Source organism: Rhinatrema bivittatum, chromosome 16 (assembly GCF_901001135.1).
Source record: "Rhinatrema bivittatum chromosome 16, aRhiBiv1.1, whole genome shotgun sequence".
In the NCBI taxonomy this organism is placed as follows: domain Eukaryota; kingdom Metazoa; phylum Chordata; class Amphibia; order Gymnophiona; family Rhinatrematidae; genus Rhinatrema; species Rhinatrema bivittatum.
Window position 1 is genome coordinate 42756489 of NC_042630.1, and position 144179 is coordinate 42900667.

At 43.5% G+C, this 144179-nt stretch overlaps 4 protein-coding genes across 9 annotated transcripts; 3 read left to right on the forward strand and 1 right to left on the reverse strand.

Annotated features, from left to right (window-relative positions):
* The first annotated feature begins 22228 nt into the window (after nucleotides 1-22228).
* On the forward strand, nucleotides 22229-23152 carry LOC115077543 (olfactory receptor 11G2-like). Its single transcript, XM_029579835.1, has one exon. The coding sequence runs from the start codon at nucleotides 22229-22231 to the stop codon at nucleotides 23150-23152; it is 924 nt and encodes a 307-aa protein (XP_029435695.1).
* Nucleotides 23153-36044: 12892 nt separating this feature from the next.
* On the forward strand, nucleotides 36045-37007 carry LOC115077544 (olfactory receptor 1019-like). Its single transcript, XM_029579836.1, has one exon. The coding sequence runs from the start codon at nucleotides 36045-36047 to the stop codon at nucleotides 37005-37007; it is 963 nt and encodes a 320-aa protein (XP_029435696.1).
* A 7785-nt stretch (nucleotides 37008-44792) lies between these two features.
* On the forward strand, nucleotides 44793-90476 carry LOC115078151 (killer cell lectin-like receptor subfamily F member 1). 6 transcript variants are annotated; one of them, XM_029580856.1, is made up of 8 exons: nucleotides 44793-45304; nucleotides 48020-48118; nucleotides 71334-71408; nucleotides 71504-71530; nucleotides 75481-75632; nucleotides 77791-77894; nucleotides 78597-78772; nucleotides 90170-90476. In XM_029580856.1, the coding sequence occupies exons 1-7, from the start codon at nucleotides 44875-44877 to the stop codon at nucleotides 78733-78735; spliced, it is 1026 nt and encodes a 341-aa protein (XP_029436716.1). In that variant the 5' UTR covers nucleotides 44793-44874; the 3' UTR covers nucleotides 78736-78772; nucleotides 90170-90476. The 6 variants fall into 6 exon arrangements, with proteins under 6 accessions (XP_029436716.1, XP_029436717.1, XP_029436714.1 ...); XM_029580857.1 differs by lacking the exon at nucleotides 90170-90476 and adding an exon at nucleotides 84836-85447; XM_029580854.1 differs by lacking the exon at nucleotides 90170-90476 and adding an exon at nucleotides 81888-83647.
* A 29796-nt stretch (nucleotides 90477-120272) lies between these two features.
* On the reverse strand, nucleotides 120273-134628 carry LOC115077545 (olfactory receptor 5AR1-like). Its single transcript, XM_029579838.1, has 2 exons — nucleotides 134511-134628; nucleotides 120273-121123 (listed from the first exon to the last, which is right to left on the reverse strand). The coding sequence occupies exons 1-2, from the start codon at nucleotides 134626-134628 to the stop codon at nucleotides 120273-120275; spliced, it is 969 nt and encodes a 322-aa protein (XP_029435698.1).
* Nucleotides 134629-144179: the final 9551 nt, after the last annotated feature.

Here is a 144179-nt window from a genome sequence, read left to right on the forward strand (position 1 = left end):
TGATCGAGGTGTTAAAGGGGCACTTAGAGAATATAAGGCCATCGTGGAAAGATTAAATGATTTCTTTGCTTCGGTGTTTACTAAAGAGTATGTTGGGGAGATCCCGTTCCGGAGAAGGTTTTCATGGGTAATGATTCAAATTGACTGAACCAAAGCACGGTGAACCTAGAAGATGTGGTAGGCCTGATTGACAAACTGAAGAGTAGTGAGTCACCTGGACCGGATGGTATACACCCCAGAGTTCTGAAGGAACTTAAAAATGAAATTTCAGACCTATTAGTTAAAATGTGTAACCTATCATTAAAATCACCCATTGTACCTGAATACTGGAAGATAGCTAATGTAACCCCAATATTTAAAAAGGGCTCCAGGGGTGATCCAGGAAACTACAGACCGGTTAGCCTGACTTCAGTGCCAGGAAAAATAGTAGAAAGTGTTCTAAACATCAAAATCACAGAACATATAGAAAGACATGGTTTAATGGAACAAAGTCAGCATGGCTTTAAGCAAGGCAAGTCTTGCCTCACAAATCTGCTTCACTTTTTTGAAGGAGTTAATAAACATGTGGATAAAGGTGAACCGGTAGATGTAGTGTACTTGGATTTTCAGAAGGCGTTTGACAAAGTTCCTCATGAGAGGCTTCTAGGAAAAGTAAAAAGTCATGGTATAGGTAGTGATGTCCTTTTGTGGATCACAAACTGGCTAAAAGTCAGGAAACAGAGAGTAGGATTAAATTGACAGTTTTCTCAGTGGAAGGGAGTGGGTAGTGGAGTGCCTCAGGGATCTGTATTGGGACCCTTACTTTTCAATATATTTATAAATGATCTGAAAAGAAATATGACGAGTGAGGTAATCAAATTTGCATATGATACAAAATTGTTCAGAGTAGTTAAATCACAAGCAGATTGTGATAAGTTGCAGGAAGACCTTGTGAAACTGGAAAACTGGGCATCAAAATGGCAGATGAAATTTAATGTGTATAAGTGCAAGGTGATGCATATAGGAAAAAATAACCCATGCTATAGTTACGCAATGTTAGGTTCCGGATTAGGAGCTACCACCCAAGAAAGAGATCTAGGCGTCATAGTGGATAACACATTGAAATTGTCGGTTCAGTGTGCTGCGGCAAACAGAATGTTGGGAATTATTAGGAAGGGAATGGTGAATAAAACAGAAAATGTCATAATGCCTCTGTATCGCTCCATGGTGAGACTGCACCTTGAATACTGTGTACAATTCTGGTCGCCGCATCTCAAAACAGATATAATTGCAATGGAGAAGGTACAGAGAAGGGTGACCAAAATGATAAGGAGAATGGAACAGCTCCCCTATGAGGAAAGACTAAAGAGGTTAGGACCTTTCAGCTTGGAGAAGAGAAGGCTGAGGGGGGATATGATTGAGGTGTTTAAAATCATGAGAGGTCTAGAACGGGTAGATGTGAATCGGTTATTTACTCTTTCAGATAATAGAAAGACTTGGGGGCACTCCATGAAGTTAGTATGTGGCACATTTAAAACTAATCGGAGAAAGTTATTTTCCACTCAATGCACAAACTCTGGAATTTGTTGCCAGAGCATGTGGTTAGTGCAGTTAGTATAGCTATATTTAAAAAAGGATTGGATAAGTTCTTGGAGGAGAAGTCCATTACCTGCTATTAATTAAGTTGACTTAGAAAATAGCCACTGCTATTACTATCAACAGTAATATGAAATATACTTAGTTTTTTTGGTACTTGCCATGTTCTTATGGCCTAGATTGGCCAATGTTGGAAACAGGATGCTGGGCTTGATGGACCCTTGGTCTGACCCAGTATGGCATGTTCTTATGTTCTCAGAGCTAGTAACCCCAGCCTGAAAAAGATACCTGAACCATTCTACCTACGTATACTTAACTTTGGTAATGATTCTTCATTTTTCAAATTGAAATTTTGAACCCTGATCTCTTGTCTTGAAACCTTTAAGACTGATCACAAGCAATAATATCTTTCATATCAAGGTATCCTAAAACATAGAAACATAGAAATGACGGCAGAAGAAGACCAAACGGCCCATCTAGTCTGCCCAGCAAGCTACGCACTTTATCCATTTTTCCCCTTTTTTTTCTCTCCCACCTGTTACTATTGGCTTCCAGTACCCTCCAGCCCTATTTCCCCTCCACCCCACCACCAATTTAGAGAGCAGCGCCGTATCTGCATTAGGGATGTGAATCGTGTCCTCGATCGTCTTAACGATCGATTTCGGCTGGGAGGGGGAGGGAATCGTATTGTTGCCGTTTGGGGGGGTAAAATATCGTGAAAAATCGTTAAAAATCGTGAAAAATCGAAAAATCGAAAAACCGGCACATTAAAACCCCCTAAAACCCACCCCCGACCCTTTAAATTAAATCCCCCACCCTCCCGAACCCCCCCCCAAATAACTTAAATAACCTGCGGGTCCAGCGGCGGTCCGGAACGGCAGCGGTCCGGAACGGGCTCCTGCTCTGAATCTTGTCGTCTTCAGCCGGCGCCATTTTCCAAAATGGCGCCGAAAAATGGCGGCGGCCATAGACGAAAAAGATTGGACGGCAGGAGGTCCTTCCGGACCCCCGCTGGACTTTTGGCAAGTCTCGTGGGGGTCAGGAGGCCCCCCACAAGCTGGCCAAAAGTTCCTGGAGGTCCAGCGGGGGTCAGGGAGCGATTTCCCGCCGCGAATCGTTTTCGTACGGAAAATGGCGCCGGCCATACGCGTATGGCCGGCGCCATTTTCCGTACGGAAAATGGCGCCGGCAGGAGATCGACTGCAGGAGGTCGTTCAGCGAGGCGCCGGAACCCTCGCTGAACGACCTCCTGCAGTCGATCTCCTGCCGGCGCCATTTTCCGTACGAAAACGATTCGCGGCGGGAAATCGCTCCCTGACCCCCGCTGGACCTCCAGGAACTTTTGGCCAGCTTGTGGGGGGCCTCCTGACCCCCACGAGACTTGCCAAAAGTCCAGCGGGGGTCCGGAAGGACCTCCTGCCGTCCAATCTTTTTCGTCTATGGCCGCCGCCATTTTTCGGCGCCATTTTGGAAAATGGCGCCGGCTGAAGACGACAAGATTCAGAGCAGGAGCCCGTTCCGGACCGCTGCCGTTCCGGACCGCCGCTGGACCCGCAGGTTATTTAAGTTATTTGGGGGGGGGTTCGGGAGGGTGGGGGATTTAATTTAAAGGGTCGGGGGTGGGTTTTAGGGGGTTTTAGTGTGCCGGCTCACGATTCTAACGATTTATAACGATAAATCGTTAGAATCTGTATTGTATTGTGTTCCATAACGGTTTAAGACGATATTAAAATTATCGGACGATAATTTTAATCGTCCTAAAACGATTCACATCCCTAATCTGCATCCAAGTGAACGTCCAGCTCAATTGGGGTAGCAACCGCTGTAACAAGCAGGCCACACCCTTACCCCATACTCTTACCCCACCCCTGTTTTTATTTTTTTATTTTTTGAGATAGCAGCCCTCCATCCTTCCGCTCCGTGAAGGTGGAACACCAACTACTGGCCACTGGCATCCTGCTCCGTGAATGCCTCTGTGGCTACTGCCGCTCCGTGCAGTGTTTGAATGCCTCCTCTTTATTCACGCCCTCTAGACTTGATGGATCCACAGTTTTTATCCCACGCCCCTTTGAAGTCGTCCACAGTTTTAGACTTCACCACTTCCTCCGGAAGGGCATTCCAGGCATCCACCACCCTTTCCGTGAAGAAATACTTCCTGACATTGGTCCTTAGTCTTCCTCCCTGGAGCCTCAGCTCGTGACCTCTGGTTCTGCTGATTTTTTTCCGACGGAAAAGGTTTGTCGTTGTCTTTGGATCATTAAAGTTTTTCAAGTATCTGAAAGTCTGAATCATATCACCCCTGCTCCTCCTTTCCTCCAGGGAGTACATATTTAGATTGTTCAATCTCTCCTCGTATGTCATCCAATGAAGACCCTCCACCTTCCTGGTCGCCCTTCTCTGTACCGCTTCCATCTTGTCCTTATCTCTTTGTAGATACGGTCTCCAGAACTGAACACAGTACTCCAGGTGAGGCCTCACCAAGGACCAGTACAAGGGGATAATCACTTCCCTTTTCTTACTCGATATTCCTCTCTCTATGCAGCCCAGCATTCTTCTGGCTTTTGCTATTGCCTTGTCGCATTGTTTCGCAGACTTCATATCATTAGACACTATCACCCCAAGGTCTCTCTCCTGCTCTGTGCACATCAGCCTTTCTCCCCCAGCGAATATAGTTCATTCGGATTTCCACTCCCTATATGCATGACTCTGCACTTCTTGGCATTGAATCTCAGCACTTAGCACTCAGCACTTAGCACTCAGAAGTATTGTTGCATAGATAGACATCCCAGTATAAACTGTGAATTGTTTATCATTATTATTATTACTACTATATATCCCCTGTCTCTGTGAACTTGCTTTTGGTGCATTAACATGGCAAAGTTGAACATGCCCTGTGATCAGTTGTAGGGATGTGCAGAGCAAATGTTTATGTTCATATGTCCATAAGTCGAAAGGGGGGTCATTTGCGGTCAATATGGACATATGGAGAATTCCATAAGTTGAGTCTATGTCCATATGTGCAATTAAAAATTTAAACCCCTCACCCTCCTTAATCCCTCCCCCCCCAAGACTTACCAAAACTCCCTGGTGGTCCAGCGGGGTCAGGATGCCATTTCTGACCTCCTTTGCAAGGAGCACGTGACGTCGGCGTCACGTCGGAGTGACGCGGCATCACGTGATTCCCCGCGGGGTCGCTCCGGGATCCTCGTTCGGCCCAAAAGGAACTTTTGGCCAGCTTGGGGGGGCCCCCAAGCTGGCCAAAAGTTCCTTTTGGGTCGAACGAGGATCCCGGAGCGACCCCGCGGGGAATCACGTGACGTCGGCGCCACGTCGGAGTGACGCGGCGTCACGTGATTCCCCGCAGGGTCGCTCCGGGATCCTCGTTCGGCCCAAAAAAAACTTTTGGCCAGCTTGGGGGGGCCCTCCTGACACCCCCAAGCTGGCCAAAAGTTCCTTTTGGGCCGAACGAGGATCCCGGAGCAACCCCGCTGGGAATCACGTGACGCCGCGTCACTCCGACGTGGCGCCGACGTCACGTGCTCCTCGCAAAGGAATTCAGAAATGGCGTCCTGACTCCTCGCTGGACCACCAGGGAGTTGTGGTAAGTCTTTGGGGGGGGGGGATTAAGGAAGGTGAGGGGTTTAAATTTTTATTTTGGATCAACAATCGCGATTTCCAACGTATTCAACATAGCTATGTTGAATATGTTGGAAATCCGATCGTTTTCGCCTCATCACTTTTTTAAGTTAAAAAAAAAAAAGTAGCATTTTACATTTAAGTTCAAAACAAATGCACACCCCTAATCAGTTGTTTACGTTAAACTGCTGAGTGCCATGCCCTCAGAAACAGAACCTTGAGATGTGCACTGATCTGCATACCTAATTATAGGACTGATGACTTCCTCAGGGTTAACACTCTCTCTGAGAATCTGAAACATTCTCCAGTGATCCAGACCTCCCATCTGGTCCCTGTCAGGGGAAATCCCAGCAAGCTAGAAATGTGCTCCTCTGTAAACAACAACCCTATTGCTCAACACATGTGAGAGGAGGTCATATATTCTCTTTCTGCTCCTGAAACCGCAGTCTAACAGCAAGTGGAAGGAAGACAACGTTGGACTGCAGTCTTCCGCCTTTGAGGAGGATCCACAATTAACAAGCCTCCCTCCCAGATTCCCTGATATAAGTCATCAAATCCTTCCTTTGCCTGGCTTAAGATGCTGAAGAACAAATAGCAATATATTTCAGTCTATCCTGGAGATTTCAAGATCTCACCAATAGTAAGTAGCACCAGGAGTCTTTAGGAGAGTGAATTTCATTATAGAGTTTCAATGGGTGCACTTAGGAACAGTGCGTCATGTTTCTATCCCACAGCAAACCCCTTTTCTCATGTTTGTCTTCCCAAAGCACATACCCACATTTCCTAGACAATAAGTAGAAAATATAGGTCATAGTTTACTGAAAATTATCCATAAAACAATGAAAAGAAAGGGATTTTAAAGCCCCAGCCCTGGCAATGACTAGATATTTCACATTTATTTTATTTATTTTCAAATGTATCGAGTGCTTCTTCCCCATGGGCTAGAAAGCAGTTTACATACAAAGCATAAATTCAACCAAGAGCAACAGTTCTATAAAATCAAGACCCTCCTTATTTTATTTATTTATAAACTTTTATATAACGGCATTCGTAAGAAACATCACACCGGGTTACAATTAACTATGAAGAATGGAAAATACAAAGAACGAGGGGGAGGGGAAAGGAGGAGCGGGCTGGAAGGAGGAGGGGGAGAAAGCAGAGGGAAAGTAAAGAAAGGAGAGAAAAAATAGGAACAAAACGATGAAACGAGATGGAGAAAAACAATTATGTGACTCCATTAACATCACCGGATATGTACTCCTTATGCATCTAGAGGTAGATTTTTAAAACATTGCTTGTGCAAAAACAGCCACATACACGCACATGTGGACCACACACAAGCAATATCAATGTTTAAAAGCCGAGAAGGGCACACATATGTTGCCTGTGTAACTTTGCTACTGCTCCTCATGAGGGGAGAGAGAGATAGAACCTCTGCATAAGGTCAGTCAGACACATTCAGCAATATCCATAGCAAAATTGACATCAGTGAAAAATTATAACCCTTATAAGTGATGAAAAGTCTAACAAGAGGAGTTGATTTCTTCAGTGCGGTGCTAGCTGCATTGTACATATCTACTCCTTTTCATCACTTATAAGGACTACACTTCTTTAATGATTTCAATTTTACTATGAATACTTCTGAATGTGTCTGTAACAACACCCCCCCCTAACCCCAACCCACCTCCCAAAAACCCACCCCGATTCAAAGTGCCCCTCTAGAGTGCTACCTATATATAGAGTACCAGAGTGACCTTATACAGAGGCTCTTTCTTGCTCTTCTCGCTCTCTCTCTGTAGAAGTACATGCAGCAATAGTATTTTAAATGCTACATGTGTAGTTTATAAAATCAGGTGTATTTTTTGCTTGCGCTGCAATTTGCACATTTATGGGCACACGCGCGTTCCTTTTAAAATGTACCCGCTAATGTTTAAAGCTTCTCCAAACCCTGCTCCGCCTTCTTTGCAACTTTAGTCTTTATGAATTTATGTCCATTTGGTTTGCTGTTGTTCTGCTCAGAACCCCATGTACCCAACAGCCTGCTATAAGCAAACGTTTTCCCAATTTCAGAAGTAGCTCCCCATGTGCTGACCCTGAGAATTTGGCTACTAGATTGCCGACATAATAGGTAGAATAACAAATCACACACATATCGATACAGTGAGACCTTTTCTAAAAGTGTTTTCCATTTTTCTAGACCACAAAGGGCTATAGGAGTGAAATATAATGCCGTCAGCTACATAGGACGTTCTGTGATCTTAAAAATCCAAACTTTGTGGTATTACGTGATACTTGGGTGCTAAGGAACTTCAAACAAGAACTGTGTGAACGCTGCGCCCCTTACAAGATTTCCTTCCTTGCCTGACTCACAGAATGGCACCCGTGGGATCTGCTTGGGTCATAATCCGGGTGCCGTCTGACCTCCCCTTACCCCTGTTTCCAGCTGGTCCAGGATGAGAAATCCTAGCAAGTCTTCCTTCAAGGTTTGTTTAGATTTAATGGTGAATGCATTATAAAATAAGATGGGAATGGGGTGCAAAATCTACAGTTGATGGGTCCTCTCTATATTTATTTATTTATTTATTTAGAAACTTTTATATACCGGTAATTGTGGGGACATCATACCGGTTCACATAATAACTGCAAGGTTGGAAAGTACATTTCAACAGGGATAGTAACTGGGCGCGGGGATAACCAATAGGCAGAATGAAGGATATATGCTAATATTCAGGGGCTAGCATGTACAGTAAGTTTTGCATTATAAGTAGTCCAATTTTATATGCTTTTATGTTTCTTAGAGCCAGTGAAGACAAGCAGGCACCTCTTCCCAGTGAGGAGGATTGATCAGGGTCCCATGTCACCGGGGAATGTCATTCCAGGAAATCCGAATGATGCACTGCCCTAGTCTCTGTCAGACAGATTGGGAGATACCCCTGAGATGCTGCGGAACAGGGATGATGATACTGCTCAGCAGAACGGGTGGGAGGTAAATATCTTTCACTACCCCACATAACACTATGTAAGTATGTGGTGTGATAGCACGGCCGGTCCAGTGTGTGTGTGTGCGTGTGCGCGTGCGTGTGTTGTGTGTGTGCGTGAGTATGTGTGCGTGTGTGTGTGCGCGTGTGTGCATGTGCGCGTGTGTGTGCGTGCGTGTGTGCGTGCGTGTGCGCGCGCGCGTGTGTGTGTGTGTGCGCGTGTGTGTGTGTGTGTGTGCGTGTGTGCGTGCGTGTGTGTGTGTGTGTGTGTGTGTGTGTGTGAGTTTGGCTGACTTTTGGCAAAGTGCCCCTGATTGTCTTTCACTGTGCCGTCCATGTTGCCAGCATATCCCAGGGGTAAGTCTGTTATCATGTGCCTACCCTAAGATACTGTGAGAGAATGAGTGGTGGTGTCACGTTCACTCTCATCTTCTTCAAGGTGTTTCTAACTTCTCTTTACCTCTCTTTAACATGGCTTGATATGACTGGTTCTACTCCATACTATTTTATGTTAAGCTCTGCTTTCTGCTGTTTTTTTTATCAGCAAGTCCCTCACCCTTTCCAGTTTCTCTCTCTCTCACTGTAGCTTTTATGCTAATGACGGGCACTCTTGGTGATTAAGTAGGAAATGAGAACGGGATGAAGTCATTGTTATCTTTTATGTTGCTTTTCTTCTTTTGCAGCCGCTCAATGACTTCCTGCTCCTGTGACTGCAGGAGCAACAGGAAGGTCTTCCAGTTTCCCCGTATCCAGAAGCAAAAGGAAAGGCAGAAAGGAACCGAGTCGTCGCCTCAGTCCAAGAAGATCCTAAGGATGTAATTATATTTAGAAAATAAATATGCAATGTTTGCTCTATGTTTTCCATGCAGTACCAGAACCTCATATAGTAACATATTAAATGTTAAAGTGACCCACTCAGTCTGCCCTGTTGTTGATGTTCTAAATTCCCACATTTAGAGCCCTGCTAGCTCTTTCACCCCCTCCTTAACTCTCTTCTCTCCACTCTACATCTGTCCTAAGCATTCTCATTAATGTTAGGGTTATAAGCATAATGTAATGAAAAGAGCCCTATATAGGCAGTACACCAACAATAAAACTAATGATAAGAACCACCTTCTGCTTTCATAGATATAAATTCTAACATGGGGACCAATTTAGCATTTATATCTAACATAGGGGCCATGTTAGAATTTATATCTATAATGAAAGCAGAATTGTACATAGTTGAGAAGCGCACTTGCCCCTGATGAAGTAATCAAAATACGTGGCACATTGGGTTAATGTGACTGGTGAGAGGAAGAGTGACTAGGCTGGCTATATGGGGTGATAGGTGGGAGAGAGACTGATTGGAGTGGTGAGTGGTGAGGGGCGGTGAATGGGGTGACTGTATGGGGTGATAGGAGAGAGAATGGTTGGGGTGGTGACTGGTGAGAGAGAGGCAGCCTGGTGTGTGTGAGGGTGACTGGTGAAAGGAGAAGTGACTGGCGTGAATGTATGGGGTGTCAGGTGGAGGAGAGAGACTGTTTAAGGTGATGACTTGTAAGAGATAGGTAGCCTGGTATTTGGGGGTGACTTGAGAGGGGGAGTGACTGGGGTGACTGGGGTGATGAGTAGGGGAGAGAAACTAGTTGAGATGGTGACTGTTGAGATTCAGCCGTGTATGTGTGGGGGGGGGGGGGGGGAGGGGGAGGTGACTAGCAAGAGGGGGAGTAACTGGGGTGATTGTATGGGGTGACAGGTGAGAGAGAGACTTCTTGGTAGTGACTGGAGAGAATGAGACAGCCTGTTGTGTATGGAGTGGGACTAGTGAGAGGGAAAGTGACTGGGGTGACTGTTTGGGGTAATGGGGGATCCCCCACACTGCCTCTCTCTTTCCAGTCACAATCCCAGCCAGACTCTCTCTCACCTCTCACCCCATACATTCATCCAAGTCACGACCCTTTTCACCAGTCACCCCCTCCAACCCAAACACACAAACTCACACCAGGGGAATTCTAAGTATGGATATCCCAAAATGTCAGGGCCCCTTTCCTAAAATACAAAAGGATTGGTGAATTCTAAGTATGCATTTGCATTACAAACTTTTCCTGGCTAGAACTTGATGCTATAAAATTACATCACTTGTTTGTTTACACTCGTTACCCCCACAAACACCACCTTGTAATCACAGCAACACAAACAAGTACCAGTAACTAAGGAGGCAGCCAATGGAATGCAGAACCATACCTCTAGCTAACAAATTCCTCCCAAAGTGACACTTTAACTGAATGGTAACATTTTCAGTTAGTGTGCACTAACGATAGTTAGTGTGCACGAAGTCCCATTAGTGCGCACTAACTCTGAAATTAAGGAAAACTAAAAAATAAACACCCCTAAACCATTTTAAAAATGAAATAAAAAAGATAATGACCTGAAACAAAAACAACACACACAAAAAAAAAAAAAAAAAAAATCACTGCACATCCCTAGTATTTAAAACACCAAAAACAATTATTTGATAAAGTAGGAGTAAAAATATTTAGGTCTGAGGGCAGGTGTTCTAACCACCTGGTGTCCAGGGCCAGATTTAAGCATAGGCAAGAAGGGCAACTACCTAGGGTGCAAATTTTGGAGGCACCAACTATCCAAGCCAAAGAAGAACCTGCTTCTGCTTGCTTTAGGGCCAAGTGTCGGCACAGTTTCCATTCTGCCTACTGCTCTGCTGGCACCACTATAACGGTCTCGTGGTTTGAGCTGATCAGGAACCTGGTAGTATGCAGAACCTTTCACCTCTGCATGGTTCAAACCATATGATGTCTGGAGCATTGACAAGCGATGAGAAGATGGCCATAAGCATGTGAAAAGGGCATTGATTAACTGTGAGAGCTTGGGAGGGCAGGAGTCTTCATTTCCATCTACTTCAGGTCTAATCTTGGTCCTGCTATTAACTCTATGAGCGATCTTGAACATGTCTTGTCACCTATCTCTGTGTATTATTATTCCCAGCCATCAGTAATACAAATAATAAAAATTTTTCCGTAAAATTAGGTTTGTGAATGAATTTATTTTCACTGTTTCATAACGTGCTATAAAATCAGCATACTTTGATGTTCCCATTAATTTCTTGTACATATCTCAAATGCAAGGTTTAATGGAAGTTTGGTCTTCTTACAATGTAATTATGTGATTATGAAATGCCAGAACAATAAATATAGAATCACTGAGAATAAAACTTCAATCAAATTATTTACTATTTAGACATTTAGACATTTTACTTATCATCGTTCCATATGTAGAACACAACGGTTTACGAAGTGACATTCATAGTTATAGCTCAATAAACAAATAATGATTTGTTACAGAGGTGTTATTCATAGACAGGCATTAATATTTATCAAGTGAAATTTCTAGTATACAGTATATTAATAATAGTAGATCTGGTACTTAAGGCAAAGATTATTTAATTTAAATTGAAGTGAAAGTTTTCACATCTTAGTCAGAGGGTTGTTTTGAGAATCTTACATTCTCTCGTTTGATTTATTCTTCATGATTCAATTATTATCTTGTGTCTTTCTTGACTTTGTGGCTCTATATATTCTGAAGTTTTTAAATCAATTTATATGCGTTTTTGAAAAGCCATGTTTTTAGCTCGCCAGTACATAACGTCTCAGACAGAGAATTCCAGAGTTTTGGACCCGCTACTGAAAACACATGATCTCTTGTTTGTGTCAGATGTGTCCGTATTGTGGGAATAGTCAAAAGTCCTTTATTTTGAGATCTTAGTATTCATTATGGATCGTATGGTTTAGTGTCACTCCTAACGAGCCAGAATCATTGGAGTGAATGATATTGAAAATTATCATTAATATTTTATAGTAGATTCTGTATTGTACTGGTAGCCAATTTAGGGCCTCATTTTCTAAAGTATCGCAGGCCTGAGATACTTTAGGGAATGAGGGGCAGGGGGCTGAAATGGGGGGGGCGGGCCTGCGCTAGCCGGCAGCGATCGCACCGTCGCGGTGCGATCGCTGCCGATTTCACACCCAATAGCGCCACCATAAGAGGTGTAGCTATTGGACGCGAACTCGGACACGAAAAGAGCCTTACCTTTTCGTCGTCCGCAGCGTCTTCGCGGAGTCGGCCCCAGTGACACCCCGACTCCTCCTCTTCCGGGGCCGACTCCTCCTCTTCCGGGGCCGACTCCGCCCCCATTTTGGTATCGCACGCCATAAGGGACTTTTCGCATGCGAAACGTCCCTTATCGCATGCGATCCCTCTGGAAAATGAGGCCCTTAGTGACATCAGTGAAAGTGTAATGTGATCATTTGTTTATTTATTTATTTATTTATTTATTTAGAATCTTTTCTATATCGTCATTGAAATAGATATCATCACAACGGTTTACAGTAAGGCACATAAATTAATGTTGCTAAATGTATCAAATTATATCAATTAAACAGGTGCCATAATGGTTCGGTAACATAGTTTTATAATAAATATTAATTGGTAAATGTGATAAATCATGTCCATTTCTATCTGTATCAGTTTTGAATACAAGAATAGATTTATAATTGTATCTTATCCTTTAGTGGTGAGTGAAAAATAAAAATAAAATACACATATATTGATTAAGGTGATGTGTGTGGATATTCTGCTGTCCGCACCCTATAATTCCCTGATTCTATTCTCCATTCTCTTTGTGATAAGCGTGTTTAAAGAGCCATGTTTTTAAACTTTTTCTAAAGGTTTTGATGACTCTTTGTAATCTGATCTCTAAGGGCATGGTGTTCCATAGTATGGGACCTGCTAAGAATGCTCCCTTTCCCTTTCTTGGGTTAGTCTTGCTGTTTTGACTGAAGGAATAGGTAGGAGTGGTTAAATGACTTGCTGGAAGACTTAGTAGTAAGGAGTTGCAGTAGTCTAGGTTTGAGAAGATTAAAGTCTGCAGTACAGTACAGAAGTCCTGAAAAAATAATGGGGTAGATTTTAAAAAGGTGTGCACGGGCGTACATGTGCGCGCGCTACCCAGCGCATGAATGTACACCTGATTTAATAACTTGCACGCATAGGCGCGAGCAAGTATAAAATCAGGGGTCGGGCATGCAAGGGGGGTGCACAATACTGTACCTTGTGCGTGCCGAGCCTTGCTGCCTTCCCCCATTCCCTCACCCCTAACCTGACCTTCTCACTCCTTCCCCTAACCTTTCATCCCCCTAGCCCTACTCTAACCCCCCCAAAAAAAAATTTTATTTACATTTTGTGCCTGCCGGCTGACTGCCAGCATGTAATCCCAAGCACAGCAGCAAATGGCCACTGTGCCTGGAGCATCTGACTCCCACCCCGCCCCCTGACCACCCTGCTCACGCCCACGCCCTGCCCACATCCTGCCCCTTTAGTAAAGCCCTGGGATTTACACGCGTCCGGGGGCTTTACGCCCATCGCACTTAACCTTTTGAAAACCGGGCCCAATGTTTTCAACCGATGAAGTATCCACATCTTGGCATAACCTGTCTTGATGAATTAACTGATGTGCATTTTCAATGTAAGGTTCTCATCTAGCTGTATTTCTAAGTCTCATACTTGATTTGAGGAGTTAATTTGCAAATTACCCAGATTTAGGGCAGGTGCTTTAACTATCAAAGGGTTTCTACTCAGCCAAATAATTTCAGTCTTTTTTGGATTTAATCTTAACTTAAGTTGCAAAAGTTCTTGTTGCATTGTTTTCATTTAGGCAGAGAGTAATCAAGCTGTATTTTCAGATGATCTGGTGAGTGGGATGTAAAACTGTATGTTGACAGTGAACAAGAACAAAGTAAATTCTAGGTTCATCAGTAATTTACACAGTGGGAACATGTAAATATTGTATAGTGTTGCTGAGACGTCTATGCCTTGAGGGACTCCTGTATCACACTGGTAGGTATCAGATATATGGTTTCCCAGTTTGCCTTGGAATGTTCTGTTAGCTAGAAATGAGAAGAACCACTTGAGAACCCTGCTGTCAATCCCAATGTTTTTCATCTGATGGCATAACAGGTTATGGTCCACAGTGTCGAAGGTGGCTTAGCACAAGAGAATAAGATTCATTTATGTCAAGCCCTTGTAAAACCAGGTCCATTAACAAGAGAATTAAAGTCTCAGATGAGTGATGTTGCCTAAATCCATATTGATTAGAGGATAGAATATTTTGATCTTCCAGGTGATTTACACTGCTTTCTGAAGTACATTTGCTAGAAAAGACAAGTTGAATATGGGGCGATAGTTGTCCCAATCATCAGTTCTACCACTTTTATTTTTTAGGATCAGCTTTATCACAGATTGTTGTAAAAGAAGGCGACACGGCTAGTCCAGCGTCGCCGCAGGTAACCCGGGCGCGAGCGCGGGAGGCGGCGAGCGGGGGCCGGGAGTAAGCAGGGCAAAAGAAAATTAGAGAGGGGTACCAATGAGGAAGCGGCAATTCAAATGCTGCTTCACCATTGGTTAAGGGTTAGGTGTAAGAAGGGGGGGTAGAGCAGGGAGCGAGGCAGTTGGGAACCAGGCAGCGGATCAAGCAGGGGTTCGTGCTTGCTGCTGTCCTGATTCCCACCTGTGCGGCGTTTTTTCTCAGACGGCCGGGGTTTTATTTCTGTTTCTTTTCCGCCCGGTTGGTAGTTTTTCTCCTGTTTCGCTGTTTCCGTGCCAAAATGCGGCGCACTCGCGGCGGGCGGCCGGCTCAAACCAGGGCGAGGCCCGCGCGGACAACGTCGGCGGCTACGGCGGCGGCGGGAGTCCGGCGAGGAGGGGCCCGAGTTTCGCACAGCCTCCCGGAGGTCCGGAGCCCGGAGCCAAGGGTGAGTGGGCCTGTCTCGCCTGCATTGCGGCCCCCTTCCCCCACCCCACCGCCGTTTCATGCGCCGTTCCCGTGCTTGCCGGCTCCCGCGGATGCGGAATCGGGGGAGAGCGGCCCGGAGCCTGACCCCGTGTCCCCCCCCTATAGCCCGGGCTCCCACTTTGGCCTTGCCTTGGGCCAATCCCTTCCTCCGACCCACGTGGGTGTCGCGTTACAGGACATATCGCGGCCTTCTACAATGCCGCGGTCCCTGTCTCCTCAAGGCCTCCTTCCCCCCCCGGGGGACCTGTTTCATGCGGCCCAGACACCTGTGGCTGGCCCACCCACTCCACTGCCATTGCCTGAGGCGGTCGGTCGCCATACGCCGAGCCAGCGCGTGGTCCTTCCGGAGCCCCCCTCTGCCCTGCAAGCTCCCCCTTGCCGTCCCAGGGCGCGTTCCGCCCACAGCGGCCGCATGTCCAGTGCCCCCCGTCGGGGTCATGCGAGAGATGGTGTGGACCCCTCTAGGGGCGGCGGCGTCCCTATCAGTGGTCCCAGCGCCTCCCGTGGCTCGGATGCTCCTTCAGTCATGCCCGCCATTGCGCACCTGCCTGCCATGCCCCTGGGGAATTTATCCCAGCCTCCCATGGCTACTGCCCTGGCGGAAATTCTTGGGCACTTGGCTAGTGCGGGTTTTATTGTTTTTCAAAGGCCTGGGGGCGGCAGCGTGCAGGGCCCCATTGAGCAGGGCTTGCCGTCAGGGGGCCTGCTGTTCCAGGGAGCGCAGGGTCTGCCAGATGGGCAGCACCAGCACAGGGTTCCACCTGCTCGCGTGTCCCAGGCCACGGGTGGGGAACGTTGGCCCGGGCATCGCGGTGCGGAGGGCTTCCCTGCCTCTTTTGCAGATGAGGATCTCCCAGGTCCATCGAGCAGGGAGCAATGGCGGGCCCACGAAGGATCGGCCCTAGGAGCGGCACATGGCTTCTCGAGGGCTGCCGGACAGACGGAGCGACAGGAAGTACCGAGGCAGGGCCCGGGACCGGTCGATGCGGAGGATGTCAGCACCCAAGTGGATGCGGGTAAGGATAGTTCTGTGCGCCGTGGTAGGAGAGCGCGGAGTGATTCTAGTGGAAGTTCCTCGTCCTCGGGGACTAGTTCCAGTGGGTCTCGGGCGAGTAGGGGAGCCGCCTTAGGGGAGGGTCCCAAATGTGAAGTAGGTCCACCAGCGGTGGCGTCCCTCTCAGAGTTATGGGAAGAGGTGCCTACTCGATTAGTGAAGCGTATTCGGAGGAGAAAATTTGTTAATATCTTTAAGTTACTAGAGGGGCGGCGAGGTGGAAAACGGTTATCCAAAAAGGCGAAGAAACGCCTTAGAAGGAGTGGATCAGTCCCACGCGTAGCCAAGAATATAGTCAACTGGATGCGGGGTTTTTTAAGGTTGGCCAGTGTAGTTAGTCATTTTGACCCTTCCCAGTACGGTGCTTTGCTGTCCTATGCCGACAGTATCCTAGGGGCTTTCCGGGATTATGAAGGTTGGGCTTGGCTCAACTACGATGAGAAGTTCCGGGATAAGATGGCTGGGAACAAGTTTATGTCCTGGGGTGCTCAGGACATACACCTCTGGTTGACCCAGATGACTAACAAAAGTGCGGGGATGGCCCGGAAGAGTCAAGCGGGGGTAGGGGTGCATACACCCGGGGGTGTGTTGCCGGGAGGCGGGGGTAAGGCCCAGTCCTTTCGTGGCTTCGGAGCGCGCAGTGGCGAACCTAGCTCCAAAGGAGCTGGGGGGGCGGGGGACATATGCTGGCGCTTCAACAAGCTCACCTGTTTGTTTCCAGAGTGCAAGTTCCGGCATGCTTGCGCCACCTGCGGCGGCGCCCACTCGGCCGTTAAGTGTTCACAGGGGATTGGAGGAGGGGTTGGTAAAGGCACCAAGTAGGTCCGTCCTGGAGTGCAAGGCCGACTCCCCCATTCTGGTGCCTGCGCTAGTTGCGGGTTTGAGCAGGTATCCGGATAGAGTTGCGGCTGAGCTCTTACGGGAAGGGTTTTCCAATGGGTTTCGTATCCCATACGTGGGTCCGGGGTACGGGGGAGGGGTGGGTAATTCTAGATCTGTTCTTAAGCTAGCGCAGGTGGCCCGTTTGAAACTCAGGGAGGAGATTGCACAGGGCCGGATAGCCGGGCCTTTTCCGAGCCCGCCCTATCGGCAGATGCATGTTTCACCGTTGGCTGTGATTCCGAAAAAGGCTTCGGGAAAATTTCGGTTAATCTTGAATTTGTCGCATCCCAAAAAGGGGTCGGTTAATGATTTTATCCCAAGGCAAGCGTGTGTGGTAAAATATGCTTCTTTTGACGAGGCTGTTACTTTGGTGCGGAATGCGGGGCGGGGAGCTTTGTTGGCCAAGGCGGATATCGCGTCCGCTTTTCGATTGCTCCCGATCCACCCGTCGTGTTTTCATTTGTTTGGCTTCTACTTCGAGGGCGGCTACTTCATAGATCGTTGCCTTCCCATGGGCTGCGCGATTTCATGCGCCTTGTTCGAAACGTTTAGTTCCTTTATTCACTGGGCAGCGAAGGGTCATACCGCGTGCGAGGCTTCGCTGCATTACTTGGATGATTTTTTATTTGTCGGTCCGGGGGGGGAGGATGTTTGCCAACGGCAGTTGCAAGGTTTCCTGCACACGGCGGAGCGTTTTGGAGTGCCCATTGCGGCAGATAAAACGGAGGGTCCGGTGACTAGGTTGACTTTTCTGGGCATTGAACTGGATTCCATGGCCATGGTTTGTCGCCTGCCGGAGGACAAAGTGAACAAGTTGCGGCAGTTGGTTAGCAGTGTGCGGGCAGCGAGTAAGGTGACCTTAAGGCAGATGCAATCATTAATCGGTTCCTTAAATTTTGCATGCCGTGTGATACCTATGGGCCGGGCGTTCATACGGCGTCTCTCGGCCAGAACGGCTGGGATTCGGTCAGCGCATCACTTCCTCAGGGTGTCGCGCCCGGTAAAAGAGGAGTTGATGGTGTGGGGAGAATTTTTACGCTCCTTCAATGGGATCTGCTTGATGATGGAGCCTGAAGTGTCCAACGCTCAATTGGATTTGTATTCGGACGCTGCGGGTGCGTCGGGTTTGGGTTTGTACTTTCGGGGAAAATGGTGCGCGGAGCCATGGCCGGCCTCCTGGGTCAACGGGGGTCTTGTGAAGAATATAACCTTCCTTGAACTCTTCCCGATCGTAGTGGCTTTGACTATTTGGGGGCCCTACCTGGCGAATAAACGTGTGGTATGGTGGTGCGACAACCTAGGCGTTGTGCAAGTCGTCAACAGGCAGGCTGCCAAGTGCCGTAACGGTCTCTGCTCTTTTGCGGGTTATGGTTTTGTTATGTCTGCAGTTGAATGTTAGCCTGCGGGCGCGCCATGTCCCGGGGTCTTCAAACGTCATAGCTGATGCTCTCTCTCGTTTTAAGTGGGACACGTTCCGGGCCGTTGCGCCCCAAGCGGACTGCGATGGGGAGCGGGTCCCCGCCCACCTATGGAACTTGGTCAAGATACGACATGGGACTTGATACGGCGCTCTGTGGCCCCAGCGACTTGGAGAGCTTACGTGGCAGGGAATGCAGTTGTGACACGTTTTCTGGTGGCTTTGGGATGGCAGGGGGGACGGGTGCGGGTGCCGGCCCTGCTACAGTTTATTTTGTGGGCAAAAGGGGCGGGTTTTTCGTTGGCGTCTGTACGCAGTCACCTTGCGGGTTTTACGTTCTTCCAGAAGTTGGAAGGGTGCAAACACCCCCGGCGCAGTTTTTTGGTCAGGAAAGTTTTGGAGGGGTGGGGCAGGGGGGGGGGGCGCACGGGTGGACAGGCGTTTGCCGATCCGGTATGGTAACTTGCTCGAGTTGGCCCACGGGCTTAGCAGGGTATGTAGTTCGGAGTACGAATGTGCGCTATTCCGCTTATCCTTTTCCTGGGCATTTTTTGGCGCCCTGCGGATCGGGGAGTTGGTGGCGCGGTCTCGGGTGGCTCAGGATTGGCGCAATGGGTTACGGGTGGGGGACGTGAGCGTGTTTGCCCGGAGTGTATCTTTGCGGCTTCCCTATTCTAAGACTGATCAAAGGGGTAAGGGCGCGTGGATTTCTTTGATCCCGGCGGAGTGCGCTTTGGTATGTCCGGTGCGGCTGGCTTTGCTGTACTTGGAGGTGCGCCCGCCGGTGGAGGGGTTTTTCTTGGTGCATGCGGATGGTTCCCCCCTCACCCGCTATCAGTTCGGTGCGGTGCTGCGCAGGGTGGTGGAGGTCCTTGGGTGGGAGGCGGCCCGTTTTTCGTCGCATTCGTTTCGCATCGGGGCGGCTACCTCGGCGGCCGAAATGGGCTGGTCCACAGCCCGGATTAAGGCCCTGGGGCGGTGGAAGTCGGAGGCGTTTCGGATTTACGTCCGGCGCTAGTGGCTTTCGGGTCGGGGGATAGTGGCGTTCAGGTTGGGGGATCCGGGAGTTTGCCGGCGCCTAACATGTTTGTTTGTCTTGCAGATCGGGCTGGGGAGGTGTTGACAAGGAATTGTGCCTGGATCGTGGGTCATTCCTTTATCCATCGTGCCTACCGTCGTGCCAAGAAGAGGCCTTACGGCGAGCATTTGAATCTGACCCCTGAGGACATGCAAGTGCGCTGGATTGGCAAAGGGGGGCTCAAATGGGATGAACTATGTGATTTGTTGCAAGGCAATATTGAGCGGTGGGGTGCCCCGGAATGGCTTATCATTCATTTGGGTGGTAATGATGTGGGCCGTTTGACCTGTCGACAGCTCATACAAATGATGAGAAAAGATATGGCGTCCATCATGAATCGTTTGCCCCACACCCAATTGGGTTGGTCGGATGTTATTATTCGCCCGAAACACCAGCACGAGCCCTTATGGAGGAATGGTGTGAAGAAATTGAACCGCCAGATTGGAAAATGGCTGGTAAGGGAGGGTGGCTTTTGGATTCGGCATCAGTGGTCCTGGGATTTGCTGGGGGGTTATTTTCTGGGAGATGGGGTCCACCTTTCCGATGTCGGCATCGATCTGTTTAATAATGCCTTGGAGGATGGGCTTAGGCAACAGATTAGCGCTAGGAGGCCGCAGTGGGGGCACAAAGCCTAATGGACATTAGGTCTTTGTTTGGTGGCGGAAAACCCGAGCCATATGCTGTATTGTATATTGTGTAAATGTGATTTACTGTTCGGAGGGGGGGGAGGAATGCCCGTGTAGCTTGGGGCTACACGGGAAGGCCTAATGAGCAAGGGGGGGGCCGATGCTCAGGCCGCAAGCTTACCCTCGCTGGTGACGCGGCGGGGTGAGTAGGGGAAAAGGGGGGCAACAATGTTCGCTTATCACCGGGACGCGGTGTAAGCTAATGGGGGATGAGGAGGTGGAAGGTGGGGGAATTTGGATTGTTGTTAAGATTTTGGCTCGGGTTAAGTTAAGTTTTAATAAACTGCGGCCTTTGTTTTCACCAGACAGTTGTATCTTGGTATTATTGGGGAACAGGGGGAGGGGCAAAAGGGGTAGAGCCGGACGCAGGTCTCGCGTACTGGGTTAAAGAAGGCGACACGGCTAGTCCAGCGTCGCCGCAGGTAACCTGGGCGCGAGCGCGGGAGGCGGCGAGCGGGGGGCGGGAGTAAGCAGGGCAAAAGAAAAATTAGAGAGGGGTACCAATGAGGAAGCGGCAATTCAAATGCTGCTTCACCATTGGTTAAGGGTTAGGTGTAAGAAGGGGGGTAGAGCAGGGAGCGAGGCAGTTGGGAACCAGGCAGCGGATCAAGCAGGGGTTCGTGCTTCCCACCCTCCCTCCCCGGTATGCATTGTTGTGGTTTGCTGTTTTGTATTTGTCGCAGTGGTGGCGGAAAACCCGAGCCATATGCTGTATTGTATATTGTGTAAATGTGATTTACTGTTCGGAGGGGGGGGAGGAATGCCCGTGTAGCTTGGGGCTACACGGGAAGGCCTAATGAGCAAGGGGGGGGGCCGATGCTCAGGCCGCAAGCTTACCCTCGCTGGTGACGCGGCGGGGTGAGTAGGGGAAAAGGGGGGCAACAATGTTCGCTTATCACCGGGACGCGGTGTAAGCTAATGGGGGATGAGGAGGTGGAAGGTGGGGGAATTTGGATTGTTGTTAAGATTTTGGCTCGGGTTAAGTTAAGTTTTAATAAACTGCGGCCTTTGTTTTCACCAGACAGTTGTATCTTGGTATTATTGGGGAACAGGGGGAGGGGCAAAAGGGGTAGAGCCGGACGCAGGTCTCGCGTACTGGGTTACCCATTTGGAACAGTTCCTTCTGAGAGAGACAGGTTAACTAATGTTGTGATTGTCTGACTGATAACCGTGTGTACTTGTTTCAAGGAGCTGGCTGGAATTGGGTCACATGGGTGAATGGCTGGTTTTATTTTAGTAATGATTTGACCAATTTTCAGTTTCAATACTCTGTCAAACATGGTCCATGTAACCATTCTATTAGAACTTAAGGTGCTTTTTTTGGAGAACAGGTAGGGAATTCTGCTTTCAACTTATTGATTTTGTCTAAGAATGCGGTGGAGTACTCGTAATCGGCCTTTGTGAAGTTGTAGTTTCTTGAGATGGCAGATGTCAGGTCTCTGATCAAATGTTTAACAACTTCAAAGAACAGTTTAGAATTAAATATAATGCCATTAATCTGCTTAGCATAGTAATCTTTTCTTTGCTTTATTGGTTAATGTACGGTATTTTGTAAGGAAATATTTATATTTTCCTAGGGATTCAGCAGTTGGGCATTTCTGACATTGTTTTTCTAATTTTGTAAGGTTCTGTTTAGTGCTTCATAATTACATAGAAACATAGAAATGATGGCAGAAAAGGACCAATCAGCCCATCTAGTCTGCCCAGAAAGCTCCCATACTTATCAGTTTCCCAGACCGCCAAGATCATGGCCCTTGTTAGTTACTGTTTCAGTCCAATTTCTCTCCATCCCCTGCCATTGAAGCAGAGAGCAATGTTGGAGTTGCATCAAAAGTGTAGTATAGGCTTATTGATTAAGGGAAGTAACCACTGCATCAAGCAGCCCCCATGCTTATTTGTTTTCCCAGACTGTACAGTTCAATGTCCTTGTTGGTTGTCTGAATCTAATTCCTCTTTCTCTCCTACCATTGAAGCAGATAGGACAGGATTGAGGATTTCAGCTACATTGATAATATTAGAAGATAAATATTGCTTTCCCATATCTTTTTCCTAATTCCAGGTATAATGTTGGCACGATGTGGGGAGGAAACCAAACACAAGTGAAAGAGTTTATTCTCCACGGACTTTCCAGCAACCAGGAGGTGCAAGCTGCTCTCTTTGCACTATTCTTAGTTATGTACACCCTCACCATAGTTGGGAATACAATGATCATCATGGTGGTGTATTCTGATCTTCGCCTGCACAAGCCCATGTATTTCCTCCTCAGCAATCTGTCTTTTGCTGAAATCTGGTACACAACCAGCACCGTTCCAAATATGCTTTTTGGTTTTCTGACAAATAATAAAGCCATTTCCTTCACTGGCTGCTTCCTGCAGTTTTATTTCTTTTTTTCCTTTGGTACAACTGAGTGTTTCCTTCTCACAGTCATGGGTTATGATCGATATCTCGCCATCTGCCAGCCTCTTCGCTACAATGTTTTAATGAGCAGCAGAATCTGCTTCAGCCTTGCCACTTCTTGTTGGATTGCTGGGTTCCTCTGGTTTGTGGTACCCATAATATTAATATCACAGTTGTCCTTCTGCAATCTGAATGGAATTAATCATTTCCTGTGCGATCCAGGTCCACTGCTGGAACTTTCCTGCCTGCGGGACTATGCTACAGAAGCGACCAGTTCTGCATGCAGCTCCCTATTGCTCATAAGTACATTCTCCTTCACCGTAATCTCTTACGGTTTCATTCTCCGCACTGTAGTAAGAATCCCTTCCACATCAGGGCGTCTTAAGGCCTTTTCCACCTGTGCTTCACATCTCATTGTGGTGACCATGTTCTTTGGATGTGTTATGTATATGTACATGAGGCCCTCTGGAAATCACCCTTTCTATATAGATAAAGTGGTGGCGGTACTTTATACTGTTGTGACTCCTCTGCTGAATCCAGTAATCTACAGCCTGAGGAACAAGGAGTTCTTGCGATCAGCAAAAAAGTTAATTTGCTGTTAGCACATTCCTAGAATATGAGAATTATCTATTATCTTTTTTATAAGATATATATCTACAGAATATATTTTGCCATCCAACTTCCATTCTTTTTTTCCTCTACAAATTCATCATTCTGTTTTTATCTGAAGCATGGATGGCCCATATTTACCATTTTCTACAGGGAGTCAAACTACTGTTTTATGAAAGGTTTTAGGGGCTACATCCAATACCTTAACTAGGAGGTCAATCAGCTAACACAACTGCATCCAGTAAACATTGTTCAAGGCTCATCTACAGAACCTCAAACTGTACCACTAATAATAATAAATCATAGAAATATGAAAATTGATATTCAAAAGCCATTTAGACATATCTGAAATGTTATCCATCTAGGACCCTCAGAACTTTGGGTACTTGCCAGGTTCTTATGGCCTGGAATGGCCTCTGTTGGAAACAGGATGCTGGGCTTGATGGACCCTTGGTCTGATCCAGTATGGCAATTTCTTATGTTCTTCTTATGTTCTTAAATGGCTAACCAGCAATATTAAATGCCATATCCGGCTAAATTCTTTCTTTTTCGCACTCAGAATAAATTTTTTCTTGGTCATAGAGTGGCCATATTTCCAGATGTTTCAAGAGTAACCCAACAAAAAGGAAAACTTTTTTTGAGCTATAGAGACAGAGCAATTGCTTTGAGCTGCACATTTTTTTGTTAGAGATTTGTGTAAATGTTTGCTCAAGTCAGGGAATGATAGGTTTTTGTTCTTTGACCTAAAACAGTTTGAATCTTTTTTGTTATCAAGAGCTTCTTCTCCAACTTTTGTTCTTGTTTCTAGAGTTTTTCCAGCTTACATTTGTTAGTTGGGAATGGCATTTGTTTTATTAATTTGTATTAATCTCAACCTTCTTTCCACAGTTGTGGGCTAATTTTGGTTTAATTTTTAGTAAGATTAATTTTGCTTTGTTTATATAATTCCTTTATTTTTTGTATCATGTTTTTTCTTGATGTTTATTGGAAATTAACAAAGAGATTATTTAAAACAAAAAAAACAATTAAGCCGCATAAGTCAGGGTTTTCTGGAAGCAGGCAGGAGACATTTTGGGGAGGAGTGGCTAACTCCAATTAAAATTAGCTGCATAACTTATGCATCTTTCTCTGGTCATGCCTTAGGGCTGTTCTAATGTCAGCTCTCTTTAAGATAGCCATGTAAAATTAGCCAGATAGCTATATCCGGCTAACTTAACTAGCCGCTTCACAGCTGAATATTGCCTCCAAGAGTGTTTAGACCTTTGTTGCATGTTGTTTTTTTTATTTCTATTCTGATGTAGCATCTCTGCTCTCTATTTTTTTCCTTCTGTTTCTATATCTTCTCTAAGCTCCAGTCTTTTTAGATTCCTTTCTCTTTCTGTGTTATCTCTTTTTCATCCCATGTTTTCAGGATGGTTTTAAAATGCATCCAAATGGGTTGTTATAAAACTTTCCGGTGTTTATGCACATAAAACTAAGGAAGTAACCTGATTTCATATACACTTTTATGCAAACAAAAAGAATTCTGGGGAACAGATTTGGGAATTTGGATTTACATGTATTCTTTTGATTGTAAAAGATATGGGGCAGATTTTAAAAGGTTTGTGCGCGGCGTGCACAAATGTATGTCCGATTTAATAACATGCGCTCAGGGAGACCAACTGGCTTTCCTCATTCCCTCCGAGGCCGCTCCACAATTGGAGCGGCCTCAGAGGGAACTTTCCTTTCTTCCCTCCACCTTTCCCTCCCTTCCCCTACCTGTCCCCAGCACGAAAAAACCCCCCAAACCTTTATCTCACAAGTTACACCTGCCAGAGGCAGGTGTAACTTGCTTGTGATTGCAGAGGCCTCTGGCCACATCCCCGCCCCACCCCAGACCACCCCACCACACCCCGTCCCCAGACCACCCAATTTTTCAAGCCCCAGGACTTATGCGCATCCTGTGGCTTTACGCTCGCCGCCGGGCCTTTAGAAAATAGGCCCGGCACGCGTAACCCCCCTTTGCACGTAAATCCTCCTGGATTTACATGCATTACCCTTTGAAAGTATGCCCTATGTGCATATATTCCCATGCACAAATTATATTTCACACTGCAGATGACAGGCACATATATGTGCAGGTAAGTTTGTGCCCATACTTTCTCAGAATTTTCAAAGGAAACTTGTGTGCATAAGTTTGCTTTGAATATTGGATTTAGCTTATGTACAGTTTCCGCATGTTACCCACAATGTTATACAATTACACTCACTGGGGTAGATTTTAGGAAAGTACGCCCGCGTGTACTTTTGTTCGCGCACCAGGCGCAAACAAAAGTATGCTGGATTTTTTAAGATATGCACGTAGCCACGCATATCTTATAAAATCCAGGGTCAGCGCTCACAAGGGAGTGCACATTTGTGCACCTTGTGTGCGCCGAGCCCAGCAGGCGCTACCCATTCCCTCTGAGACCACTCCGAAATCAGAGCGGCCTCGGAGGGAAATTTCCTTTGGCCTCCCCCCACCTTCCCCTCCCTTCCCCTACCTAACCCACCCCCCCAGCCCTATCTACACCCCCCCTACCTTTATTGCGAAAGGTACGCCTGCCCCAGGCAGGCATAACTCGCGTGCTGGTTGGCCACCGCCACGCGATTCCCAGGCCCGGGAGCAATTTCGGAGGCCTTGTCCATGCCCCCGAAACATCTCCAGGCTGGAACCATGCCCCCCAGAATGCCCCGAACGTTGCACCGCCCCCGACACGCCCCCTAGCAAAGCCCCGGGACTTATGCACGTCCCGGGGCTTTGCTAGGGGGGGAGGGGGTTTAAAGGGTTACGTCCATAACTTATGAGCGACAGCCTTTTGTCTAAATATTAGACTTTAATAAGACGCTTGTCAGCACATATTTCAAACAAGGATATGACACAGAATTTGATCAGAACAAATATAAATTTAATATTTCATATCCTTGGAAGCACAGATGCCAAGCCTTCAAGATAGGCAGAGCATTACTGTGTCTTACAGTCTCTTGTGAAAGCTGTTACTTTATAGTTTTCAAACCATACATAGAAAATGCTTGTGAGAGGATCATCTACGCAATTTGACAGTGTCATAAACTGACCTTCCCTAGCCTGAGAAACCTCCTCCCACCTTAAAAAGTTCCTTTGTCTCAGCATTATTTTGATGCACTCTGTTTTCTTGTGATCTTCTGTGTTTTGTAAATAGATAGGTCTGTGTTCTGTTGTTGGTTCCAAGCCTTTAATTAGTCTTGACCTCCGGGAATCTCCAGTTCACCTGGCTTCTGTCAGTCGAGATAGGAATCTGTGAGAACCAAGCTTGTATTATAGCTCAGCTATCTGCCATTGATAACCTTATGGCCTTTAATTATAGGCTTTGCCTACAGGTCTCCCAGATATCTTCCAAATTATTGAGTCTGAGGTCAGTCAAAGGTTCACTGTATCCCAGCAGATTCAGTTTGAAGCAGACAGCTAAGGATTCTGGAACTAGCTGAATGAACCAACGTCCTGAACCAAAATCTTCATTATATCATTTCCCTCTTGTGCCACGTTATATGGCAACAGTGGCACACCAACCGGTCCTCGATGATTAGCCATAACAAAGGAACTTAAAAGTGTGTCCTAACCACTAACCTTGGTATTTATCAGGTGTAAACCATAATTGTGTGTGTCCCTCTAGATTCCTAATTAATGTAAACGATACTCATACAAGCATTCACTAGCTAATCAAACAATAGCATTAAAACTGAATTACAATAGAAATCATCCAGTTCTATGGTCAAACTACAAGTGTAATAATAATATCATAATTTTAGTCTTAAACTAAAAATTACATTGTATAAGGAGGAAATACCATACTTAAACTAATAGTATGAAGAGAATGGTTTGTTCCTACTAGAAAAAAACAGTCTGTATGCTACAAATCACATAATATTGAATCACATACTAGTATAACTAGCATAAAGCAAGAACTAAAAGAATCATTAAAGAAGAAAGTATATATGTATTCTTGTTGTACTGTTCATAATGGGTGAGTCTCTGCAAAGAGAACTGTTTCATACTGAGAGAGAATTTTTTTAACTCACAGGTCATGTTTATAGTGCTAGAGCCAAGATAAGGAGAAAAGAACAATGAGCAATTAGTATGCCAAAATATATAGTAATAAAATAGTTGCAGATCTCTATGACAGTGCTCATCATGTATAAGGAGTGTATTTGTTTCAAGGAGAACAATCTCATAATAAGCATCAAAGGCCACACTACTAAGAAATATTTGTGAGAGGGAAGAAACAGTCTTTAGGTAAAATCTAATAGTATTACAGGAAGAATATTCAACAAGAATTTCAGAAAAGAAATCAGAGTAAAAAAGAGAATAAAGATCAACAAAGCCATTACCATAAGTGCAAGCTGCAGAACAAAAGGATAGGAATAGCTTATAGCAAATAGATCAGTATATATACTGGTGTGGAAGAGAAATATATATAAATAGATATCCCTCTTGAACCGTAAATTATCATATTTGAATCACACTGAGATATATCACCTTCTACGTGATCAAAGCAGCTTTCATAGATAAAAATAAAGAAACATAATACTTATTCATTTAGCTGATTCAGCCTAGAAATACATATAAGTATTAGAAATTCCAAGACTAGACTTGAACACCTAAGTACTGGCAGATAACAAAAAAAACCTAGATTCTGCATAAAGTCACTCCAACAGAACCAAGAGAAAAGCAAAGATCAAGTATAAATTGTAAGTATTTCAGTCCATATATTATGTAATAACTTCTGTGGGCAAGGATAATTTCTGCAGTCAGTGCGTATATAGTTGTTTTAGTAGGATTCAGTGCTGATGGCAGAGCAGAATCTCTTAGCTCCTTATTAGATTAGATGCATGTTTATAGATTCAAACCTAAATAAAAGTACAACAAATCAAATTAAGCCATAAAAAAATGCCATCAGGTCATATACTCCCTATATCTAATTTGCATAATAATCCCACAATATTTCAAAACATCATGCAATGGTCCAAACCACAAACATAAATACTCAGACATTACATTAAAACATATTTCACAGAACTAACATGCATGCATTCATTCCGCCTTCTCAGTATTACACATTTAACACATAACAGACAACATGACAAACTTATGAGCTCAAAATTAACAATAAAAATACAAAGTACTTTAAAAAAAATTAAAAGAACTGGATCGATCCACAAAAGAAAACAAAATCAGGATTAAAATTAAAAATAGATCTATTAAAAGTGAAAAGGAATCAAACTGAAAAAAACTACAATCTTCATCTTCCATGGGACAGAGACAGATGTGCTTTGTGCCTTCGTACCCTGGAAAGAAATCTAGCATATAACAATTAGTATAATGATTAGAATTAAATTTAAAAATGACATTACAGTTTGAAAAATAATGCCACACTTTATCAGTGTTGGAAGCAGCAAATAATGAGAAAAATTCATAGAAATTATTAGACCATAAAGCAGCAAGTTTCTTTGCCTCATGGTAAAACTTGTAATCTGATTTCTTTTCTATTTCCAGCACAAAAGCAAAGAAAACATTTTTGGGAAAGGCTTCCATGCTATGAACACTGTTAGTTGGCACAGCCATCCCCCACCATAACTCAGTGAAACTCCCAGTTTCTCGCTCTGAGACAGAGGAAAACAGGAGAGGTCAGAGCTTGATTCTGGTCCTACCATAGCCACAAAGTCCAGATTCCTTCAGACTTCAGTGGCTCTATCAGACTAGATCTCCCATCACTCAGAGGCACCTTCATCTCTCAGTAATATCCTCTATAATATATTCTCCTCACAGCCCAGGACACCAGGGGGCCGATGCAATACAATGCGTTCAGCCAAGCACACTGTTTAACCTGCAGTTGGACATGGGCTGTGTAGGCCCTACCTAATCCCTTTATGCAATAAGGGGATTAGCACCTCCACAACATGGGTCCAATGCGCAGCAAAACTAATAGCGCTCATCACATGCAAATGCATCGTGATGAGGCTATTAGGAAATCACCCGAAATGCAAAAAAAAAAAAAATGTGAGTCTAAAATGCACATTTTTACGCTAAAAAATGCCTGTCTAGAGAAGGTGTTAATTGCTGAGCACTTACGTACAGAAACTTTTGCGGTCTCTACCGCTTCCCTCCGCTTAGGGCTCAAACCCGCCTACCTCCGTTTCAGGAATCACCGCATTCCGCCTGCTCTGGACCCCAGGGGCTTCTCTCACTCCACGTGGTGGCTGCCATTACATGCCTGCTTTTCATCTGTCTCGCGCACGCGCGAGGACACCCATCTTGAGCGCTCAACCCCCGGAAGCCTGGCCCCGCCTGTGCTGCTGACGTCACGCCCGAGCCCCGATATAACCGGCGTCCAAACTCTCTCTCATCACCTTGCAACGAGGTTCAAAACTCCATAGTTGTTCTTAGTTGCGTTCCTGGTGATCTCCACGTTTCCTGCTTCTGACTACGGTTTGCCTCTGACTCCGCTTCAGCCTGCTGCCTGTCTCTGACTACGGTTTGCCTCTGACTCCGCTTCAGCCTGCTGCCTGCCTCTGACTCCGGTTTGCCTCTGACTCCGCTTCAGCCTGCTGCCTGCCTCTGACCCCGGTTTGCCTCCAACTCCGCTTCAGCCTGCTGCCTGCCTCCGACCCCGGCCTGCTTCCGCTTCAGCCTGCAGCCTGCTTCAGCCTCCGGTTTGTTACCAACTCCGCTTCAGCCTACAGCCTGCTTCAGCCTCTGGTTTGTTACCGACTCCGCTTCAGCCTAGAGCCTGCTTCAGCCTCTGGTTCGCTACTGACTCCGCTTCAGTCTATAGCCTGCTTCAGCCCCTGGTTTGCTACAGACTCCGCTGCCGCCCGCTGCCCTGCCTTCAGCCGGCCCGCGGCCCTGTACAGCCGGTCTCCTGCTTCCCGGGTACCTTGGACTTCCTATCCTTCCTGTTTGCTCTGGTCCCGGTCTAGCCTATCTCAAGCCCCTGGACTTTCAGCCTCTGTTCAAAGTCCCGAGGTCCCAGTGTCCTTACGGGCTCCTCCCGGGGGTTTCCTGGTTCCCGGGTGAACACCTCCTGCTTGTAGCACCGCCTCCTGGCCTACCCTGTCACCCTAGGTAGGCCAGCCCAAGGGTCCACTATCTCGCCAGCAGTATCCAACTGCAACAGAAAAGCAGAAAATACTGCTTTTCTGTACATCCTCCTACTTAATATCATTGTGATATCAAGTAGGAGGATGTTAATATCATGGTAATATTAAGTAGGAGGAACAAAATATTTAAAAAAAAGTTTTTAAAAGTGCCGGTGGTCAGGTTCAGGAAATGGATGCTCAGTTAACAAGATCAATTTCCCAAACCCCTGGCTGTGCGTCGATTAGGAAAATGGACGCCAATAAATTTGGCATCCATTTTCCTAACTGGCAGATGGCCGACTGTTCGCAGCAACGCGACCCCTAATTTGAATATTGCATGGTGCCCCCAGGAGAGGTGCCTGGATATATACTAGAAAAGTAGGCACTGAACACTCAGCACCCACTTTCAATGCGGTTGTTTTGCCTCGGCCCCCAGGATAGACATCAGTTTGGAATTATGTAGCAATTTTCATCTTGCCACCCCTTATTCCAGGTTTTCAGACAAGATAAATAAGAAAAAGAGGAATATAGGAAGTGTCAGTACATAGAGACAAGAGATGTGATTTGGCCAAACCTTTTGGTTCGGTCTTCGTTATTGGTCCACCTTGGGAAATTTCATTTTCCCATGGTTCGGGCTGATTTTATTTTGGCTGCCCCCAAAACGAACACTGATAACTACCACGACCCTTCAAATTTAATTAATTACAATCTCCCCACCCTCCCGATCCCCCAAAACTTGCCGAAGGTCCCTGGTGATCCAGCGGGGTCCCAGGAGCGATCTCCCGCTCTCGGGCCATCAAAATGGCACCGGTGGCCCTTTGCCCTTACCATGTGACAGGGGCTATCGGTGCCATTGGCCTGCCTCTGTCTCATGGTAGGAGCAATGGACGGCCGGCGTCATCTTTAAAAATTTGAAGAGTTGGGGTGGGTTTGGGGTATTTTTGTTTAATATGCCCTTTCTCCCCCCCAAAAAACAATAAGAAAACCACATGAAATTTCGTGGGGTTTCCTATTGTTTCAGCGGCCCCCCAAAATGCAACGAAATAGGAAATATCACCTTTAATTCCTATTTCATTGCAAACACATGCACATCCCTAATAGAGACCACTTAGTCCACTACCTACTCCTCCCATTTGTACCTGCCTACTGTGCTGTCACACATCTTACTTGATTTGTGGTCTCTTCCTCTACCCACTAAGGTCCCTTTGCATCTGTCCCATTCATGCTTGAATTCAACTTTTTTTTTTTTACCTACTACCACTTCCACTGGACATCTCTTCCAGATACAGCTACTCTCACAGTGGAAAAGCATTTTTTTTCACTTTCCTTTTGAGCTTCATGTCTTTATAGAAACAGAGAATCTGAGAGCACATTAAGAGCAGTAAAATCCATCCAGTCTGCCTATTTCCCTCACGTATATGACCCAGAGCTTCTCACTTCATGGAAATTGATACCTGCTAGCTTTTGCTGAAGTCCTGCTAGATATATGAATATACTATGTCTAAGCAATGGCTTTTTTCACAGTTTGCAGTGAATGAGCATTTGAAGAACAAAAAGAGAGGCAAGACTATATCCAGATGCCATGCCGGGAACCCCAATTAATAAAGAACAACTGGACAGTAAGTTGTAATGGGAACCACCTAAGGTTTTCAGGTGCTCAGGATATGCATGCTGGCCTTCGGTGGTGGGGTAGCTGAGATATGGCTCAAATCTTCAACAGATTTACCATCAACTTATTTAGTGGGCATTAGTTCCATGTACATCTTTTGGTGCATTTTAATTGTAATGTCCCTTCCCTTACCCTTTGTGATTGTCATAGTGAAGCAGCTGGGACACTAATGATTTAAGGTATCTGAGACCTCTGCGGACATCTACAACGTGGCTGCCTCAGCTTGTCATTGAATCATGTAACTGATTATTAAAAAAAAAAAAAAAATCCAGCCAGATTTTGATCTGTGCATGCCCAGCATCTACATAGGATGAACATTTTTAATTATACCCAGATTTTGTGAGAAGAGCATTTTGGCAGAGCAAAGAAAGCACTAGATGCTCTGAGGGACTCAGCTCTAAAAAGTCTGCTGTTGTTTTGTCACCCTCCTCAATCATGGTTCGGCATTACCAGCTCTGATCCTCCATTTTGTTTCATCAGGTTATTTAAGCTAACGTAAGACTACTACATCAGCTAATCCCTTACCTCGTATGACCAACATGTTTAACCAATGACTGACAAGATGGACTGATTCAAATCAATGTCATCCAGTCTATAGATTCATTCATACCATTCGGTGCATCTGAAGACAAAGTGAAGATCCATTTCTGTTCATAATAATTCAATTGACTTTGAAGATCCCCTCCCTGTTCAGAGCACTGTACTTGATCTACAGACTGGATGACATTGATTTGAATCAGTCCATCTGGTCAGTCATTGGTTAAACATGTTGGTCATATGAGGTAAGGGATTGGCTGACGTAGCAGTCTTACGTTAGCTTCAATAACCTGATGAAACAAAATGGAGGATCAGAGCTGGGAATGCCGAACCATGATTGAGGAGGGTGACAAAATATCAGGAGCATATGTAATTAAACAGTATATAAAGCAGTTAATAAGATGTATCTTTATAGGTAAATAAGTACCGTTGTCTTTTATTATTATGGATAAATTACAAAATATTGTCGATGCCCCTGACGGGGCGAGACATTTGGACAGCTCCTTGAGCGTTTTTACCACTGGGAAAAGACCGAAAATAAAACGATTAGGGCCGGATTTTAATAGCTACGTGCGGGCATAGATTTGTGCGTAACCTGGCGCGCACAAATCTACGCCCGATTTTATAACATGCGTGCGCAGCCGCATGCATGTTATAAAATCCAGGGTTGGCGCGCACAAGGTGGTGCACACTTGTGCACCTTTTGTGCGCCGAGCCCTAGGGGAGCCCCAATGGCTTTCCCTGTTCCCTCCGAGACCGCTCCAAAATCGGAGCAGCCTCAGAGGGAACTTTCCTTCCGCTCCCCCCACCTTCCCCTCCCTTTCGCTATCTAACCCGCCCCCCAGCCCTACCTAAATCCCCCTACTTTTATTGTGTTATTTACGCCTGCCTCTGGCAAGTGAAACTTGCGAGCGTTGGCTGGCTGCCGGCGCGCAATCCCCCGGCATGGCCGCTGTTCTGCCCCTGGACCGCCCCCAGACTGGTACCCTGCCCATGCCTCACCCCCTTCCCGCCCCTTTTTCAAAGCCCCGGGACATACACGCATCCCGGGGCTTGCGCGCATCACCGGGCCTATGCAAAATAGGCTCGGCGCGTGTAACCCCCTGCATGCGTAAATCCATCCGGATTTACGCATGCAGGGCTTTCAAAATCTGCCCCTAAGTGTCCTTTCCATTGTCACTTAAAACTTAGCAATTGAAAAATTGAAAAATGTTAAAAAATGTGGTGCATGGAGACCAATGATTAAAGAATGTTATAAAGTCATAAAATCTTGACTTGTCTGTAGTGGTGATCATACATATATATCCACATAGACCATTTTCATGGGTTAAAACCCAGTAACACCCAATATTATTTATGAGGTCTCCATTCACATAAAGCAATTAGAATTCAAGTTTCCGTCGATATTGATGTTTTTTTGGTAAAAGATTGAGCATTTACATCATATTAGCAGTTGATTTGAGGAAGATACCTAGTATTGTGCATTACTCTGTTACACATAAAAAGGTACATATTATTAGCTTTAATGTAGAAATAACTACAATAGTCTGTGTGTGCTTCTGCTTACTATCAAGGGATCGTGTTCCTCTGAGATCCTAGCTAGACCTTTATATACCTGCTTCATCTGGCTTCTCTTCCCAGAGAAAGAGACTCCAGTCAGGTGCTAATCACTGTAAGTAAGCCTATTCTTGTCGGGGCACATTTCTTACAAAAATATCCCTTTAATTCTGCATGACACTGGCTTTGTTTTTGTGTATTTTTCCTGCACTGGAGATTAGAACCCTGAACCCTAATTCAGTACTTTTGGGTGCCTCTGTTTAGAAGAGAAGACCACACAAATCTTTAAACGTGCTTCGCTGACTGGGTCGGAGCTTGAGTTTTTCTTTTTATTCCAGATTTTTAAACGAGACAAAACTCAATTCCGGTTGAAGTAAAAACATTTTTATGGCTAGCATTGTTTTGTCCAGTTCCACCAGTGAATCAGCAGGTGGGAAGATTTACCAGGATGTAAGGTTCTGTGTCTAACTTACCCTGAGACTTTAATAGAGCCAGCATGAACGATTAGATGGTGATAAAAGAGAACCTGTCCTTTTCCCCAGGCTGAAGTCAGTGCATGTGTGCAGTCTTAGAGAAGAAGTGCCTTTTCCAAAGGCCATAGCAAAGAAAAAAAAATCAATATTAACACAGCTGGATTCTGTTAAGGTGACTACATCTATGGCAGATAAAACTGTCCTTCTCATCTTGATTTATTTGGTATTCTTGCATCTAGAGAGTAGTATTAAACTTTCATCTCAATATGTGTAGCAAATAGCCTGTTCTTTTTTCTGCACTAGTGCAACCTCTGAACTGTTTTATCTCTTATCAGTTCTGAGCCATTCTGAATCAGCTAAGGCTCCATGATTTATGGGATGGGAGTGTCTTCGACTTAGATGCCAGCTCAACCTGCAAGTGCTGTCAGATCTGCCAAACACCTTAGGTTATGAGGGCTTGAGATCCTCTTGCCATCTGCCTCTTAGATCCATTTCCTAATACTATTTAACTTGCCAACCCAACACCGTTTCCGCTGACGTTCTCTCCTCACTTTCCACCTAATATGTCAATGTTTTCTGGGCCCGACTGCCTTGGAGACAGCGCAGAGCGTGAGGGTGACTTATGACTTCCAGCGGAGGTGGCGTGATGTTAACAAGCTAAAATTAAAAGGGAACGTCTTAAACTGCAGTGCCTCATGATTGCTAACCCAGAGCTGGACTGCCTTTACCACCTGACAATGGAAACTTTAAATCTGGCACATTAACTATATTTTTCATTATCGCCCAAATTTTAAAAGGCCCGTGCGCATAAAAATTGCGGAGTTAAGCACGTGACCGAGCCTTGCACGTGCCGCGCGCATTTTAGAATGGGCCGGCCACGTGCGTAACCCCCAATCCATGCACAAGTGCCAGGCCTGCTGAAAGGGGCAGGCTGGGAGCGGGGTCTGGGCAGGGAGGGGTGGAACAGGAGGTGGCTGGGACAGCACCATTAGACGCTGTCCCAGGAAAGCGCGCGGCGGCAGCCAGCCGGCGCGCGGAATTTAATTCTCCTCCATAGACGCAGTGAAGGATCAAAACAAAAAAATTGGGGTTAAGTAAGGCAGGTTTAGGGGTCTGGGAGGAAAGGGGAAGAGGAGAAGGAAGGATAGGATTAGGGTTAGGGAAGTTCCCTCCCAGTCCGCTCCTTAATTGGAGCGGACTGGGAGGGAACTGGGAAAAGCCCGATCGCGTTGCCATGCGTAATTGAAACATTCCTCCCCCGCACGCTCAAATGGGGCTCCCACTTGTACATGTGCGCGCATGGATATCATATTTTATAATATGCGTGCGGTGATGTGCGCATGTTATAAAATCGGTGTGTCCATGTGCTCGCGCCGGGAACCACGAGCACATGGACGTGCGAGCGAGCACTTTTTAAAATTGACCCCTATATATTTAACTTGCCTTTTGGATGTCATTTTAGTCTTAACAAGAAGAGGCAGACAGAGAGAAAGAGAAACAGTTCAGGCTGCAAATATGGAAAAAGAAAACCAGACCACACTGAGAGAATTCATTCTCCTGGGCTTCTCTGACCTTCAAGAGCTGCAAGTGCCTCTCTTTTTGTTGTTTCTACTCATCTATGTGATCACCGTACTGGGAAACCTCATTATTATCACAGTGACTTGTGTAGACCACTCCCTGCACACCCCTATGTACTGCTTCCTCTGTGACTTGTCCTTCCTGGACATCTGTTACTCCTCAGTCACCGTGCCCAGGATGCTGGTCAGCTTGCTGACAGGTGGTCGATGTATTTCTCTCACTGAATGTTTCACCCAAATGTACTTCTTCATGTTCCTTGCATCCACAGAGCTCCTGCTTCTCTCGTTCATGGCATATGATCGTTATGCAGCAATCTGCCACCCCTTGCGCTACACGCTCGTCATGAACAAGCGGGTCTGCCTCCTGCTGGCTGGCACCCCGTGGTTATGGGGGCTCTTGGAGCCTGTGGGACATGTCACTATGATGTCCCAATTCTCCTTCTGTGGCTCCCACAAAATCAACCATTTCTTCTGTGATCCTACAGCTCTGCTTAGTCTTGCCTGTGCTGATACCCACAATTTCGAAATGCTGACCTTTGTAGTGGGGGTGCTGGTGTCCCTCAGCCCTTTTGTGCTCACGCTAGCATCTTACACCTGCATCATCACCGCCATCCTCAGGATACGCTCCTCTGAGGGGAGACTCAAAGCCTTCTCCACCTGCTCCTCCCACCTTACAGCTGTCATGCTTTTGTATGGGACCATTATCTGTATATATATGAGACCAAACTCTGCACATTCCCCTGTCCTAGACAAATTTTTCTCGTTGCTGTACACCGTTCTGATTCCCATGTTAAACCCCATCATTTACAGCCTCAGGAACCAGGATGTTAAAGGGTCCCTGAGAAAATCTTTTTGCAAATGTTTTCCTAAAGCTCTAGCTAAGAAGCTGGGTACTGTGTGACGTGATCAGTGTTCCCTTGAAGCTGCATGGGAGTCCAGTGTCTCTGTTCTAGCGATGGGTCATTCTGCAGCCTTCTCATGCTTTGAACTGCACGACTATGCAAGGGAGGGTAGGTCCATCTGACGTCCGAGGGACCAGCCTACCCCACAGGGTTCAAACGTGGAAGCCTGCAGCGTTCCCCACTGTTAAGATGTGGGTGGTGGATTCTGTGCAGCTCAGAGGGATCACTGAACATGACATCACCAGCTATTACATGGCTAGAACAGTTTTCCATCTGTAAAAGCAGGACATAAAATAACTCTGTGTTTCCTATCATTGTATAAGTGATTTTAATAAACATGTGTTGAGTGCTACCTCGTGATGAAAGTAGTGATCTGAATTCCAGGATTTTGGTTTTTAGGATCTGCAATGGCCGAGTCATAACATTTTTGTCTCCCCAGCGGGGTCAGATGGCAGGACATTAAAACCCGCCTCCCTTCCATATTTTACAGGCTATTAATCTGAACCAAAAGACCATGATGGGACTATCCATAACTCATGGCTCTTACTTTACTCTTGATTTTACACAAAAAGGTTAGAAAACACATATCACAGGCATATTCATTGTGGATATCCTGAAACCTAATTGGCTGGGGGTCCCCCAGGACAGGTTTGGGAACCTTTGCTCCAGACTTAATGACTGAAACTGTGATTAATAACCATCTTCATGCACCCCTGTCCAACTTCCAACATAACATTTCTATCCTGTAGATCTGGTATGCAGTATTTTCTCCACAACTTCCTTAGACTCCCATAGACAGAAGTCCATTCCCATCTCTGGATGATTTCTTCACTTCTAGACACAGGAGCTTTCAATTGTGTGCTGGTTCTTTTTCCCAGTGGATGTAAGATGGGCGAAATATTCAATAAAATAAACAGAAGTATCTAAATTACTCTTTCTTGTTGAACATTTCATGGATAATCTTCATAGTCTGATCTAAGTGGTCTGGGACTTTATAGTCTGGGATCACTCTTGCAAATTCTGTTCGGTAATTCCAAGAGACCACTTTCAAAGGCAGGATGCTGGGCTCACTGGACTTCTGGTCTGACCTAGCAAGGCACTTGTTTTTGTGGTCTTATAAATCGTTTTATGAATTAATTGTAGAAATATATTTAAGGATATTATCCTTTTATGTTCTGCCTCTGAATGATGGTGTCTCATTTTCCATGTTATAATTTCCTTGTCTGATGTGACTCACATGACATCATCTGCAAGACAGCTTGTGACTATCTATCTGAGTTTCAGTTAACAAACAGGAGTCAGATATTTGTAAAGAGGAGAAAGCTTCATCTCACCCTAAGTCCAGGCCAAAATAGCTGCCAGAAAAGTATGATTCCACCATATTTTAGTTCAGAAGTATAAACTGGAATTGCTTAGATCTCATCACTTAAGGCAAAGGAACACCACCCTAGTCCTCAAGGGCCACAAACAGGTCTGGTTCTATGGATAGCCAAGCTATGCAAGTTAACCTGGTTCTCAGACCAAATGCAAATATGCCTGGTCAACATTTGTAATAGATATCCTGAAAACCAGGAACTCATTTTGGCCTATAAGGATCAAGACTGTAAGCCTGTGGGAAAGGAAAAAACCTGTGTTCTGTCCTCAATTCCCAGTGTCCTAGCTTGGGAGCCTGTACAGAAAGTTAAAACCTTTTCCTTTTTTAGCATTCATAGAGAACTCACATTCTACTACCGAAACATTTATTGACTGATAAACAGCTTGACTTTCACTGCAAATGGCTGGTAATGAAAATTACTGCACAAAAAGGAGACCTTACACAGCTGTGATGAGAAACTGAGAGCTCCGTGATAGGCAGACGACTGCAACCGTGGAGGAAAGCATAGCTACCAGTAAACAGGAGAAACCAGCAGCTAGTGGGAAGTAGATGAGAAAGAAGGCAAGGAAGCGAGGTGAAAAGGGCAATGCTTCTAGGAACCTGCAGAGGATCCAGGAGAGCTGCAAGCTTGTCCAGAGCCAGTTCCAAGCTGAACTTCCAGCAGGAAGTAGGTCTCCCAGGGATTCCAAGGGGCTAGAGATAACAAGGATGTTATTTCCTACTCCAAGTTTACACATCCTTGTTATAATGTATCTTTATACTCCTTCAAATCATCTCTACTGTTTGGTTGGTTATAGTTTCTACTTGTTCGATGTAAACCGAGCTGATTTGATTTGTATCAAGAAATTCGGTATATAAAAGCCTTTAATAAATAAAATAAATAAGAGATCAATAGGAAAAAGCAAGAGAACATGGATAGAGGGGGAGCAAACAGGAACATTTCCAATCAGACGCACAGCAACAATTAAATAATAACCAATAAGGAGAGATCGCTCTACAACATATAGAGAACCTAAGCTAAAGAATGGATGGCATGAATTGATGAGGGTGACATTGTAATAAAGAATCATATATACATACACAATTAAATATATTGCGAAGGCAGAACAGACTACTTTACTTGAACACAACTTGTCTTGAGCTACCAATTAAAATGTTTGAACTAAATCTAAAATTAAAATTAACATGATTAATTTCTGATGCAAGGGCTCACAGTACAAAAGGTCTTTGAATTACCGTAGTTTCTTGTTTTTCTTTCCTGTGTGAGTCTTCAGTATTGCTAAGTTTAAAAAATCTATTGTCACGATCACGCCCATCCGCTCAGCACGCTGTGGGGCTTTGCTGGGCTTCAGGCCTCCGGCTTCGCTCATATACCCCGTCCCGTCCACTTGCACAGCTCATGCACAGCGCTGCTATGGACTCCTCACAGCCTCTAGTCAGAGTGCCAGGCCTAGTCCTGGCACTCCCAAGCAGTACACAGAGAAAAAGGCCTTTATCACAAAAAGGGTTTAATGTAGTCCTATAGCCTCACCGGCTGCAGCCCTGCAACAATGCCTGGTTGACCGTACAAACCCCCAAGCCTAACTGCTTAGGTTCTCCTTAGCAAGCTTGAAGAAAGACTAAAAAGGTTAGGACTTTTCAGCTTGTAGAAGAGACGACTGAGGGGGGATATGATAGAGATGTTTAAAATCATGAGAGGTCTAGAATGGGTAGATGTGAATCGGTTATTTACTCTTTCGGAGAGTAGAAAGACTAGGGGGCACTCCATGAAGTTAGCATGGGGCACATTTAAAACTAATCGGAGAAAGTTCTTTTTTACTCAACGCACAATTAAACTCTGGAATTTGTTGCCAGAGGATGTGGTTAGTGCAGTTAGTATAGCTGTGTTTAAAAAAGGATTGGATAAGTTCTTGGAGGAGAAGTCCATTACCTGCTATTAAGTTCACTTATAGAATAGCCACTGCCATTAGCAATGGTTACATGGAATAGACTTAGTTTTTGGGTACTTGCCAGGTTCTTATGGCCTGGATTGGCCACTGTTGGAAACAGGATGCTGGGCTTGATGGACCCTTGGTCTGACCCAGTATGGCATTTTCTTATGTTCTTAGTATTTGAACCATAATTTCCTTCCAACATTTCTTATACCTCCTTGTCTAAACCTAGGATTTACCATCCCCCAACCTCCTGGTTATTCCAGCTCCATAGAGGAACAGCTGGAGCTTTCCTCTCCCCAGCTTACCTCCATCTCCTCCTCCTCAGACTCGGAGGAGCCTAACTTTTGTGGCCAACTCTACCACGGCAGCACACCCTCTTCCTCAGCTTCCATAGACTCTGCTGAGTCATAGGGGTCAGTCCCAATTTCCTCCACCTGTTCCTGCTCATTCTCCAGCCAGGGGTCAGGTGCCGGTTCAGGGAACCTGGGAAGTGTAGTCTTTGCTACCTTCCTCAGCGCCTTCCGGTGGCTAGGTTTGGTACTGCCAGCTTCTGCTTTTCTGTGTCCCCGCTGTTTCTGCCCCTGGCCAGGTCGTACTGCATCACACTATATATTTGTTTTTTATAGCCATTATGTCGAATATATTTTAATTTTTAATTTGTGTTAAAGGAATTACCACCTCTAAGCCTTGAAAGAAAAAAAAAAAACAGATTTACTACAGTTTATTAGGAGTAAAATGTTCTGCCTCGTCCTGCCATGCTTATTTCCTTTTCGTTCTATCTGCAAATTCTTGTATTTCTTTCACTGATTTTACTGCCAACCCCACAGGTCCACTTCAACAGCCTGACTCCCTGGCAGCAGAACACTTTGATTATGGTTAAAACACACACACACTACGTTTTAGTATCGTGGCTCATTCTATACATTTTAGTGGCAAAGGGAAGGAGAAGCCTGCAGATGGAGTAAGACCTGTAACAGCACAGTAGGCAGGTACCAATGAGCAGACCTGAAGGGGGCGAGGACACTTGGTGGTCCTTATCCATTGTTTACATCAGCTTTCAAATGCTAAGAAAGTTAAGTAGGGTGTGTACAATGGCTGTTTTGGAGGAGTAGGTGTAGTAGAGCAGAGGTTCTGCTGGTATTTCAGTTTTGCAAGCTCCTGTCTTCAGTGCCTGTAAAACTGGTAATATTCCTCTCACAAATCCATCTGTTTGAGTGGACTCAGTATTCTGTTGCAGATTCTTTCTTCCTAAAGATCCAACAGGATGAGGTCTTGTGGATCACAAGGAAACAAACAATAATACAATAAATCCAAGATGTTAAAACTGTGCTTAAGACAGACAAAGGCTGCAGAAAATTAAAGCAAAGGAACTGGCAACAACTCCGTATGGGTTGTTAGCTTAAATATAGTGTATTTGTCCTGCAATTCGACCTGTAGAGGAATTCCTTTGCAGAGGGGAGGTGTCACCTCTGTGCTTGTCTTTGCACCTGATCCACTACAGTCTTTCTCCCATTCTGTCTACGAGAAAGGACTTTGCTAAATTCTGCCCTTCTTGACGGAGGGAATTCCCCAGAGAAAACAGCAAAACCCGGAGGAATCAAAGAGAAGCAGTGTGACTAAATACATTCCCTGTAAGATAGGAATGATTATTAAATATTCCTTGCTGGTGGACAGTTTTAGGTCTTGTGGAGTGGTGAATGAGTTTCATATGTGTTTCTTATTTGTCTTTTACTTTTTGCTTGAATGTAATGCTTAATGGTTCAATTTGTTTTCTGGACTTAATGTCTAACATTTGAGTTCTATACTAGATTTGTAGAAACTGTTTTTTTTAATTGTGCACTGCTTTGAGCTGCTTGTATTTAAAAGCCAGGGGGAAGCAATTAACAAAAGAGTTAAATAAATAATTGTTTTTAAAGACCTGGTTACAAAAGGGGAGTCCTTAGAGCAATGGTGTCATTGGGTGTTCATTCCTTGTATTTCAGTTGCATGATTTATATGGGTTTCAAGCAAAACATCTGAAATATAAGATACACCTATGCCAGAAGTACTCAGTTCCAGAGCGCAAGGGTTTGATGTTTATAATAAATTTAATAAAAATCCATAAGCTATATGTAAGTTATATGTACATATATATATATTCTATGACCAAGCCTAATTTGTATACAGGCTGATGCAGAATGGTGCGCTCAGCTGAGCGCACCGTTTAGCCCCCCTTTGGCCGCATGTTTCTGACGCGCTATTATTACCTCTTATACAGTAAGGGGTAATAGCGCATGGAAAACGCACGGCCAACCCCCCCTCCCCCCGGAAACTAATAGCACTCATCACATGCAAATGCATGTTGATGAGCCTATTAGTTACTTACCCGTAATACAGAAAGTAAAATGTGCGGTCAAGATGCACATTTTTGTCTCAGAAACTAACGCGTGCCCAAAGCAGGTGTTAATTTCAGACGGCACCGGGCAAGTGTACAGAAAAAGCAGAAAAACTGCTTTTCTGTACACCTTCCGACTTAATATCATTGCGATATTAAGTCAGAGGCCTCAAAAATTTAAAAAAAAAAATCTTCTTTAAATAAAAATTAATTAATCTGCCTGCGGCCCGCGGTTTGGAAAACGGACGCTCAATTTTGCCGGTGTCCATTTTCTGAAGCCGTGGCTGGCAGCGGGTTCGACAACCGACGCTGGTAAAATTAAGCGTCGGTTGTGAGACCCGCTGACAGCCGCGGCTTCCACCAGTAAAGAGCCGCTAGGGACGCGCTAGTGTCCCTAGCGCCTCCGTATTAGTGCGGGCCCTAATTTAAATACTGAATCGCGCGCCCAGGAGAGGTTCCTGGGCGCGCGTTGGGAGAGCGGGCGCTCACCTCGAAGTGACGGCTTTCCCGCAGAGCTTATTGAATCGGCCTGATAGTTTGCTTCAGTGCCTTATTTCTGCAGTAGACTTTGTGCTGGGTTCACTGAGAACAAAACTTAGCAAGCATAAAGGGTCATTTTCAAGCCACCCACAGGCTTGTACAGTTTGCAGGTACTATTGGAGCGGACTCCTTATGCAATTTTTAACAGCGAGAAATCAGGTGAAAAGTAACATAAAGTACCTGCACCCATAGCAAGTCTCATGCTTTGTGCCTGCTTCTATTGCACCAGCAGCTGAGAGGAGGAGAGCTGGATGGGGGAGAGGATAGCTCAGCCGCTTGTGAAATTGCCCCGTGCTTGTGAAATTTTCTTCCCCCTCCCCTACAGGAAACATCTACAAAGCAACTTTCACTCGGCCCCCAGGCCAATTTATGGAGGGCAAAGCGCTTTGAAGTTTGCCCTTGGATGGATTCAGAGCGCCACATTCTCATATTTTCTGGGCTGCTTCCAAAAACATTTTGAAGAGATGTATTTGAGGTTTTGTTAATTAAAGTTTAGTCTCCCATTTCTCTCTCATTAAGGGCTGGATGTTTTAAGCTTTTTATGTCCTTTTTTCTTCCCACACACACTGGGGAGGGGGAGGGTGGGGGGGACCTGTTGCCCATTCCTTAATGACCGTTTTCCACTATAAAATTAAGTTTATGCATAACATTCAGATTTTCCTCTTCTAGCCCCTATTCCCCCCCTCACTCATTTCTATGCAGCGCTGTACAAATACACATAAGAGACCGTCCCTTCCCCGCAGAGCTTACAGATACAGGGCAAAGGAGGCTCTGGGAGGTTAATTTCCCTGCATTTCGCCTTTCCTATCCCCATGTTTTCATTTCCTAAGGAGCGCAGAGCCAGTCTGTTCAGTTTTTCCCACGGAGCCAAGCCTGAAGGAAACGCACGGCGGCTTTGCTTTTATTTTTGACAGATTGGTTTGCAATTTTTTTTTTCTTTTTTAAGGTAATCGATTTGTGAATGTTCACGAGAGAGGCACAATGGCCCGCAGGCACCGGTAAATCTCACAGGCATGCAAATTCACCTCCTCTTCTCAAGAAAATCCCTCCATGCAGCCCCAGTCTCTGCTGCTGCGGAGGAAGCCTAAAATGCCCGTGCAGAACCCACTTCCTGAGAAAATACTGATAAAACTAGAGATGGCGGTGGGGGGAGGGGGAGATGGAAATTCTGCGGGGGGGGGGGGGGGGGAGTGAGGATTGCAGAAACACATGAAAGGCTTCCTTTGGTTTAACCGTTGTGACTGTTTACAGAAATACTAGCAGTCGGAGATCAGATCAAAGCTCAGGAACGGAAAAGGGGTAGAAGATAAGAATGGAAGTTTGTTTAAAAAAAAAAACAAAAACATTGGCTGGGAAGAGAAAATGCCATAAAATGGATGGGCGGAGCAAAGATCTGGACAGTGTCTAGGGAAGAGTAATTTGCATTGAGTTTTGCACTGCTAGAAAAGTCACACACACACACCTAATCCAGTCCTGGTTTTTTTTTTTTTTTTTTTTTTTTTAACTGCTTTTACTAGCAGTTTCGGTTTTACTTTCAAAGTAGAGCAAGAATAGCTGGGAAAAAAATTTGCCCGGGAACTTTATAAACGAGGTCTGGTAAACAAGGGGAGCACAAAGCAGCAGGTCAGGGGGGAAAATCGCGCATGGACAGCCTGAACCCCTTCATCTCCAAACTAAGGGGGGCACGGGGAGGAGGCTTCCGTCCATGCAAGAAACAGGACTCAGAGTCGCAGCTGAAAGAAAATTTCAAGCAGAACTTCCATGCAAAAGCGGAGGAGAGGCTGGAGCTGGAACCAGAGGAGAAGCTCCAAAAGCCGCCTGTAGGGCTGGATCCTGCCCGGGAGTGGAGGAGAAGCGGACGAGCCGCAGATGTGGAGGGGACGTTGCAGTCCGGCCACGTGGAGTCCAGGGATCGGGGCGCGGGCTTATTGCAGGATCCCATGCAAAGTCCCTTGAGACAGAAGCCAGGAGCAGCCCCGGGAACAGATCCGGAGTGCAGGGAGCTGTCGGAGATTTCAGGAGCCACGGAGGAAGGAACGGGGAGCAGACAGAAGCAGGGCTTATGTAAAGCAGGTAGGACTGGTTTCCATTTGGGATAATCTATCCGGTGGGGGTGGGGAGGATGCAGGAGGGATCAGAAAGATTGTCACCGAAGGTAAGTTGTTCTGCAAAATCCGAATTACCCCTTAAGCAGGCTGAAATCTGCATCCAAGCCTTGCTTTGACACCCTGACAACTCAGAAACACAGAAATGACGGCAGAAGAAGACCAAACGGCCCATCCAGTCTACACAGCAAGCTATGCACTTTATCCATTTCCCCCCCCTTTTTCTCTCTCCCACCTGTTACTATTGGCTTCCAGTACCCTCCAGCCCTAATTTCCCTCCACCCCACCACCAATGTAGAGAGCAGCCCCGGATCTGCATCCAAGTGAACATCCAGCTCAATTAGGGGTAGCAACTGCTGTAACAAGCAGGCCACACCCTTACCCCATACTCTTACCCATCCCTGTTTTTTTTTGTTTTTTGGGGGGGTTTTTTTGGAAATGGCAGCCCTCCATCCTTCTGCTCCGTGAAGGTGGAACACCAACCACTGGCATCCCGCTCCGTGAATGCCTCTGTGGCTACTGCCGCTCCTTGCAGTGTTTTGCTGCCTTCTCTTTATTAGAACTGAAGGGACACACATGCTCCCGATAAAAACCCATAAACCATCTCCTTTCTCTCACAATCAAACACACATCCTCATTCTCCTTTCTCTCACAATCAAACACACATCCACATTCTCTCATCTGCTCTACACACAACCATTATTCCTTTTGCCAGCTGAACCATGTCAGCACTTAGGCAGGAAGAGCCAAAATTACAAAAGCAGAACTGAGGGAATTTCCAGGGAAGGTTCGCAGTAAATGACTGATAATTCTGTGAAAGGCTGAAATCAGAAAGAGATCATCACCCTGCCAGCAAATGAGATGAAAGCAACCAAAATAGCCTACAAGAAGAAAACCATAGGAGTCGCGAAAGCCAGTATCTATACATAGTCTCAATCATAATATATGCTTATTACTTTGTAAGTTTGATTTTAATTAATACAACAGAGACACAGGGAGATAAAGTGACATGCACAAGGTCACAAACCCGAGTCAGTGTCTGAGGTGGGGATTAAAGCTGAGTCACAGGGAGCTAAAGCAACTCCCTAAAGATCACACATATAAAGGCAGTGACAAAGCCAGGGATTAGAACTGAGCCCCAGGGAGATAAAGTGAGCTCCAGGGTCATGCACAACTAAGGACAGACCAGGAAATGACCAGGGACTCCCCTCAAGGTCACACAGAGTGAGTCAGTGGCAGAGCCAAGGATTTAAAATTCAGGCACAGGGAGAGAAAGTAACTCCCGCAGGATTACACACAGACAGACAGACTGATACAATACCATGCACATAAAAATGTGCATCTAAACTATGCGCCTATTTTTTCCACGGGCACATATCCACCGCTCCTGGCTGTGCCATGCTATATTTTAATGAGCTGCCACACTCGGCTAAAATTGTTCCTTCCTAGCGCTCAAAAGCATTGGGTGCCCAGGAGATGTGGCTGTGCATGGGCCAGGAAAATGGGCGCTCAGTATGTGCATCCATTTTATCCCTCCGCAGATAACTCACATGCACAATATACAAACACGCCTGCAGTGAGTAAACAAACCCTGACATTTTCCCCCTAATTTTAAATGCTGCAAGCAGTAGAACTATCACAATGATACTAAGTTGTAGGAACCACAGAGACCAGTTTTTTTTTTGTTTTTTTTAAATGTGCTCTTGACTCGTAGTATGAGTTAACCTCAGCCCCAGGGCTGGCATTAAATTTGTCACATTAAAAATGAATCATTGGTCAACTGGCGATTTATTTGCATCAGGGGGTAATAGCTAATAGCCTCATCTACATAGCACTTACATGTGATGAGCGCTATTAGCTACACGTCGTTTGGATGCGCTAAGCTCCTTATTGCATCAGGTCTTAGTCTAGCACGTCCAAAATGCATGTGCAACTACTGGTTATCCTGTGTGCAAGGCTGAGCATACTGTATTGCATTGGCCCCAGATAGTGGGAGAAGACCCAGAGATTAGAAGTGAGGAATAGGGAGATAAAGTGACTCCATCCAAGGTCGCACAGAAAATCAAGTACAGAAGATGCAATTACAAGCATTCCCTTACACGGCTGAATAATACTAATATTACTCTGAATAATACTAATAATATCTGACATCCATAAAATCTCTGATGTCTGAAGGGACACATCTCACCCCCCCCCCCCCACACACACACACACACATACAAGGTACATCGTTACTCGGTGCCTATGGAGGGCTGTGATGGGTGGGGGGAGGGAGAATGATGGGGCTGTATTGTCATGGTTGTGGGGGAGAGTTCTGGGGCTATAGGTCACTGTATTAGGAGGGGTAAGTGATGGATTTAAAAAGAGTGAGCCCTGGGGCTGTAAGGGGAAAATAACACAGTATTTAGAGCTTCTGATAATAAGCATTTTTATTTTATTTAAATATATTTATTTATTTTAAATACTTATAATTCACACCCTCCAATTATTATTTGCATTTACAAAATGAGTAACCCAGTAAATGTAATAAAAAATACCAATATGTCAATTTTAAGCATCTTTAAAAAAACCACTAATTTGCTAAACAAAATTACCACTAAAATTTAACATTCTATAGTCACCTACAATCAGAAACCTATCCATAATGCTCCTTTTTCTCTCCTTTGGGTTGCTTTTTTCACAGGACATCGTTGGTATAGACGGGTTGAAGTGCCCTTGTGGACTGTTGTTCTTATCCTGCTTCCTTTCTGTACGGCAACAGCTGTCCTAATAGCCAAGTTAGGTGAGGCAATGTTTCTCCCCTTGTTCTTATAATTATTTTGCTGTAATGCAACTTTGAACTCTTATTTATTTATTTATTTATTTATTTATTTATTTATTTACAATCTTTTCTGTACCATCACAATGGTTTACATAGAGGCACATATATTTAGTTTGGTTACAAAAAGTATCTATGACAGTGCCATTACAGTGTCGGTACATGCTTATATAATATAAGTTATAAGATAGGTGACATGGATCTAGTCCATTTATATGATTAATAGGGAAATCATACAAGAATGTGCTTAAACTGAAATTCTCTAACATTTATCATTTGAGTATGTAAAAAAAATTAAAAGAATGTGAGACCACGCATCTCGATAACCTTGTTCTGTGTTTCTTATTCTCCGTTCTCATTGTAAAATGCTTTTCTGAATAGCCATGTTTTTAAGCTTTTTTTGAAGAGTTTTTGGATCACTCTGTAATCTTGTTTCTAGTGGCAATGTGTTCCAAAAGGTTGGACCAGCCAAGGATAGTGCTCGCTCTCTAACTTGTGTTAGTTTTGCTGTCTTTACCGAGGGGATGGTTAGTAGAGCTTTATTGGCTGATCTCAGATTTATCTGGGGTATGTGTAAGCGAAGCGCTGTGTTTAATCAGTCAGCTTTTTCTTCATTGATTAGTTTGTGAATTATGCATAATGTTTTATATTGCACTCTCTGCTCTGTTGGTAAGCAGTGTAGCTCTTGCCAGTGAGTATTCTGGCGGCAGAGTTTTATAGGACTTGTAGTGGTCTTATTGTCGAGTACGGTAATCCCAGAAATAGTGTGTTACAGTAGTCTGTACTAGTGAAAATCAGTGCTTGAAGTGTTTTTGGGTTAGTAGTGGTTTTAGCCTCCTGAGGACCATAAGTTTGGTGTAGCCTTCTCTAACTTTCAGTGATATGTGTTGTTTAAGGCTAAGTTCTGTGTCAATTATTACTCCATTAATCAGATGGGAAACACAAGGGTAGTTTTCAAAGTAATCTAGCTGTGTTAAAATGGTATAATGTACCTCAATTGCACTGTGTGAAAACTTTAGCACCTCAGCTCCTGTTTCTCTCTATGGATTGTGAGGTTGAAGAAGGAAAAAAGCTTGCATATCGAACTGTATTTTCGATGGGTATCCTGAATGCAGGAGAATGCAGCGTCCCAGGGTCAGTTCCTCTTTCTCTCTTTCTGTCCACTAGTCCTGGGTGCCAGAGTGCTTTCTGGCAGGAGGAGGGAAGCATTCAACCTTCAATGCCCTAGGACGTAGGCTCTCAGGGGCGAGTCTCTTTCTCTCCCAGATATACTCTCCCAGATATTGCTTTAGGGTCACCAACAAAATCATACTGCAACCAAAAATAACTTCAAACAGATCAGCAAAAACTCCAATTGATCTTCATATAAACAAAAGCCTCTAATAGTACCAATTATCTCAGAGCTGCACAGCTGAGCAAGTGACCCTTCAGGTGGCAGGCACTAAGATAAAGGCCCAGTACTCCCAGTGCTAGAAGGTGGGTACCAGTTTGGGGACTGGGGTTGTTCTGTCTCTCTCCTGATATTAAAATGAACCTCCGGGTTAGAAAGTCCTAAAACTAGCAAAATAACCCCCTAATCTTTCTCCAGAGCAGGAGTGGTGACAAAAAAAATCCTTAAAAGAAAACAGAAATAAAATCTTCAACAAAAAGTTCCTCTTTCTTCGCTGATGGTAAATCACTGCCGTCTTTCCTTGTAATGCAAGAAGGGAACCACAGTTCTTTTCTCTGACTTCCTCAGGTAGGAGGGGAAGTCCTTCCAGAGGTGCGCACCTATCGCTCACTCTGCCGGCTGTCATGCAGGCTGCCTGACCAATCCAAATAGCCTCAATATTAAAGCTTATGCTAGGGAGACAATTAGATAGAAGGGTCATATGACATTTTCAAAAGTACACAGGAGACAGTTTGCCCTCCTCGGCTGCCAGCACAACTGGGGAGGTACAAATAATGCAGGAAGTTTGTCTTTGAGAAAAACTATTTGAAATTTGGAAAGAGTTTTAAAGCATGGTTATATGGACAGCATTATAATGAAGAGGAAAACTTTTATTATCTTATGCTTTTATTATTCATTTAAGATATTTCAGCCAATGTTTTATAATTTTAAGACATTGTATATGTCTATGATATATATTGTTTTATTTTAAGTATGTTTCAAGAAAGATATAGCAGAATTAGAAAAGGTACAGAGATGGGCGACCGAGATGATAAAAGGGATGGAACAATTCCCCTATGAAGAAAGGCTAAAGAGGTTAGGGCTCTTCAGCTTCCAGAAGAGACGGCTGAGGGGAGATATGATAGAGGTCTATGGAATAATGAGTGGAATGGAATGAGTAAATGTTAATCAGTTGTTTACTCTTTCAAAAAGTGCAAAGACCAGGGGACACACAATGAAGTTACTGGCTAATACATTTAAAACTAATAAGATACTTTTTTTTTTTTTTACTCGATGCATAATTAAGTTCTAGAATTCATTGCCAGTCGATGTGGTGAAAGTTGGTTTAAAAAAAAAGGTTTAGACAAGTTCCTGGAGGAAAAGTTCATTAACAATTATTAAGGGACAGTTGTAGAAATCCATTGCTTACTCTTGAGATAAGTAGCTTGGAATCTATCTACCCCTTGGGATCTTGTCAGGTACTTGTGACCCAGCTTGGCCACTGTTGGAAACAGGACACTGGGCTTGATGGACCCTTGGTCTGACTTAGTATGGCAAGCCTTATGTTCTTATGTTCCTACTGTATTTATTTTCTACATGTGATTGCATCATAAACAGTGCTGTGATGGTTTGTTAATTGAAGTGCAATATGTCAAATAGAATAAATGGGGTATTGTAAAATTACTCCTATTGCATATAGCTTTAATAAGCATTGACAAGGTAAATGTAAGACATTGATAAGACAGGCTGAGAGAGAATTTAAAAAGAAGTTGGCCACAGAGGCAACAACTCACCAAAAAACCTTTTTAAAATATATACGAAGCAGAAAGCCTGCGAGGGAGTCGGTTGGACCATTAGATGATCAAGGGGTTAAAGGTTCATTTAGCAAAGATAAGGCTATTATCGAAAGATAAAATTATTTCTTTGCTTTGGTGTTTACCGAAGAGGATGTTGGAGAGAGAACCATTCCAGAGAGAGTTTTCAAGGGTGATGATTCAGATGAACTGAACCAAATCACAGTGAACCTAGAAGATGTGGAGGCCGTATTGACATACTGAAGAGTAGTAAATCACCTGGACTGGATGGTATACACCCCAGGGTTCTGAAAGTACTAAAAAAATGAAATTTCAGACCTATTTCAATTAATTTGTAACCGATCATTAAAATCATCTATTGTACCTGAAGACTGGAAAAAGGCCAATGTAACCCCTATATTTAATCGAAGCAAAAAGGGGAACACCAATCATCAATTATCTGTATTACCATGCACTCAGAACAATGTTTTATGTATTCAAGGTATTGTTATTCTTTTGAAGAAGTGCATGGTAATACAGATAATTGATGATTGGTGTTCCCCTTTTTGCTTCGATTTAGTATTTTTGGGAACTCATACGCTCTTTTCTTGATTTACACCTATATTTAAAACAGGCTCCAGAGTGATCCGGGAAACTGTAGACCAGTGAGCTTGACTTCGGTGCAGGGAAAAACCATGGAAACTGTTATAAAGAATAAAATCACAAAACATTTGATGGGAGATGGGACACAGCCAGCATGGATTTACCCATGGGAAGTCTTGCCTCACAAATCTCTTACATATTTTTGAAGGGGTAAATGAACATGTGGACAAAGGTGAACTGGTAGATGTGGTGTCTTTGGATTTTCAGAAGGTGTTTGACCAAGTCCCATATGAGAGGCATCTGAGAAAATTAAAAAGTCATGGGAGAGGAGGCGATGTCCTTTTGTGGATTGCAAGCTGGTTAAAAGACTGGAAACAGAGAGTAGGACTAAATGGTCAGTTTTCATAGTGGAAAAAGGTAAATAATGCCTTGGGGATCTGGAAAGGAGTACGACAAGTGAGGTGATCAAATTTGCGGATGATACAGAGTAGTTAAATCTCAAGCGGATTGTGATAAATTGAAGGAAGTCCTTGCGAGACTGGAAGATTGGGCTTCCAAATGGCAGATGTAATTTAATGTTGACAAGTGCAAAGTGATTCCATATAGGGAAAAATAATCCTTGCTGTAGATATACTGTTAGGTTCCATATTAGGAGCTACCATTCAGGAAAAATATCTAGGTTTCATAGTGGATAATAAATTGAAATTGTCGGCTTAGTGTGCTGTGGCGATCAAAAAAAGCAAACAGAATATTAGGAATTATTAGGAAGGGAATGGAAAATAAAAAGATGGATGTCATAATGCCTCTATATTGCTCCATAGTGAGACCACATCTTGAATACTGTGTATAGGTTTGGTCACTGCATCTCATAAAAAATATAGTTGCGATGAAGGTACAGAGAAGGGCAACCAAACTGATAAGGGGCATGGATAGCCTTCCCTGTGAAGAAAGGTTAAGGAAGTTAGGGCTGTTCACATTGGAGAAGAGATGACTGACAGAGGTCTACAAAATCATGAAAGGAACACGTTAATGTAAATTGGTTATTTACTCTCGCAGATAATAGAAGGACTCCATGAAGTTAGCAAGTAGATCTTTTAAAGCAAATCAAAGGAAATTCTTTTTCACTCAGCGCATAGTTAGACTCTGAAATTTGTAGCAGAGGATGTGATTACAGCAATTAATGTGGGTTTTAAAAAAGGTTTAAATAAGTTCCTAGAGGAAAAATCCATAAACTATAAATTTCTATATAATAGTAGGTTGACGGACAGAAAATGTGTGATGGTAAACGGAACTCTCTCTGAAGAGAGAGCGGTTTTAAGTGGTGTACCACAAGGATCGGTGTTGGGACGGTCCTGTTCAATATCTTTGTGAGCGACATTGTGGACGGGATAGAAGGTAAGGTTTGTTTTTTTTGCGGATGACGCTAAGATCTGCAACAGAGTGGACACGCTGGAAGGAGTGGAGAGAATGAGATGGGATTTAAGGAAACTGGAAGAGTGGTCGAAGATATGGCAGCTGAGATTCAATGCCAAGAAGTGCAAAGTCATGCATATGGGGAGTGGAAATCCGAATGAACTGTATTCGATGGGGGGGAGAAAGGCAGATGTGCACGGAGCAGGAGAGAGACCTTGGGGTGATAGTGTCTAATGATCTGAAGTCGGCGAAACAATGTGACAAGGCGATAGCTAAAGCCAGACGAATTCTGGGCTGCATAGAGAGAGGAATATCGAGTAAGAAAAGGGAAGTGATTATCCCCTTGTACAGGTCCTTGGTGAGGCCTCACCTGGAGTACTGTGTTCATTTCTGGAGACCGTATCTCCAAAGAGACAGAGACAAGATTGAGGCGGTCCAGAGAAGGGTGACCAAAAAGGTGGACGGTCTTCATCAAATGACTTACGAGGAGAGATTGAAGAATCTAAATATGTACACCCTGGAGGAAAGGAGGAGCAGAGGTGATATGATACAGACTTTCAGATACTTGAAAGGTTTTAATGATCCAAAGACAGCGACAAACCTTTTCCGTCGGAAAAAAATTAACAGAACCAGGGGTCACAATTTGAAGCTCCAGGGAGGAAGACTCAGAACCAATGTCAGGAAGTATTTCTTCACGGAGAGGGTGGTGGATGCCTGGAATGCCCTTCCGGAGGAAGTGGTGAAGACCAGAAATGTGAAGGACTTCAAAGGGGCATGGGATAAACACTGTGGATCCATAAAGTCTAGAGGACGTGAATGAAGAGTGGGTGGCTCGCGGGAATGATGGCTACTACCTGGAGATAATACCCTTATTCAATTAACATACACACGGTTAATGCAACTCAAACATTGCTCTAAGCTTCAATGGCAAGAGGAAATGTGGAAAAAAGGATTTGCATTCACAAAAAAGCGGGGAGTAGCTTGCTTGTTACAGCGGTTACTACCCCAAACCAAATAAGCCTGATACTTCACTTCAATGTATATCAAGCATAGCTCTCTGCTTCAACGGCAGGGGAGAAAGTCTGATACTTCACTTTCAATGCATATCCAGCATAGCTGTCTGCTTCTTTTTTTTTGTTGAAATAATTTTTATTAACTTTTTAAAGATAGTCACTTACAGAAAAATAAGCATATATGAACTTGTACAGTGCACCATGACATAAGTAAAAAAATCCAGTTTACGAGCAAGTATCAACATGTATGGCAGGAGGCATTAATCCTGCAAGTGGCTATTAGTTAAGAAAGCATAGTACAGAAGAGGAGGAGAAAGAGAGAAGAAGAAAAAGAAAAGGTGACACTTCATGCGGGTTGGCGTATTGCCCAGCGGAGAACAATATAAGGGCTGGGGGGCGTACAAAGTCCACATCATGTGACATGCAATGCTAAATAGTCGTCAATCGGCTTCCACACCTGAGACCAGGAGGATAATCTGTGATATTTGATTGCCATGGCCTTTTCGTATTTTAGATATAGACAGACTGAGTTCCACCATAATTGCTTGGATAGCATATCACTTCTCTTCCAATTTGCCATGATATTGTGAAGAGCCACTAAAATTAAAAAGTCCAACAATTTTTGAGCGTGATTGGGGAGGTCAGTAAACGATGGGTCAGAACCCCGTAATATAATTATGGAGTATGTAAGGGGTATAGAGAGATTTAGTATGCTAGAAATTGTCTCCCACATTGGAGTCCAAAAACCGGCCACATAAGGACAATAAAAAAGGGCGTGAGAGTACCTTTTGTGGCGTTGCAGGACCAACAGTTATGGGTTTGGAGTAATCCTGCACGGTGCATGATCCATGGAGTCCAAACCGCTCTATGGAGGATAAAGAAAGCGGTCTGAGTAAGGCTAGAAGAAAGTGATATGCGTATCGAGGTTTTCCATACTCTGGTCCAATTTAGGGGTCTTGTTTCAGAATCGATGTCCCGTGCCCAGAGAGCTTGGAGGCTGAGAATGGACTTAGAAGGGCGAGATGCCTTGAAAGTTTTATATAATCTGGAGGCTAAGTGTCCCAAAGTACCGTATGTCTGAAAGAAAGAGGAAGCAAAAGGGGGAGTGGTGGAATTTATCTCTTGGAGGTTGATGGCTGATATAGAAGAACGAAGTTGTAACCATGCATAAAACTGAGTCGCTGGGAGGCCATATTGGACTCGCAATTGATCAAAGGGGAGAAGTGAATTCTGATGCAGCACAGAGGTTAACAGCCAAATCCCTGATTTCTTCCAAAGCGACCAGTTAAGGGGGCGCCCCGCTATTCTAATCCCGGGGTTATCCCAAAGTGGGGCCATAGAAGACGTCATCCATGCTGGCATATGTTGGGGACGAAAAGTATCAAGCAGTTTCAGTGCTTTGTGCAGGGTGGCAATAATAGGATTGGATGCCGCTACCACTGTTAGAGGAACCCCTGGAAAGTACCTCAGTGGGATAGGGGAAATTATTTCTCGCTCGATTGGCAGCCAACAGGGGCATTCCAAGGGGCTTGGATCAGATTCAAAGTAGTACCGTCCATGCTGCAACAAAAAAGCCAGATGGTATAGGTAGAAATCTGGGAAGTTCACCCCCCCTTGTGAATTAGTACATTTTAACTTTTGTAGGGCGATGCGCGGAGCTTTATGTCTCCAGAGAAATCTGGTTAGCAGAGTCTCAATAAGCTTGTAGAAGTCCGAAGAGAAAAATACTGGAGTGATAGCTAGAAGGTAGGTTATTCGAGGCGTAAGTACCATTTTGATAGTGTCAAGTCTCCCCCACCAAGAAAGATGCAAGGGGGACCACTTATAAGTGGTCTCCCTTATCATCTGTAGTATTGAGGATTCACTGTAACCCAGGGTGGTGGGGATGTCCATGTAAAACCGAACTCCTAAATATTTGAGGCCATGGGTGACTCTCTGTATGGAGTATTGGGTGAAGGTCAGCACTGAACCCATAACATTAAGAGGGAGCAACTCAGGAACGGACTGTTTTCCCCAGCCCAGCCCCGGAACACGCTTGCTCAGGAGGAGGAGCCCGCCAGCTTTAAAATCTGCTTGGAGCGGTGCAGCAGGGAGGAACGGACTGTTTTCCCCAGCCCAGCCCCGTGTTAAAAGAAGAGCGTCCCCTGTGTCTAATTACAGAATAAATACCAGCTTCAGACGGTAATAAAGAAAGGGGTTTATTAATACAGGTAATTATATAGAGGAAGGCGGATAATTCCTCTAGGAGCAGAAAAATACAGAAAGAATTTAGTACAAGCAAAGGTGTACAAGGTCTGTTTAAAATCTGCTCAGTGTTCTTAACGTGTGCATCAGCTTATAAAGGGTCTGGGGTCTGCTATTATCAGTCATCTGCATAATCCACACCCTTTACCTTTAATAGCCAATCGATATATATTTTAACATGTGTACTTTAGCTTGCTCTCACTATAGGCCACAGGCCTCTTCTTATCAGTTAGAATAACAAACTTAGTTCCATCCTTCCAGGAATGATGTCATCTGTGCTGGATAATTCTCTGGCAAGTTCAGTAATCAGTGCTTCATAGTGCTATAACTACATATGTGCAGGATATATGCAGTGCACTATTCTACATATCCCCCTGTGAAGGGTGATTGGCTAAGAACCCTTCATACCTATCTGAGTCACATATCGCCATGTCTTAGGCTGCCCAGCCTAGTTAAGGCTACTCCTTACTGGCGAGAGGCATTACCCGTCTTCGTACCGATATGCTCATTTTTCACAGATAGTCATTACAGGTGGCGGGGAATGATGCAGTGTCAGCATGAGAATCCAGAAGCATCAGGTTCAAGGTTTCAGCTTGATTAAGCATGATCCGAGTGCTAGTCTGTGTTACCAACATTGCAGAAACTTGATCACGGCATCTTCGTAGGCAGATACAGAGACATGGTAAGCAGAGACAAACAACTAGCCCAAGTAAGGCAATTGTACACATGGAGCCAATTAGAATTTTGAATCCTGAACCTAAACTAGAAAACCATGAGCCAAGGGATCCAAATGGATCACTGACATCAAGTCCTTTCCAGGTTTGCACCGGTACATGTGCTATAGACATCATGTTCCGAGTGATTTCCTCAATCACTTCACCCTTGTCGTCTATTTGAAGACAACAGTTACTGAGGTTAAATTTACCAGATAATCCTCTTTCTACAGCTAGTATATAATCTAATGCTAGATGATTCTGATAAATAGCATTCCAAAAACCCTTTTGCTGAGTGGCTAATATTCTCAGTGCTTTAGCAGTTTCATTAGTAATTATTTCAACAACAGCTTGCAATCTTATAATACGATTCAACATATAAATTGGAGTTCCATAACCCCAAGAGCCTTTCTAATAGGTTACAATATTGAGCCAATAAGAATTTACCATTTGAGCTTGCATGGTATAGTTGAGAAAAGATTGAGATAAACAAGAAGAATTGCCTATAGCTATAGTGTGTAATACTGTGTAAGGGCTATGAATGCACTTTGTTGCAACGATGGAGTGGGCCAATATCCACTGCGCTTTACATGAGATAGGATCGGTGCTTTTACACATGGGGGTCACAAATATAACAATCAAGAGGGATAACCTAGCAGAGCAGTTGGACATCCTTCTTAAAAGGTACAGAGAAAACATGAAGAGGTAATCCATTAAAATGGACAAGGAGGAGAAGGAAAAACAACAAAAACATAAGGCATGTTCTGGTCATAGGTAGGAGTAGGTACAGTTGCATATCCTTGTGAGAGGAAGCCTCAGTTAGAATGGGTAAATTTCTACAAGGAGATCAATCTCAGAATAAGCACAAAGGCCATAAAACTACCAGGAAATATTTGTGAGAGGGTATAAACAAACTCCAGGTAAAATCTGAAAGGAAGTGTTACAGGAAGAAATGTTCAAAAAGGTTACAGAGAAATCAGAGTATAAAGGGAATAGGATATTGGAATATAAAAAGCCAGCAAAGTAATTACTATAGGTACAGGCTGTAGAAGAAAGAATAAGTCAAAGAGATGCAGAGGTACCAACAGTAAGACGAGTGGGAAAATGCTAGAAATAGCTTACAGCAAATAGAACAGCATGAATGTAACGTACTCTGATGTAGCAGAAATATATATGCACATAAGAAAAGGGGAGATCCAGAGAAAAACCTGATAGTTAAAGGATAAGAGCGTGTATGGCCAAGCCAAATCATTACCACATCTATAGGTCACATCCCAGAATGCGGGTAGGGAATATACTTAAAAATGAGGGAAACCGACCTTTCGGTAGAGAGTCAAAGGGCAAATGTCATAACTAGATCTTGAGGAGTGTCTCATTTATGGACTTGTATCCATTGTTGGGCAGGGACTTCAGTAGGGTCAAAACAGGTAATGGTTGTATGCACATACACTGTATTGTGTGGAATTATGAGAACGGTATGTAACTGTCCCTTCACAATCATAAGGGAATTCGTATAGCAGAGTAGAAGTTTTAGTCGTACCATCTATAGTTACTGTGATGCAAGCATTACAATTCGGGTCAGTGGTGCATACAGGGAGTATGCCATTCCAAAGGTATAATGCACAAAGAAGGATAAACATGTTAATGCAAAAAGTGAATACCAAACTGAAAATACAAAAGCAAACTGATAGTAACAAATAAAAGAAGGCAAAGAAAAAGGGCTGTTGAAACATCAGGCAAGTGCAGTCATGTGACAAAGCATCTGTAGGCCCAATAGTGGATAAAACATTGTCCAGGGATAAGGGATTCAAGAAAACATTTGACCATACTGGGGCATATCTCGTTCTAAGAGAGCAATCAGTGGGATATAGTATGTGGGTAATGTAATCAAGGCAGCTTTCATAGACAAGGGTAATGGGTGAAGAAAAGCATATTACATAATCATATAAAGATATAAGAGGTTGGGGTTAGACAAGGAAGATACTACAAAATTTAGAAAAACCAGCATTAATTCTGTCCAAATAATGGCAATTTGCAAATAGGACCAAACAGCATCTGAGCAAGACAAAAACAATGAATACGATGTATGATGGCAGTCTTTGAAAACAGTTCACAGTCCCAGTCAGGATAATCTTTGAATTCAATGATGCAGATGGGGGAAAACAGGTCATTCAGCTTAGTGCGCGTCAGGGACAGGAGACAGAGCCGTGCAGTTCGACAGTAGGTAAGTTACTTGATCAGAAGCTACCATAAGAGCAAAACAAATTCAGATTAATTAGGGAGAAGAGTTCACCACAGACATCACATCACAAAGAACATTAAACTTTGACACACAACGGCACTCATTCATCAGAACACAGAAGACAAACAAGAAACACATGGTTTACTGCTGATGAGCTCAAACCCCTGATCAAAAATAAAGGTAGGCCAAAAAAAAACATAAAAAAGTACTGAGAAAATGTCTAGATCGATCTAGAATAAAAACAAAAGAAAAAGCAAAAAACAATCAGTTGAAAAATGAAAAACAATGAAAAACGGAGAAAAAGAAGAAAATGTAATCTTCAAATGGTCCAACGACTATTGACCTGGGGAAACATAAAATCTGAGAACAGATAAAGGTTAGAGGAATTACAGCTCATTTGAAACTAAATATCCTGATATGAATTCAGCAAACTACAGTCATAAAGCTACTGTTGGTTCTTTAATATAGCTGCGCCACTAGGAGGCGCTGTGCTCATTAATATTCAGCTTTCACTCTTTTTTTTTTCTGAAAGACAGGCCTGTGACAAAAGCATGGTTACCGGGATAACTCTTGCGCTGCTGGGGAAAACCTTCACCTCTGTGAAAGGAGGAAACATCATTAATTAGAACATATAACTGATACATAAGGGCAATTTTCCAGTGTGCAAGAAAAGACTTAGGACTGTACTGTAAGTATGCCAGCGCAATGACCAAAGCACTGTATACCGTGAAAGAGACAGAATCCTGACTGCTAAAGAATTCAAGTTGTACGCAATGTCCCAAAAACTATGAATTATCTGAGTAACGTTCAATTCCTTGCTAATCCATGGTTAAACTAAACACACGGACAGCCTTTATCACCTTCCTGTGAGAAACCCTATCTCCGTCACCACACAGCGAGACAAGCAGTGAGCTTGAAACATGAAGGCAGATCCCTGCAAACTGCAGCAGATAATGCCCTCAATGCCAACTGATCACGGACTCCTGTAGGAAAGAGTACTATACAAACATTGGTCAGGAATAAATAGAGAAAGGAAAAAACTAAAAGTGCAGGGGAGGGTACGCTTTCCAGTAAACTAAACTGATCAAAGTATGAAAAGGGAGTCTCTTGTTATTGTGTGTATGTGTATGTTGGTGTGGCCATAGGCAAATGAAAGGAAAGAATTTAATGAAACCTAAAAACAGTAAAAGTCCAGGATGTATAGAGCAAGGAGGATGAAAGGAAAAGATGCAAACTGCGGCACCCTGTAAATTGTCCCACCAGAGAGGGAGACTAGGGATGGCCTCAGCACTGGCCAAAGCCCTGCGGGGACGGAACTTAGAAAATATAGCTGTTGCAAATAAAATGTAAGAACTATATAATACCTAAAACCAAGAAATGACCTGCAGGTAGTATCCTGAAAATATGTCCTAGCAGATGATGCCATAAAAGTCAGCCGTGCAGGCAGAGCTGGGAGCAATGGAAAGGATAGCACAGGACAGAGGACAATATGAAACAGAAAAAGAGAGAGAGAGAGCTCACAAGGTTCAAGAGTTATTTATTGGTGTATTTGTATGTTCAAGTAAAGACAGAGCACGGGCCAGAGCAATGCAGACAGAAAAGAATAAGCAGCGAACACAGGAATAAAGGGAATGGCAGAGGGAGGGGTGTCATGACGTCAGCCGCCAGAGGACTCAGCATGAGCCAGGACAGACAGGCACGGAGAGGCACTAAGATAAGGAGCTTGAAACAAAACTTCACTTCCCACCAAGCACCACGGAAGGGGACAAGGGAGTGGGAGGAGACACAAGAAAATGACTACCAATCCCAGGAGGCAAGGCCAGTACCTGGGGCTCTCAATTCACAACTTAACACTACAGGAAGAGAGGGGGGGGCGAATAGGGGCGAAGCAGACTGATGGGGTCCGCTCTCCCCCGATACAGGAATGTGTGAGGGAGGGGCTGGGGGGATGGGAAAGGCGAGAGTTGCCCTGCGCCTCTCATCTGAAACAAAGAACAAAGAAAAAAAAAAACAGAACAGTTAACTAGAAAGAAGGACAGCAGTGTAGATGTCCAAAATTCAGGGCTCAGTAACTATGCTAAAAGTAGGCAAGTCAACTTCCATGCAAAAACTGCAATTCCCATCATGCACCAAAAAAATCCCAGAGGAGCACAAAGGTAGGAAATCAAACAGATAATTAAAGGAAAGTAACTGTAAATCACAAAAGTGGTTCAGAAACTAACGGGAGCTAAAAAAAAAAAAGGAACAGAACATTTGCAGGCAGGAAAGCATAAAAACTGTTATATAAAGGAAAGTAAGCAATTCAGTGGCAGGAGAAGGGGGGGGCTGAAGCTCCCCCTGCGTTCAGTATCTGTGTGCTAACAAGCCACAAATTGTAACATGACAGCAGGCAGAAAAAGGGGAGGGGGGATCACCTCCGTTCTCTGAGCAAAGAAAGAAATTCCAAAGGGTGGGGCACGAGCACTAACGTCCAAATAACCCAGGCACTTAACTCAGCAGCAAGAAATGCCGAGCGTAAACTACGGAAGGGGAATCACAGAGAACAGTAGAAACAGCGTCAGAACTAAGCTGAGCATTGGATGTACGTGGAAAACATATTTAAGATCAGTTAAAATAATCTCTGATGCTGTAACTTCTCCCAGTTTTTTCTTTTAAGGTCAGAGTTAGTAGGGGCAGTCCAGTGAAGGAAAGACAGCACAAGTAAAAGAAGAACAGAGCAGTGGGCGGAAGAAAAGCCCGTTGGAAATGCAAAGCGAACAGCAATTAACACAGCAGGCGATCTCCCAGCCGCACGGGGAAACCAGAAACCTGGAATCAGCCAGCAGTAAAGGCGATAGACAGGCACAAAAAAAACAGAGAGAGAAAAAACTAAGAAGACCAGAATTCAATGCGGTCACAGGGGATACACTGCGGTGGGGGCTACCTCCAACTCGTGCACTCGCTCCGTGAGCGCTGAACAGAGAGGGGGAAGGGAGCAGGCAAGAAAAGAACAGACCATGAGCAATGAAGCCATAAAACTTGAATAGCTGCAGTTAAACTAACAAGGGAAGCCAGTCACACAAAGAAAACGAAAGTGAAAGAAAATCAACACAGCAAAAAATAGGAGAAGACAAACAGGCAGAGAAAGAGACACAGAGAGAAAAAAAAAACTAACAAAACCAGAATGCAATGCGTTTACAGAGGACGAAGCAGGGCAGGGAGGGGGGGGGGGAGGTATGGGGCCAACGCCCAAAGTGAGTCAGGCGCTGACGTAAGCAGGAAGGAATGTGCAGGAGGAGGGGGAAGAAAGGGGGGGGGGGGTGGGCGTGACAACGCACAGCACCAAAAAAGGACAAAACTAAAGGGGGGGAAGCAAAACTCAATTACCCAACATGCACGGAGAAGAGACAAGGGAGGGGCGAGTTGGGAGGGGCGAGGAGGGAAAGCGAGGTGGCAGATAGAAGGATGAACACCAGACAAAGAAACCGGTCGCCACTTGGCACAGGAATGCAAAGGAATGCAAGGGGGGGGGGAAGGCGTCTCCCGCCTCAAGAAACAAAGAAAGTGCAAGCAGAAGCAAGGAAATGCAAGGGAGAAAGTAGAAAAACATACAGCATTTAAACAGAGCAAAGTAAACAGTCAGAGAGAGAGGGAAGAAAGTGAAGGCAAAGGAGAAAAGAATGCAGAAGGTTTACAACTACAATAAACGGAACATCAGAGAGAAAAAAAGGGAGGGGGAGAGGGGGAGTAGAAAATCTGCACGAGAACACCAAACTGAAGTGAAAGTCTGAAAGGTTGAAATAATACAGAACAAAACCTGCTAAATTAGCTCGTTGGTATACACACACATAGCTGGGAAAAAAAAAAGTACTCGAAAGCAGATTCCACAGACAGTAAGGAATGTCATTCAAAAGAAGCACGAACTACAAGTTAAACTAGGTCTGGCAGACTAACAAACTATAGTAAAAAATAAAAGAGAAGACATAGATAACTGAAACATTAATCAAATCAATCACTTTTTCTTAAAAAAAATTAAAATTAAATCCCATACGTACCCAATCATGAACTGAAGGACTTCTCCCTATGGATCAACGTCTTGAATCCAAAGGTGAGAAGAGTTTAATGGTGACCTCCGTGGCAGCCACCGGACTCACTTCACGATCTTGCCAGTACTAAAGTACGCTAATGACCCCAGGTCACCCTAAGTGGAACTGGTTAAGTAGTCAAAAGCTTTAAGCAGGTCCGCAAACTGCTGTAGCCGGTAAGTCACAGGAAAGGGGCGCAAATCCTTTCCTATGAATCCCAGCGGTGGCTCCAGATGTTAAAAGAAGAGCGTCCCCTGTGTCTAATTACAGAATAAATACCAGCTTCAGACGGTAATAAAGAAAGGGGTTTATTAATACAGGTAATTATATAGAGGAAGGCGGATAATTCCTCTAGGAGCAGAAAAATACAGAAAGAATTTAGTACAAGCAAAGGTGTACAAGGTCTGTTTAAAATCTGCTCAGTGTTCTTAACGTGTGCATCAGCTTATAAAGGGTCTGGGGTCTGCTATTATCAGTCATCTGCATAATCCACACCCTTTACCTTTAATAGCCAATCGATATATATTTTAACATGTGTACTTTAGCTTGCTCTCACTATAGGCCACAGGCCTCTTCTTATCAGTTAGAATAACAAACTTAGTTCCATCCTTCCAGGAATGATGTCATCTGTGCTGGATAATTCTCTGGCAAGTTCAGTAATCAGTGCTTCATAGTGCTATAACTACATATGTGCAGGATATATGCAGTGCACTATTCTACACCCGGAACACGCTTGCTCAGGAGGAGGAGCCCGCCAGCTTTAAAATCTGCTTGGAGCGGTGCAGCAGGGAGGAACGGACTGTTTTCCCCAGCCCAGCCCCGGAACACGCTTGCTCAGGAGGAGGAGCCCGCCAGCTTTAAAATCTGCTTGGAGCGGTGCAGCAGGGAGGAACGGACTGTTTTCCCCAGCCCAGCCCCGGAACACGCTTGCTCAGGAGGAGGAGCCCGCCAGCTTTAAAATCTGCTTGGAGCGGTGCAGCAGGGAGGAACGGACTGTTTTCCCCAGCCCAGCCCCGGAACACGCTTGCTCAGGAGGAGGAGCCCGCCAGCTTTAAAATCTGCTTGGAGCGGTGCAGCAGGGAGGAACGGACTGTTTTCCCCAGCCCAGCCCCGGAACACGCTTGCTCAGGAGGAGGAGCCCGCCAGCTTTAAAATCTGCTTAGAACGGCGCTCCGCCAAAGCCGCGCGTGCCTAAGGGGCGCGCGCGGCTTTGTCCGGCTTAGTCCGGACTAGACGGACTGGCGGGGAATTTTGGTCCGATCATATCGCTGGGACTTGTGAGTATAAATTGCACAAAGTGAACCGCTTTTCTGATTGTTCCTAATTGATATTGTGGTTTTCATAATGCCTGCTAAAAGAAAGGGTAAGGTTAGGGTCTTTCCCCCTGAGACCCTGCCCCCGTTAATGCAATTAGAAATTGAGCGTTTCATGACGCAGCTAAAAAGTCAGGGTGCCAGTGACTCTGTTGGGAGCTCCCTGGAAGGAGAACAGGCAGTTCCTCTAGAAGAGGCTTCCCTAAGCCCTGTCCTACGCACACATCCAATGCATCGTGGAGTAGAGGGAGCAACAGCTGAGCCTCCTACTGAAGATGTAGGAGGTGTTTCAGCGAGAAAGGGGGTTGCTCCCATCTCAACAGTAGAGAATACAGGAGGAGATGGGGAAAAACAAGAGGCCCCTCTTTTAGAGGAAGGAGGTATAATAACCTCCTCAAGTTCCCATCTAGCCTCCTCCCACCTTCCCCTGCATAGTCCTACAGAAAAACAACAGTCCACGTTCATAAGATCGGAGACAGCCACATTGAAAGATATTTGGGATTTGATTAACAGCTTAAACGCGACAGTGAACCGCTTAGAAACTAAAATAGATTCAGTATCCTTAAATTTTCAAGGCCAGTGTCAATCCTTACAGCAACAAACGATTGAAATAACGAATAGAGTTCAAGAGTCTGAGGAAAAAATAAAATTAATCCAAAATTTGAATTTGACCATGATTAAAGATCAATTATCATGCACAAAAAGGTTAGAACAATTAGAAAATAATGCACGACATCTTAAATGTAAGGTTTCTCAATTTTCCTAAAGTTGCGGGAGAAATCCCATTTACAACTTTAAAGAAATTTTTAGCTGAGGTACTTGGTTTTCCTGAAGGTGTATTATCAATTAATACTTGTTTCTTTGTTAAGAGTACCCCCAGAGCTGCTATAACAGTACCGATCAATTTAACTAGTTTTCTTGAAAATTCTACTTTGGAAGTATTGGAAAGGAATACTTTAATAGTTTCCTTTATTTCTACATTAGATATCAGTAAATTAATGAAGACTTATTTTCAAAAATATCCTATATTATATTATGGTCAAAATGTGAAACTTTTTCCTGATTTAGCTCCTGTAACTCGCAATAAAAGGCGAGAATTCTTGGCAGTAAGGCAAAGGGTAATTTCTTTAGGTTATTCATTTCAATTGAAATATCCTTGTCAGTGTATTTTAAAAAAAGAAAATGAATAATTTAGTTTCACAATTATAGATCAATTACATCAGTTTATTGAAGCACGTGAACCTGTGACCTCATCACCAATATCTTAAAATGGGTAAAGGCAGGACAAATTATAGGAAATGCTGCGACAATGTGCATGTTACTTGTTTTTGTATTCTCTTATTTTCTCTTATTTTTTGTTCTCTTTAAACTCGCAAGCCTGGCGCATAAGGTTATCTTTATTCTTTATTATTGCAATGTCATAAGATAAATTGTGTTAAAATTGAAGTATATATTTCCAGATGAATATGCAATATATTGAATGTAAATTGGTTTACGTTATGTAAAAATTAAAACTTTTGATAAATAAATATTGAAAAAAAAAAAAAAGAGGGAGCAACTCAGTTTTATGCCAGTTTATTTTATAGCCGGATGCGAGGGAATAGGTGGATATAAGGTGGAATAAGGCCGGGAGAGATTGCTCTGGGTCAGTGAGAAAGAGGAGAACTTCGTCTGCATAGGCAGATAGTTTGTACGTCTCCTCTCCCATTGGGAAACCTGCAATAGTGTCTGATTGCCGAATAGCTAATAATAAAGGTTCTAGGGCTATATTGAATAAAAGAGGGGAAAGGGGGCAGCCTTGTCGAGTGCCTCTGTTTAAATGAAAGGGGGCAGATGACCGGTTGTTAATAAATAAGAAAGCAGAAGGGGATGTGTATATGTTATTAATCCAAGAAAGAAAAGTTGGGCCCACTCCGAACCAGCGAAGGGCGGCTAGGAGAAAAGGCCATTCGACTCTGTCGAATGCCTTTTCTGCATCGAGTGAGACAGCTATGGCTGGCAGTGGAAGGGAGGGGGCATGATGCAGGACATGGAAAAACATCCAAGTATTGTTGGCAATTAACCGGCCTTTAACGAAACCAGACTGATCCGGATGTATGACTGAGCATAAGACCTGTGACAGCCTGTTAGCTAGTACCTTAGTGAAAATTTTGTAGTCGGCATTTAGTAAGGATATTGGTCTATAATTAGATATAAGTGTAGAGTCCCTGCCTGGTTTAGGTAGGACCACAATGCACGCTTCAGTGAAAGTAGAGAGAGATTCAGAGTGGGAGGTAAAGGAGGAGAAATAAGCATGCAGCCTAGGTACAAGATCAGATTTAAATGCAAGATAAAAGTCCGAATTAAATCCGTCAGGGCCTGGTGCTTTCCCAGCAGGTAGAGATGAGATGGCCGACGTTATTTCCTTCTCCGTGATAGGCTGTTCGAGAAGAGCCACTTGATCAGCTGTAAGAGAAGGATGCTGTAAAGACTCCAGAAAGCGCTGTATACAATCTGCCGACTGGTGCACATCTGCTTCCGATTGGTATAATTGTTCGTAAAAATCCCGGAACGCCGTTAAGATATCCGAGTCTGAAGTTAAGGGTTGAGCTTGAGGAGACAGTATCTTAGTTATCCTTTGTTTCTCTTGGCGTTTTTTAAGATATGTAGCCAGGAGATGGCCACATTTATTATGTTCCGCATAATATAAAGCTCGGGAGTGGTGAAGGCCTAGAACAACTTTTGCGCTCAGAACTTGATTGTAGTGGTATCTCGCTTTGAGCAAGGATGTCAACGAAGCCTGAGTGGGGGACATCATATGCTGTTGTTCCAGTGTTGAAATTTGAGTTTCTAGTTGCAAGAGAGTAGCTGTCTGAGCTCTTCGGGATGCAATGGTGTGGCTAATGATGTCTCCCCGAATAGTGGCCTTGAAGGCGTTCCAAACAATGGAGGGAGAGATTTCCAGTGAAGAATTAAATTGAAAGTATTCTTGGATTTTGAGTTGGAGGGAACTGATGAAAGCTGGTTCAGATAGAAGAGATGAGTTGAAATGCCAGCGGCGATCATTTTGGAGAGGAGAAGGCAGGCGCAGTGTCAGCGTAACCGCCGCATGGTCTGAGACTAAAATAGGTGCAATAGTGGCAGATTGAGTATGAGGAACCAAGGAGCGTGATATTAAGAAATAGTCTATGCGGGAGTATGAAGTGTGAGGTGGTGAGAAGAAGGTGAAATCCTTTGTTGTGGGATGAAGAAGCCGCCACGGATCAGTAAGGCCGAAGGAGTCCATAAGATGCTTTATAGCTATGCAGGCCTTGGGTTTCTGAGGTCTTAATGCGGAGGATTTATCCAAGAAAGGGTCCAAGTCCCCTCCCACAATTATGGGACTATCACCCATGGTTAGCAAGTTAGCGAATACAGAGTGAAAAAATCCTGGATTATCAGAATTGGGGGCATATATATTGAGGAAAGAATAAGTATGGCCTGCGATCTTGATGTTCGCCATTATCCATCTGCCGTCTGTGTCTGCTGTTTGAGAGATGATATCCACGTCCAGTTTTTTATGTAGGAGGATGGCGACCCCTCTCTTTTTATGGACAGCAGGGCTGAATATAACCGAACCGACCCATTGTTGCTTAAGCTTTAATGATTCCTTAGGGGTAAGGTGGGTTTCTTGTAGTAGAGCTATGTCTGTATGCAAAGTTTGTAAGTAACTGAGGATCTTCTTTCTTTTGATTTGGTTTGAGAAGCCGTTGACGTTTAAGGATATTACATTAATGTTAGAGGTGGTAGTAGCCATTAGACAGGTTTGGAGGATCAGTACTGATGATGTGGAATTTATTCATTGCTTGAGCCATTGTAAGTTGGTAAATACAGATTAAGGGCATTTTTGCGCGGTATGGAGTGTCACAGTTCAAGCAGAAAATGGAGCAAGAAGAAGAGAAACAGTAGAAATAGTAAGTCCAACGCATGGAAAATTGAAGAGCCATGTGGCAATAATTAACAAGTTGAGCCTCCGAATGCGCCAGAGGTCGCGGCTGGCCTAACAAGTCAGCCAGGTCGCTGGAAAAACTTAAACTGCCAGCTTAGAGTTCTATGGGATCAAAATGAAAGAGTCCTGATACACCGTTGGTAAAAACCAGTGAGAGAAAAAAAAGCAATGAACATATAAACTAGTGTATCATTGTGTATCTCACCGCTCAGGTAGGCACCACGAGCTACTCCCAAGGGAGCTGTTGGAAGGGGAACGAAGCTCCGCTGGAGCCACGAGGTAGCTCAGGTAATCATCCCTGCAGAACCTTGAGATCTCAAAAATTCGTCCAGGGCTTCTGGAGTTTGAAAAATTTTTGTGCGATTGTTTAGCGTGACCCTCATTTGTGATGGATATAGGAGTCCATATTGTGCCCCGAGAGAACGCAGTTGCGGCCGCAACGTCAAAAATTGTTTGCGGCGCGCCGCCGTGGCCTTAGCGAAGTCTGGAACAATTATAATATTGTTCCCTTGATATTGTAGTGGAGCTGAGTTCTTGGCAGCCGCCAGAATGAGCAGTACTTGGGGGTGCCTGAGCACTTTGAAGATTATGGGCCGCGGATATTTAGCGCCCCTGATCGGCTTAGCCGGGATCCGATGAGCCCTTTCAACTTCAAAGGGCTGATTGAATTTTAGTGTAAGGTGCGATGGGATAAAAGTAGAAATAAAGGAGACAGAGTCCGTACCTTCTGCCCCTTCTGGTACTCCAAGTACTCTGAGGTTGTTTCTGCGATTGCGGTTAGACAGATCTTCTACATCCTTTTGTAATTGCTCGATGCCAGAATTCAGACAAGGGAAAGCCGCTGTGGCCACTAATAAAGAAGAGGCTTGCGCTTTCACGTCGTCCAGCCGTATTTGAAAAGCCGCTATTTGTTTAGTCACTGTTTGCAGTTCGCCCCGGATAGCAGAGGTGGTATCAATATTTACTTGGAGCATTTCTTTAAGTTGTTTGAGCTCCGTAAGAACCTGATCCGCAGACGCCATATTTTTTGAGGCCGCAGTTTTGTCCGGCGTGGGTGGGTCCTGTTTCGCTCTCTTAGAGCCGGATACCGCCGCGAATGCCGCCTCAATTTTCCCAGACTTGGCAGCTGCCATCATTCGCTGCAGAATAAGACAATGAGCGGTGAGTTATTCGTAGAATAGAACTGATTTGATCCCAAAATAGTATGTGACCCAGCGGAACTTCAAGGCTAGGCGGCCATCTTGGTCGCTGCTCAGGAGCGCCCCTCCCATAGCTGTCTGCTTCAATGGCAGGAGGGAATGAAGAAAAGTGGATCTATATACAGACAACAACTAACAAGGACTGAATTACATAGTCTGGGTAAACAAGCATGGGTGTAGCTTGCTTATTGTGGTGGTTACTACCTCTAATTAATTAAGCTAGATATTTCACTTAGATGCAGTTCCAACACTGCTCTCTACATTAATGGTGGGGGTGGAAGAGAAATAGAACCAAAAGGTTACTAAGAGCCAAGAGTAACAGATAAGTATGATAAAAAAAAAAGTGTGAAGCTTGCTGGGCAGACTGGATGGGCCGTTTGGTCTTCTTCTGCCATCATTTCTATGTTTCTATGAGATTTATTTAATGTTTGGGTAATTGCCAGCTACTTGTGACTTGGATTGGCCACTGTTGGAAAGAGGATACTGGGCTTGATGAACCCTTGGTGTGAACCAGTATGGCATAATTTATGTTCTTATGTAAGAAGTTATTTAAAATAAAAATATGCAGAAATGAAGGTCAACAGATTTAGCTGCACATGACACCTTTTTACTTGACTTTCATGCCTGGCTAATTAACTTTTGAGGGAGTTGCACTCTTCATTAGTTTACAGCAAACTCTTGAAAACTAGTCACCAACATTTGACAGTAGTCCGATAAAACAGTTGCCTGTTAACTTACACATTCAAGTGGGTTAACATGGCAGTTTCACTACTTTATTAAAAGAATTAATTGAAATTAAAAAAAATATTAGTGCATGAAAAGAAAACGGTGACTAGGATTTTTGTGATTTGTGATGGAGCTGTTGAAGTTTCCTGTAATGCGTTCAAGTGATTCCATGATCCCAAGTAAAATTACCCCAAACCCACGCTTTCTTTATAATACAATTTCTGAAATGTTTGGTAATCAACATGGGAAGCACGAAAGGGATGCAGACAGGATTTTATAAAGAATGGCAAAGTGACATGTTCAAGGTCAGTGAGAGTAACAAGATTTGAACCCAGGCTCCCTGTTCGCTGCTTTAACCATTACCAATAACCACTAGCGCATTCCACTCCTACACTATCTATTTTGATCCAGGTTAAATGGAAAGGAAGCCACAGGCAAAGAAGGATAGAAGATCTAAAGTGAGAGAGACCAATTGGTCCCCATAAGGGATATGGGAAGGCTGACCTAAATTTTAGGAGCAAAGTTTCAGTGATGAGGAGATAAAAGTTTAAGGATCATCTGGATAGGGAGGAATAGCAAGTAATGAGGGTGGGAATGTATGCAGGAGCATCATTCCTCAGCAGAGACCAGAGGAGCAACATAGCCTATCCTTGGAAAATGGAATGAGTCAGTGAAGTTCTCAGGTAGACAGGAGAATTTCAATTGTTTTTTTAAAGCTGTTGTAATGTTTTCTTTCCAGCTATCTGTGAAAATCCTGCTTCAGCCAGCAAAACTGCACATTTATGGCCAATTGGGGATAGTGATGCTTCTCCAGGTAAGCTATGTTCATGTTTCCTTTTGTGGCTTGGCTCAGATGTAATTCAGTGACCTGACTTCTGTTTAAACTTTCCCTGTTTTGTGTCACCACAGGTTCCAAGGACCATGAAAGCAGCTTTGGTAAGCAATCGTGGGGAGATGGGCTTGAACATGTAGTTAAAACAAGAAAGGAATCTGCTTAGATAGCTGCTGGTTGAGAGTATGGCCACCAGAGCTTTGGGATCCCCCTTGCCTCTTATTTTTCATTTCTCTTGCCTAAATGCATACAATTGGTGAATAATAAAGAGGAGAGAGAGAGGGCCTGTTCAACTTTAACCATTCCTTTGGACCAAAACCAAACCTTTTTCAGAAAAGATCATTTAAAAAATAAAATACATGTATGTACATTAGGGATGTGAATCGTTTTTTGACGATTTAAAATATCGTCCGATATATTTTAAATCGTTAGAGGCGATATTAATAGGAATTCCCCCGATTTATCGTCAAAAATCGTAAATCGGGGGAAGGGGGAGGGCGGGAAAACCGGCAAACTAAAACATCCCTAAAACCCACCCCGACCCTTTAAAATAAATCCCCCACCCTCCCGAACCCCCCCCAAATGTCTTAAATTACCTGGGGTCCAGTGGGGGGGTCCCGTTGTGATCTTCCACTCTCGGGCATCGGGCGCGCTGATAGAAAGTAGCGCCAGCGCCGTTTTGGTTCCTGTTCCCCGACGTCACAAGCGTAGGAGATTGCTCCCGGACCCCCGCTGGACCCCCCAGGGACTTTTGGCCAGCTTGGGGGGACCTCCTGACTTGCCAAAAGTCCAGCGGGGGTCCGGGAACGACCTCCTGCACTCGAATCGTGTTGCTTTGCAAAATGGCGCCGGCCATATGGCCATATTGCCAAACAGCAAAATAGTGCCGGCCGTACGGCAACACAATTCGAGTGCAGGAGGTCGTTCCCGGACCCCCGCTGGACTTTTGGCAAGTCAGGAGGTCCCCCCAAGCTGGCCAAAAGTCCCTGGGGGTCCAGCGGGGGTCCAGGTAGCGATCTCCTACGCTCGTGACGTCGGGGAACAGGAACCAAAATGGCGCCGGCACTACCTTTGCCCTGTCATATGACAAGGCAAAGGTAGCGCCGGCGCCATTTTCTATCAACGCGCCCGACGCCCAAGAGTGGAAGATCACAACGGGACCCCCCCACTGGACCCCAGGTAATTTAAGATATTTGGGGGGGGGGTTCGGGAGGGTGGGGGATTTATTTTAAAGGGTCGGGGTGGGTTTTAAGGATGTTTTAGTTTGCCGGTTTTTCCGCCCTCCCCCGATTTACGATTTACACGATATTTATAAAAACAAAACAGCGACGATCCGATTCCCTCCCCCCCCCCCCCCAGCCGAAATCAATCGTTAAGACGATCGATCACACGATTCACATCTCTAATGTACATACCTATTCCCTGCATGCTTTACAGCCATAACACTGTATTGCCATAAAACAAGAACGGTGCCTTCTGGCCCTGAAGCTGATGCTGTTTTTAAATGGCTGCGAGTGGGGCAGGAGTGACGGGATCTCTCCTGACACTTTCTTAATTCAAGCTGCCAATGGAAGGGCTGAAGGCTAGGGGTCCCAATTTACGGCAGGGGAGTAGAGGGGCTTGGGGTAGGGGGAGAGTGGAAGGGTGTGGGAAGGTCTAGCTCAGTTCAGACAGCAGCAGTAGGAAGGCCTGGGAAGACCCCATTTTCTGTGTGCGCCATTGTATTCTTCTTCTGTAATAAACAGAAAATCTCTGAAAATGTTTGGGTATTTTCTGGTAAGTCAATTTTCCCATTTGTTCACAATAATAGACTTATTTTTGCTATGAAAAATATATCCTTAAAACAAATGTACATCCTTGGTGTCTGTGACTTAGGGTGCCTGTCTGTCTAGGTGTGAGCTGTCCATTTTGCAGGTTGCCTGAGTGTGGGGGTCTCTATTTCACTCTGTATCTGATTCCCTGGGTGCGGGGCGTTTGCCTCTGTGTCCCTGTGTTTGTGTGAGTGTATGTGTGCTTGTGCTTTTCCACAATATAGGGTGTTTAAGCCAATGGCAGGCAGTGAAGCTCCCTCTTGACTTGGCAACTGGTTCAAGAGCTGATTGAAGTTCAGAGCCTGCAACCAATTGCATGGCTGGAAAGTGGAGCCTTCAGAGTGTCTCATCACGTCTAGTGAACTTTTTACAAGTCATTCTAAATTTCCCACACTCTTCCAAAACTCATTATTCTTTCACCCCACCTGATTCCCCTTATTTTACCAGATTTCTTTACAACTTACTCTTCTCACTTTGTACCCCTTATAATTCTCATACCTTCCATTTCTCCGTCTTCCCATCCTGCAGAGAAATGCATTTCTTTTGCAAAACCATTATGCAATTCCTCAGCTACTGACTGCTCTTGCTTCCAACTGACTGTATCCGCCATTACCCCTTCCTTTCCTTTCTCCACCAATTCAGCATCACATCCATGTGTATCTTGTCCCTTAATGTGATCTAATCTTTTGGGACAGGAACCTAAAGCCTTCTAACACTGTTGTTCTAGTCATTCTTTCCTATTTTGTGGTGTTCATTTATTTCATATTTCTCTTGTTTCTTTCTACGCCTTGTCATACATCCATAACTGACTTGTTATTTTGCTATGAAGTACTCCATATTTGAGTTTAACCACTCTGAACTGAAGTTGTTTCCACACAAATGCCATGAAGGGTGGTCATTTTTTTTTTTTTTTAAACTGAATCTTTCATGTTCATGCAAGGTGTTGCAATGGCAGGGTTGAAAATCAAATCCTACATTTCTCTACAGAAATCCTACACAGTCTCAACCAGGGCCAGATTTAGGCAGAAGCTACCTGAGCTACAGCTTAGGGCTTCAGATTATGAGGAAGCTCTAAATGAAAAATAGAAAAATACTAAGCTCATTGATAATGCTATGGGGCCCCTTAAATAAGAAAACCCATGGCCTCAGCAGGTCTTCATCTGTATTAAGAAGGACCACTTTGGAGGGTGAGAGAGAAATTCAGTCTTAAGTCCATTCAAATCCTTGACACCTCTGCTGAAACTGCCCCCAAGAATTAAGAATGTCACTTACAGACAACTGTGATAATAGCTTTTAGGGACATAGACCCATGCCCACTGAACTGGACTTAAGCCTGCCAACTCATTGCAACAGCTTAGGTGGAAACTTTTAAACAGGCACACAGGCATCCATGTGTGTGCACTCGTCGGCCCACGTTCAGGCAAGAGGCCATTTTATGATATACGCACAAATATGTGCGTATATCATATGGACTGACCGCACGAGTCTGTGCGCACAATTGTAAGTGAGCACGCGCCTATGCGCATAAATGCCATTTCCATTTTTCCCAGTTCATACCCAGTTCGCCCAGGTAAGGGATGGGACTTCCAAATCCCCCTAGTTTAATAGCCTCCAATTTCCCCTGTTAGTCCCGACCCTTAAAATCCCTCCGATCTATTTAGCTTTATTTTATAATTTGCATGTCATCCATAGCAGAAGTAAAGTAGCCCGTAGGTATTTCCACGCAAATTTGAAATCCTGGAACACCAATGCCACACCCAGAAAGTGCCCACCACACCCTGACCCTTTTTCGAAACTTTTCATTGGTGCACATTAATGGGAGGTATGTGCTTACGTGAGCACCATTTAAAATCTGCTCAGCCTACTCTGGCCCAACTTATGCACATATCTCCTGGTTTTAGCATGTGCCAGGCTTTTAAAATTCACCTTTTAGTTTTCAGTGAGATTTTCTCATTTCTAAGCTTAAGCAGGATTTGTTGACCTAGTGGTAATTGACTTCTGCGATCCTGTAGCAGTCTAGTAAGATATCCCTTCTTTTACATTTTCCAAACTGTCAAAGGTAAACAAGGATCAAGTCTCAGTCCGCTGTAATGGAAACCTTTTGCCGTTCTTTAAAATTCATGTTTGCATGTAAATCCAAAGAAGCTTGTGCTATATCTCATAATGTCAATATTGCAATAGTTAGCTTAAAGCAAGGACCTTGACCATTTTGCAGCTTACAGCCGATCTCTTTCATTTTTCAGTAGAAAAGTGTGATCCTTGTCCAGAAGGATGGCTGTGGTATGCAGGAATGTGCTATTACATCTCCACCATGACAAGGTCTTGGGTTTTAAGCCAGGAGTACTGTTCCACATACAATGGGACATTGGCCGTATTAAAGCGTCAGCAGGAGTTGGTAAGGAAGGCAGAATGCTTAATTATTTAGGGTTTCTGCTTTTGTGATGTGGGAACTCCTAAGCTCAAATGTTAGAGGTGTTTTGGTTATTACTGTGGTTATACAGGAAAAGAAGTGAGGAGTGACAGGAGTTGTAGGATGTTGTTTATTACTATGGGTATAGAGTACATGGGATGAGGGATGATAGGAAGGAGTAGGATGAAGGTTATTACCATGGGTTGTGAGGGCAAGGGGTGGGGAATGATCAAAGAGGGCAACAATGCTTATTATATTCTAATGGAGGAAAAATATATTCACCAAACATTGGGAACAAGATTATTTCTATCGGTCACTTTAAACTGATATGAACCTCAACTTTTTCTAATGTTCTTCAGCATGTAGGATCTGTTTGAAATATGGTATTTGAAATTATAAATAAATGACTTGGCTCAGTCCTAAGATGTAGCAGATTTTCATGGTAACTGAACTGAGTATGATGTAGTGTACATTAATCCAGTGAGGAACAGATTTCCCCTACTGCCTGGTTAAGAACTCCAGTGATGACAGTTAAATGATTTTGATAACCCTACATTTAAGTAGGGTGTCCTGGTTTGGATAAAATCCCCCAGTTATAAAAAACAATACTCCCTCTCACTCCTTTTCTGCCCCACACAAACTATGCTGTACTTGTGGTAAATCCACTCCACTCTGCCTCACACCCATGCCTCACAGGCTCATCAGGAAGAGATATGTTTCCTTTACAAGCCTAGGGAATGTTTCCAGATTCAAGATTTCATCAGGACTAGGTAGAGAGTGCATTGTACAAATCAACTCCTCTTGTACCTTTCCTCAATTCAAATGACAGAAAATCTTCAGTGATGTCAAATTTGCTTTCGTACCTCTGACTGTGTATTTAAACCACCACCCCCAAAAGTACCCCATCCCCAAACCCCACACTGAGTTTAAAGTACCCCCCCTATTATAGTGGTACAAATAGAGAGTACCATATTGATTTCTGTTCAGAGGCTCTCTCTCTTTCTCTCTCTCCATCTCCCCTGATAATGCACAGCTACCGTGATCAAACATTAAAACCTGCATAACTGTGCGTTACTCTATTGCATTCCACGTTAGGAGCTACTCATTACCATTAACTCCGCCCAAACTCCACCCACTTGTATAGCAAATGTGACATTTGCACACTAGCACACGATGCACTATTTAAGGCCCTAATGTGAAATGTTGAATGACCCTGTTTTTAGTTTTCACTTATTAATCCTTAAAGTTGCAAATTCTGAGATTCCTATGAAGGAATTTTCTTATCAACCATACAGGATGGTATAGCGCTATGAGAGTTCATGGAACATTATCTTGAATAGTTCAGTAATTGAGGCTTAAAAATTAATGAGATCAACATATCCTTCATTTATTGAGCAATTGCTTGCAGACAAATATTTTGGTCCCTCAACACGAACCGTGTTTCGCCATAAGGGCTGCGTCAGGAGGGACAAAAGCCCAAAATTAAAAATAGGAAGAATCAAAACAGTAGTATGAGGAACCATAAAAGTAACAATAACAATGACACCAACAGCGCATGGAAATCAATGACACCAAACATTAATAAATACATATAAATATGAAAACTGAATAACTAACATAATGGTAAATAGAAAGTTATATACGAAAACACAATATTTAAAATTTGGTGTTAATATAATAGTAAACATAAGAATGTGTAATGCTATATCAAGTTTACAGAAAGTAATTTGAATATCAAGGTAATACAGAGAAGCATGGTAAAGGAAAAAGGAGGGAGGAAGGGGGAGAAAGGGGATGAGAGAAAGCAAAAAGGGGTAAAGGGAGAAAAAAGGGGAGGGGGAAGAGAAACAAGGGAAGGGACAAGGAAAATAGGGTGGAATAAGGAGGAAAGTAAAGAAAGGCAGACAAATACTATTTCCTTTTAAGCTGTAAGCTGCCTAGAACAACTGATGTGGTTGAAGCGGGGTCATAAGACTTTTAAATACATTCTTAATACCTCCTTTGGTAGAAATAACAGCTTCCAAACATTTCCCGTAGCCAGCCAAGGTGCGTAGAACTTTGCATCCAGCTTGCATGTTGTAGAAATGGCATTCCTATTACTGCCTTAAACCTAGTGATGTTTCTTTTTGGTTCCGGAATGCAGACGTTTGTTCAACATTTCAAACTCAACAATTATTGGGTTGGACTGAGCAAGCGGGAAGACGGCTTGTGGTGGTGGGTGGATGGATCCCCGCTTCAAAAGGAATGGTGAGAGTACTTTTTTTTTTAACAACTCTCTAGGCAGAGATGCTCATGATAAGGGTGCTAGCCCTCTCTAAGCATGGAACCCACAGTAGCATGTAAAGGACCAAGGAGCACTCAGTCAATCAACCTGCTTGACTGACTGGCACAGCCCTGCCTCCTCCCACTGTACCGTGTTGGAGCGCATGTTCATTACCAGTCCGCTTCTAATCAATAGGGGTATTTTGCCCTATGGTACTGAGGTTTTTCAAAGCTACATTCATATGTAAAATTTCAAGGTGTTTTTATAATAAGACAAGACATTATGTGATTGGAGCCTCTTAGCATCTAAGAACCTTCATGTACAGTTTTTCTATCACAGACCCTGCTTGCTCTACAAGTCTCATGGTTCAGTTTTGCTCCCCACATTTATCACTTCCTGGAAGTTTCTCAGCAACTGACCTTCAACAGTGACAGGGTGATTGCTCTATCCAGGCATGATAAGGGCTGCCCCAACTTTTATTTCATAAACAAATTGGACTATTGTCAAAACTGCATAAGATGCTCCCCCCTTCTTCCCTTTAACAAGATGTCTGTCTATATATTGAGCAATTCTATAGCTGATCATGGGAGCAGGGGTAGGTGGAAGGGATGATAATGGAGGTATATTTGTATTGGTTCTAGTTTGTCTAAACGTAGAGATTTGTGTCTTTGTTCCTTCCCTCACAGGTTCCCATTTCCAAATGATGGCTCATCTCTAGGATGTGCGTATATTATCTCCGAAAAATTTGGGGCACTGCACTGCCAGTCAGAGCGACTTTGGCTGTGTACCAGAGCTCCCTCTTCATGCATTATGGCTCAAAAATAAAGATGCTGGTGTGGAGAGGAACGTCTAGGATATTCAGGTAAGACAGAACCAAAGGCCCAGGGACTTCATCCAGCAGTCTGGGTTCTGCTCAGAAGGTCACTTCTGACCGACTGACAAAAACACGGGTCCATCCTGTGACACCAGCAGGCACATTTCTGTGAGACTCCTTCTCCCCCCTCAGGAATTCACCTCCTACTCCTGGTTCATTGCAAGCTGATGGGTAGGGAGACTGTACATTACGTTATCTTACAACTGCACTTCAAGGCTGAATGTCTGAACTCTGCACTAAACGCTATGGGGTAGATTTTAAGAAAGTGCGCCTTCGCGTACATTTGTTGGCGCACCAGGCGCAAACAAAAGAACTCTTGATTTTAGTAGATACGCGCGTAGCAGCTAAAATCCAGGATCGGCGCACGCAAGGCTGCCGATGTCGTGTAGCCGGCGCTCGCCGAGCCGCGCAGCCTGCCGCCGTTCCCTCCGAGGCCGCTCCGAAATCGGAGCGGAGGGAACTCGCTTTCGCCCTCCCCTCACCTTCCCCTCCCTTCCTCTATCTAACCCACCCCCCCGGCCCTATGTAGACCCCCCCCCTACCTTTGTCGGGGGATTTACGCCTCCCGGAGGGAGAAGTAAATCCCCGCGCGCCATCGGGCCGCTAGCGCGCCGAGACACAACCTGGGGGCGGTTCCGGAGGGCGCGGCCACGCCCCCAGACCACCCCGGGCCGAAACCACGCCCCCCGGCCCACCCCTGAAACGCCGCGTCCCGCCCCCAAAACGCCGTGCCGATCCGACACGCCCCCCGACACACTCCCCTCGAAAAACCCCGGGACTTACGCGAGTCCTGGGGCTCTGCGCGCGCCGGTAGGCCTATGGAACATAGGCGCACCGGCGCGCAAGGCCCTGCTCGCGTAAATCCGGGCGGATGTACGCGAGCAGGGCTTTTAAAATCCGCCCCTATGACATCAGTGCCAGGCTCCTCCTCAATGGCTCACCACAACGTTTGCAAGCAACGTGAACCGTGCATGAAGAGAACTGTTTCCTTCTGTGGAATTACTTGAAAATAATAAATCTGTAGTCCTCTTTTTCTTTTAATTTTTGCACCCAGAGCACAGAAGCATCTTAAAATTTATTAAAAAATGAATTTGATTTTATTTTTCCACAATTATTCATCATTTTCTAATTTTATCCTTGATTTTTTTTTCCCAGCAGCCTTTTCCTTCTTCACAAAAACTATTTGCTGGATTTTGACAATTTTTTGTGACCAGATTTCCAGTATGCTTTCAAATGAATGTCTTTGCCAAGAATCATGTATGTGTATGTGTATATATATGGGAGATTTTGTTTCATGTTGTGTGTTTGAGAGATGAATAAAGTGTGTATTATTTTTTTCAACTTATCTCTTACACTACAGAACAATGAAGCTTCATTTGCAGCTAGTTCAGCGGTGTTAGTATGTCCCGTCCCCCCCCCCCAATTTTTAACCAGTTCCTCCAATACCTCCCCCCAGCCCCAAACAATAGCCCATTCCTTTCAGGGCTATTCCTTGTTCACGTCCCACAGATTGCTGCTTCCTCCAGAAACTAGCAAACATGCAATCAGACAGTAGGTCTTGCCATTGTACACTGGCTTAGTCTCCCCTACCCCCATCCAAACCATTTCAAATACTTTGAGCACTGCTTTCACAACATCTCCAGGAATGACTGACGTGAAAAGCAAAAATTCAGGAATCAATGTTCTGGTCTTCCACACGATGGCGCACAAGCACCATCACCAAGTGTAATGGCCAGGTTCTATGGTATACTTACAGTAAGTCGTGCGGGGAAGCAGATAAGGCAGACACAGGAGAGCAGTAGAAAAGTTTACTTTACAAAACAGCAGCATAATACAAATAGATTTTGGTAAAAAAAATATAATAAGTGACGCAGGCAATATATCAGAGATAACAGCATATGTGCATGTAAACAAATAATAAAGAAAGGAAATGAAACTATTGCTAGAAGCAAGCTTGCGCACAGAGCAGCAGCAAGAGAGAGAAATAAGATCATGTAAAAGGTATTTTAGGAACTAGTATTTGCAAGTCAGTTGAACATCTGCACACATCCCTGAATATGCTCCATGGGTATCCAGCACTAACCACATCCAGAGGATGTGGTTAGTGCAGTTAGTATAGCTGTGTTTAAAAAAGGATTGGATAAGTTCTTGGAGGAGGAGTCCATTACCTGCTATTAAGTTCACTTAGAGAATAGCCACTGCCATTAGCAATGGTTACATGGAATAGGCTTAGTTTTTGGGTAATTGCCAGGTTCTTATGGCCTGGATTGGCCACTGTTGGAAACAGGATGCTGGGCTTGATGGACCCTTGGTCTGACCCAGTATGGCATTTTCTTATGTTCTTAATGGCACGCCAGTTACGCCTTTTGGAGCTCGACATCGGGGTCAGATATATCGTTGAGCATTTGCTTCCCTCTGTACTGAAGAATTTGAGGCAGGGGAGAGAATATTTAGTGTGCGGAGTAAGGATTTCTTTGTTCAAGTAGCCCTAAACTGCAGCTAAGTGTGGCTCAGATGTCTTCGTGCCAAGCAATGTTAGGTTATCAATCAGAGCTTAGTCTTTCACTTTTCCATGGGACTATTCCTACATTTAGATATCTTTTGATTCACTGTCCCTAGTGACAACACACCAAGACACAAGACCGGACTATGGCCATATCTTTTAAAGGAATACACTCATATCATTCCCACTTTATGATGACAACCTACAAAATCCTCAATAATTTACAAAGAAAATGAGTCGATATAGGCAAGTTGCTTGCCTATTTCAAGGGTAATTTTAAAAGGAGTTACATGTGTAAATGTAACATACTATGATAGCAATTTTTAAAAGCCATTTACTCATGTCAAGTACACTTGTACATGAATATCCTATGGACAATTAAATGGCATATATTGTAGCAGTTTTCAAAAGCCCACTTACACTGGTAAAGTGCATTTACACATGTAGAACCCAATTTTAAGCACGTAAATGCTTTTCAGAATCATGCCCAATGATTTTTTTAAACTCTTGTTTAAAATTATAACAACACCGCTATTCTCATAGACTTGAAAAATTATTTCACATCAGTTCTAAACTATAATATGAATTTTCTTTATTCAGTTACCATGGAATGCATTGAAAACTGGTTATGGACAAGGCCATTGAGAAGCTGGTGGCTCTAATGAATAAGGAAACACAATCGTGCATGGCCTCCCTTTACTAGTGCACTGTAAACTTTACACTGCGAGACCTAAAGAGCTGAGGATGGACTCAGAAGAAAGCAACGGAAGATTTGATTCAAATATCTAGCTATTTTCAGTAATGCACTAGAAAGTAGCGTTTTACCATGCATTGAAGCCTTCAAGCTGAAGGGGTCCTAATAAGAAGCTGAAAGGAGGGAGGCTTAAAAGAAATTTGAGAAAATTGTGATTATTGTAAAACCTTTTGTGTGGGATTACCGACACAGACTACATGTAAACTTCAAATAACTAAGGGCCTCATTTTCTAAAGTATCTCAGGCCTGCGATACTTTAGAAAATTGCGCTAATGGGGGGTCGAAACGGGGGGGCGGTCCTGCGCTAGCCGGTAGCAATCGCACCGCCGCTGTGCGATCACTGCCGGTTTCGCACCCAATAGCGCCACCATGAAAGGTGGCGCTATTGGGCGCGAAATAGGACGCGAAAAGGCTCCTTACCTTTTCGCCGTCCGCGCCTTCTTTGCAGAGTTGGCCCCGGTGATGCCCTGACTCCTCCTCTTCCGGGGCCGAATCCGCCCCCATATCGCTAGCGCACGCTTGCGCTGATAACGCAAGACTGCGCTGCTAGCGCAAGCGTGCTTTAGCGTTGGAAAATGAGGCTCTAAGAATGCTCTCTCCCGGTGCAAGGGTGTTAGGCACCCTAGGCAAAATGTCTGCCTTGTGGCCATCCAGGTCCCTCCCTGGCCCTGACCTCATTCACTGAGATGGCACTCGTGGCCACTAGATGCCACTAGTGACTGCTTTTCTCGGAAGGATGTGCACTGCTTGCAGCCAGTTGATTCTGTGATTCTCTGGGCCGCAAGTAAGAAGGGGGCCGCTCGTGGCCTGCCGAGCGGCCCCCATATGGCTACTCTTTGCCACCCCCTACTGATTGGTGCCCTAGGCGAATGCCTAGTTCGCCTACTGGGATGCACCGGCCCTGCTCCTAAGGGATTGTTGGGAGCAATTTAAGAGAGAAATCATGAGCCCTTATCTTAAGGATCTTCATAGAGTTCCTATTCTCTATCCTGCACAGTTCAAATTTCAGATTTTAACTTTTACTGAAATAGGGGGATGGGGGAATAGTTTCTAGTCTAAGGTAGGCTATTTGAGATTAATAGCAGTATGAAAGGTGGGCTGGATGGATTGCTTTATACATGATGGAAACTTTTAGGCAGCAGGTTTTGTTTAATGTCCGATTTATAACGTGTTTTTCTACAATACTGTTATGGTATAACTTGTTTGCTTTATCCTGTTTATAGGGATGATATGTCTTTATTGACGTGAGGGATTGCTTATTTTTATATGGCTATCGCAACAGTGTCTTTTAGGACATTGTTTGTGTGTTTTTTTATTTTTGCTGCTGAATAAAAATGTAAAAGAAAGCCTGGTTATACATTCACCCTTCTTGGATACTATGAGATTGGTTAAAACTCAGACACTGGCAATCTCTAGCATGGCTCCACAGTTATGGAGAACCAGTGCAGTTGAGGCCATGCTGGAGAAAATTCTGTTAACTTTTAGATATCTTACTAAAACCTTTTTTTTTTTCCAGTATGGTTTTTATTGATTTGTCATGGGCTATATTTATTAGAATCTTTTAGTTTTTTATTTGTATGTTATATTCTTAGGGGTAGATTTTAAAAAAGAGCGCAATCGCGTACTTTTGTTCGAGCAGCAGGCGCAAACAAAAGAACGCTGGATTTTATAAAATACGCGCATAGCAGCGCGTATCTTATAAAATCCTGGATCGGCGCGCGCAAGGCTGCCGATTTTGGGTAGCCTGCACGTGCCGAGCCGCGCAGCCTGCCTCCGTTCCCTCCGAGGCCGCTCCGAAATCGGAGCGGCCTCGGAGGGAACTTTCTTTCGCCCTCCCCTCACCTTCCCCTCCCTTGCCCTATCTAAACCCCCCCCTTTACCTTTGTCCCTCGATTTACGCCTGCTAGAAGCAGACGTAAATCTATGCGCCCCAGCAGACTGCTGGTGCGCCGTCATCCAACCCGGGGGCTGGTCCGGGGGCCTCGACCACGCCCCTGGTCCCGCCCCAAAACGCAGCGTCCCGTCCTCAAAACGCTGTCATTTGGCCCCGCCCCCGACACGCCCCCTTAAAAAAAAAACCCGGGACTCTGCGGGCGCCCGCGTCCCGGGGCTCTGCGGGCGCCGGCGGCCTATGCAAAATAATCGCCCCAGCGAGCAGGGCATTTAAAATCCACCTGTTAGTTTTTATTATTTTAACTGCTGTTTTTATATTTGTTATTATTTTAATACATTGTTACTTTTGGTATTAATTATTTTTATTTTAATATACAGTTGCTGTTTTAGACATTGATTATTTTATTGTGCAATATATCTTATATGCTTTATAATAATTTGTTGTATTCCACTATCTTTTCTCAAATTGGGTAATAGTGGGCATTTTAAAAAAATAAAATATTTTTTTCACCAAAAATTTGTTGGACACCTGGAAGAGGCTCCCAGAAGAAGTCAGCAAAGTGAAAACTATCAGAATTCAAGCATGCATGGGATAGACACAGAGAGAGACGTAGACTGTAGATGGAATAACTTCTGAGACACAATAGTAGGCAGGTACCAATAGGCAGACCTCTGCTGGGATGTGGGATGATACTTGGTGGTCCTTATCTGCCAACATCCATTGATTACCCCAGCTTTCAAATGCTTCGTAAGACAAGTGGAATATGTATAATGGCTGTATCAAGCAAGTAGGTTCAGAGCAGAGGTTCTGCTGGTATTTCAGTTTTGCAAGTTCTTGTCTGCAATGGCTGTAAAATTGATGATATTCCTCTCACAAATCCTTTTGTTTGTGTTGCCACAGAATTCAGTAGCAGATTCATTTTTGCTAAGAATACAACAAGATCTTTCTCCATTCTTGCCTGGCTGAGATCTATGGATCATGAAGAAACAAACAATAATATAATAAACCGAAGATGTTAAAACTGTGCTTAAGACAGACAAATTCTGCATAAGATTTGAAAGAAGACTGGAAAAAATTCATATAGATTCTTAGCTTAAATATATGTGAATCAGGGATGGGAAGAAGAAACAATTTTGTTTAGTTTTTTTGTTTCATTTTAGGGGGTTTGGTTTTCCAAAAATTTCATTTCCTCTAATGTTTATTTCATTAAAAAAAATGAAAGAAAGATTTAAAAAAGAAAAGAAGCAAGGCCTTCCAAGGCATCACATGTGTCCCACCTGAAAAAATCTCAGGACCAGAATCTACCTTGGCCCCCACTTACCCGTTCCAGAAGGGAACTGACACCAGGGTCTAGGCCCAGGCTTGTGTAGGGCTAGGATGAGGTTGTGGTGACTGACCTCTGCATAAGCCTACACAAGTCCTAGGCTTCAGCAGACTAGTCCAAGGACAAAGCTTCAACCTTGCATAGTCCTAGGCCATGGTAGGTTGCCGCAAACTCAGCCTAAGCCCATAGCAAGGCCCAGGCATATATATATATATGCACACATTTATTTCTTTATTTATATACTTATATTTATATTTATATATTTATACTTATATTTATATATTTATTTCATAACCTTGTTCTATGTAATGCCTTTTGGCAATTTTCATGTTCTGTTTCAATGTAAACCAATGTGATCTTTATTTCATATAGGAACACTGGTATACAAAAATCTAAAAATAAATAAATAATAATATACCTCGTTCTGAAAAAGCAATCATAACAGTTCACAACAAAACATCAATAAAACAATAGTTTCAATTGCATGCCAAATAACGCAATATCGTTATTGCCTATAAAATTAACAAAGCAATGCGGATGTATTTGGGCAAAGCAGAGCCGATACACTCAATGCTCTAATGCTACTCTAAGGGTAAGTGTCTTTAAAAAAAAATTTCTATTGAAAGGGGTTGTAATAATTTTTTTTTTAAAGTGGCTTATAAACATAACAAGTGCCAAACAAGTATCAAACCCCATGATTAAACCTGTTTAGCAGATACATTGTTACACTTTGCAATGAAAAGTGACAAAACGTTCCTAAAAATGCTTGTGTTTTCAGCTCACTTTTGAGGGTTATCCCTTGAATCATAATAAGTGGCATTCACATATGTGGTTCATTTAATTTCTACATATATATTTATCACATCAATTACCATTTCCTTTATTCTATCCTTTAAAATTAACAGAGCATAAGTGACTATTCTCCAGCCATTCTATGACTATCTTCTAGTCAAAATGTGTCACATTGATTAGCCATGTTTTCAAATCCTTTCTAAACTGCTTTACATCTTTCTAGATCCGCAAGTCACCCGGCATTGTATTCCATAAGTTAGGACCAGCAATTGAGATCACCCTCTCTCTCACATCAATTAAGTGTACAGAATGCAATGAAGGAATTTATAATAGACTCTGGTTAGCAGATCTCAAGTTTTGCTATGAAATATAAAAGTACAATTCTGCACTTAGCCAATCAGAATTATTGTTAATCATGTTATGAAGCTGTTATGGATCTGCTCCCCCAGAGGGGAGGAGCTAGCAATAGGTTAGTAATCAGCTCCTCCAGAGGTGTTCTTCCAGAGATCTGTTCTTCCAGAGAGGAGGAGTAGCAATCTGTTATGGAATCTGCTCCCCCGCGGGGAGTAGCCAGCAGTCTGTTGTACTCTGTAGATGGAGTTAATGATCTGTTGGTTGGGTCCCCACAGAGTGGCAGTTTGTTATGATACCGCCTCTAGTAGTGTAAGGAATAGACACTTTAATATAAATTGGTGAATCCTTGGGCAGATGACAGCACCCCCAGGAGGATATCCTGAGAGGGACCACCGGCTAGGTTGTAGTATGGAGACAAACACAGATAGTTCTTTATTAGACAGATAGTAGAACCACCAGAGGTGGCAGTAGTGAGCTGATGTGCCCGGCAGGGCTGAAGTCCCTCAGATACTGGAACTGCGATATATGGGTTGCTGAGCTGTAGAGAGAGACTATAGGTAGTGAATAGACAGGGTATGCTGGATACATAACCAGTAGTAGATGATACATTCACAATTTTATATATCTGTAATGGCTTCTATGCAACAGAGAGTCTTCAGTATATTCAGGAACAGGAGCCGTAGGCGAGTACTGGTTCCTATGTGGGGTCTGGAATAAGAACTCACAATATTTGTGTATGAGATGGCTTCTGAAATAGAAGAGAGTCTTTGATGAGTTTTAGGAACATGGGCCCTCGTGGAGCGAGTACCGGTTCCTATCTGTAATAATAACTCACGATCTCCCTACCTGCAATAACGTCTTAGACAGAAGGGAGTCTTCAGAGATTAGAAACATAGGCCCTCGTGGAGCGCGTACCAGTTCCTATCTGTGATAGAACTCACAGGGCCGGATTTTAAAAGCCCTGTGTGCGTAAATCTGGCCAGATTTATGCGCGCAGGGCACTCATGCGCCGGTGCACCTATTTTGCATAGGCCGCCGGCGCGCAAGTCCCGGGGCTTCGTAAAAGGGGCGTGTTCGGGGGCATACCCAGGGTCAGGGGGCATGGCCGAGGCCCGTGGGCGTGGCCAAGGCCTCCGGACCAGCCCCTGGGTCGGGTGATGGCACGTCAGCAGCCCGCTGGGGTGCGCAGATCTGCCAGCAAAGGTAGGGGTGGGTTTAGATAGGGCCGGGGGGGGGGGGGGGGGGTTACGTAAGGGGAGAGGAGGCGGAAGGAAAGTTCCCTCCGAGGCCGCTCCGATTTCGGAGCGGCCTCGGAGGAAACAGGCACAAGCCGCGCGTATCTTATAAAATCCAGCGTACTTTTGCTCGCGCCTGGTGCGCGAACAAAAGTACACGCGCGCGTAATTTTAGAAAATCTACCCCACAGTGTTCACATCTGCGATTGCTTCCAGGCATTAAGGAGTCTTCTGAGCATTCAGGGATGTAGGCCCTCGAGGAGCGTGTACCGGATCCTGTCTTAGCAATCTGAAATCAAGAAGAGAGAGCGGAGCCCCCGAGGAGTGGGTACCCCTTGGTAAGTTTGTGGAGGCAGAGCAGCGGAGAAAGAATTCCCCTTGAGTGCAAATAATCTTGGACAACCGAAGCTAGTCCAAACGGAGTCCCTTGCTAACTCGATTCGTAGTTGCAAGCAAAGACCTTTAAGTTGGAAGTGGATGACGTCACTACGGGGGGACGCCCCCGAGGTTCGCGCCCTTGCCGGTACAAACTCTGGAGCGCGCGCCCTTACATCATCAGGAGCATGGCAGATCTGCAGCGTCAGGCCAGCTAACACTTATTAACAAACCCAATACCTACCAGCATTTCTTTAAAACCCTTACCGTACAAATCAAGTGTTTCAACACCACAAATACTTGCTTCCATATGAATTTTTTCCCAGAAACTTTAAACATGTATCATCTTCTCCAAATGTTTATAACCATTCATCAATTGGTCGCGAAACTGCAACCAAAAAAATGTTCTCATGAATCAAACAAGCTATAATCAAAGAAGGAAGACGGTACACCATACCTGAACAGACGCCGACAGCACGTACCTTCAAAATCCGGAAGTGACGGTACCACTTCCTTTCTCCACTAACATGCAAGTATTCGTGGTGTTGAAACACTTGATTTGTACAGTAAGGGTTTTAAGGACATGCTGGTAGGCATTGGGTTTGTTAATAAGTGTTGGGATTAGTATATTGTTTTTGTCTTTGGATATTATAGATTTTGTAGAAGCTTTCCCCTGAGGAAGCCCGCTAGACGGGTGAAACAGAGATCTTCTTTGGGGAACAGCCGTGTGGCTGAGAAGTACTCGAATGAATAACAGGGGAACAGCCGTGTGGCTGAGAAGTATTTGAATGAACAACATTGTGGCAGCAGTTAATGGGGAATAGCCGTGTGGCTGAGAAGTATTCGAATGAACAACATTGTGGCAGTAGTTATTCATGAATAAGGGATCAAATGCACTCAGAGGAAAAGACTTGTCTTTGTAATTGTTTATATGTTATTCATTGATCAATCTGATACTGTTTCACTTTAACATTTTTGTAAACTTAGGATTCAAATGAGTGTGACAAATGTATTCTGCCTTTATAATTGTCTACATGTTATTCATTGATTGAGGTTTTTAATGAATGAATGGCGTTGAATGATGATTGGTTAGTTAGTATTATGTGTCTAGTTAGGATGTATTATTCTTAATAAACATTTTTTGTGTATATATATATAAATTTGTGGAAGCTGTTAGGAGGCTTGTCTGGAGGAGTGTAGAAGGCTTGGTGGAGAGCTGAAAGTCCACGGGAGTCTGCTGTCCTGGGATTGAGGTGAATATTGAGAACAGTAGCAAGAGGGGGGCTCTGGCAGCACTTCGGTGCTGCACGAAGAGGCGCACAAAGGGGCACACCCCTTTGTCGTGCACCTTCGGCGCGTGACGCTGGGCTTTAAAGCCCTCTAGGGACAGCCTTGATTGGCTGTCTGTCTTAGTTTCCCGATTGGCCAACTCGGCGGAGGAGGAGGGGTGCCGAAGGAGGATCAGCCTCAGGCAGTCGGAGCGGGCTACCTCGTGGTTGGCTGGGAAGACCCGCTTGGGGTAAGTGATTTTTTTCTAGGCCTTACCCCGGTGGGTCCCTGGCGCCGATCACGCAGGCCTGCTCTCCTGTCTGTTCGGCTGGCGGAAAGGCTGCAGCGCCGGCTGACGCTGGGCTTTAAAGCCCTGTAGGGACAGCCTTGATTGGCTGTCTGTCTTAGTTTCCCGATTGGCTGACTCGGCGGAGGAGGATGGGTGCCGAGGGAGGATCAGCCTTGCGCGGTCAGAGCGGGCTGCCTCGTGGTCGGCCGGGAGGACCCGCTTGCGGTAAGTGATTTTTTTCTAGGCCTTACCCTGGTGGGTCCCAGGCGCCGATCGCGCAGGCCTGCTCTCCCATCTGTTCGGCTGGCGGGCGGCATGTATGTATATATCTGCTCTCCCGTCTGTTCGGCTGGCGTTTCACATGTATGTATAATTCTATAATGTGTATGTATATTATAGATATATACATACATGTGACCTAAGAACAAGGCTAATTTGCATAGTTTGGTCATCCTGAAACCAAGCTTCTTTGTGACCAGCACAGAAATGCTCCCACATCACCTCCACTCCAACTTGTAAGGTCACAAAAGCTCCATCTTATGATATCTCCTGGTTTTTCCTTTTATTTGCTAAGACTAGTTTCATTTGCCTTTCAGAGTTCAAGATATATTCTGTTCCTGTTTTACAATTGCAACAAAGCAGACTCAAAGATGCAACTCACATGTTAGTTCACGTTAGTATATAAAAATAAAGGTGGATAAACACACAGCCAATGAATCCCTTTGACTGGACTAAGTACATATGTGACAAGTTCTAAGGAAAAAACGTTCTTATTTTTCCCTGCCCTTGCCCACCCCAAAAGGGGAGTATAACTAAAAAAAAAACGGATTTTTGATATTGTTTTAATTTTATTTAAATTAGTAATTATTTATATTGATACAGCATTCATTATTGCATTCATAAGCAATTGTATTAAATATTTATGATATTGTATTACATTAGATGATAGTTTATGATATTTTATTTTGTTTCTATTATTACTGGAGATGTGCAGCAATACTGCACTTTGGTTCAGGCTTTGTTTTTGGCCCACCGCGGGAAATTTTGTTTTTCCCGCTGTTTGGACTTTTTTTTTTTGGGGGGGAGGGGGACCCTGAAATTTCAGAAAGATTTTGTTTGTTTTTCAGGTCCTCCGAACCAAAATGAATTAGACAATTTCATTGGAATTGTCTAATTCATCCAAAACGAATGGAGATCCCTAATTATTACTGTATGAGCAATTTAAATGCTTTTTGTACTGTATTCTCCTTGGCTGCCATTAGTCACTGTAGACTTATTTGGAAAGAAGGGATAAAAAATGTAATTAATAAAAGAATCATTTTCAAGAGGTCCATATTTAGTCATCTAAATGCATATTTGGGCGTTTATCTGGCTAAATTCTAGCTGGCTGATAAGATAACCAGCTATAATTTATCCAGCTAAGTACCTAATTCACTAACGGGAAAATTTAGAAAGTGGTGCATGGGCGTCCATGTGCGTGCGCGCGGGGGGGGGGGGGGGGGATTTTGTAATAAATGTGCAGTGCCACGATCGGCCCTTTCCCCAGTTCCCTCCCAGTCTGCTCCAATAAAAGAGCAGATTGGGAGGGAACTTACCTTCCTATCCTTCCCAACCCCTAAATCCCATCTACCAACCCGAGATTTATTCGTTTTACAATTTACCTGCTCCTATGAGCAGAAGTAAGTTGCGCACTGGCCGGCTGCCAGCACGCGCTTCACATAAACAGCACCTAATGGCACTGTCCTGGCTGGCCCCTGCCCCTAGCCTTCCCCTTTTTAAAAGCCTGGCACTTCCATGCATACTTGGAGATATACACGTGGCCAGCTTCTTGGAAAATATATGCATATCTTTCGGGATTTGTGCACATCAGGCTTTTAAAATTGGTCCCTAAGGGTTTTTCCCATAGACACAAAATGGGAGAAAAGCCTTAAGAACCTGGCCCTTAGGGGCATTCTAGGGATGTAACTTGGGAGGAGTTGAGTTAGCCAGTAACTCTGATATTCAGTTAAACTGATGACTTTTCTGGCTCTTCCAGCCAAAATATATTACTATATTCGGTAGTGCAGCTATATTCGGCAGCTGTACTACCGAATATAACTGGCTATAATTAGTCAGCTAAGTTTAAGATAGCCAACAATATTCGGCAGTGCAGCTCCACCTTTGAATATGCTTCCAAATTTAGCTGGATAAGTTTATCCAGCAAATTATGCTGTCCATATTGTTTCTGAATATTGACCACCGAAGGTATTTCTTCAGGTAAAACAGTGCTTTACCTATAGAATTGTCCCAGCTGAAACATACATTAAATTATGCATCCCTGTGTGTACAGTGAGTGTAGGTAGGGTTTGCATTGAAGTACATACCTTTTGACTTTGAAAAGTAGGCACCAACGTTTCCCCGAAAAGCTTTCCCCATACAAAGAAAAAGGTGTAACTTTGTACAGGTAGGGGTAGATTATCAAAGGGTTGCGCACGTAAGATACGCGCGCAACCCCCAAAAACCTACTCCTGCCTCCCCCTGTGCGCCGCCGAGCCTATCTTGCATAGGCTCGGCGGCGCACGCAAGCCCCAGGACGCACGTATGTCCCGGGGCTTGCAAAAAGGGGCAGAGCATGGGTGGTATTGATGTTGGCAGATTTGAAAACTGCCAACACAGCGGGCACAGCCATTTGCCGCTGTGCCCGGGATCACGGGCCGGCCGTTGGCCAGCGCATGTAACTTCCTCAAAAAAAGGTAAGGGGGGGGGGTTCTAGGTAGGGCTGGGGGGTGGGTTAGGGAGGGGAAGGTGCAGGGGAGGTGGAAGGAAAGTTCCCTCCGAGGCCGCTCCGATTTCGGAGCGGCCTCGGAGGGAACGGTGGCAGGCTTTTCGGCTCGGCGCGCACAAGTTGCACAATTGCGCACGCATTTTATAATATCGGGCGTAGATTTGTTCGTGCTGGGTTGCGTGAACAAATCTGCGCCCGCACGCAGGTTTTAAAATCTTCCCCATAGTTTTCACAGGATAATTTTCAAAACACAATTTCACACCTAAGTTTGCTTTGGAAATTGATTTTACATAGACATAAAAGACTGCCAATTTATGTGGGCTCTGGTCAAATTGTCTCCAAAGGGGGCAGTTTTCAAATCTGCCAACATCAATGCATGTCCAAGGTTGCTTTTACCTGTGGGCATTGCACCTGTTTTCAAAGAGAATATCCAAGCATATTTTCCCTTTTAAAACTGCTCTAGGAATAAAAAAAAACCCACAGAGATTTGCATCCGCTTGTTCTGTGGACTGTTTTTCATAAGAACATAAGAAATTGCCATGCTGGGTCAGACCAAGGGTCCATCAAGCCCAGCATCCTGTTTCCAACAGAGGCCAAACCAGGCCACAAGAACCTGGCAAGTACCCAAACACTAAGAAGATCCCATGCTACTGATGCAATTAATAGCAGTGGCTATTCCCTATGTAAATTTGATTAACAGTCGTTAATGGACTTCTCCTCCAAGAACTTAAACAATCCTTTTTTAAACACAGCTATACTAACTGCACTAACCACATCCTCTGGTAACAAATTCCAGAGTTTAATTGTGCGTTGAGTGAAAAAGAAATTTCTCCGATTAGTCTTAAATGTGCTACTTGCTAACTTCATGGAGGGCCCCCTAGTCCTTCTATTATTCGAAAGTGTAAATAACCGAGTCACATCTACTCGTTCAAGACTTCTCATGATCTTAAAGACTTCTATTATATCCCCCCTCAGCTGTCTCTTCTCCAAGCTGAACAGCCCTAAGCTCTTCAGCCTTTCCTCATAGGGGAGCTGTTCCATCCCCTTTATCATTTTGGTTGCCCTTCTCTGTACCTTCTCCATCGCAACTATATCTTTTTTGAGATGCAGCGACCAGAATTGCACACAGTATTCAAGGTGCGGTCTCACCATGGAGCGATACAGAGGCATTATGACATTTTCCGTTTTATTAACCATTCCCTTCCTAATAATTCCTAACATTCTGTTTGCTTTTTTGTGTGTAGATTTAGAAGTACAATCTACCTGGGTTATTTCCTTCCCCCACCCAAGCTATGCCTCTGGGAACACCTGTTCCTGCAGCTGAAAGTATGCCCTCTGCATTCTGCCAGCGGTATAAGGGGTGTACAGTTTTCAGGCAGCCAAATTATCCGGGTGACTCAGTATTTACCTGGGTATATTGCTTCTGAAAATTACCTCAGTAATGTTTTGTTCACCCAATAAAATGTATTGGCCGTGGCCTGGTGGCTGAACTTTATTTCTATGAATCAATAATCAATTTGAATCTTCTATGCAAATACAACAGAGCACATGCTTTACAGGAAAGATTAAATTAAAAAAAAGAAAAGAAATAGGATTAGGGAAATTTAGTATTCAGCCTTAGAATTTCTTGATGAATAATAAATACCCTTTACTTGATTGGATGTAGGCTTCTCTCACTCACCCCCAGTCACCATCTCTCTTCTCCCTATAAGATCCAATCCAGAAGGTGCCTTTCTTCACTTTTGAATGATTTTCTATGAACTCCTAGGAAGAAAACATCCAAAGTGAAGATATTTGATAAAATACTATTTAAATTAGGAAGCAAAATCCTTATACTAAAGGCCAATTTATGAACTAAGCAACAAAGTCACAAGTAGCCTGGCAAAATCTCAGTATATTTTATCTTTTTACAGCCTTATCTTTCCTGCCCAAGTTCCTGCAGCTTTCCACCAAAAGTAAGCCTTAGCTCTCAGACATTATAACCACATAGATGCCTATAACTTCTAAGATGGAAGGGAAGCGAGTATAAGTGTGGAAGAGGATGGGGCAGAGGAGAAGGTAGGGAGGATTAGGAAGTGCTACGGTTGGAGTGAGTCAAAGGCAGTGAGATGTAGGAGGTAGCGAAGGATCTTAATATGTTAAGGTATAAAGGATAACATTTGCGATATTAAGACTATCAATAACAATTAACAACATGGACCAACTGCAACTTAATGCATGAGGTAACTTGGCTGATTCTTCCAGCAAAGGGGAATTGCTGTGGAACTACTTAAAATAGGAAAACCGCTAAAGCCATTTCTGAAACCACAGCCTCATGTGGTACATGTGATAAGTGATTGTTTATAATACCATACTTAAAAAAAAAAATCATTCTGCCCAAATAGTCATTTAAAGGCACAGCATTGAAATCCACTAATATAGAGAGACCTCACTGCCCTGGAAGTGCAGACCACATCAGCTTCTCCTTTACCTTTTCCTCCCTGTGCTCAAGCACAGCAAGGTCCGACTTAGTCGAGCGGCAGGCGTTCCTGCTGGTGTCCCAGTTCTTCTGCTCCTCTGAGAGGTAATAACACTTTCCTCTGTGCTGTACCCAACCATCAGGGCAAAGCTCACATTTCCCTAGAGCTATACAGGAAAAGAAATGCACATGTTTGTGTGAAAGGAAGCTAAGCAATGCAAACAGGTTTAAAAAAAGATTACTTTGATGCAGCCTCCCTGTACTTCTGTAACAGTTTGCTTAGAAAAGCAGATATCCTATACTTTTTCGACTCAAGACCCAACACCTGCCTACTAGGCCAGGTTATCCTTTGGAGTTTGTACCTAGTGTAGAATCACACTAATAAGGATGAATCACACTGATTACTCCAGAGACTGTTTTCTAAGCCATGACAATTGAGTTTCTCTTTCTGTAGGTGGATTTTGCTTATAGTAAATGACTGAGGTTGGGGCATTTTGATCTCTACTGTAACCATGTTGGGGGGTTTTGGCATCCCGGTTTCTGATGCATGTAGGTATTTGTACTTCTGAATTCAAATTATCTGAACCACAACTCCCAGAAGGCCCTTGGAATATGAGCTTAAAAAACACCAAGATTGTCACTTGGAGGCTCTGTGAATGGCCCTTAGAGTTGGTCGAGATCATCTGAATCCAAACAAACACTTCCTCTGCTGAGTCCTAGCATCAAAGTCTCTAAAGTTGCAACTATGTTTGGGACCAGCTGACTATGACCCCTGTCACCACCAGATTCCAGCCAGATTTTGATCTGTGCATGGCCAGCCTCTACACATGAACCATTCCAAGGCTGTCAATTGGAATCTTTGTGAAAGGACCTTAAAGTTGGCCCAGACTGTCTGCCTCTGGATGCTGTACACAACTAGCTTTGCAAGCCTTACGTTTGCTGATAAATAATTTGAGATTGTGATAGCCAAGTAATGTGGGGCAGTGGTTAGAGCAAGGGTAGGCTTTTCCAATCATGGAAATCAACAAATCAGTCAAGTTTCCAGGATAGCCCCAATGAGAAGTCATCAGATACTTTTGAACTTGTATGTAACTCTTGAGAACCAGAATTGCCACATCAGGCTCTAATACAATTTGCCATCCCCCATTTACTCTGTGGCCTTAAGTAAATTGCTTATCCTTGCTGTGTTGAAAGTTCTTATAAGGTCTTCAGATGAGTAATCTCTCGGCAGAATCATGCATCATTCGGCCCAGCAGCACGGTGGTTTGGTCAGACAGAAGAGTCATGTTTACCTGGTGTGTTACAGACATCTCTGAGCAGCTGCCAAATCTCTTGGATATGTTGACACAATGGTTCAGAACCATGATATAGCTCAGATGTGATGCAATTCCCCACAGTGAGTAAACTACTTGGAGTGGATTCAGAAGACGATCTCAAGCCTAAAAACCACAGGTGAGTTTCATTATAATAATATGTGAATTGTCACATACCTGGTAGGTTTTCTATTACTTATAATTCTATACAGCACTGACTTTGTACACAGCACTGTACAAAGCAGGGAGGGTAACTTGTAAACATATATGTGTGTTTTTGGCTACACAGAGATCTTCGATAATATGCTATAATCCTTATGTATCACATATGTGCTTATTATAAAAATATGTGTATGTCTACCCTGCAAAGTTTGCACAAATGAGAGCTTATATGCAAACCCATGCAATGCACTGAGAGCGGGTATTTCAGTGAATTAGATGTGCATACTTCTTCTACCAATTTAAAAAAGTAGAACTTGCTTACATAAAATCCGATTTATACGTCTAAGCTGACATATTTTAAAAACATTAACGCAAAATTAAATTAGCAGTTTTCTAATTGCAGTCCTTCTCCAGGTCATCAAACCCCCCCCCTGGTTCTTCAGCTTAAACTTCCCCCAATTCTCTCAGCCAGTCCTCCACAATTAACCCATTTGATATTAATAAAGCAAGATAATTAGCAGATGTGAAACTACACAAGTATGACTCCAATTGTACACATGGCAAGTCTCATTTAAAATAGCTACTTAAACATGTAATTGTTGGCTCCACCCTGGAAGCCCCTAGATAACCCCTCTTTTACACACATATATGTTCATGTCAAAGCTAAAGCATGCATGTACGTGTGCTGTTTATAAAATAGCAATTACATGAGAATAGGCTACTTACACACAGATATGCTAATTTGTATACACCTATTTATACATATTATTTTATTTATTTTTACTTGATGTTCTGCATATCCCAGAAAGGCACAAAACAGATTTCAGTTAAAACATTAAAAATAAAATCATACAGAAAATATATATATAATATAAAAGTGACAATAATGCACAAACCCATCCCCACTATCAAACAGGCAGAAACCCCATCTTGAAGGGTCTCAAATACAAATAAGGAACTAAATACCTGGAAAAATAAATAGGTCTGTTTCGGAAGACTAAATATGTATAAACTGGAGGAGAGGAGATGCAAGAGAGATGTGATACTGACTTTTAGAAACCTAACAGGTAGGTATTAATGATGCACAAATACAAGAGGTGGAGTCGGAGTGACAATGGGTCTCACATGCAAGCATATAGTAAAGAAGTAGATGAGTAACCAAGAGACTATTTTTGCTGTTCCATGTTTCCAACACAAAGGTAAAATCATTCAAAAGTTGTTTTATTCAAAAAGCTCCACACAAAGAGAATGGTTCAAAGACAATTCAGTCCCCCAATATGGGCCATGTTTATACAGAGAGGCTGCATCAGGAGGGACTAGAAGTATACACCTTATATCATTCTTATGGAGTATATCATTTTCATAGTGTAATAGGCGCTATTAAGCTTGAATTATTCTCTTTCTTTGAAGCTTTTTGAATAAAACAACTTTTGAATGACTTTACCTTTGTGTTTGAAATATGGAACAGCAAAAATAGTCTCTTAGGTGATGCTTCAGCTCCTTTACAATTATCAAACACCAAATATCAAACATTTTCTGTTGGAAAGGAAAATATATGACTAGGCATCATAATATGAAACCCCAGGGGGATGACACAGAACCAACATCAGTAAATATTTCTTCATGGAGAGGGTGGTGTATGCCTGTAATACCCTTCCAAAGGAGGTAGTGTAGATGAGAACAATTATGAATTTAGAAGGACATGGAATAGATATTGTAGATCCCTAAAGGCTTGAGGCTGGCAATGAAGGAAATCTTTTTACACATTAAATGTAACATTTCTGCATGGGGAGTAACCTACACAACATGGAAGCTACTGCCCTTTAGACTGCATGGGGTGGATTTTCTTACCCTTAACAGAATATATGGGAGTGACCTTCATGGAGTTACTACCATGGCATGGCAGTTGCGACTCTTAACAGAATGCATGAGAATAACCAACACAATGAGGCATTTGCTTCCATGGGACACTTGCTGGGAAGTCCATGGGACTAGTTGGTCTTTATCTGCCATCATTGCTATGTTATGTTACTATACACCTCTAAGGAAAGAGAACATAGCACAGCTCATTGGAATGAACATTACAAAGTAGCACCTAATCTCACTGAACCAAGTGAAGCGGTAGCCAGCAAAGCCTGCTGAGAAGACTTCTGCTTTCAGCAAGGCTGAAAATAGTATAGCAGTTTGACCAAATAAGCAGCTGTGGTCAGTTAAGATATTTGTAAACCATAGCCAAAATGTTGAAGTTTGCTCTTTTTCATGTTTTTATATTCTGAGTTTTGGCATTTCAAAGTGGATTACATTACAATACTGTAAGTATTATTGCATTGGTTGCTCTTCATGGGCAACCAGTGCAGTTCCTGCAGAATTGACATATATAAAGTATATATAATCCTCCTGTATGTTATACATGGCAGAACATTTTTCCAGTGGTTTAAGTTCCTGAATAGATGATGTGTTAACAAACAAAAGTCCTGATTTACGAAGACTTCTCCCATTCTGACCCAATGGGAAAAATGCTCAGTAAATGAGGCCCAAAGTGAGCACCAAGGATTTGGCTTCAAACTCTGGATTCCATTCTTTGATTTCAGATTATCGCCTTCGATCTTTGAGCATCAGGCGTTAGACTCTAATTTCTGTTTCCAGGCCATAGGCACCAGCCTTTGAGTTCCAGCATCCAGGCTCCAGCCTTCAATCTTTATTCAGGCTCCAGGTTCCATCTTTCAGTCCTTGGATTCAAATTAGTGGGCTTAGAGGTTCAGGTTCAAGATTTGGCCTCAAGTTTTGAAGTCCTGGAGGGTAATGATCCTCATATTCTATAAAAGTTGAAACAGTAGTCTCTCCACTGTTAAAAACATTTTCACAACCAGATTATGGTAAGGGAAGCAGCAACTATCAAAAGTACAGCAAAAATAATGCCTTGAACAATTGGTTTCTGTGCAGAGAATGGAAATGCAAAAAAACCCCAAAGCTATTTCTACTCATTCCTCCATAGGTTTGGACTTGCCTTTCCCGGTACGGTAGATGGAAATTATTCTGCATCTCAGCCATGCTTGCTATGTCTTCAGGGAGTGGGAAAATACAAATATCCCTCTTTTAGATATTTCCTTTCATTGTTCTCTAATCCCAAGGATGCCATGAAAAATGGTAACAAGAAGCTTGCAAACTCTATAACTCTCTAGGTGTTGAAGCAATAATTCAAGCGGAAGATTTTGTTTATTTAGTTCTGAAATTGGAAGACTTACACAGCATGATGGCGAGAGTTATTATGATCCCCATCTCTACTATGGCTAATAGCCCCAGAGCCTTTACAAAGAGATGGTAATGTAGGACCCCAGGAAAATCTGTAGGCACAGAAAAAAATAATCAAAATATATGGAGAAATATTCTAATTAATATAGATACACCTGGATGTACCTTCAAGAAATACAGATATGAATGTATCATAGAAAACTGAGGCAAAAAGCAGCAAAAGTAAACGATATAGGGCCTCATTTTCTTAAGTATTGCAGGCCTGCGATACTTTAGAAGATGAGGGGCGGGGACGAAACAGGGGGTGGGTCTGCACTAGTCGGCAGCGATCGCACCATCGTGATGCGATCGCTGCCAGTTTCACACCCAATAGCGCCACCATAGGAGGTGTAGCTATTGGGAGCGAAATAGGCAGCGAAAAGGCACTTACCTTTTCGCTGTGCGCGCCGTCATCGCGGAGTCGGCCCCGGTGACGCCCCGACTCCTCCTCTTCCGGGGCCGACTCCACCCCCATTTTGGTATCACACTCGAAAAGGGACATTTCGCGTGTGAAACGTCCCTTACCGCGTGCGATACGTTTGGAAAATGAGGCCCAGAGATAGGTAATACAATAAATTATTAATACATATAGATATTAAAATGCCAAATAGGTTGCATGTTAGATGATGTTTTTGAACTTCCTTGAATTCTGTCCCCATACCTATATGTTTCATGTGATAAAATGCAATAATGTATCTATTGATGATATGTTCTTAAGTATTCTTGCAGTAATTGATTCGAGGTTTAGATAATTGCATTTTTGTTTTTCTGTAAGTAAGTTTAAACTTGCTGTGATTTTGATAATTCGAAAAAAAAAAAAAAAAAAAAAAAAAAAAAAAAAATGCCAAATAGGTAAGAGGTCACTAATACAGACCATGAACACCATTATCATTCAACACAAAAAACACATCTGGTTAATAGATACTTAGGTTGAAAGCTATTGTCAATGCATACACAGGTACAAGGGTCATTAGTAGTGACGTGGACAATTGTTATTGTTCATAGGGTCACACGAGGTGGGATTAACTCGTGGAGGGTTGTACCAACCATCAAGGCTTCAATCCTAACTCCTGACCATTCAAATAACAAATATAACACGTAAAAATAAATCTTTCATTTACTCGGTTTATGCTTGGGTGGTTAAGAAAGGCTGAGCATGCTGTCTCTGAATCTTTTAAGGGCTGGAGTTAGGAAATTTTAATATCGATGGGGAAAAGTGAGTATTTTGAAGGGATCCATGGGGTAGTGGAAAAATATTTTATAAGTAGGTAAGAAACTGATTAGGGGAGGGAATGGGGAGTTTGAAGCTAAAATCACAAACATATAGGAAGAACAATCCTCTGCCACATCTACTTTCATGATCCCCAACCTCTTCCTGTAAAAATGTCTGAACTTTGCTAATTCTGTTTAGCTTTAGGTTAGCAAGTGTCCAAAATATACACGTGATTTTCATTTGTATGGAAAAAAATCCATGTACATAGTCTGGACACATGGTCGTATTCAACCTATTTATATGGCGATGTCATTAATAAAGAGTCACAGTCACATTCAGCATCAACAAATACAGGTGTACAACCTTCATCATTAATATCCAGGAACAGATATCATTCATAAACACAGATCTCAAGGGTAGTATCATTAATACATGCATAGAACACAATCAGTAAAGGGAGGGGAAAAAGTTAAATTGAGTTTACCCTTCTTTTAAATGACAATTGTTCCAAAAAAAGGATTTTGCAAAATAAAGTAATGCAATATTCACTTTGTCCACATGAGGGAGCCATATTTGCAGGCCCTTGCCCAGAAAATTATATTCCCCATAAATGGGCATAAAAATCACAGCCAGTTGTGCCCATGCCAGGTCTGAAATAGTTAATAGTGGCAGATTGAGATTGTGTTACCTTGGTCGACTGTCTGTATGGCCTTGTCTATTTTTTCTTCTGTTGGAAACTGTAAGCAGGTGTAAGTCACATGCATTCCCTTTGCTCCTGTCATGAGCTCTGTGGTCTCTGAACCAATGAGAATGGATAAGAGTCAGAAAGATTATGATTTGCACCAGTGCCCGCTGGAGGAAACAGAGGATCTTTAATGGAGGAAATAAACAATGATGTAAGAAGGGCTCCTGGGACCATGCCTGTGGCAGATATTCAGAACTGTGCCCCTCCACCACCACCACCAGCATTTGACTTACCAGTGGCTGCTCTGGCACCTCACCATGTGTCCTTTCTAGGCAAAGGAACAACTATCCATCAGGTGGCAACAGTTCCAGCAAAGCATCCCCACTCTCTCTCTTCCCCCATCCCTTGCTCAGCATCCCCTTTCTCTTCCACCCCATTTCTTCCCCTGCATCCCCTCCTCACAATCTACTTTGTGCCCTGCATCTCCTACTCCTTCCCCTGCATCTCCCTTTGACCTCCTCCCACTCCATAAGAACATAAGAAAATGCCATACTGGGTCAGACCGAGGGTCCACCAAGCCCAGCATCCTGTTTCCAACAGTGGCCAATCCAGGTCATAGGAACCTGGCAAGTACCCAAACCTGCATTCCCCTCTCTCCTCCCACTCACTCCTTGCCCTGCATCCTCCCCTTTCTCCTCTGCTTATTCCTTGCCCAACTTCCCTTCTCTCTCTCCCATCCAGCCTTTGCCCACAGCACCCATCGCTATTATCTATCCCTTGCCCAGCAGTTTCCCCCTTTCTCCTCCTCATCCCTGCCCAGCAGCATTCCCCTCTCCACACCCCTTGCCCAGCACCCCCTCCCTCTCCTATTTGCTCAGGAACAGAAGCCTCTTCTCCCCTAGAAACCTTTACTGAGCAGCAGTAGCCCCCTCTCCCCTCTCTCTAACCCCCTGTCCAGCAGCAGGAGTCACCTCTCCTATATCCCTCACAAAGCAGCAGCAGACCCCCCCCCCCTCTCTCTATCCCCAACTCCCCAACCTTCTGCCCAGCAGCAGTCCCTTCTTTGGCTCACCTATCACTCCTTGCCCATCAGTAAACCTTCTCCTCCACCCATCCTGTTCGGGTTGCAATTCTGTTGCAGCAGTAATCACCGCTGCAGAAAGTTAAAATAAAATCTGCACAGGATGTTGTGAGCAGTTATGCACCCAAAGGCCCTGAGGCAGCACTGACCCTCCTCTCACACAAGCTTATTCATTTCAGCATCCCAAAAACCTGAGTAGCCGGGAGACCCAAGGCCAACTTTGGAAAACTCTTCCCTAGGTTCTTCAGCCTTTTAACTTATGCCCACTCCCCAATTATGGCTACATTTTAAATCCCTTGTGTGCAGGAAAAACAGGGGTTATGCGTGTGGCCAGGCCTTGTGCATGTCGCGCATGTAACTCCTGTTATGGGCAGAAGTGCCAGGCCCAAGAAAAGGAGTGGTCCAGAGGTGGGGTAGGGTGGGGCTTGAGGCGGCGGGTACAGCAGCCATTTGCCGCTGTACTGGGGAAGGAAGCCGCGAAGTACCACTGATTGCCGCGATGAACTTGAATGAAGAAAGGATTCCTCACAGGTCCGCGAATACAATCGCTGTCAAATTAAAGTCCTGTGCCTAGTTCCCTTTCAGGCAAGCTTTATTTGTTCCCAAGAAAAAGATGTTTTGGATCATGCCCAACAATTGTCCACAAGGTTTACACAAAGAGGGTATCCTCAGCGAGCCATCAAAAAAGCATTCACAAGAGCAAAATTCTCGGACAGAGACCAACTATTGCAATACAAAGCAAAATCCCCAAGAGATTCCTTAGTATGTGTATTAAAACACACTAATCACACGAGTAAAATCAAAGGAATCATTCAATGAAACTGGCATGTGCTTCAAGTCCATTCCATTTTTAATATGCCCCCTATGTTTGCATATTCCAGAGGCACAAACATAAAACAGCGTGTGGTAAGGGCAGCTACTTCAGACACATCCCAACTTCAAACATCAGATCAAGGCCATAGGACTTGTGGAAAATGTGACTTCTGTGACTCTTCGGTGGTGGGCACATCGTGGAAAGACCCTAATTCTGGTTTTATTGTTAAACAAAAAATCAAGACCGACTGCAATACGGACTTTGTCGTATATGCATTGGAATGCCCCTGCCATAAAATATATGTGGGGCAAACAAGCAGGAAAATCAAGACTAGACTGATAGAGCATCGCAGCCGTCTGAACACAAAAGATCTTAAGGTACCCACCGTACCATACAGCATTTCCAAAGGTCACACCTTTAAAGATTACAGATGGACAATTATAGTGCATATTCCAGTATTTGCAAGAGGAGGAGATCGTAAAGCAAGGCTGCAACTCCGAGAAAATTTCTGGATATTTAAACTCCACTGTGGAACCAACAGGGCTCAATGAAAAAATGAATTGGTTCTCTATGTCATAGTACTTTGCCTTTTCATAAAACAATTTTATAAGAGCACTTTAGTGGATCATTCAATCATAATCACGTTAACCAATTAGAAATGATTTCAGCCGTCCCGCGGCTTTTGCCGGTTTTTTTGAGTTAAAAAGACAGTGCATGCACCGCGCCGCATCAGAAGCTCTCCTAACCCCTGTATTGACAGGAAGGTCCCTTGCGCCGACTTTAACCTGGGAAAGTCAATGCATTTGAACTTTCAAAACTATCATTTTACTCCAAATATATGTGCCGCACAATTTAGGGACTTTGGCATTTTTTCTGTGTTTTCTTGTCTCTCTTCTTTGCTAGAATAAGCCGCACATCTCAGCAATCCTCAGCACACAAGCTTACTGTACCCCTGAGGAAGGACGATTTCCGAAACCCTGCAGCGTCGGGTGTCTAGACAGTATACAATTTAAAGCTTGTCTGAAAGGGAACTAGGCACAGGACTTTAATTTGACAGCGATTATATTTGCGGATCTGTGAGGAACCCTTTCTTCATTCAAGTTCATCGTGGCAATCAGTGGTACTTCGCGGCAGCTTGTTTTTGAGAAGGCTGCTTTGACAGCGCTCAACAACCTACAGTTAAGCTAAGTATCACTTTCAAATAAGTTATTCAAACGATTAGCTTAACGAGAAACAGAGAGACATGGTCCTAAGCAACCGATAATTTTACCTCCTGCACAAAGAAGCATTCGCTCTGTTAGGTTACCAGATACACATTCTGGAACCCTGTGCACTATGGTGGTTGCTGGGCTATTATCACAGTAATTCTTGCCTTTATAAGTCCCATTATCTGTGAGAAATCTTTATAGGTGCATATTTTTTTAGCACTGTGCATGTTTTATTGTAACCTGCTGAGCTTTGTGGATCAGCGGGATATAAATTGTATAAATAAATAAATAATCATGCATGTATATATTTAAACAGGGGGTAAAGTACTCATGTTCACTACATCGATTTCCATGGTTTCAATAAATTGCATGAATACATGCACAAGTCTTCATACAAGTGTATTACATAAACTGCAAATGAATCATACACACGTTTTATAAAATACTATGGTAAATTTGTGTACAACTACATATGCGCATAAATGGGCACGCTCACATACCTCTTACAGATGTCCTCGAAGTCTCTAAAGCTAAATTAATTAAAAGAGGTGACAATGGACACCCTTGTCTAGTCCCTCTTCTTAATATAGTAGTGAATTAGGATTATACACAAGTAATTTATCTTTTGGGCCAGTAGATCAATTATGAACCATTTTCATAAACTCTCTGCCAAAGCTAAATCAAATAGTATTATTTCACTCTCAACATCCTCTTTCGAATATAAAGATAAAGCTACAATAGTGTCCCCTAATGATTCCAAGTAGTGAATAAGATCACACAACAACCTTGCATTATCCATAGGAAAATGTTCCTTCATGAAGCTCAATTGAGCTCCATGAATAAGAGTCCCCATCATCTTTGATATCCTTTGTACTAACACATTTGCATAAGTCTTACAAGTCACATTTATTGACTTGTATCTTTTGTTTTGAAGATATATTATATAGACCCAATGTAATATTAAGATATTATATATAGATACTATAAGATAGATAGATAGATAGAGATAATGAGATATATAAAATTATAGGATCTCTTCCAGGTTTTTGAATACTACATGTTAAGGCCTTAGAAAAGGATCCTTGTGCTTTTAACTTGTAAAACATATTTGTTAAACAGTTCCTTAAACATGGGAATAAGTTCCTTAAACATGGGAATAAGTTTCTTAATTAGAGCTTGTTAGTCAGTAAATGTCTGGAAGTTAGATATCCAGCCACATTTGTATGGTAGAAATGTGTTTATTTATTATTTATTTATCAGGTTTTATATACCGTCATTAAGAAAATGTTCTATCACAATGGTTTACAAAATACTTAAAATTCAAAAAGAATAATAATAAAAGAATAAATAAATACAAATTATCAATAAACAGTACTACATAAAATTCAGACTTATTAGAAGTTTAAATTATAAATGAATATAAAATCATAAAAATAATCAAAATACAATAGTAAACCATTAAAAAACTAAGGGGGTCATTTTCTATCCCTATCAACTTTTCGCATGTGATAGCTAGATAGGGGGGGAGTCGGAGCAGCATCGGCACCAGAAGAGGAGAAGTCGGGGTGGCGTCGGGGTGGACACGGCAGAAAATTCGCTGGCGGCGATAAGGTAAGACCCGTTATCGCTGCCAGTACCACGCCCAATAGCACCGACTTTAACGGTGGCGCTATTGGGTGCAAAAGCCAGCAGCAATAACACCGCAGTGGTGCAATCGCTGCCGGCTTTCGCAGGCCCACCACCCATTACCGTGGGATTCAATAAAGGTGCGGCATTAGAAAATCCAGGCCTAAAAGAAATAAAACAAAATAAAATAAGATTTCTATCAGCACAACTGTTCTGGTCTTACTGGAGTTGTTCATGTTCATTGTATGCCTTATGAAAGAGCCACGTTTTGAGATCCTTTTTAAATTATTTCATATTTTGTTGAATTCTGAGCTGTTCTGGTAACTCATTCCAGATTTTAGGTCCAGCTATTGAAATTGCTCTGTTTCTCACTTGTGTTACGTGTGATGTTTGCACCGTGGGAATGGTAAGCAGACCTTTGTTACTTGATCGCAGATTTCTTTGTGGTGTATGTATTAGGGGTGTGCATTCGTATTGAACATAAATGTAAAACGCTACTTATTTATTTTTTTTAACTTAAAAAAGTGATAAGACATAAACGATTGGATTTCCAACTTATTCAACATAGCTATGTTGAATAAGTTGGAAATCGCGATTGTTGATCCAAAATAAAAATTTAAACCCCTCACCTTCCTTAATCCCCCCCCCAAAGACTTACCACAACTCCCTGGTGATCCAGCGAGGAGTGAGGACGCCATTTCTGAAAGCCTTTCCAAGGAGCACGTGACGTCAGTGCCACGTCGGAGTGACGCGGCGTCACGTGATTCCCCGCGGGTTCGCTCCGGAACGCTCCCCCTGACACCCCCAAGCTGGCCAAAAGTTCCTTTTGGGCCGAACGAGGGTGCCAGAGGGAACTCGCGGGGAATCACGTGACGCCGCTTCACTGCGACGTGGCGCCGATGTCACGTGATTCCCCGCGGGGTCGCTTCCGGGATCCTCGTTTGGCCCAAAAGGAACTTTTGGCCAGCTTGGGAGGGCCTCCTGACACCCCCAAGCTGGCCAAAAGTTCCTTTTGGGCCGAACGAGGATCCCAGAAGCGAGTTCCCTCCGGCACCCTCGTTCGGCCCAAAAGGAACTTTTGGCCAGCCTGGGGGTGTCAGGAGGCCCCCCCAAGCTGGCCAAAAGTTCCTTTTGGGCCAAACGAGCGTTCCGGCGTGAACCCGCGGGGAATCACGTGACGCCGCGTCACTCCGACGTGACGCCGACGTCACGTGCTCCTTGCAAAGTTGGTCAGAAATGGCGTCCTGACCCCGCTGGACCACCAGGGAGTTGTGGTAATTCTTGGGGGAGGGGGGATTAAGGAGGGTGAGGGGTTTAAATTTTTATTTGCACATATGGACATATACTCAACTCATTGAATTCTGTTTATGTCCATATTGACCGCAAATGGGACCCCCTTTGGACATATGGACATATGAACTTAAACTTTTGCTCTGCACATCCCTAGTATGTATTCTAATTGTGGCATTAAGCCATTCTGTTGCTTCTCCATATAACATTTTGTGAATGATGCATAGAATTTTATACTCTATGCGTTGGTTTATAGGTAACCAGTGTAAGTTGATTAATACGAGCGTAATGTGATCGTATTTTCTTGTATTTGAAAAGATCCTTGCTGCCGCATTCTGAAAAACTTGTAGGGGGCGAATAGTGGTTTGAGGAAGCCCTAAAAGTAAGGCATTACAATAATCGATATTAGAAAATAATAATGATTGGAGTACTGTTCTGAAATTATATTCGTCCAACAAAGGTTTTAATCGCTTCAGTGTGTGCAATTTGTTATATCCATCTTTCAGTTTATTAGCAACAATATCAACTCAGAGTCAATGATCACACTTAAATCCCACGCTATATTGTTTACTTGAAGCTTGGTTATGTTACCTTCTAGAATGATATTTAAAGGTTCAATGTGTCCATCTCTCCTGTCTAGTAATATAATCTGTTTTTTCCACGTTTAACATTAATTTCATTTTAGTTAGTAGTTTATTGATCAAAGATAGATACATCGCTGTTAATTTGAGTGTGGCTTTCATTTGTATGTCATCAGCGTATATATAATGTTATAGAATACCCAGATAAATGAGTGGTATATGGTGAACAATCAAATTTATCACGTTTTTTGTGCAGATAGACTCGTCTGAATACATTTAGCCCGATAATGCTTAATATGGCACAATCCAACTAAGGCCTGGATTCACCATTCTTTTGCAGAATGGTGAATCCTGCGAAAATGGGGGGCGGGCCTGCAAAAGCCAAAGCCTTTGTACAACTGAGGTGTCTTCGTTGCCAGCTTTCGAAACTGAATAGCGCCACCATGAAAGGTGGTGCTATTCGGCATGCTACTGGCGACAATAAGGTTAGTAACCTTATCACCACCAGCGAAGACATCGTTGAGTCCGCCCCCTCACCACCCCATCTCCGCCCCCAGCATGCTATCGCATGTGAAAAGGGCCTTTTCGCATGCAGTAAGCCTTTGAAAATGACCCCCTAAATTTGAAAACCTGCCCTCAGCACACATTTATTTATCCACGTATCTGTGCACAACTATTTTGACCAGACATAATGACTCAGACAAAGAGGGGAACATTGTTAAATAGATCAATTTATGCAGGTAAAAAACATTTTACCCACATAAATCTTAATATCAACCTCCAAATATTTAGTAAAATTCCACTAAGGAACTAGCTAGCTAGGCTGTGCCTACTTTTGATGACTTAATGGCTAACTCAATTCCCTCTGTCATTATTTAACCTCTCAATTTATCACAAACATTGAGGTCAATTTGAGTTATTTTGAAAATACAGGTAAGTTCTTCATATTGCCTTTCCCATTCAAAATACATAAAGCAAAATAATTTATCCATATGTAGCACTTTATATATTCAATCTCTTCACTGCTTATGTAATAGGGTGGGAGATGCAAATTAAATCCCACTATATTCTACTGATGTGTTACACATGTTACTGCTTGGATGATAACAAAGGTTAAGTTACATTAATTTAATTACATGATTCATACTCTGCCTTCTACAACCAAAGGCCATTCCAAGGAGGGTTACATTAACTGGAAAGCAAAAATCAATCAAAAACATGTTGCCATAAGGACAATTAATTAAAAAAAAAAATGGAACTCCAATCCCACCTCCTAATAGTATTCATGAAATATATCTCATCTCATTCATTTCTAAATAAAATCTGATCCCCCTCCCTTTTGACCAGTTCAGATTTTTATGGGTCCAGAGATTAGGGAAAGGAAGCTCTTACTGGGAGAATAAGATGTTTCATTTTTAAGGAAAATGGAGTTAATTCTTGCTACTTAATATAAAGGCTTCCTGAATAGCTCAGACTCCATGAGAATTAGGCACAGTTTTTAATGTTCTTAAATTGTGAAATATTTTGTAAGTTCCTATTCATAATTATACCCCTCAAGGCTGCCATATGGGCAGCCCATTTTATATAAATAAATGTATCACAGGGCTTACTGAACAAAATATATTCTGCAGTAGACTTGCTCACCAGTTTAAAAAATGATGGATCATCGAGTAATGAGGAACTAAAAACCATATCAAACTTTCAAAGCCATTTCCTCATAGTTCAAACTTCTAAAAATGCCCACAAGATCTAAAACAAAAATGTTATCAGTTTCAGTCTCTATGATCAAAGTCATCAAGAATTTAGAAATAAAAAAAAAATTCTTTGCTGAAATAAGAATGTTGTGTAAAGGAAAAAAAAGTAAAATATTTTTCTATAGGATGCAGCATTTTTCTCATATCAAGCAAGCCCTCAACCTCCACGAAAATCTCGGTAACATGAACAGTTTTTGTCCACTTTGGTTTTGATCTTGCTTTTCTATCCACGAATAAGTCAAGATGCTGAATAAAGACTCCAGCAATAGCAGATGTATCCCTAGAAGCAGCAATCTGCATAAATATTCAAAAAACCTACTTTCTTTGCACCTACCAATGCTGTAACTTTAAACCTTCTCCATTTTTTATCACAGACTTGAGAGATTAACTGCATATATTTGAAGATTTCTTAAACAGAATTTCTAGACCATTTTTGTGTCTATCACAAGTTAAAAAAATGCCCTTTAATCTGCTCCCTTTCAATTTTAAAGTATAAGTTATGAAGCATTACTATGTCAGCTTTCCCTACTCGCATATAATTTAAAATCTCCATTCTTTATATGAAATGATTAGCACTGTTTATATGAAGGAATAATTTTCTGACTTAGGTGATATGATCAACCTGACAGAGATTACTGTTTGCATAACGAAACACCAATATGTAACCGTAAGAAGCCACCATACCTGCAAATACAAATAACCTTATTTTTTGAAACGTCCCAAATTTGGTTTCAGATTCAAGACCTCCATCTTTATAAATACCCACTTCTCCCTCCCCCACCTAATGAATGGCATTTGCAAATTTGTTAAAAAATAATGTGAAACTTTTGGGAGCCCACAACTCTTCTCCCCCTCCTCCTCACCAAATATGCACATTAATAAATAACAATTTTTTTTTTACTTTTCCCGTGAAATTTAAATAACTAGTCTATTAGTGAGAAAGGTTCTAGCTTCCTTCTTGACCTGAAAGTTGATTAGAGATTTAATTTATGAAGAACACGATGGATAAATATATAGATTATATGCATGCCTTCACTTTTTGAAAGTACATTGATCTGAACTTCCATATTTTCAATTATTACATCTGTAACCCAACTGGAAGAAATGATTAAATTGAATAATGGCAGTTGGAGGGAGTTTGAGGAATGTGATTCAGAATCTGAAAACAGATTTTTCTGAAAACTGAGGGTATTTGGGAGTCAGTGTCAAATTAGCTTTCAGTTTTAACTCTATTATAGACAAGTTAATTGATTTTCTTCAGTCCCTTACCACTTACATAACATAGTAAATGACAGGAGATAAAACACCAAAACCGCTGATCCAGTCTGCCTTTCACTTCCTTAAACAATGTCAAACACAAGAGAAAACACATTAAAAAAGATGATACACAGAGTTTTCAGACATTAGTGAAGATGGGGAAACCAATTTCAGCATTGCCTTTGCTTAGAGGAAATCAACATTCCAGAAATTTCCTCTGACAGACGTAAGCAAGAAAACCTGGTACTGGTATAATATTTGTTTGGAATAAGAAGATCCATGTTTGCATTTCTCCTCACCTCTGCTCATCTGCTGTTTGTCTGTTCCACATCCAAAGGATGGCGCAACATGAAGATTTTCCTTCTGGGATTTTAAAGTAGGTCTGTTTGTCTCAGCGAAAGACATCAGATCTTACTCAGTGTAACCTTTTTGCATTTATAAGACACAAAAGGTTTTATTTTCTGCTGGTGGCAAGCCGTAGGTGACTTGCATCGCTTCTTGGTGGGATCACAACATGGAACATTTTCACAGCTTATTGTAAAATATATAAAAAAGTAAAAAGTAATGTATCCTATGCACTGTTGCTGCAGTTTCAAAGGATGTGGTTAGTAATATCACTGAAGCCGCTTCAAAGAGCACTACCTAGACCAAGCACATCTCTGTATACAGGGAGAGAGAACCCATTCTAGCTGATGGTGTGGTCAGAGATGTGGTATGGCATGTATTGAGCAGGAGCAGGAGTTGACAGCAGCACATTCAGGTCTTTGGCTTAGAGTATATTTTTGCAGTCTTTGGCTTAGAGTATATTTTCCGACGATGCTTTCTGACCCAGGCAAACAGCACTACACTGCAGCACTACACACATCCTTTAGAAAAATAATATTTAAATGTTAAAACATTATGAATTGCATATCCTAGTAGATGACATGATGTACACATTTTTGTTATAATGACAGATCAAAAAGGCATAGTTTTCATAGAAACATAGAAACATAGAAACATAGAAATGACGGCAGAAGAAGACCGAATGGCCCATCCAGTCTGCCCAGCAAGCCTCACACATTTTTTCTCTCATTCTTATCTGTTACTCTTAGCTCCTTGTTCTATTCCCCTTCCACCCCCACCATTAATGTAGAGAGCAGTGATGGAGCTGCATGCAAGTGAAATATCTAGCTTGATTAGTTAGGGGTAGTAGGGGCAGTAACCGCCGCGATAAGCAAGCTACACCCATGCTTATTTGTTTTACCTAGACTATGTTGTACAGCTCTTGTTGGTTTTTTTTTTTTTTTCTTCTCCCCTGCTGTAGAAGCAGAGAGCCATGCTGGATATGCATTGAAAGTGAAGTATCAGGCACATTTGGTTGGGGTAGTAACCGCCGTAACAAGCCAGCTACTCCTCGCTTTGTGATTGCGAATCCTTTTTTTTCTTCACCCCTGTCGTTGAAGCTATGCAGGATGTGAAGCATCAGGTTTTTTTTTGTTTTTTTTTTTCCCCCTGCCCTTGAAGCAGAGAGCTATGCTGGAAATGCGTGATGTATCAGTCTTTCTCCCATGCCGATGCAGGAGAGAACCATGCTGGATATGCATGGAAAGTGAAGTATCAGGCACATTTGGTTTGGGGTAGTAACCGCCGTAACAAGCCAGCTACTCCCCGCGTTTTGAGTGCGAACCCTTTTTCTTCTCCTTTGCCGTTGTAGCAGAGAGCTCTGCTGGATGTGTGAAGTATCAGTTATTCTTCTCCCCTGTCATTGAAGCAGAGAGCTATGCTGTATATGCATTGAAAGTGAAGTATCAGGCATATTTGGTTTGGGGTAGTAACCGCCGTAACAAGCCAGCTACTCCCCTCTTTATGAGTGCAAATCCTTTTTTCCATTACCTCTTGCTGTTGAAGCTTAGAGCGATGTAGGAGTCACAGTAAGCATGTGTATGTTTATTTAGTAAGGGTATTGTGTCAATAGCCATCATTCTGGCGAGTCACCCACTCTTCATTGGTGGCCTCTTGACTTTATGGATCCGCAGTGTTTATCCCACGCCCCTTTGAAGTCTTTCACAGTTCTGGTCTTCACCACTTCCTCCGGAAGGGCATTCCAGGCATCCATCACCCTCTCCGTGAAGAAATACTTCCTGACATTGGTTCTGAATCTTCCTCCCTGGAGCCTCAAATCGTGACCCCTGGTTCTGCTGATTATTTTCCTACGGAAGAGGTTTGTCGTTGTTTTTGGATCATTAAAACCTTTCAAGTATCTGAAAGTCTGTATCATATCACCTCTGCTCCTCCTCTCCTCCAGGGTGTACATATTTAGATTCTTCATCTCTCCTCGTACGTCATCCTATGAAGATCCTCCACCTTCCTGGTCGCCCTTCTCTGTACCGCTTCCATCTTGTCTTTGTCTTTTTGTAGATACGGTCTCCAGAACTGAACACAGTACTCCAGGTGAGGCCTCACCAAGGACCTGTACAAGGGAATAATCACTTCCCTTTTCTTACTTGATATTCCTCTCTCTATGCAGCCCAGCATTCTTCTGGCTTTTGCTATCGCCTTGTCGCATTGTTTCGCTGTCTTCACATCATTAGACACTATCACCCCAAGGTCCCTCTCCTGCTCCGTGCTCATCAGCCTTTCCCCCCCCATCGAGTACAGTTCATTCGGATTTCCACTCCCCATATGCATGACTTTGCACTTCTTGGCATTGAATCTCAGCTGCCATATCTTCGACCACTCTTCCAGTTTCCTTAGATCCCGTCTCATTCTCTCCACTCCTTCTCTCCACTCCTTCATTAAGTTTTTTTTTTTTATATATCTTCAGAAGGCTATGCTCAGGAATGGTAACTTTCATATTGGCGGGTGGCTGCACATGTGTGCATGCTCATTGGCCCACATTCAGGGACATAGACCTTTTATACCATGTGCACGTATATGTGCACATGTTATAAAGTAGCCTGACTGAGCAAACAATTTTAAGTGGGTGTGTGCCTGTGTGCGAAAATGCAACTTCTACTGTGTTAGGTGGAGTGATTTTAAAAGACGCACACTGACACCATTGCCGGTTTTCCCAGTTTGTTCCTAGATCTCCCTGTTACTGGATAGGACTTGGAAACCCCCATGGTTTAATAGTCTCCCTTCTCCCTTGTTAGCCCTGATCCTTAAAACCCCCACAATCTATTTATCTTTGTTTTATAACTTGCGTGTCATCCAAAACAGCACGGAGTGAAAGTCCTTTCTATGATTTGTTTTGAATCTGCTGGTTGTTAGCTTTATGGAGTGTCCCCTTCTTTTTAATATTATTTAAAGAGTAAACAGCCATTCTTTATTTACTCATGCCACCTGGATCATGATTTTATAAACTTCTATCATGTCCCTTCCCAGCTGTCTCTTTTCCAAGCTGAAGAGCCCTAGTCTGCTCAGGCTCTCATCATAAAAGAGATGTGCCAACCCCTTTAGAATTTTTGATGCCCTCTTCTGCACCTTTTCTAGTTCTTCTATATCTTTCTTGTGATAAGGTTGCAAAGATCCCAATATCACACACAAAAACATGCTCCTTACTTAGCCCTCCTAATATAATGACTTGCCCTGGGACTTTTAATATATGTTTTTAATTATCTTGTAAACATAACACAGATGGAGGTCTCTTCAATATCAGATGGGATGTTAGGCTGTCCTATAGAAAGAGGGTGACGAGAAATAGGAGGAGAATGAAAGGAGCCCTGTCTAAGGGCCAAACCATGCAAAATATTGGGCACATTGTAGTAGACTATGGCTGAGAGAGAATAGAGAGAGGCAAAGGGGGAGGCTGAGCTGCAGATGAATGTATCACTAAGAACTAGCAATTAAAATAATGCGTGGTACTTCATCAGAAGCCAGAGCAAGAAATAAAGTAGTGGAGGAGATGAGAAGGAATTCAGGTGGCACCATTTTGTAGAAACTGGAAAATGGAAAGAGTTGATCAAGAGAGATTGGTAACGAAGCTGTTTCAGAAAGCAAGAACGCGGCACAGAGGAATAGATAGGATGCATCCAATTTGAGGGTAGAGCAAAGAAAAGAGCAGATGGGGGGGGGGATACTCTTTCACCTAGTGACTGTTATTAGGGATGGCTGCTGGTTAGAGCATCATGGGTACACAATTAATGTAAGCTTTCCTTTGTTATGGTGTTGCTTTATTATGGTATGTAGTCTCCACCCACTTCACTGTAGACTATGATGTTTTATTTTGATGTACAAGCAAGTTTGCTTTTCCTTCTATGTTTCTTATCTTTCTTTTCTATTTATTTATTTATTTTTAATTTTTATATACCGAAGTTCTTGTAAGAACTACAAATCTCTTGTAAATGAATACATGTAATAAATCTAAATTAAAAAAAAGAAATGATACTGTATATCAGGGGTGTGATGGGGTGGAGGTATTTGGGATTCACAATCTGATATGAGATTTTAGATCCCCTGCCAAAAAAAGGGTACCTCAAAATTAAGAGGGGAGTGTGTGGGGAGTGATAGGAGAGGGCAGTATCACATCAGCTTTAAATGTTTAACCTGTTCATTAATTTTTCTTACACCCTCTCAGTGATGATTTTCAGCCAGGTCATACCAAGCTTTCCACCTGCAGCCTTTTTACGTCTGTGGCAAATTGCTTTTTTTTCCTCATTGCAGCTAGAGTGGAAGGTGGAGGCCAACCACTTACTGTTCTAGGTTCCCATAGCCTTACTGGATGATACCCTGCCACTACCAGCTTGCTAGTGTTGATTCATATTGATTTCCAGGGAGTAATAGTGTGCAGATCAAAGTCTTGGGTGTCACTCGATCATGCTTCCTGCCATATGTGGAATATTCTTGTTCTATCTTTGTTGCTGCCCCCCCCCCCGATGTATGGTCTCTCAGATCACTACCTGTGACTAGAACTGTGGCAAATGCCACCCACACTTCCTTCTCACCATCTGAGGGTTTAGCTGCAGAGCACTGTAACCGAGAGCTGAATAGACTTGGGCCTGTAGTATCCTAGCACTTGTTATCAAACCAAAGGTCAACTAGCTAAGCAAAGTCCCCGCCCTTTCCTCTTTCCACCCCTGAATGGAAATGGAAAGCAATAAAGGTTGTGGTCAGAGACTGACCGGATATATAAAACATTTTTGACACTCGCTCGGCTGAGACCTCCCAAGCTCCACCCAGACGGCTCTGAGGACTTTGGTGTTCCTGCAGTTTGCATTTTGGAATGTGTGCCCCTCTCTGTCTCCTGATCCTTCCCTTGTTATGCAGATGCCTCATGCCAAGGAAGGTACGACGCTTCTCTGTCTCCTGAGGGATTCATACAGCAATGGGATTCAGCGGGGCTCAAGTTCACAATGTGATAGAAAGTAGAATGAGTCAGCACTGAATCTGAGATCGTATTGCTTGGAAATCATAGGACAATATTGGGGAGGGTTGCTTTACATTGTTGGGTCCACTTTCTTAGTAAGGAAAGAATGAGCAGGACATCATACAGTGTTTATATTTTTAAACTGAGTTAAAATGGTTCCTGCTGTATGAGTATTAAAAATAGTGCAGGATGTGCTTTCCCTGGCTATGACAAACTCTTCTCAGGTGCTCCTTTGGCCCTTTTCCTTATCACTGCTATCAGTATGTGTCCTAATGGTTGAGGCAGGGAATTCCTGGTCAGCTTTCAAATTCCCTGTTGGTTCTCAACACAGTCCCTTAGAAACATCTTGCACCATGAATATGCATGAGCTGGGTTTGCATACAATGGAGGCAGTGTATGGAAAAATCTTCTCTCTCATTTATATTAATTGTTGACATCCTGAAAACCTGACTGACCCAAGGCAGACTCAACCTAAGGATTGGGTTGAGAGCCACTGCCTTGGTTTACTACTTTAAAAAAAGTTTCTTGTTTGCACATTCAGGTTTACTACACAAGGAAAACAGACTAAGGGAGCTCAGGGTATGATTTTTATTTTATTATATTATTTTTTTGCTGCAGCATCTTCAGGAGGGCATTCATGGTATTCAGATGGTCATTTACTTCTTCTTCCATTATCTCCATGCATTAGCAGAGGGTGTGAAAACAAAAAAAGATTTTAATGAACTGACAGGACAGACCTCATCGAGGGGCTACAGTATAAAGACATACCAGGTGGTCATTAGGAGGATGGGAGGGGAACCACTTCACCATACCATTCACCCCTCTCCCAAATTCCTCCAGTAAATCTAAAGAGGATTTTGGTTGGTGATAATATTAGCATTAATTATAAACCGAACAGAATGCTGAATTAGTTAGATTATTTGTAAATCACCTAATGCCTTTGAGTAGTTAATTCATTTTTAATAAAAGATAAAATAGATAAAGATGGGTCATTAGGTTGGCTGTTGTGAACCTTTCTGGCAGTTCTTATTTATTAATTTATAGACCACTTTCCTGATTTAAACAAAATCTCTCAAAGTGGTGTAGAATGGTAAAATATAATCAAACAATAAAATAATAAGAACAAAATTACATCCAATCTTGTCACTATACAACATCCATAATTGCAGTATTAAGCTGCAGAATTAATTTCTATCAACTTTTTCAATTCATCTCATTCTGCATGAGCCAGGTCTTCAATTTCTTTTGAAATTTCAGTAAGTCATGTTTGTCCCTGAACTCCAAATGAAGGGGGTCATTCATCAAAATGAGTTACAACATTATCATGGGCATTAGGGCCCTAACACCCATGATAACATCATAATATGTGTGATAAATATTGCATCGTGAAATGCGTATGCAAATTTAAAAAATGTATTCAAGTGGGAGGAATAAATGGAAATGAGGGTTGTTTAACATTGCATGCAATAACTTAATGCACGCTATCGCGGGATTTAACACAGAAAATAACTATACCTTTTTTCTTGACGTTATGCCTATGATAGCTGTGTGTGTGTTATGGCTGAAACGGGATTTATCACAAATTCCATTTTGGAGGGGGGGGGGGAGGGGAAGAGAGAGAGAGAACCTCTGTGGAGGTCCACTGATTTTTGAACTATTTATACCACTGTAAGAGGGGGCACTAGTAACTCTGAATGAGATTTGTGGGGTGAGTTGGGTTTTAGGGGGTAGTTTAACATGCATAGTCATTAGAACTAACAGCATGGTTACCATCAGTGAGGATTTAATGTGATTTGGAGGGATGAAAGGTGAAAGAAGAATAGATTTGTACCATGTTCTCTCTACTTTGCTTGACTGCAGCTAGGTAGATATTACATCAAGCTAGGTAGAGAGAGCATGGTACAAATCTACTCTTCTTTCATTTTTCATCCCTCCAAATCACATTAAATCTTCACTGATGGTAACCATGCTGTTTGTACATATGACTGTTCATGTAAAATTGCCCCCCCTCCCCCCAGAACCCACCCCGAGTTACTAACGCCCCATTTACAGTAATATAAATAGTTAAGTTTTTTTGTGAGCTTCTACAGAGGTGCTTCTCTCTCTAGCCAGCAGCAGCCCAATTGTTAACTGATGGCAATTGCAACTAATAATGAGTTCTCAGTAACCTACTTGATTCTTTCTACGTGACTAATGATCTCTTAAAGCTGCATGGTCCACCATCATGTTCTAACTTGAGGGGCATACTGCAGCCCTCCCATGGTTTGAACTGCACAATTGTGCTTGGAAGGGTAGTTCTATCTGAGTCCCTAGAAATGGCCTATCCCTTCACAGTTCAAACCTTGAGAAGGTTGCAGCATTCTCTATTATTAAATATGGGTGGTGGACTCTGTACAGCTTAGAGGGAACATTGAACATGACATCACCAGTTATTAAATAGCTAGAATAGTTCTCCTGTAAAGGCATGACAAAAATAAATCACAGTATCCAAGTGCTTGACACTGTTTTATTTAATTTCTATGTTTCCTTTAATTTGATAAATGTTTTAACTAAACATGTGTCAAGAGTAGGACCTAGTGATGAATGTAGTAATCTGAATTCTACGATTTTTTTTTTTTTTTACAAGAAGGGTTAGTCCTCCTGCAATGGCTGTAGTCATAACATTTCTGTCTCTCCTGTGGAGTCAAGTGGAAGGACTTTAAAGCCTCTTTATATTGCACAAGCTAGCAATCTGAACCAAGGGACCATGAACTGACTATCCATAACTTGCGGCTCTTAACTTACTGTTGATTTTATGTAAGGCAGCTAGGATGCACCTATCACAGACACAATGATAACCACTGAAAAGACTTGAATTCTAAGATACCAGAGTTTAAGTCCTGCTCCTACCATTACCACTCTTTACGGGTGATCTTGGAATAGTCCGCTTGTCTATATTTTTATGATCTCCATTAATCACCAAGGGCTTCATTTTCTAAAGTATCACAGGCCTGCAATACTTTAGGTAATGAGGGGTGGGGGGCAAAACGGGGGGCGGTCCTGCGCTAGCCGGCAACAATCCCACCACCACGGTGCATTCGCTGCTGGTTTCGCACCTAATAGCGCCACTATAGAAGGTGTAGCTATTGGGTGTGAAATAGGACGCGAAAAGGCCCTTACCGCGGCGTGTTCGTGGAGTCGGCCCCGGTGACGCCCTGACTCCTCCTCTTCCGGGGCTGATTCCGCCCCCATCTTGGTATCGCACATGATCCGTCTGGTAAATGACCCCCCAAGAAAGGAAACTTGACAGAAACTCTACAGTACAAAAAAAAGAAAAGGAAGCAAATTTCATATTTAAGCAAAGAAACAGTTTCACCATGTTAATTAGTCCTCATAGGAAGTGACTCTAAAGAAAATAAATCAAAAGGGAAATTCCAAAACAAGCAATATGTTGAATCTTCTCTATGTGACAATCATTTTGCTGGACCTAACCTTAGACTGCAAGAAGAAATTTAATTGTTGCAGTTCATAGAAAACATATTTTATATCCTCAGATCTAATTTCATATTTACATGGAAATCTAAACACAAAGGGGATCCCCCTTCCTGCTGTTTTACTCAGAAACAATTTACTTCTAGATTGGGTAGATTTAGCTACATCAGGAAGCATTGCTACCCTATGACCTAGAAATATATTCTGCTGTAAGCTTGTCTTTGAGTTAGTAGAAATAGCATCCAAAATATTTTTCACATGGTGTCATAGTGAGACTCAGTGGCTCAATACAATTATGTTACTTGCCATTGGCTATCTGCCCACTAGACGTAGGCTTCACATAATCACCAGGTCCTGCCATCACTGCCATTTCATTTTCCACCATTACTGAGAGAATTTCTTTACAAAAGAGGCATTCACTGTCCCATGCTTTGACCTAATGATAGATTTTCTCAGAGCCCTTTTCAGATCTTTGTTCTTCAGGCTATACACGATGGGGTTTACCAAGGGGATCAGCACCACATACAATATGGAAATGAATTTGTCATAATCCTGGGAAGATGCTGATGTTGGGCTCATGTTAACAAACATGATGGTCACATAAAAGAGAATAATAATAGTCATATGAGAGGTGCAGGTGGAGAAGGCTTTGCGCCTTCCCTCTGTAGATTGAATTTTCAAGATGGCAGTTACGATGGAGGCATAGGATATTAGGGTGAGTAAGAAGGAGCTGAGCCCAATCAAGGCCCCATAAATATAAGTCAAGATCTGAACAAAGTGAGTATCACTACAAGAGAACTTCAAGATGCCCCGCATTTCACAAAAAAAATGGTCAATCTCCAGCGAGCCACAGAAGGAGAGGTGTTCTATAATCAGAATGTGTGCCACTGGGTCCAGAAAACCAATGATCCAGGCAGCAGCAGCCAGCACAGCACAGATTTTCTTGTTCATGATGAGCACGTAATGCAAAGGGTTACAAACTGCCATGTAGCGATCATAGGCCATGACTGTAAGAAGGAGGAACTCTGTGCAGGCAAAGGAGATGAAAAAGTACAGCTGAGTTAGGCATTTTATGAGAGATAGATGCTGTCTCTCTGTGCAGAGCAGCACTAGTGCTTCTGGGAGCGTGACAGGTGTATAACAGATGTCCAGGAAGGACAGGTTGCTGACGAAGAAGTACATCGGGGTATGCAGGCAGGGGTTGAGGTAGATTAGCTCTAAGATAAGGAGGTTCCCTACAAAAATGAGGAGGTACAGAATAAAAAAACATCAAAAAGAGAAAAGGTGTCATTTCTGAAAGATTGGAAAAACCCAGAATGAGAAATTCTGTCCTTGTGGTTTGATTTATTCTTTCCATGCTTTGAAAAAATGTTCCTATTGTGAGACAAGAGATAGAAGGTAATGAAAACACAAGAATCAGGAAGTGGGAAATAATCGTTACAGAAAAGACAGAATGTTTTCCCAAAATGATGAAAATTAAGGATAATAGTAATTTCCATACAATATTCAAAGTTTTCCTTGGTGCATATTTTACCTTCCAAATTTTTCAGGAAATTAAATTCTTAGACCCAGAACTATTTTCTGGCTGGAAAATGACCAGTTGTGGTAATAGAGGTTGGGGCCCTGAATTAGGGGATATCTAGCCTTGTCTCTTTCCCTCCCACTTCTTGCTCATATCTCTCCTCCACTTGCCTCCTCCAACCACCACTACCTTAACTTATCACTTACTACTCCCCCTCCTCATCCCCCCTCACTCATACCTCTCCCCTCATCACCCCTTGTGCATGCTCTATCCCATTGCTGCTGGATGCTACCATTGAAATCAAAATGAAGCAAAAAATGCCATGGGTCAGCAGTTGCCATTTTGGATTACTGTACAGGTGAGGCAAAAGCGATTGTTCCTGCCCTCTTTTTAACCTTGGTTGGAGTAAGCTATGGGGAAAGAGAGAGAAGAGGGTTTTGATTGACTTTAGTTATAGTAGTTTCATGACAGAGGTGAGGGCCTGCATTATTTTTTTTTTTAATGAAAGGAAATGGAAACAAATTCAATTTTGCTTGCTTTTTCTTTCACTTTGTTTTGAAAACAAAAGGACATTAAATAGGAACTTTCACTGAAAATCCCTATTTTACCTCCAAGGAAAGCACAACCCTATCACAGAATCCATCCACCATTCCTAACAAATCCAGCAGTGGCAGTGGCAGCCACGAAGAAGCTGGAGGAGATTCAATTTCAAAAAGGGCCATAGGGAAAACTAAAAGGAATAAAGGTCAAACTCCATGAAGGGTCTTACTGGACAAGTAAAATAAATAAATAAACAAACAGAGCCAACTAAAATGCATGTAACCCCCTTTTGATGCCACATAAATTATATAAGTTCTGATGCTGGTTTAGGAGCTGAGCACCACTTTCTGGGAACAAACGGGAAAGCTGGTCAAGCAGATGGTAAATTGGACTTGGCCCAGGGACATGGGCTCTCTTTCTTATGCTGTTAATCACCCGACTACACCTTTGTTCTCTGTCTTTCACCAATAGAGTCACATTCACTAACCCACCTGCTGTGATTAATTAAGCAGTCTCACTGTAAAGACTATCTTCAAAACCACAGAAACTTTTATTTTCCAACCTGGAGTTACTGGCAGTCAAAAGGAAATTATTAAAAATCAACAGTAATGGATGGGTTCACGGATTTTACACAGCATAAAATAGCCCTACTTAAAAAAAAAATGGTTTGGAGAAGATTCTGGAGAAGTCCATAAATAATAGTTAGCAAATTAGACTTTCTTTTCTCCACGTCTTAATTCTTGGGGAGAGCAACATGAGGCAGACTTTTATTTTGGGGTTTGGCAGTAATTTCTAGACGACTCAGACTGGTCCTGTCGGAGACAGGATGCTGGGATTTATGGACCTTTGGTCTGATCCAGCACAGCATTTTTTTATGTTCTTATGCTCTCCATGGAGCTAAAACTACTTTTCTTTCTTTGCCATCCCTTCTGAAAAAATGCAGGGTGAACAAGGTAGCTCCATGTCAGAATGGACAGGCTCAGCCACTCTTGGTTTGACTGCCATTGCCAGTACAGGTTACCTGTAGGTTACCTCAGAATTTCATTCAGAAGTCTTGCTTCAATTAAAGGATATCCCAAGTCAAAGAAAAGCAAGCAGATATTTCTTTGAAGGATTTTTTTAAATTTAAGATTTTTTTCAGATGCCAAACAATTTTTTTTTCTTTGAATTGAATTGAAAGAAAACTTACCAGTTCATCTGCATTGATGCTTTCTTAAGCAAATCTCCCACCAGTCTTACACCAGCACATATAATACAATAGTAAGAAAGAGGGTTTTAAATCAGAGAAATGGGAAATGAAATAAAGTAGACTGGCAATTAGCTGACCATGAGGGTTATTTAAATGCCATAGAGTGCTGGCAGCCCAAGGGTAATTTCTACCAGAATCAGGGGGGTGATGCAATGCATGAGCATTTCAGAAAAGGCAAAAATTAACTGGCCTGGAGGGAAAGGGTGGAGAGGAAAAGAGCAGGATGAGGAGTGAGAGAGACCAAAAAGAAAAGGAGTGGAATGAAAGCCAGATCCAAAGAACCAGAGTCAGACAGACTTGAAGGAATTTCTTCTATATGTATATATATCCATAAATTCTATCATAAGATAGCGGCATGAAATATAATCCTATTCTGTACCATCTCAGAGAATGGGTGCCAGGGTCTGAATTAGGATGATGATACTGTTATCACAGGAAACAATGTCTTATTAATTATAGCACACTTGGATATTAGCCTGTGAAAGTAATGATAATAATAGTTTTAATTGTATTCCACCTTTTGTAACACTTCAAAGTGGATTACATTCAGGTAAATGGATGTATATGATTCCCCAAATAGGAAAGGTAGACAGAGGGATTCATTTCAAGAAAAGTAGTCAATGATGTGAAGAATTAAGGCGTGAAGTTTGAGGTTACAGAGTTTATTGTGACTTTCAGGCAGAGGAAGAAAAGTACAGCTTAGCAGAAAAAACAAGCTGTCCTGTTTTTGCTCTACAAACACTAGCGCAGTATAACAAATATAGCAGACAAAACTAAGCTAATTCACAATAATGATAAAGATGTGAACATAGTGGAATATGTCATATCATGGTTTCATCAATGGGGACATCTTCTAGTCAGCTAAAAGTCACTAGATTGCATCAAGCTTCTTGATTGCTTCAAGATTCTTAGTTGGGATATTTGGGCATAAACCACGATGGAGCCATAACAGAGGGGTCTCTAATCAGGGTAATTCAACCTGGGAGACAAGAAAGCTGATGAGAGTTGGAAGGATGTTCAAGGGGCTGCGTGGCATTTTTAAATTGGCAAGGTTTTGTATTTGCAGGTGACTTAATGAAATAAAAAGGAGAAGTAATCTGTGTATCCATGGTGATAGGGGAAGAAATACTCTAAAATGTCAATCAAATGATAAGAGACAAGAACTGGGCAGAGTAATGAGTAAGAACATAACTGGGCAAACTGGAAGGGACTACCAATCCTTATCTGTCATCACCCAATTTGTTACTATTATACTGTTCTTTCAGACAATAATTAGAATTATTTCTTCTCCATAGTTTCCCTTACATGTGAAAAGTCTTGTCATCTTCTCTATGCAAAAGTAATAATAATAGAATCCATGACATTGCTCAATGCTGGAGAAGAACCTGTAAACAATAAGGCTAAACTACAACATTAATACCTACTGTTCATTTGGTAATAGAGCAACTGCACTCCTTTTCTTGGTCTCTCCATTCCCTTTACTCCAAAGTTGTTGCTGTTATTTTTGAAAAAATGGAATCATTTTTATATTTGATGGGAACAAAAGGTGTGGGTTGTCACAAGCTCCCCTCTTGTGGCAATAGTTAGTCACAGCACCTGGTAGAAGCTACAGAGCTCCCTAGCAGGACATTCTCCATCCCATGCATGTACTCTTGACAAGAGGGTCCCAGGTTCTAATCCCTGCTGGTGGTGCTAATGTTAGAGGGGGGGGGGGAACCCAAAATGTAAAACAACAAAAACCAAAAACAACCGTAGTCCTGCCCCCTCCCATTCAAGCCATGATTAGTATTTCAGTTACAAAAGAAAATGTCCTCACACGTAAACTATGAAACAGAACAGATTCTCCAATTAGTTTGTACCATTTCTGAGAATCCCCCATAAAGCAAAGCAAAAAAGCATGAAATGCCATAACATCGTCGCATCCATGGGTGTGGTGAGGCAGTCACTTGATATGACTGTGATGAATTTAAAATTCTTGTGGAAAGCACGGGGGAAGCAGTCCCACAGATTCATGTGGATGTGATTGGGAATACAACATTCCCTACGCATTTTCTGACGACCCCCCCACCCAGTGTCTGTACATGCTGCTAAGGTGATTATATCATTCTATATGTTGATACAATGGTGTCAAGCTCTTTTGTGTTTAAAGCGATAGCCAAGCCTGTGCCAATAGAACTTATTTAAAAAAATTTTTTTTTCAATATATTTTCCATATGTCTTAAAATGTTCAATAAAATATTGCGCTGGTAGTTTTCTCTTGCTCCTTCAGGCTTCCAGATCAGTAGAGTTGGTCTCGATTAGACCATGGTGTTATGATTCTTCATTTTCAACTACTTGGAGACTCAGCAATCAGGAAGATGGCCTTCGTCTGAGGGCCACAAACCTTATCTCCCTCTGATTGATATTCGCCATGGGTCTGGTCACAAGGTCTGCCTTTTGTGATGGCTGAAGGTCCCTCCCCCTCACCTCCATAGTGCTGCCTCTGCAGAATTTATTTATTTTATTTATTTTTGAGTTTTTCTATACCTAGGTTTGGTACAAGCCTTCACTCCGGTTTACATTAGATAATATTAATAACAGTGATAACAATAAAAACAATCATAACAGTTTAAACAATAGATAATTGAACCCAAATCATCCCACAGGAGATTCCCAACGACCTAGCACAACCCAAAGCTGAAGAACTTGCTCTTCATTTTCACAACAAAGTCAACAGCCTTCTAACTCATCTGCCTTCTAATCCCACCGACCCTGCTCTTTACCAGTCTCTTCAACAATCATCCCCCAACAACAATGGTCTGGAAACACTTGAACCCATCTCTATCTTAGAGATACAAACTCTTATAAGAAGAATGAAACCTTCCTCCCATCCTTTGGATACTATCCCCACCAAACTGCTCCTGGCCATCCCTGACTCCATCGCTAAAACATTGTCGGACATCATAAACTGCTCACTCTCCCAAGGACTATATCCTGACGACCTCAAATTGGCCTCCATCAAACCTCTACTCAAGAAACCCAACTTGGATCCTAAAGACCCCAACAACTTCCGTCCTATCGCCAATCTCCCATTCATAGCCAAGATTCTAGAAAAAGTTGTCAATACTCAACTCTCCGAATACATAGAAGAAAACAAAATCCTATTCCAATCACAATACGGATTTCGCAAATCACTGAACACAGAATCCCTCCTCATCTCCATGTCTGACTTCATATTAATGGGCCTTGACAAAGGCCAATCCTTCCTCTTAATTCTACTGGACCTATCAGCCGCCTTTGATACGGTCAATCATTCCATTCTCACTTCCATTCTGGCCTCTTTAGGTATCTCAGGCACCGCTCTCTCATGGTTTAAATCTTTTCTCTCCAACAGAGGCTTCAAGGTTAAGATACAGAACAAAGAATCTTCACGAATGGACGCATCCATAGGAGTCCCTTAGGGCTCCTCACTGTCACCTACACTCTTTAACATTTATCTTTTACCTATCTGCCAACTCCTCTCCAACCTTAACCTCAAACATTTTCTCTACGCCGACGACATCCAGATCGTGATACCCATTAAAGAATCTTACACAAAAACATTGGTTCACTGGGAAAACTGTCTCTTCGAAATTAAACATCTCCTGGCTAACCTAAACCTAGTTTTAAACTCCTCTAAAACAGAACTGCTTCTCATCTCCCCAGATAACAATGCCATCTCTAATCCTCCAACTATCCCAACTACTACACAGGTGAGAGATCTAGGAGTATTAATTGATAACCGGATGAACCTTAAAGCTTACATCAACAGAACCACCAAGGACTGTTTCCACAAACTCCAAGTTCTGAAAAGAATTAGACCACTCTTCCACACTCAGGACTTCAGAACCATTCTACAAGCTATCATTTTTTCTAAGATCGATTACTGTAACTCTATCCTACTGGGCCTACCTTCCTCCTATACTAGACCCCTCCAGATGTTACAAAACGCTGCGGCAAGATTACTGACAAACTCCAGGAGGAGGGACCATATATCTCCAATCCTAAAAGATCTCCACTGGTTGCCTGTTCACTTTAGAATCCTCTACAAATCTCTTTCCATAATATACAAAACCATCCATCAACACACCCCACTCGACTTACAATTCCCATTCCAAATTTATAACTCCTCCAGACCAACAAGAGACACACTCAGAGGATCTCTTCAAGTGCCCCCAGCCAGAACTATCAAACACATTACCTTGAGAGATCGGGCCTTTTCAACAGCCGGCCCCCTTCTATGGAACTCCATCCCACCGGACCTTAGACAGGAGCCCAGCCTCCCAACCTTCAGGAAGAGACTTAAGACCTGGCTGTTTAAAAAAGCTTTCCCGGACACCGATTAATTCTATTCAGCCAGATTCTACCACTTCCACATGTCAAAATGTTATTACTAATGTAAATACCTATACCTAATGTTATTCTCTCCCTTTTCTTCTCTCCTCCCAGTTCTTTTACCTTGTTATTTGTAACTGCTTCCTTCTACACAAATAGGTTATTGAATTGTTCACTGTACACCCCTGTTATATGTAAACCGGCATGATGTGTTTGCAACATGAATGCCGGTATATAAAAATTTTAAATAAATAAATAATAAAATAATGATTGTGAATCATGGATAGTATGTTGTAATTGGACAGCAATATAACAGTAACAGTGAGTGTAATAGGTGCTAGCTTGTAGATAGCACATTAAAATCTGAACATGAACAACAGTGGGAATTACATTGAAGTTCAAAGCGTAATGTGATAGAAGTGCATCTCAATTTCCATCTGGCTGAGAGGCAGGGAAATTGTTCTGGAAATTGAGTCTTGGATCCATCACACAGCACAACACAGCACTGCCACTGAGTCATAGAGCTGGATCCAAGGGGGATTAAAATTAAGTAGACTGAAACAAATTAGATTAAATTCAACATGGGAATACATGAGATATTTGAATAAATGAATATAAAATGTTGAGTGATGTGTTAGATGACAGTAGGTCATGAGGAGCAGAAGAGTGATTTCAGAGAAACATACTCAAAGTATGAATACAACATGATCAGCTGAAGAGAGATCTCAGGGGAGGAGAAGGCAGTACCCTGAAGCATCCAAAATATGAGTACAGCATGAACAGCTGAAAATGATCCCAGGAGAGGAAAACAAAACACCTTGAGACACCCAAACTATGAAGAGAGACTGCAAGAAATGTAGTTTTTTTTTTAAACAGAGAGGGACACAATAACAAGGAAAGAACATTGTTTATTTCAAGCAAAAGCAAGCATATGCAATATTTAAAAAATGTGTATATCATAAGATTAAAAAAAAGAAAAAGAAATGAGAGCTAGAAGTCAGGTCAATAAAAAAAAACAGGACATAACAGAAACAGGGTGAGTTTGCCATGAACTGCATGAAAGGTATTAACACTGCTTTGATGCCATTGTATTTGACTGAGACGCCATAATAATGACATATTTATGGATTAATAGCCAAACAAGGAGATGCCTGAACATATCATGATGCTCAGTTTCCTTTTTTGATATAGAAATTTATGATTATGACAGCATTCATTATTTGAATTGCTGTATAATCAGTACATCATTTAGGGGCAGATTTTAAAAGAGTTACGTGTGTAAGTTATGCACATAACCCTTAAACCCCCCCCCCCCCCCCCCCCTGCGCACGCTGCTGAGCCTATTTTGCATAGGCTCAGCAGCGTGCGCAAGCCCCGGGAGGTGCATATGTCCCGGGGCTTGCAAAAATGGGCGGTCCGGGGGCGTCCAGGGGCATGGCTGGGGTCCGGGGGCAGTCCGGGGGCGTAGCAGAATGCCCCGACACAGCGGCCTGTGTCGGGGCCTGGCCAGCTGGCGTGTGTAAGTTACGCCTGCCAGATTCATGTGGAAGTGATTGGGAATACAACATTCCCTAGGCATTTTCTGATGACACCCCCCCCACACACACACACACACCCCCAGTGTCTGTACATGCTGCTAAGGTGATTATATCATTCTTTTTTTTTTTTTTTTTAATTTATGATATTATTACATTTAACAATCAATCAGGTCTATCCAGTACCGAGCGGTAGGAAGAGCTGCGTTAGTGCCTACGGCACCCGCGGTTGCCGCACGCACAGTGCAGCTCACCTACCACTCGATCCTGAACACTAATTTTATTTAAATGTAAACCGCGTCCAAAAAGCCTTAGGCCCGCGCAACCCATTTTACTGGATAGAGCGCCTATACAGTATCCTGGGTGCGCGGGCCTAAGGCTTCACTCCACGCTGGTATCTGTCATTTCAAATGTCATTTGAAATGACAGATACCAGGAAGCGAAAAAACCAAAAGCAAAAAGTAAGTCGCTTCGCCGCTTCACTCTTCCCTCCTCCCGGAGCAGGGCGCGAAAAGCAGCCTTGCTCCGGGAGGAGGAAAGCGGCGAAGTGACTTACTTCTTGCTTTTGGTTTTTTTGCTTCCTGGTATCTGTCATTTCAAATGACATTTGAAATGACAGATACCAGCGTGGCGTGAAGCCTTAGGCCCGCGGACATCGGAGGGGGGCTGCAACGTTTTTTTCGCTTTTTTTTTTGGCTTCGGGAGCAGGGGAGAGGACTGGGGCTGCCACGGAGACCAGCACCCACGATCGCGGCCGGGGCAGGTGAGCGGGGGCTGGGGGAAAGCTTGCCATCTACCCTTACCCCTGCCTCTACCGCAGGGGTCAGGGTAGGCGGTAAGTTTGCAGGTTAAACGCGTGACAAAATGGCAGGGAAACTAGCGATAGTCGAGGCGCGGGTTACGGGATGCTAGGGAATAGCTAATTCGCTCGTTTGCATGCAATATCGAGCTAATTCGCTCGTTTGCATGCAATATACATGCCGCAGGCGGAAGGGGTTGCCCGGGGAATTTAGGACGCGGTAGTAGTAGGTTAAAGGGGATTCGGGATCGCAGGAAGGGCTAACGCGGCCGGAACATGAGTAAAAAGCGGCTTAGGAGCAGGGTAAACGCGGCCGCACTTTACAGGATAGGCCTGATAATAAACTTGACTGAACAGGAAAAATATTAGCCTTTCCACAAATATCATTATTATGACAAAACAAATATATATTCCATCCAAATTATTGGCTATCATCGTAGTTCTCAACATAAGAGGATCCAATTCTCGTGAGAGCAAAATCATATAACATTAGAGAAGAAAATAGTAGTTGGACTTACTTAATTAAATAGAACTGTTTAGCTTACTGAGGTGAAGATACATCGGGGCCAATTATTTCTGTATTGGGAGTCAGTCTATCTGATATAAATTTTAACAATTGAGATGGAATATAAAATGTAAAGTTAACTTCCTGATATCTTATATTACATTTGCATGGGAATTTTAACTTAAATTTTGCTCCCATATTATTTAATACCTGAGGTTTCATTTTGCTTCCTTCTTTCCTGTGTTTTCTTCGCTATTTCAGGAAATATTTGAACTTTCATTTGAAGAAATAATTCTTTTATATTTCTAAAATACATTTTCATCACAAGATCCCTATCTGAATCCAACAGGAAAGAAACAATTAATGTTGCAGGTTGAGCCAAATTTGTATCAGATGTTTCAAGCAACACTGAGATATTTAAAGGGGATAAAACTCGAAATTCCTGGCCTTCAGCAGGTTTTGCTTTCCAAGGTATCACATAATGAATTTTTGTTAATGGAGGCATTGTCTGTTCAGAAAATTTCAATATTTCTTGTGCATATTTCACCCACATATCTCTTGCTGAGACCAAAGGAACTCTTGGAAAAATAAACAGTCTTAGAGTTTTCCCCCGTGCTTGATTTTCCATATTCTCAAGTCTTTTATCTAACAATTGGCTTTCTTTAATCAGATTTAAATACAAATCTTTTAAATTCCCTATATTCTTTTTCACCGAGTCCATTACACGTTGTTGTTTCACCTTTTCTTCTTGTAAAACTTTAACTTGCATATCCAAATCTTCCAGTTTTGTTACTACAGGATTTAACTGAAGAAAAATATTCTCATTCAGAACTACTAAAGTTTCCCAAATTGTACCTAAAGTTATATCAGAAGGTCTCACCAATGGAATAAGGTTTCTTCACGGTTCCATTTCTTTCTCCACATTATTACCCCTCGATGTTGTCTTCTCTCCTCGCGCTGAAATCCGCTCAGCTCCACTGATAACCTCGGGCTCCACCGCGGCGTCTACTGTTGGCTCCCCCCCCACAGATCTGGGGTTGGTGACATCATCGGGTCACGTCGGAGTCGACTCCCGATGAGCCTCCCTGACCTCCGCGGGGTTCACTGGTGACGTTCTAATTACTGGGGACATTGAGGTCTCTAGGTCCTGGAGCGGCTCTGCTGTACTAGGGCTCTCCTGAACCAACTCCTGCGGATGTCCTCCCGGCATGGTAAGTCCAAACACCACATGGGCGTCCATCGGTCCGGCTTTCGGGGTAGGTAATTATATCATTCTATATGTTGATACAATGGTGTCAAGGTCTTTTGTGTTTAAAGCAATAGCCAAGCCTGTGCCAATAGAACTCATTTACAAAAAATATTTCAATATATTTTCCATATGTCTTAAAATGTTCAATAAAATATTAGGCTGGTAGTTTTCTCTTGCTCCTTTAGGCTTCCAAATCAGTAGAGTTGGTCTCGATTAGACCATGGCGTTATGATTCTATATTTTCAACTACTTGGAGACTCAGCAATCAGGAAGATGGCCTTCGTCTGAGGGCCACAAACCTTATCTCCCTCTGATTGATATTCGCCATGGGTCAGAAGTAACTCCATCGAACAAAGTGGGGGGGGGGGGGGGGATTTCAAACTCCAACGAACAAGGTAGGGGGGGGGATTTAGGTAGGGCCAGGGGGATGGGTTAGATAGGGGAAGGGAGGGAAAGGTGGGGAGGTTCCAAAAAAAGTTCCCTCCAAGGCCGCTCCAATTTCGGAGCGGCCTTGGAGGGAACGGGGAAATCCATCGGGGCTCCCCTTGGGCTCGGCGCGTGCAAGGTGCACAGGTGTGTACCCCCTTGTGCGCGCTGACCCTGGATTTTATATCATGCGCGCGGCAGCACATGCATGTTATAAAATTGGGTGTACATTTGTGTGCGCCGGGTAGCGCGAACAAATGTACCCCATGCTCACAAAATTTAAAATCGGCCCCTTAGCATTAGAGATTGTTTTTTTCAATAGGAAACTAGGCAAGAGATGAAGTCAGCAGGTGACCACAGACACTAACCAATGACAGAGTAGCTTTAAGAATGATCAATATCAACCAATAGCATTGCAACTTAAAAGTAAATGATCAATGTCATCAAAAAATACACTAACAGGCTTTTACTCAAAATCTATTGAGATTAATTGAAGTCTGAACTTGTGCTCTTGAAGCTTTTAAAATTTGTAATTTTTATCTTTTTGTTTTGGATATTTCTTTGTTTTAATTCTGTATTTTACTGTTGTATTTATTTGTATTGGTTGATGAATGTTGCATGCTTGCGTTTTCATTGTTAACTGCTTTGATTTGTTGAAAAGCTGTATGACAAATGTAATAAACAAAACTACACTAATTCAAAATAATGATAAAGATGTTGACATGGTGGAGTATGTCATAATATTGTTTTATTAATGGGTAAATCTTCTCAACAGCTGAAGGGCGACAAGATGGCATCCTGAAGGGTACACAGAACAGAGCAGCTCCAGTTTCCCCAAATATTTTCAAGATGCCGCCAAAAAGAAAGGGGAAGGTTAGAGTTTTCCCCTCTATACCAACCCAGCTATCCGAGCAGGCTCTCATAACAACGTTCCTTGCCCAGGGAGCAGAAAATTTCGAGGGGGTGAATCCCATTGTGAGCACGCCGGGAGGAGAGGCGTTTTCACCAGGGACGGAGGTTTCCCTCAGCCCCCCCGATGCACGCCCGCCGGCAGCCAGAGGAACCTCGACCCTAGACGTGCAGCAACCAGCGCAGACCGATGAGGTCAGAGCGACAGGGCTGCTGGGAGAATCGTCAGTGAGTCTCGAGGAAGAAGGAAGGGGAGAAGATACACCGCGGGAAGGGGTGCTGACCCACGCTGTACCTGGAATTTCATCGGACCCCACAGAACCGACCCCCCTAACAACGGGAGAACGGCCGGAACCTCTGGTAAGACCCGCGGTCGTTACCCTTGAATCTCTATGGGAACTCTCTGCGGGGCTAACGTTGGCTGTTCGTGACTGTAATACCAAATTAGACTCTTTTGCTTCTCAAGTAAATTCCAAAATTAATACTCAAGAAGATACTCTTTCCCATCTCCAGACGTCAGTTGGGAAGGTTGAATTTGAAATAAAACATCTTAAAGCATTTAATTCTGCTACTATACAGGACCGAGCTGCTCTTTCCAGGAGACTGGAATTATTGGAAAATTGGAACCGTCGGCTAAACCTAAGATTAATCAAGTTTCCAAGAATTATGGGAGAGATGCCTATTACCACACTAAAAAGATACTTTGCAGAAGTTCTTTTACTTTCAGAGTCACAATTTCCTTTAATTAACAAAGTTTATTTCCTTTTGGGCCAAAATCGCTCAAATGAACAGGCAGTCCCTCCTATGGATTTTCAAAATTTGACAAATTTCTTAGAATCGTCCGCAATAGAGATAATAGATTTTTCTACATTGCATGTATCATTGATTGTTGAACAAGATATTAGTAGAATGATGGTTCACTATTTCAAAAATTTAAACACCCTGTTTCATGGTAGTAAGGTCCGTATGTTTCCTGATATCTCTAAAATAACCCAGGAAAGAAGGAAAGGGTTTCTGAGTATGAGACAGAATGTGATATCTTTAGGTGCAACCTTTGTCCTAAGATATCCGTGTAAGTGTATTGTAAAAAAAGAAGCAGATACATATATTTTTTTTTCCCCAGAACAATTAAAGCTTTTTCTAGATTCTCATAGCTCTCCAGAGCGCACCGTATTTTCAGGGGAATAAAGTAGGTATTCTGCTCTTGATCAGGTTAAATGTCTAGAATTTGACAATTTTCCTATATTCTCCTTTAAAGTCTGTCTCCCAAAATGTTTATTTGAGAATTGGTTGCATCTTAGGTATATATTTTTCTTCAAATGTGATTTACTTAAAAATTTGTTTTCTCCTATGGTATGCAACATGTTTCCTGTTTTACTTAATGATACAAATTGTATTAGAAAAGTTATAAATAAAGATTAAAAAAAAAAATCTTCTCAACAGCTAAAAGCCGCTAGATTGCTTCCAGCTTCCTAGCAGGTGTTGCTGCATTCTCCGGGCATGCATACTAACACCAAAGATTTTCCTGATGGTACCTTTAACATCCGTGTTCCTCAGGCTGTAGATAATGGGATTCAACATGGGAATTACAGCCATGTACAGCAAGGAGAAAAGCTTGTCCTTGTCTGGTGACTGCAGTGATGTTGGTCTCATGTACATACAGATAACGGTACCGTAGAAGAGAATGACGACGGTCAGTTGAGAGGATCAGGTGGAGAAGGCCTTGTGCCGACCCTCAACAGAGCGGATCTTCAAGATGGCAATGATGATGTAGGCATAGGATGACAGAGTCAACAGAAAGTGGATGAAGCCCATGAACACACCCTCAACAAAAATGGTGAGTTGGAAGTCGTAGATTCTGCTGCAGGCGAGTTCCATCAATGGCGATAGGTTACAGAAAAAGTGGTTGATTATGTTGGCATGGCAGAAGGAGAGCTGTGAAATGAAGACCATATATGGCACTGTGTCCAATAAGCCGGTAATCCATGAAGTGATGGCCAGCAGAATACAGGTTCTCTTGTTCATGGTAAGGGCGTAGCTCAAGGAGTTGCAGATCGCCACATAGCGGTCATATGCCATGACACTGAGCAGAAAGAACTCTGTACTTGTAAAAGATAGGAAGAAGTAGAGCTGTGTCACACATTCCATGAAAGTGATCACATTATTTCCTGACAGGAGGCATATAATCATTTTTGGGATGGTGACAGAGGTGCAACAGACATCTAACAAGGAGAGGTTGCTGAGGAAGAAGTACATGGGGGTGTGCAAACGGGGACTCAGACATTCTGTTGTAACTATGAGGAAGTTTCCCAACAGTGTGAGGAGGTAGAGAAGAAAAAACACTAGAAAAATGAGGTAAGCCACCTCTGGGCTGGATGACCTGCCAGAAGATTTTCTTGTATACATTGCATACATTAAAGTTTCCCATAAGGAAGGGGAGACACAAATACATAAATGGATACAACACAAGCAGACATAAATGCACGCACAGTCACATCATGTACCCATATACACATTGAAACCTGCTTGTGCATAAGTAGAAGTCCACCTATTATTAAAAGAGATTAGCAGCAGGACCTTGGGGGCCGTTCGAAGCTGAATCAGGGTGAAAGTATGGAAAGATAACTTTGCCATCATCCCCTCCCCCCACAGCAGGATCCACCACTCTCTCAGTCAGAGATGGCAGTATCCTAGCCAAGACCTGGCAGACCCCTGCCTTGGTCCATGACTGCTGCTGCCTGCTTCTCCACCCCCTCCAATCCCCCTCCTCCCTTCATTCCTTTCCTCACTGTTTGCGTCAACATTTCCATAGGTAACCTTTTAGCATAGTTCAAACCTTCACCATTACAAGGAGCTGAATGTCTTCAATATTGCTTTCACATGGAGTATAATGTTTTCTAGCGAAGAAATATGTAATCAATCATAGTCCAAGGTCAGTCAAAATAAAAGTTGGGGTGTAATAGTGTCACATATAAGGCAATTTTTTGCTAAAAATCTTTACCAGTGTTGGTGTTTTTGTGATGCTTTCGTGAGCTTTGTTTCTCAGCAGTCAAAGCAAGGACAGTTAGATGTCTGGTATTTTATTTATTTATTTATTTATAGATTCTTTTATACCGCGGTACGTATAGACATACATCACCTCGGTTTACAGTGAAACAATAAATTAGCAACAGGCTTTACATGTAACAGTTTAAAAAAAAACAGTAAAACATTTAACAGCAACAGGCTTTACAGAAACAAGGGTTTTAAAGATAATATGCATACATCATTAAATATCAAACAATAAAATATAAATAACCATGTATTTGCAGGAGCAAATTAACTGTCAGCAGCGAGACCAATGTCACATTGAATACAATAGCCTAAATTGAGTAACAGTGGGGGGGTTTGGAATAGCAGAATGTAAATACAAAATACGAGGAAAAGAACTTGGAGCCAGTGAGGAATAATAAGGGATAGCTGAATTTTTAGGTTAGATGAGATTCATAGAGTGAATGTTATGTTGTGAAGAAAGTCAATAGTGGACCCTTGGGCCGGCTGATATGGACGACGTCCACAGTTGGTAATGAGCCGGGAGGCGGAGCTTAGCTGGAGCTGATGGATGACGTCTTCACCCTGGAAACCCGAGACCCCCCCAGGAGGAGCCCGTAGGGGTCCGAGTCGCTGGGACTTAGGAGAATCGTGAAGAAATCCGAGAGTCGTGGCTGGCTGAAGACAAGGAGAATCGTGAAGAAGTCCGAGGATCGTGGCTGGCTGAAGACAAGGAGAATCGTGAAGAAGTCCGAGGATCGTGGCTGGCTGAAGACAAGGAGAATCGTGAAGAAGTCCGAGGGTCGTGGCTGGCTGAAGACAAGGAGAAGCGTGAAGAAGTCCGAGGGTCGTGGCTGGCTGAAGACAAGGAGAATCGTGAAGAAGTCTGAGGGTCGTGGCTGGCTGAAGACAAGGAGAATCATGAAGTCGGAGCTGGAGTCAAAGGCACAGCAGGAACAAGCTGGAACCTGAGCTGGAAGCAAGGCACGGCTGGAACAAGCAGTAACCAGAGCTGGAAGCAAGGCACGGCTGGAACAAGCAGGAACCAGAGCTGGAAGCAAGGCACGGCTGGAACAAGCAGGAACAAGGCAACTACCCACTCAAGGAGCGACCACGTTGCAAAGGCAAGGTAAGGCAGTCAGACGCTGGTTTAAATAGCCAGCCAGCGTCTGACGTCAGGAACGGGGCGTTTCAGCACTTCCGGGTGCTGGACCTTTAAGAGCCCCCTCCTCGCGCGCGCGCGCGTGCCCAGGCAGTGGGAGGAGTCAGGCTCGGCCTTCGGCGGCATCTCCACGTGGAGGGAGACGCTGCCATGCGGCCCTACAGGCCCCAGGCGCGGCGGATCGCGGCAGCCCCGGGGGAGTCGGCAGAAAGGTAAGGACCCGGTCGCTAGCCTGGCGACCGGGACCGCAACAGTACCCCCTCCTTTACGCCCCCTCTTCAAAGGGCTTGGCCTGTCAGGATGGTCTTGATGGTATTGTTGCAGAAGAGTCTTGTCCAAAATGTTGCGGGCAGGTTCCCACGTATTGTCTTCATTCCAACAACCTTCCCAAGCCAACAGATATTCCCAACGTCTGTTGGCGAAGCGCGCATCAAGGACCTCTCGTACCTGGAATGTAGGATCCTCAACCGTAGTGGTGGAACCATCATCGAGCGGTCTGGGGTGAAATCTGGAAAGAATTACTGGTTTCAAAAGAGAAACATGAAAGACATCATGAATGCGTAGAGTGGTAGGGAGTCGAAGGCGATACGAGACCAAACCTACCCTCTCTGCTACGCGGAAAGGCCCACAGAACTTGGGTGAGAGTTTTTTGGACGGTTGCCTCAAATGAATGTTCTTTGTACTGAGCCACACTCGATCGCCTGGAAGAAAAGAGAATGCAGGTTTTCGATGACGATTGTAGTGGTGTTTAGCAGTGCATGCGACTTTATGGAGTCGATGTTGAACAGAGGACCAAAGTTTACTCAATTGGTCTGCGGTAACCTGAGCGGCAGGTGAGGAGGTTGGTACTGGTAGAGGTAATGGTGGTTTGAGTTGTTTACCATACACGATTTGAAAAGGCGACTTCCCTGTCGCCGTATGTATTTGATTGTTATATGCGAATTCCGCCCAGGGCAAAAGTTCTACCCAATTGTCTTGTTTGTGATTAATGAACGCTCGTAGGAACAACTTCAATGAACGATTCATGCGTTCTGTTTGCCCATTACTTTATGGGTGGAAAGCGGTAGAGAAACTCAACTGGATCTTGAACTTTTTGCATAAGGCTTTCCAGTACCTGGCTGTGAACTGAGGACCCCTGTCAGACACAATGTCCTGAGGCAGACCATGTATACGAAATACATGATGTGTGAATAGAGAGGCCAATTCAGTGGCGGAAGGTAATTTGGGCAAAGGCACAAAGTGAGCCATTTTAGAGAAGCGGTCCACTGTGACCCATACCACGGTTTTGCCTTGCGAAGGCGGAAGTTCCACCATAAAGTCCGTGGCAATATGGGTCCATGGTTCTGTGGGTATGGGTAATGGTTGCAGAAAACCTCTCGGAGAGCCGTTTAGTGGTTTTTGCAGGGCGCAAGTAGGACAAGAGTTGATGTAGGTGGAAACGTCACGGCGAAGACCAGGCCACCAATAGTAACGATTTATAAGGTCCAAAGTTCGTAGCCTACCAGCATGCCCCCCGGTCAACGAGTCATGTCCCCAAGACAAAACTTTCTTCCGTAGTCTTTTAGGAACAGTAATTTTATTTGCGGGGGCAATGGAGGTGATACTTAGTTGAACACAAGCAGGGTCCAGGATGGTCTGTGGCGAGTCCTCCTCCTCCTCCGGCTGAGAAGTACGAGAGAGGGCATCGGCCCGCACATTCTTCTCTGCTGGTCGAAACTTGAGGAGGAAATTAAAACGACTGAAGAAGAGTGACCATCTTGCTTGCCGCGGGTTTAGCCGTTGAGCTTGGGCTAAATACAATAAATTTTTGTGGTCCGTGTACACGGTTACCGGATGATTAGCCCCCTCTAGCCATTGCCTCCACTCCTCTAAGGCTAACTTGATGGCTAGGAGTTCTTTGTCCCCGATGCCGTAGTTACATTCGGCGGGTGAAAACTTTTTAGAAAAGTAAGAACATGGCATCAATTTGCCGGAAGCATCGTGTTGACTGAGAACGGCGCCGACAGCCAGGTTCGAGGCATCGACCTCCAAAATAAAGGGACGTTGTGGATCTGGGTGTCGTAGGCACGAGGCTGTTATGAAAGCTTGTTTTAATGCTTCAAAGGCCTCCGAGGCGGTAGTGGACCAGTCGTGAGCGTTAACTCCTTTGCGTGTAAGCGCAGTGAGGGGAGCTACCTTCTGGGAATAATGCGGTATAAAATGTCTGTAAAAGTTGGCAAAGCCAAGAAATCGTTGTAGAGCCTTCAGGCCAGACGGGCGAGGCCAATTGGTAATGGCTGCCACCTTTTCTGGATCCATCTGGAAACCGGACGAGGAAACTATGTAACCCAAGAACGGAAGGGACTCACACTCAAACTGGCATTTTTCAAATTTAGCGTATAGATGATTGTCTCTTAACGCCTGCAAAACCCATTTGACGTGTTGGCGATGGGAGGAGAGATCTTGGGAATAGATCAAGACATCATCGAGGTAAACAATGACAAAGGAATGAAGCATCTCCCGGAGAACCTCGTTCATAAGATTCTGGAAGACAGCTGGGGCATTACATAAGCCGAAAGGCATTACCAGATATTCGTAATGTCCATCTCGAGTGTTGAACGCTGTCTTCCATTCGTCACCCGGACGAATATGAACAAGGTTGTAGCCCCCACGCAAGTCCAGCTTTGTAAAAATCTTAGCCCCTTGAAGTCTATCGAGTAACTCCGGGATTAGCGGCAAAGGATAGCGATGCTTCTTCGTGATGGAATTCAGGCCTCGATAGTCTATGCATGGCCTGAGGGAGCCATCTTTCTTGGATACGAAAAAGAACCCAGCTCCTTCAGGGGAATGTGAAGGGCGAATGAAGCCCTTAGCAAGGTTTTCCGTGATGTAATCCGACATTGCACGGGTCTCTGGCAGTGACAGAGGGTACACCCTACCCCGTGGTGGGGTGGAGCCTGGTAAGAGATCGATGGCACAGTCAAAAGGCCGATGGCATGGGAGGAGTTCGGCCTTTTGTTTAGAGAACACGTCAGAGTATTCTCGGTAAGGCTGAGGAAGTTCTAGGACTGAGTGAGAGAGTACTATCTCTGAACTTGGAAGAGGATCCAGGCAATTCTGGAAACAGTGAGAACTCCATTGCGCAATCTGGAGGGAGTCCCAATGGATCACAGGAGCATGTTGTTGCAACCAGGGAAGTCCCAAGACCACAGGGTGCACAGATTTCTCAAGTAGTAAAAAAGAGATTGTCTCTGTGTGAAGCACACCAGTTCGTAAGGTGAGAGGCATCGTGATTTCAGAAATGTATCCCGGTAACGGGGTTCCCCGGATAGAGGTAACCCGTAATGGGGGTCTCCGGTGCTTAGTAGGTAGTCCGAGCTGGTGTACCAGTTCTTTCCAGATAAAATTCCCTCTGGCACCGGAATCAATCAAAGCTAGCATCTGGAAGGAACCTCCAGGATACTCCAAGGTTATAGGAACTGTACATTGAGGAGCAGGATTGACACAGCCTAGGGGAATCTCCTCATTTCTCCCTAGACTCGACCATTTCCCGGTCTTGCAGGACATTGAGCAAGGAAATGACCCTTAGTACCGCAATATAGGCAAAGACCCTGGATGCGGCGTTGTTTCTTCTCTTCCTCGGTTAGAGGCGCCCTTCCAAGTTGCATAGGTTCCTCCGAGGAACTGCCGGTGGCCGATGATGTTTTGTGAGGTACTACCATAGACCTGGAGAAGGAAGGTGCCAAGGAAACGGGGCGACGAAGCACTCGAGCCTCCTTGGTTCGTTGTTGCAATCGTCGGTCTATCCTCCCTGCTAAGTCTATTACCCCATTCAGGGTGAGGGGCAGGTCGCGAGCCATCAACTCGTCCTTGATACGACCTGCGAGTCCTTCCAGGAAAATACCCCGTAAGCAGTCATCCTGCCAACCGAGTTCCATTGCCAGAGTACGGAATTCAATAGCGTATTCTGCTAGTGAGCGGGACCCTTGTCTTAGCTGCAGGATTTCAGTGGTAGCGGTAGCTGCACGAGCTGGCTCGTCAAAAGTCTGTTTGAAATGAGTCACGAAATCCTGTAAGTTGTGCAGCATGGCGTCTTGTTTCTCCCACATGGGAGAGGCCCACAGCATGGCCCTCCCATCGAGCAAAGACAAAATGTAAGCTACCTTGACGGCATCGGATGGGAACTGCCCCGGTAATAAGGTGAAACGGATGAAGCATTGGTTCAAAAACGCCCTGCACGATCTGGCATCCCCGGAATAACGTGTAGGCGCTGGAAGCTGAGTCTGCGCGGGAATTTGAGCTGCCGGTGGAGGCAGAGGTTGTGCCACCGGTGGAGGATTGGCGTCCAAGCGACTGGCTAGACGATCCACCGTAGCAGCCAAGACTTCTAGGCATTGCTGTTGCTGCTGGATTCTTTGAGCCATGCCAGGGATGGCCTGCACAGGAGAGGAGTCCGCCGAGTCCATGGCCTTTGCAAACTGTTATGTTGTGAAGAAAGTCAATAGTGGACCCTTGGGCCGGCTGATATGGACGACGTCCACAGTTGGTAATGAGCCGGGAGGCGGAGCTTAGCTGGAGCTGATGGATGACGTCTTCACCCTGGAAACCCGAGACACCCCAGGAGGAGCCCGTAGGGGTCCGAGTCGCTGGGACTTAGGAGAATCGTGAAGAAATCCGAGAGTCGTGGCTGGCTGAAGACAAGGAGAATCGTGAAGAAGTCCGAGGATCGTGGCTGGCTGAAGACAAGGAGAATCATGAAGAAGTCCGAGGATCGTGGCTGGCTGAAGACAAGGAGAATCGTGAAGAAGTCCGAGGGTCGTGGCTGGCTGAAGACAAGGAGAAGCGTGAAGAAGTCCGAGGGTCGTGGCTGGCTGAAGACAAGGAGAATCGTGAAGAAGTCCGAGGGTCGTGGCTGGCTGAAGACAAGGAGAATCGTGAAGTCGGAGCTGGAGTCAAAGGCACAGCAGGAACAAGCTGGAACCTGAGCTGGAAGCAAGGCACGGCTGGAACAAGCAGGAACCAGAGCTGGAAGCAAGGCACGGCTGGAACAAGCAGGAACAAGGCAACTACCCACTCAAGGAGCGACCACGTTGCAAAGGCAAGGTAAGGCAGTCAGACGCTGGTTTAAATAGCCAGCCAGCGTCTGACGTCAGGAACGGGGCGTTTCAGCACTTCCGCGCCCAGGCAGTGGGAGGAGTCAGGCTCGGCCTTCGGCGGCGTCTCCACGTGGAGGGAGACGCTGCCATGCGGCCCTACAGGCCCCAGGCGCGGCGGATCGCGGCAGCCCCGGGGGAGTCGGCAGAAAGGTAAGGACCCGGTCGCTAGCCTGGCGACCGGGACCGCAACAGTGAATGCTTGTTCAAACAACCATGTTTTAAGGTTTTGTTTGAAGGTTTTGTGACAGGATTCAAGACGCAGGTCCAACGGCATGTTGTTCCAGATTTTGATACCCGCTATGGAGAATGATCGGTCTATGGTGGAAACGTGTTTGATGTGTTTTAGTGGATGGACAGCTAATTTCGCTTGGTGAATATTTCTAATTGGTCTGTTGGAGTTGCGAAAAATGAGCTGATCAGAGAACCATTGCATCTCTTGGTTGTGAATTGATTTGTGGATGAGTGAGAGAACTTTAAAAGTAATTCTGAAGGATACGGGTAGCCAATGTAGGAACATGAGTGCTGGAGTAATATGTTCATGCCGTCGAGTATTAGTAATTAAACGAGCAGCGGCATTCTGCAACATCTGAAGAGGTTAAATTGTGCTTTTAGGGAGACCCAGTAGTAGTGCATTACAATAGTCAATCTTTGGTAGAATTGTGGCTTGTAACACAGTCCGGAAGTCCTGAGGATGTAATAACGGTTTAATTCTTTTCAATGTATGTAACTTGAAGAAGCCACTCTTGATTGTGGTTGAGATGAAATTGTTCAAAGTAAGGTGATTATCAATAATGACCCCAAGGCTGCGGACCTGCTTTAGCTTGGTATGGTCTGTTGTTGAGGAAGGATCATGTTGCGTGTTGGTTGAGGTGTTCTTGTGTGGTGTTATAATGAGTAGTTCAGTCTTGTTGGTGTTGATTGCAAGAAAGTTTTCCATGAGTAGATTTTTTATTTCAGTAAGTGCTGATTCCCAGGTTTCCATGGCCTTAGCAAGTGAATCCTTGATTGGAATAATGATCTGGACGTCGTCGGCATATATGAAATGCCAGAGATCCAATTTCTTCAGTAGTTTACAGAGTGGAGATAGATATACATTGAAAAGAGTTGATGAAAGTGAGGATCCTTGAGGGACACCTTGTGACAGATTTCTAGGTTTTGACGTATGGTGTCCCACTTTGACACTGTAAGTCCTATCTTTCAGGAATGATTGTATCCAGGATAAGGCAGTGCTGGTGATGCCAATTTGTGAAAGGAGAGAGAGGAGTGTATTGTGGTTCACCGTGTCAAATGCTGAGGAGATATCCAGAAGGGCCAGAATATAAGAGTTACCAGTATCAAGGGATTTTAGTATGGAGTCTGAAAGGGACACTAGTAGTGTTTCGGTGCTATGGTTCTTCCTAAATCCATATTGCGACGGGAAGAGTAAATGATTTTCCTCTAGATAGTCAGTTAGTTGTTTGTTTATGACCTTTTCTAGTATTTTTGATAATAACGGGATGTTCGATACTGGTCGATAATTAGCCGGTTCAGATGGATCCAGGTCTGCTTTTTTAAGGGTAGGCTTTATTATAGCATGTTTGAGTTGTGTGGGAAAGACTCCCTCTGTTATAGAGGTGTTAATGATGTTGGAGATCGCCGGGGCTATTCTAGTAGGAATGGCTAGGAGCGTTTTTGTTGGCATAATGTCAACGGGGTGTAATGCTGGTTTGATTCTTTTTAGAATTGCTTCAGTCTCCGATACAGTAGATAATTCAAAATTTGAGAGTGTGGGTGAATCATTTTGGGAGCTTGTTAGTGCTGGAATTGTTGGCCGATATGGAGATGTAAAACGAGCCATGATATTTGATATCTTGTCCTGGAAATAGGCGGCTAATTTC

Bases quoted from the DNA above. Each gene is read 5' to 3' on its own strand.
- LOC115078151 (XM_029580856.1), top strand. From the start codon at position 44,875: ATGGACAGCCTGAACCCCTTCATCTCCAAACTAAGGGGGGCACGGGGA. The intron at 71,531-75,480 runs GTAAGCAATCGT...TTCATTTTTCAG, and splicing joins GGACCATGAAAGCAGCTTTG to TAGAAAAGTGTGATCCTTGT. The intron at 75,633-77,790 runs GTAAGGAAGGCA...TCCGGAATGCAG, and splicing joins TAAAGCGTCAGCAGGAGTTG to ACGTTTGTTCAACATTTCAA.
- LOC115077543 (XM_029579835.1), top strand. From the start codon at position 22,229: ATGTGGGGAGGAAACCAAACACAAGTGAAAGAGTTTATTCTCCACGGA.
- LOC115077545 (XM_029579838.1), bottom strand. From the start codon at position 134,628: ATGAGACCAACATCACTGCAGTCACCAGACAAGGACAAGCTTTTCTCC. The intron at 121,124-134,510 runs GTACCATCAGGA...TCATTTTTGTAG, and splicing joins GAGGAACACGGATGTTAAAG to GGAACCTCCTTATCTTAGAG.
- LOC115077544 (XM_029579836.1), top strand. From the start codon at position 36,045: ATGGAAAAAGAAAACCAGACCACACTGAGAGAATTCATTCTCCTGGGC.